The 121,560-nt window shown below is 37.7% G+C and overlaps 10 protein-coding genes and 1 long non-coding RNA gene across 30 annotated transcripts; 9 read left to right on the forward strand and 2 right to left on the reverse strand.

The window, feature by feature from the left end:
- The first annotated feature begins 5,322 nt into the window (after positions 1-5,322).
- Positions 5,323-43,897, forward strand: LOC116247824 (disease resistance protein RPV1-like). 6 transcript variants are annotated; one of them, XR_007572456.1, is made up of 7 exons: positions 5,323-5,593; positions 5,805-6,406; positions 7,371-8,505; positions 8,962-9,270; positions 9,361-11,331; positions 11,421-11,568; positions 11,864-12,002. XR_007572456.1 is itself a non-coding variant. In XM_031620169.2 (6 exons), the coding sequence occupies exons 1-6, from the start codon at positions 5,477-5,479 to the stop codon at positions 12,248-12,250; spliced, it is 4,758 nt and encodes a 1,585-aa protein (XP_031476029.1). In that variant the 5' UTR covers positions 5,323-5,476; the 3' UTR covers positions 12,251-12,417. The 6 variants fall into 6 exon arrangements, 5 of the variants coding, with proteins under 5 accessions (XP_031476029.1, XP_049931895.1, XP_031476032.1 ...); XM_031620169.2 differs by having other exon boundaries at positions 9,361-11,568; positions 11,864-12,417; XM_050075938.1 differs by lacking the exons at positions 8,962-9,270; positions 9,361-11,331; positions 11,421-11,568; positions 11,864-12,002 and adding exons at positions 39,918-42,440; positions 43,346-43,897 and having other exon boundaries at positions 5,328-5,593.
- LOC116247831 (uncharacterized) lies at positions 15,214-18,726 on the reverse strand. 3 transcript variants are annotated; one of them, XR_004170918.2, is made up of 4 exons: positions 18,195-18,726; positions 17,829-18,119; positions 17,052-17,497; positions 15,214-15,513 (listed from the first exon to the last, which is right to left on the reverse strand). It is a non-coding gene; the product is annotated as an uncharacterized LOC116247831 (long non-coding RNA). The 3 variants fall into 3 exon arrangements; XR_007572458.1 differs by having other exon boundaries at positions 17,052-17,195; positions 17,335-17,497; positions 17,829-18,726; XR_007572457.1 differs by having other exon boundaries at positions 17,829-18,726.
- LOC116247827 (disease resistance protein RPV1-like) lies at positions 21,587-25,151 on the forward strand. Its single transcript, XM_031620175.2, has 2 exons — positions 21,587-23,788; positions 24,638-25,151. Exons 1-2 carry the CDS (start codon positions 21,725-21,727, stop codon positions 25,025-25,027), a joined length of 2,454 nt encoding a protein of 817 aa, XP_031476035.2. The 5' UTR covers positions 21,587-21,724; the 3' UTR covers positions 25,028-25,151.
- Positions 35,756-38,077, forward strand: LOC116247643 (disease resistance protein Roq1-like). 2 transcript variants are annotated; one of them, XM_050075944.1, is made up of 3 exons: positions 35,756-36,464; positions 37,132-37,268; positions 37,395-38,077. In XM_050075944.1, exons 1-3 carry the CDS (start codon positions 35,986-35,988, stop codon positions 37,940-37,942), a joined length of 1,164 nt encoding a protein of 387 aa, XP_049931901.1. In that variant the 5' UTR covers positions 35,756-35,985; the 3' UTR covers positions 37,943-38,077. The 2 variants fall into 2 exon arrangements, with proteins under 2 accessions (XP_049931901.1, XP_049931900.1); XM_050075943.1 differs by having other exon boundaries at positions 35,759-36,464; positions 37,132-38,077.
- On the forward strand, positions 43,642-58,381 carry LOC116247638 (disease resistance protein RPV1-like). Of its 9 annotated transcripts, none has more exons than XM_050075936.1 (6): positions 43,642-43,782; positions 45,386-46,093; positions 47,402-48,518; positions 49,951-50,253; positions 50,325-53,024; positions 53,278-53,965. In XM_050075936.1, exons 2-6 carry the CDS (start codon positions 45,435-45,437, stop codon positions 53,647-53,649), a joined length of 5,151 nt encoding a protein of 1,716 aa, XP_049931893.1. In that variant the 5' UTR covers positions 43,642-43,782; positions 45,386-45,434; the 3' UTR covers positions 53,650-53,965. The 9 variants fall into 9 exon arrangements, 7 of the variants coding, with proteins under 7 accessions (XP_049931893.1, XP_049931894.1, XP_031475726.1 ...); XM_050075937.1 differs by having other exon boundaries at positions 43,649-43,782; positions 45,428-46,093; XR_004170867.2 differs by lacking the exon at positions 43,642-43,782 and adding an exon at positions 57,088-58,381 and having other exon boundaries at positions 44,092-46,093; positions 53,278-53,720.
- A 1,215-nt stretch (positions 58,382-59,596) lies between these two features.
- Positions 59,597-69,112, reverse strand: LOC116247639 (disease resistance protein RPV1-like). The gene is made up of 5 exons (XM_031619869.2): positions 68,482-69,112; positions 65,744-66,860; positions 64,466-64,765; positions 61,561-64,365; positions 59,597-60,347 (listed from the first exon to the last, which is right to left on the reverse strand). The coding sequence occupies exons 1-5, from the start codon at positions 69,006-69,008 to the stop codon at positions 59,952-59,954; spliced, it is 5,145 nt and encodes a 1,714-aa protein (XP_031475729.1). The 5' UTR covers positions 69,009-69,112; the 3' UTR covers positions 59,597-59,951.
- A 3,860-nt stretch (positions 69,113-72,972) lies between these two features.
- LOC126409812 (TMV resistance protein N-like) lies at positions 72,973-75,235 on the forward strand. The gene is made up of 2 exons (XM_050076254.1): positions 72,973-73,319; positions 73,929-75,235. The coding sequence occupies exons 1-2, from the start codon at positions 73,261-73,263 to the stop codon at positions 75,082-75,084; spliced, it is 1,215 nt and encodes a 404-aa protein (XP_049932211.1). The 5' UTR covers positions 72,973-73,260; the 3' UTR covers positions 75,085-75,235.
- A 276-nt stretch (positions 75,236-75,511) lies between these two features.
- On the forward strand, positions 75,512-78,751 carry LOC116249208 (disease resistance protein RPV1-like). Its single transcript, XM_050076438.1, has 3 exons — positions 75,512-75,626; positions 76,094-77,974; positions 78,236-78,751. Exons 2-3 carry the CDS (start codon positions 76,166-76,168, stop codon positions 78,749-78,751), a joined length of 2,325 nt encoding a protein of 774 aa, XP_049932395.1. The 5' UTR covers positions 75,512-75,626; positions 76,094-76,165.
- Positions 78,752-80,651: 1,900 nt separating this feature from the next.
- On the forward strand, positions 80,652-84,293 carry LOC116247642 (disease resistance protein Roq1-like). Its single transcript, XM_031619873.2, has 2 exons — positions 80,652-81,764; positions 83,485-84,293. Exons 1-2 carry the CDS (start codon positions 81,106-81,108, stop codon positions 84,290-84,292), a joined length of 1,467 nt encoding a protein of 488 aa, XP_031475733.1. The 5' UTR covers positions 80,652-81,105; the 3' UTR covers position 84,293.
- Positions 84,294-84,347: 54 nt separating this feature from the next.
- On the forward strand, positions 84,348-90,899 carry LOC116247641 (disease resistance protein RPV1-like). Of its 2 annotated transcripts, none has more exons than XM_031619870.2 (4): positions 84,348-84,602; positions 86,172-86,474; positions 86,579-89,272; positions 90,096-90,899. In XM_031619870.2, the coding sequence occupies exons 1-4, from the start codon at positions 84,348-84,350 to the stop codon at positions 90,453-90,455; spliced, it is 3,612 nt and encodes a 1,203-aa protein (XP_031475730.1). In that variant the 3' UTR covers positions 90,456-90,899. The 2 variants fall into 2 exon arrangements, with proteins under 2 accessions (XP_031475730.1, XP_031475731.1); XM_031619871.2 differs by lacking the exon at positions 84,348-84,602 and having other exon boundaries at positions 86,172-86,310; positions 86,400-86,474.
- A 23,618-nt stretch (positions 90,900-114,517) lies between these two features.
- Positions 114,518-117,713, forward strand: LOC116248241 (uncharacterized). 3 transcript variants are annotated; one of them, XM_031620909.2, is made up of 3 exons: positions 114,518-114,787; positions 115,383-115,704; positions 116,576-117,713. In XM_031620909.2, exons 2-3 carry the CDS (start codon positions 115,386-115,388, stop codon positions 117,286-117,288), a joined length of 1,032 nt encoding a protein of 343 aa, XP_031476769.1. In that variant the 5' UTR covers positions 114,518-114,787; positions 115,383-115,385; the 3' UTR covers positions 117,289-117,713. The 3 variants fall into 3 exon arrangements, with proteins under 3 accessions (XP_031476769.1, XP_049932114.1, XP_031476770.1); XM_050076157.1 differs by lacking the exon at positions 114,518-114,787 and adding an exon at positions 114,806-114,952; XM_031620910.2 differs by lacking the exon at positions 114,518-114,787 and adding an exon at positions 114,990-115,235.
- The last annotated feature ends 3,847 nt before the right edge of the window (positions 117,714-121,560 follow it).

Raw genomic sequence — 121,560 nt, forward strand, 5'->3', positions numbered from 1 at the left:
TGTTTTGTGGAGCAGGGGAGGGGGAAGGGGTGCCCTGCTTTTCTCTAGATCTAGTTGTGTTAATATTTCTCCTACTCACCTCAATCTCTAATGCCCATATCTCTTTTTAATAGTTAACTTTACTAGCACTAAAATCTCTGTAACTTTTTCTTGGCGATGACAAACATTTCTTATAATTAAGAATATTATTGGGCAGATTGTTGAACGACTAATATCCAAATTCAGATTGCAGCTCACATCTAGCATACATATCTTATAGAGGAAAAGAAAAAAAAAAGCTGGTTTTCATGACATCTATGTTTTGACTTCCTTTAAATGAAGGAAGCATGGAAATCTTAATTTTCTCTTCACGCATGTCCTTTGTTTTTTTAATTAGTTGTTTGATATTACATGCTTATTTTAAATTCTTGAAAAAAATTACATTTACTGCTCACACATGAACAATGTTCTGAGCACCGCCGAACTTTTCATAAACACCAAACTACCGCATGGTTAGCAAAATAATTCACAGAACCCCTCTATGATGTTCATGATGGAAAACATGAAAAACACAGGAGTGAGTAATAGAGCATATACCAAAAGGAACAAACGTTTTTAACTCAGTTCTCCCTGATGTCAAATCCGACCAATCTGATCTAAAAAAATCAGATATGGATGAAAATTTAATATATCCGATTAAGAAATCAGATCGGATTCGAATTTAATAAATGGCATCCGATTGGATTCGGATTGGGATATACATAAATATCGGATTGGATTCGGATCAGATTCATTTCTAGACAAATATTATGTATCTAATGCTTGAAAATTGGTAAAATCCAGTTTAAAATTCAGATTCGCATTCGGATATAAATATAAAAATCAGATTTGGTTAGTAAAATCGGATTTCGGATTCAGATATGACTTTGTTTTATCCAAATTTGAATCCGAATTCAAATCTGAATATATTATTAAAGATGTATCTGATCCAAATCCATTGACATCCCTACCACACACACCCCCACACCAAAAAAAAAAAAAAAAAAAACCGACCTCTACAAGTATTAACAGTATCGCTTGTGATGTAACATTAGAGGGTAGTATTGTGAAAATCAATTTGAATGGATTTACTTATAATCATCAATAGAAACGAACGTGGTTCATGCACCCATTCTAGTTGCCTTATCAATGCATTTCCCTTGTTAATCTTATATGTCATAATTGTAATTATTTTTTGAATCTTAAAATATTATTTGCATGTGATGTCAATATTTTTTTGCATGTGTCATGCCAGTAGCAAATTGAGACGATGCAAGCTGATGTGCAACTAAGAATTTCAGTAACGAATAGAAAAGAGAGCGCTTTGATATTATAATCGAAAGTGGTATCCCAAATAGAAACTTCTATCTATCTTTTTCACAAAAAAAAAAAACAACATTTTCATTAGTTGCTAAGGGACTCATCGACGAAGAAAAACACTATTTTTTAAATGCCAGGTTTACAACTAAGGTTCTACAGTGCAGGTAGCACGCACTCTCATTTCTATCAAGATTCTAATTTTGACAGTGTTGTCATTTTCTATGAGTTGATTAATATTCTAGCCAATCCATTTTTGGCCATTCTATTTAATTTAGTCATCTGGCTCCACCCCTCGAAAGGGCATCTGCATGATTTCATTAGAATACAACAATTTCCATTGAGAAATTTGCAATTCACTAACGAGTACTGGATAACAAAATCTAAGACATATAAGAGGTATGTACTAGATAAGTGAAGTTAGAGAAAACTAAAATATTGACAACCTTAAGTAATTAAGTTATTATTCATTTTGTTGTAATCTAATTACGTAAATGGATTGTAAAGAGATGGGAGGCACCTTAGAAGTAGAGAGGCCCCAAGAAAAAAAAAAGGTTGAGAGCCAGGAGCAGTAGTTCCTGGGGACCATAGAAGAATCGTCCTAATTAGTTGTTCAACCCATGGAACCATCATGTTCACCATTCCTGTATGTTACATATCAGTTGCCTATATTCTTGCGTGCTATTAGATGTAACACAAGACCAATTCGTGCTGCCATCCAACTCGCTGAGTTGTGATTCATCATCGAGAACGAGTAACCTCAGATATGATGTCGGAACTGAGATCCAATGCTGATATGAAATCCACAGACCCATAGTTTCATCATGCAGATGGGTTTCTTATCTATGGATTTCGGGTCCATGTTGTAACTTAAAACCTCAGATCCAAAGTCCGAGACACAAACATAACATAATTTCTGTTCCACTTGGAGGCTTCAAGACATCTCCCATGACCAGGTGCGCAATATAAAACCACTGCGAGGGAACATTTTCAACTTTACAAGCTCAGCTGTTCCGTGTGTTGCTTTCATACATACAAATAAATTCAGCAAATCCCATTTGAATATCAACCCTTATTCACTCTATTTCCACCTAAACAACTATTATTTGAATATCTATTGAAATTTGGATAGTTTTGTCGTGGCGTTATATTTATATGGAAAATCTGGTGATGCTTAGAACTGTACAATGAGTTGAGTCAGCTCGTGGTCGACTTGAACTTTTGCTTGTTAAAACATGACCTATGTCACAATGGTACGCCCAAATGGGTGTACCCATACCGTACACCGGTACGGCAATACCGGTATGCCGGTACATCCCGGTACGTTTGGTTCTGGTTTTGGTTAGGCCAAAAACCGATAGGCCAACGCCCGACGCCTTCTTCTCCGTCTTCCCTCGGCGGTGATTCTTTGCTTTGCAGTGACCTTGGGCAGTGGCGGCGGACGGCGACCGGCAACGGACGGCCACTGGCGACCAAGATTTTTACACATTTTGTAAACGGCCAAACACCCAAAATGGCCAAGGGAAAATCCCCCAAATCCAGAAGAAGAAGAGAGGGAGAGGGAGAGAATCATGCGGCCGGCGGCTGGTAGAATGCCGAGATCTGACTGGACGACGGCGAGAGAGAGGGAGAGAAAGGCTCACACGGTGTGCTGCCAGTGGGTGACAACAAGAACCTCGTTGCCATTAGCCGACGACGCTCTTTCTCTTGCTGTGGAAGGAAGCAGGCAAGCAGCGTCGCGACCGAAATGAAGCAGCTTAGATCGGGTCTCATACTTCAGGCGCACCGACCCGGGTCCAGTAAGGCCACAACTTCGACACATTTTTACACATTTTTAGTAAGATCGTTTGAAAAAATGGTTTTTTTCAATTTTTTGAATTAAAAATGTATAATAATATATAATATTTACCGTACCGCCGTACCAAGATTTTTGAAAATGCCATGCCTGTACCCATACTCGCACTCATACCGTTACCATTGTGACATAGAATATGACTCAGAGCACTTGAGTTCAAATGTATGCTTGAAATATTAAACAAGTGTCAAATGTGAAATATTAAACAAGTGAAGTTCGAGTTGTAAGAACTCAACCTTTTTAAACTCAACTCGGCTCAACTATATGATGATACGCTAAAATATAACGAAAGAATAGTTAAACGAGTAGCAACATAACTGGTTAAACAAGTTAAAAGAAAACGAGATAGGCTTAACCAAAGCAAAACAGGGTTAATAGAAACGAGTTGAATCAGTTAAGCCGTGAGTCAAACTCGTGCATGTTCTATTGATCTTGACTCCAGTTCAAGCTCAAGTTTTCTGAGCCGACTCCAGCTCAAGTTCGCTCGAATGCAGCCCTAGATGCTCTTATCCATTTTAGGTGCCACTGGATTATGCAGTCGCCATCTTAGGCAGGGGAATCCTGGATTTAGGTCCCTTCTCTAATTTGGGTCAATTTCTTTCTCTCTTTTGTATTTCAAAGAAATTGGAAAAAGAGCTCAGCACCTGTTACTTTCTCAAGTAACAAAATATATGGTGCACACTCGTCAGTAATGCAAGGGTCAGATATTTAAGCTAGTAGAAGTAGCCATAAACAAGACCCAACTAAGGGAATTTTAGCTGATCAGATTCATCGGGACTTGGAGCTCTGTCCAAGCTTCGAATTGAGCATTAATAAGATCTGCTTTTATTTACCGAACCCAATTAACCAATGCAAGGCCTGTTTAAAGAAAATATGTTAGGGCAAATATTAGAAAGTACGAACCTTGACTGATAAGCTTCGTGAGGCCGGCCGCAGGATTTTGACTTGTGAGCCACAAAATTCAATCTAAGGGATACTAGTTAAAACATTTTAAATTTTAAAGGGCACCAATATACAAATGAGAAAAATTTCTCTGAAATATCAATATGAAAATAAGAACTATTTTGCAGGTCTGTTGGCTCAACTGAGGAGCTCTACCCTTTTGCCTCTGTTCTCGTTGATTGTCTTGCCCTGTTCCTATCCTCCACTGTTTTGTTTATCAAGAAAACGATGTCTTGTGATGTTTGCTTCCTTGCTACTGCATTGCTGCAGAGAACTGCTGATTGATCCATGGTGCTGCTGCTCTGAATTTTACACAGAAGATTGGCACAGTGAGCCTTTTGCACTCCAACATCTTCGCTATTTCCTTTAAACACCACTTTGAATCAGCGTAGCCTTTGGAAAAGACAGGGAAAAAGATTGACACACAACATAAGGTAAGAATCCCAGCACAAGGTTCACACCACATCCATTCCCAAAGAATGCTAAAGGGCACACATATGCCTAAAACTTGGTCTGCTAGAAGCGCTGAAGGAGCTCTTGTTGAGATCTCTCCAGATGAATATGGAACTCTTGTTTGGATCTCCCCGTTATTCATCTGTTTCTCTTCAATTTAAGTGAGAAGGAAGAGCATTTTACCGCTGAAGACAAAAAGGACAGAAGATATCCACATGGGTTAAAGTTGTGAATTTTCTTCTACGTGGGTCCCTATCTACAAATGGACGAGAAGACAATACTTTAATTTGCATTATTGATTACTGAACTTACATTTGGACTCTAAAATCCTTGAAATTCAAACCCTTAATGCTTAAGAACGACCTCAAATCCTTTGTTGTAAAGATATATGTACATGGTGTTACACTTCCATATATAGGACTAAATACCCACGGATCTAGAAAATTGTAAGCATCAATTTGAGGTATACAGTATTTGATACATATTCATTACAGGTCGGAGGCCTATCCAACAGCAGCACCCTTTCCTGAAGGGATGGACACATCCAATTATTTTTTGAAAATGAGGATAAATTTGAAAAGCTAAAAAAAATAAATGATGAATTATAAATAATTAACAAGTTGAATAATACTATATATTACGAACAAATCTCCTTATGCTAAATAATCAATTTACAGAATCATTCTTCTAACGTGGCCTGCAACCGAGTAGTACTCCTTCAAACAACGCGGTCACAGATGTCCTAAATGATCTGTCTTAGAATCAAGTCGGTGAACAATCGATTTTATTGGTGGCTGATTCAAGAGCATCATTCTGTTTAATGGCGCCACTTGTTTTATATATTTTCGTCATGTGCAGCTTTGTCATCAAGAAGAGGGTAAAAAGGGGGTAATGCCAAGGCGTCTTCCGCCACTAATGAAGAGCCCTTGTTCCGCCGAAAGAAGCTCTGCCAGGAGCTTCCTCGATGTCTCTTGTCGATCTCCTGCCTTGTTTCTACCTGCTTGTTGGGTGAGTAGGAGGAGTGATCATTTTGTATGTCTACTGTTGTGATCGTTATTAATATTCTGTGTAGAGGCGGTGTTGCTGACCACGAAAAGCTTGCCTAGTTTTACCATCTTCCTTCTTGGTTCTCCTTGCTAAGATCAGGAAGATGGTGATCTTTGCAGCTTTATTCATAGCACTTTTCATGACCGTTCTCTTTGGTCATGTCTTCCTTCAGCGAATCAAGGATTTCTTGCAGGAAGATGTCCTCCGCATGCTTTTAAGGCAATTTTCTGCCAACCAAAATGGTAATGAAGTAATTGGGGGAAAGACGGAGGCAGGGGAAGAGGTACTGTTGCTCTTAACACCTTCACCGTCTTCACCAAAAGCTGGTGGATCCGAGTTTGAAGTGTTTCTCAGTTTCAGAGGCGAAGACACCCGAAAGGGTTTCACTGGGCATCTTCATGATGGGCTTGAGGAGCGCGGTATTTCCACCTTCATAGACTGCAAGAAGTTGGAAAAGGGAGAGGAGATCAACAAGCTATTGGAATACGTAGATAGGTCCAAGATCATTGTCCCCATCTTCTCCAAATGCTTTGCAGAATCTAAATGGTGCTTGAAAGAGGTGACCAAAAGTGTGGAGTGTGGGAAGGAGATAATTCCAGTGTTCTTTGGCGTGGAACCTTCCGACGTCCGCAACCAAAGCGGCCCATTCAAATCTGCGTTTAAGGATCATCAATCCAACAAGAAGCAGGACCAAGAGGAGGTGAGGAAATGGAAGGAAGCATTGAAGAAAGTCGGAAACTTCTCTGGCTTCAATCTGATCAAAGACATGAATGGGTCCATCTCTCTCTCTCTCTCTCTCTCTCTCTCTAGAACAATTAAAGTTTAATCACTTCTCTCTCCAAATTTAAAGTCTAACCAGGCGGATGCTTTGTTGTCTATAGCTTTTCAGTCGCTTGCTTCCCTTCATATGTTATTCAGATGCTTATTTTCGCTTCCATTCATATGTTATTCATATGCTTATTTCTGCTTGTTTTGTCCCAACATCATGTTTGGCTAGTATTTTAGATCTTTTTCCTTTAAAATGATTATTTTATCAGCTATATTAATGCAACGCATCCTTGACTTTCTCAAATTCATTTTAAACTTAATTACTTTACTTAATTAACCCGGACATATCCTTAACGCTACTAACAGTTAAAAGTGAGAAACTTTAAGACGTGAGCTTTGTGTTGAAAGATTTAATTAACAATCAACAAAAAAAAAAAAATCATGTTTTCCCAAAAAGCATGTATAAGATTTTATGAGAAATCTAAAATTAACGGACACAAATTTTCTTCTGAAAATTTCTTAATTACCAATGAACAGAGGACTATTTGATCAATTTTCATGCTCTTGCTTATAAAAATCACAAGCATGCTGTTAGGTTTATGAGGAAATTGTTTATAAATATTTAAAATGTACTATTTATGTATAATCTGAGAGTACTTGAGCGTAAAGTAGCTATTTTCTCAGTGACCAACTTAATATAACTAAAATGTTTATTTGCGTGAACCAGTGAAGACTTACGGATGAGTGAGACCAAACGTTCAAACATATGGATGAATGTGGAAAACTGATCAAAGAAAGGTGTTAATTAACTGGATGAAGCATATTATGGAAAAACCTTTTTATTGTAAACAATCAATAAATACAGGTATGCAAATAGCCAAATATTCAATTTGGATCTGCTAAAGGAGCATAAATTCATTTTTCCTATTGTTCATAAATTGTCAAGCATGCGACAAATTAATACTTGCAGGGATGAGACAAAGCTAAAGCGTGCAGTCATTGAGAGAGTGTCAACCATACTAAACAAGAAGCCATTCGAAGTAGCAAAGCATCCAGTCGGAATTGAAACTCGTGTTCATGACGTGAAGAAAATGTTGGAGAATGGAAGCAATATTAATGGTGTTCATGTGGTTGGCATCCATGGTATGGGGGGTCTTGGAAAAACAACGATTGCCAAGGCTGTTTACAATGACTTAGGCGAAGGATTTAATGGCGCCACTTGTTTTATTTCAAATGTTAGGGAAAATGCTGGACAACCCAATGGATTGGTCAACTTACAAAAACAGTTCATTGAAGACATCTTGAAAGAAAAAAATACATTCTTACGTGATGTTGCACAAGGAAAAAATGTGATCAAAGACAGGGCCAGTCGTAAAAGAGTTCTACTGGTCTTAGATGATGTTGACAACATAAAACAACTTGATGCATTGGCTGGTGGGAGAGATTGGTTTGGATCAGGAAGCGTGATCATAATAACAACTAGAGATGAGGGGGTACTGCTAGCCCACAACGTGAAACAAGATGAAATTTACAAGCCACAAGAACTGAATGAAGATCAATCTCGAGCATTATTCATGTTTCACGCATTTGATGGTGAACAACCACAAGGAAAATATGTCCAATTATCAAATGAAGTTGTTGCAGCAGCTGGTGGGTTGCCCTTAACCGTCGAAGTTATCGGATTGCTTTTCTCTGATAAAAAGAATGTACAAGAATGGAAAGATACATTAGAGAAGCTGAAAAAGATTCCCCCAAGGGAAGTCCAAAAGAGATTGAAGCTAAGCTATGACAATTTAGAGGACTTGGAGAAGAAATTATTTCTAGATATTTCATGTTTTTTTATAGGTGAGAACAGGGAAAATGCTACTTACATGTGGGAGGGTTGTGGCTGGTTCCCAAATGCAGCAATTATGGTGCTTGTACGAAGGTCTCTCATTAAGATACGTGTGATCAATAAGATGGATGAGAAATATGAACTATTTGAGATGCATGATCAAATAAGAGACATGGGGAGAGCCATAGTTGACGAAGAATGCTCTCGAAAGCTTCAGAAGAAGAGTAGACTGTGGAATAACCAAGACTCTTGGGATTTACTTCAAAGAAAGGTAATTGTAATCTCTCTCTCTCTCTCTCTCTCTCTCTCTGTGGCTGGGTTTGGTGACAAAATTTGGACCGAATTATTAATCGCATTTGAATCGGATCAGAAATCCAAGTTCAATATCTGAGTGAGATCCACTAAAAATCTAGTCCGACTACATATCATGTATTCCAAGGGAGCCGGGCCTTGGTACCTAAAACGAAGTCCTCAGCAATTTTATCAAGAATAATGATCTGTGTGAAATAGAATTTAAGAAATTTAGCAAATAAAGGAAATAACTCTGTTCCTAATCAATTTAATTTTAGGGACAAGCAACAAGAGCTGTTTCAATGTACATGTGTTGATTCCACTGTTTATGTTTTATGGTCCTTAAAGCAAAGACTATAAATCTTGGCCAGGGAGTCAACTGCAGACACCATTAACTAATGGTATGCTAATTACCTTGCATATCTGTTTTGTGCAGGGACCAGGGACTATTGATGCTGAAGGGATTCGGATATTGCGGAAGGACAAATTGTTCAATGAGAATTATTGTACAGTTAGTGCTGAATGCTTTGAAAGCATGCCCAACCTGAGATATCTTCAAGCTGAACATGTCAACTTCCATGGCACATTTCTATGTTTTCCTACAGATCTGAAATGGTTGCGGATGAGAAGTTGCCACTTTGACTCCCCGCCATCTGATTTTAATCTTGAGAAGCTTGTCATCCTTGAGCTCTATAATACCAACATGGCCCCAATTCTTATAAACCAAGTGTCACTGAGATTAAAGGTCAGTATATTATGAGGGAGTACTGTTTTTCTTCACTTGTCATATTTTCATGACTTGATCCCACTGGAAATATTTGTTTTATACATGTAGGCCTTCAAAAGATTGCAAGTTCTGTCACTTCATCGAGTGGAAACAAAGATTACCCTTGATTTCACGAATACGCCTAGCTTAGTGAAATTGAAATTTTTTGATTGCTCAGCATTAACTACAATTGATGAATCAATTGGGAAACTCAAGAACTTGACACATTTAAGCACTCCCAACTGTAGGCTTCTACGGAAATTACCAGATTCAGTTTGGCGATTGAGTTCGCTTGAGGTCCTTAATATTTCTGGTTGTTTCAATTTTTCCTCTTTGCCAGAGCGATTGGGAGAGTTGGGATCACTGAAGAAGCTTGATCTCAGTTACACACGTATAAAGAAGCTACCTGATTCCATTTGCCGGTTAAGTTCTCTTGAAGTGCTTTGTTTGCTACTTTGCTTTGAACTTTGTTCTATACCGGAAGGCTTAGGGGACATGAAGTCATTAAAGAAGATTGACCTTTCTTGGACTGGCATTGAGGTCATACCTGATTCTATTGGACAACTTACCAACCTTGTTGAGCTATCTTTATGTTACTCAAAAAGCTTGGACAGCTTACCCGATTCCATTTGCCAGCTAAAGTTGTTGAAATCGCTTAATGTTATTGGGTGTCTTTCTCTCTGCTCCTTGCCAGAAAAACTAGGACACATGGAGAAACTGGAGGAGCTTATTCTTGACAATACCAAAATAGAGATCATACCTGATTCAGTTGGACAGCTTAAAAGCCTTCGCCTGCTATCTTTGCAAGGTTGCAAGCTCCTGAAAGCATTACCTATTTCCATGAGACAATTGAGCTCCATACAACAGCTGAAAATGTATGGAACCGGTTTAAAAAACTCTAAGAACGACCTTCCACTTGTTGCAGCAATTAATATTATTGAATTGACAAGTTCAACTTGGGAGTTACTTGGCTTGTATGACCAATCTCACAAAACCTTAGAAATTCTTCACTTGAAGGATGCTATAATTGAAGAGTTGCCGGATTGTGTTGGCAGGATGGAAAACCTCAAGAAGCTGCAGCTAGAATGTGAAATGCTGAAAGAATTGCCCTGTAGGATTGAAGGGTACTGGGAAAATCTTACTCAATTAGAGGTTAGAAGCATGCATCTAAAAGCTCTGCCTGACTGCATTGGGTCGCTCAAGCAACTTCGTCAGTTGAGTCTCAAGTGTGAGAACCTCAAAGCTTTACCCAACTCATTTGGGTCACTGAAACAGATGCATATGTTGGAATTGAAGTGCGTGAACCTCGAAGTTCTACCAGATTCGATTGGAGAGCTGGAAAATGTTGCCTTCTTCAAAATTAAATCAGCAAAATTGAAAGGCCTACCAAACTCGATTGGATTGCTAGGAAGCGTTAATACGTTGGTGCTACATTGCATGAGCCTGGAAGCTCTACCTGATTCGATTGGACGTTTGCAGAAACTTACAGAATTTAAGGTGTCGTCTAACAGTCTTGAAGCTGTACCTAACTCCATTGGTTCGTTAAAACACATTTGGGGATTAGAATTAAAGTGCCCAAACCTCGAGATTCTACCAGATTCTTTTGGAGAATTAGAAAGTCTTCAACGCTTTAAGGTGGACTCAAATCGGCTCAATTATTTGCCCAATTCTATTGGTTCCCTAACAAGGATTTGGTCCTTGAGCCTAAACTGCATGAACCTTGAAGATTTGCCTAACTCTATGGAAAGATTGCAAAGTCTTGAAATTTTACATTTACATTGCTGTAATTTTACAGCTCCACCTGCTTTCATTGGACGATTGGAAAATCTTACGATCTTCTCGTTCAACAGCAATAAATTAAAATACTTGGATGCAGCAATTAATGAGTCCTTAGGAAGGCTTCATCATCTATATCTAAGTGGTTGTGAGAACCTGGAAGGTATAATAGCTGCCTCTATTCGACCAACAGGTTTGGCTTGCCTCACATCCTTAGGGTCGCTTCATTTGAAAGACTGCAAGAGGCTTGAGTACCTTCCTCAGGTTCCCTCTTCTCTACTCTGGCTTGATGCTTCAGGGTGCACCAATTTGAGAACTGTGTCGGATATTTCAAACTTGAAAACTTTGTACAGGTTGTGTTTGGGTGGTTGTAAGCTGCTTGAAGATGTGCCTGGCCTTGAAAATATTTCACCAAACTTGGAAGTGCTGGAACTGCCTGGTCCTTGTGATTTCATGGGGTGTTGCCACTTTAATCATGATTTAAAAAACAAAGTGTTGAAGGTATGTACGGAATATATGTTATCTTGTTGTTCTTTATATTGTAAAATTGCACCGTAGTTATTACTTATAATGAGTCTTTGGGAAAACTTCACACATAAGGAAGTAGTCAACAGGATCAATCAAGAATAATGGAGATCACAAATTTTTAAGTCCTAAATTGGCTGGGTTAGGGTGCGAATTACCAATCACAGCACTATAATCCTCTTTAACACATGGATTTTTTATTTTTGATGTGATTTATTGTTATGGAAGGACTCCAACAATACGCGTAAATTAACAAACTTCTTTGTCTCAGCGGACAACTTTTGAAAACTTGGGAAGGTTGAAGATGTCAGGATCTTTTGTGCAAGGATCGGCAAAAGGACAACAGCGGCTGCAATTTAAACTCCCCAGGTTGCCATTTAGTTGGTTGAGAAGAGCATGGGTGAAGTTGGGCCTGGACAAGGTTCTCTCACCCATCTGCATAGCAATCATTGCCGATAACGTTCCTGTGTTTGAGAAAATTGCAGAAGTCGACGGTGCTGAAGTCGAATTGAACTTAGAAGCAGAAAGCATTGTGAACACAGGGAAGGAAGCACATTGCTATACAATGCAAGTGACAATGGATGTGTCCCAACTACAAAATGTATTTGTACTTCTTGTAGAAAATCGTCGGTACTACCGGTACTGTCAGTACTGGTAGTAGCTATCACATCCGGGGAAATGGACGGTGTTTGCACTCAGAAGAGGCCAATTCTTCCCAAGGAAAGTACTCCACATGATCATTATTATAACATGTCAAATATTGTGCATCCAGGTCAATGGTGCAGCCACAAAAATTTTTTCATAAGATACTAAATATATAGTTAACACCTAGGTCCATCTAGGTCCATGGAGTGGTGACCTGAGCCTCGTGGAGTTGCCCCATGCATGTAAGTGGGGCCAGGCCAACAAAAACCATTTACCAAATTACACTTTCCAAGTGTGTTTTGTGGGACACACGCTTCATGGAGACCCCATATATCTCTGTCCTTCAACTAATCTTTCACAGTGGGCTCCTAGGGGAACATACCTCATGGAAACCTCACATATCTCTGCCCTTCAATCCAATGGTATTTTCATGTTGTTGAAGCCAGAAAGATCACTCAAGCCTGTCTACTCTTCCTATTTCTTTTTCTTTTTTTAATCAATTTCTAATGCACACGCTCCAATCGGCATAGCTCAAACGGGCAAGATGGGAAGTGTTATGTGGCATGTTGGTTGTTTGGGTTGGGATGGGGTTGGTGTTGGAGAGATATGTCACAGTGGTACGCCACTTTTGGTGGAGTACCCGGTAGGCTGGTACGATACGGCTCAATATGTTTGGATTTGGTTTCAGTTCGAAATTAAATCCAAACTATATTATAACCTAAAAACTTTTTTTTGTTTTTTTTATTTATGAGATTATTTATGGATTCATGAAAGGAACATTGTAATGTGATGATATCATTTGGTTTTTCTAATTTTTTGAATTAAAAATATATAATATTCATGGTATCCCTGTACCAAGATTTACAAAAATGTCGTCGTACCAGTACCCGTACTCGTATGGTACCCGTACTCGTACCATTGTTACGGGCAGGAATTTTAGGGTAAAGGGGGTAGGACACCCTGGTACTCTGACGTGGAGCAGGGGGAGGATGGGGGTGAGGTGCTTTTCTCTAGCTGGAGCGATATTAATAATTCTTCTACTCACTTAAATCTCTAATGCTCATATCTCTTTTTAACAGTAATATCTCTTTTTAATAGTAAATTTTATGTAACTTTTTCATGGCCTTGACGAACATTTCTTATAATTAAGAATATTATTGGGCACAGTATCGATTGTTGAACGATGAATATCCAAGTTCAGATTGCAGCTAGAATCTAGCATACATATCTTATAGACGAAAAGAAAAAAAAAAGGGGTTTTCATGATCTTTATGTTTTGACTTCCATTAAATGAAGGAAGCATGCAAATCTTAATTTTCTCTTAACGCACGTTCTTTGTTTTTTTAATTAATTGTTTGATATTACATGCTTATTTTAAATTCTTGAAAAAGATTACATTTACTGTTCACACTTGAACAATGTTCTGAGCACCGTCGAACTTTTCATAAACACCAAACTACTGCTTGGTTAACAAAATAATTCACAAAACCCTTCCATGATCTTCTTGACGGAAAACACAGGAGTGAGTATATACCAAAAGGCACATACTCTTTTAACCGAGTTTACCAAAAAAAAAAATTTATTCCCTCTACATGTAATAACAACATCGCTTGTGATTATCTGGTGGATCTAAACTGCAACAGCCATACTTTTTTTTAAGTAAAAAAAAAAAAACTTGACAACTTTGAGTAATTAAGTTAATATGCCGTTTGTTGTAATCTAATTACGTAGATGTATTCTTATGAGTTCAGTTAGCAGGAAAACACATACGATTATCATTTTGCATCTTTAAATCTACTTTTCAAGCCATCAAAGAATCAAAAGATCTTGCCCAGACGAATGGTGCCAAATTGGGATTGAAACGAATAAATAATAGTCGTTACGGTTAATGCTGTACCTAGCTCTGCATAAATTCTTGAGGGCCATATAAGCCTGGGTAGTTTACAATTATTTCTATAAACCTAAACAACAAATATGAATACCACAAATTGTACATATTTGGTAATTACAATTAAACAGCTTTGGATTATTTGAGAAATTTTTCCCCTTTGCAGGCCATATACATTATATTATTTTAAAAATAAAACAATTTTAAGAATAAATTTACACAAGAAAGTGAATCTTATATGTACTAAAACAAAAATTTAGATGGATATGCCTGTCTTGGTAAAATCTAGAAATGGAGGACCATGGAAAACAAAAATAAGAACACCGTCCACTTGGCCAGAAGCGCAACATGGGAGACCTACAGATCTTTCTTAGTACGCCCTTCAAATAGCTTTTTGACTAACCATACCAAAAGCTGATACACATTTCCATGGACAATTATTCCAAAGAATCTTAAATTTCCCGTTGGTTGATCTTGAGGTTGATGATCACTCTGTGTTCTCTTGTGATTATTAGTATTCTGTGTAGGCGGTGTTGGTGCCTAGGAAAGTAGTGTTTTTATAGAAGAACAAGGGGAAAATGGAGATATTTGCAGCTTTATTCGTAGTCATTGCCACCTTTCTCTTTGGTGTCTTCCTCCAACGAATCAATTAATTAGTCACTCTATTTCCATCTAAATAACTATTATTCTAATATCTATTTAGATTTGAATAGCTTTCTCGTCGCGTTATGCTTTTATAATTTGAATAGCTCATCTGAGGCAGAGTAGTCAGTAATGCAAGGCTCAGATACTTTAAGCTAGTAGAAGTAGCCAGAAACAAGATCCAAAGAAGGGAATTTTAACTGATCAGATGCATCTGGACTTGCGCTCAGTCCAATCTTCGGATTGAGCATTAATAAGATATGCCTTTATTTACCAAACCCAATTACCCAAAGTAAGATCTGTTTAAAGCAAAGATGATAGGACAAATAATAGAAGTATGAACCTTGACTGATAAGCTGCGCGAGGCCGGCTGTCGAATTTTGACTAATGAGCCACAAAATTTAATCAAGGGATACTAGTTATAAAATTTTATTAAAGGGCACCAATGAGGAAATTTTTTCTTAAATATTAATGTGAAAGTAGGTATTTTTTTGTAGGCCTGTAGGCTCAACTGAGGAGCTCTACCCTTTTGCCTCTGTTCTTGTTGATTGTGTTGCGCTGCTCCTATCCTCCACTGTTTTGTTTATCAAGAGAACAGTGTCTTGTGATGTTTGCTTCCCTACTACTGCATTGCTGCAGAGGACTGCCGATCGATCCATGGTGCTGCTGCTCTGAATTTTACACAGGTTTGAAGGCAGAGAAAGCACGTAAAGATCTCCAGACTACAATGGCAGTGCATTGTTTTCCTGCCAAAACAAAAGAAATATGCACAAAAAAAATTTATGACTCATTGTAATCAATACTTGATTTGAGTTTCGCTGCATATAAAAACTTAAGTAACGCAATAATGAAATATACATATATGATTCTTAAAATCCATTCATGTCTTAATTTGCAAACAGAGGCATCACATCTGTACAGAATTAGTGCGAAAGTAAATAAAAAGAGAATTAATTAGCCGTTGATGTTGGCTAATGTATAACCCGAGAGTTCCCCTGCTTTCTCAAAGCATCACTCCGTTGGCTCACATCTCTCGGCTCCACTTCAATGAAGACTGGCACAATGAGCCTTTTGCACTCCATCATCTTGGCTATTTCCTTTAAACACCACTATGAATCAGCGTAGCCTTTGGAGAAGATACGGAAAAAGATTTTGGATCTATGAATGTAACCAAATAGCTCGGCCACCTTCAAATGAAACCAGTACATTGACATCACATCAATGTTCATTCCTAATGAATGCCAAAGGACACACAGATGCTAAAAGGAGCTCTGGTTGAGATCTCAACAGATGAATATGGAACTCTTGTTTAGATCTCCCCGTTATTCATCTGATGCTCTTCAAGTTAAGCGAGACTCAATGCTGGAGACAAAAAGGACAGAAGAGATCCACACGGGTTGGGTTGTGAATTTCTTGTACGTGGGTTCCTATCTACAAATGGACGAGAAGGCAATACTTTAATTTGGATTACTGACTACTGATCTTAAATTCGGAGCTCAAACCCTTCATCCTTAAGAACCATCTCAAATCTTTTGTTGTAAAGATATATGTACATGGTGTTACCCTTCCATATATAGGAATAGATACCCAAGGATGTAGAAAATAGTAAGCATCAATGTGAGGTATACAGTATTTGATACATAGTCGTAACAGGTGGGAGGCCTATCCTCCAGCAGCACCGTTTCATGGAGGGATGGACACATCCAATTATTTTTGCAAATGAGGATAAATTTGAAAAGCTAAAAAAAAAATGATGAATCATGGGTGGCCGATTGAAGAGCACCATATTTATCAGCTGGATCGACCAAACCACCAGCTATTCGATTAAAAAACCAATTTTTATTGGAGTATTTCAATTGCTCATTAGATTCATATTGGATAGTTATGATCCTAAAGAAACATCATGGTGGTCACGTTCTATTTGCTTATAATAGCTGACCCATGGATTAACTTGCAGGGATGAAGAAAATGTTAGAGAATGGTGGCAAGGACATGATCATCATGTTGACTGTTGGACAATTAATTTGCAGATGGGTATTCATTTCCTAGTTTGCTACTTTATTTTAGAGCTGAAAACCAAATTTGTCGTTAATTAGGCCAAAGCAAGGAGAATGTATATATATATATATATTCTTGACTTGATTTGTTAAAAGAAGAGGAACAAATTAATTATGTGAGTCCACAACTTAGAAGGGCGCGTCGAAGTCATGAAGAAAGAAAAAGAAAACAACCTTCAAAAATGAAATTTAAAGTGTATTAAATGAAAATTAGGGTGGAGATGCACCTTGATAAAGAATATGCTCATGGATCCCCGCAACTTCACGCGGACCCGCAAAACATTTGCAGCACTCTCCTTTGAAGAGTTTTCTTGACCAAAACCGAACGAGTCCAAATAAAAAATCTTCATATATTTGATGCCCAGCATACCCTCCATAAAATACATCAAAATTTAAACATTGATGAGAAAAAATCACCTAACAGATTCGGCTACTAATACAACAAAAGCTAGCAAATTGAAAATTTGATATAAATGCAGTTATAATTTAAAGATTGTGGGAAAAATATACCTAGGTTTGTGTATTATTAAATGAACATCTAAGTTCAAGTGATTTCCTGTCAACCAAAATGGTGGTTTTGCAGCTTTATTCATCCTCTTTGGTCATGTCTTCCTTCCACGAATCAAGGATTTCTTGCAGGAAGATGTCCTCCGCATGCTTTTGAGGCAATTTCCTGTCAACCAAAATATGTTAATAGACGAATTAGAGGAAACATGCCCGCAGAGGAAGGGGTGGAGCCATCAACACCTCCAACGTGTTCATCAAAACCTTCTTTAAACACACAGAAATGATATAATGATACAGGCCATTTAAAAAAGGACAAGTTGTAGAATAATATTAGATGATTAAAACGTTTAACCCTATTTTTTTTAATAATTCATCTGAAACCCATGGACTTAGTGGTTAGTATCAACTAGCTGGACACCTATCGGTTAGCCTGGCGAGTTTGTATTCAACGGCACAAATTTCAGATGTAAAATCACAGTAGGTGAAGGGGGTCTCACCTATGATTGGCCGCTTGTGTTGAGCAAGAATTCATGGTTTCACCCAAGAGTTGTGCTCAAGCCCAGCCTTCCGTATCTCTTCCCTTCTGCCTTCTTTCGATCTTGGTTATGTACGTGGTGTCACCAAGAAAGTTGCATATTTTTCCTACCTTACCTCTTCAAAGTTCCAGATGAAAATGGTGATATCTGCAGCTTTGTTCATAGTATTCGTTCTCTTTGGTCTTGTCTTCCACCAGCGAATCAACGATTTCTTGAAGGGAGATGTCCTAGGGGAACTTTTAAGGAGACTTTCTGGCAACCAAAATGTTGATGTTGGAATTAGAGGAGACACAGATTCAGGGGAAGAGGTACTGGAGACATCAGCACCTTCACCGTCTTCACCAAGAGCTGGTGGATCCGAGTTTGAAGTGTTTCTCAGCTTCAGAGGCGAAGACACCCGAAAGGGTTTCACTGGGCATCTTCATGATGGGCTTGAGGAGCGCGGTATTTCCACCTTTATAGACTGCGAGAAGTTGGAAAAGGGAGACAAGATCAACAAACTGTTGGAATACATAAATAGGTCCAAGATCTTTGTCCCCATCTTCTCCCAACGCTTTGCAGAATCGAAATGGTGCTTGAAAGAGGTGACCAAAAGTGTGGAGTGCGGGAAGGAGATAATTCCGGTGTTCTTTGGCGTGGAACCTTGTCATGTCCGCAACCAGAGCGGCCCCTTCAAATCTGCGTTTAAGGATCATCAATCCATCAAGCAGGACCAAGAGGAGGTGAGGAAATGGAGGGAAGCATTGAGGAAAGTCGGAAATCTCTCTGGCTTCAATCTGATGAAGGACATGAATGGGTCTCTCTCTCTCTCTCTCTCTCTCTCTCTAAAGCAATTAAAGTTTATTCACCTCTCTCTTTATTTCCCCTCTCTCCAAATTTAAAGTCTAATCAGGCGGACGTTTGTTGTCTATAGCTTTTCAGTTGCTTCCATTCATATCGTACTCATATGCTTATTTTCTGCTTTAGTTATCCCGACATCATTATCTTTTCAACTATATTAATCTAACGCATCCTTCACTATTCGAGTTTCTTAAATTCATCTTTCAGTTAATTACTTTACTTAATTAACCGGGACATATCCCTGAAGCTACTCACAGTTAAGGTGAGAAAATTTTAAGCCATGAACTTTATGTTGAAAAATTGACTACTATATAGGCATGATCATTGTGTTGGAAAACTTAATTAACAATCAACAGAAAGAAACATTATGTTTCCCCAAAAAAGCATGTACCAGATTTTATGAGAAATCAAAAATTAACGGAGACAGGTTTTTCTTCTTAAAATTTTTTAACAACCAATGATCAGAAGATTATGTGGCCCTTCACATGCAGGGATGAGGCAAAGCTAAAGCGTGCAGTCATTGAGAGAGTGTCAGCTAAACTAAACAAGAAGCCATTGGAAGTCGCAAAGCATCCAATAGGAATTGAAACTCGTGTTCATGACGTAAAGAAAATGTTGGAGAATGGAAGCAATATTAATGGTGTTCTTGTGGTTGGCATCCATGGAATGGGGGGTCTTGGAAAAACAACGATTGCCAAGGCTGTTTACAATGACTTAGCCCAAGGGTTCAATGGTGCCACTTGTTTTATTTCAAATGTTAGGGAAAATGCTGGACAACCCAATGGATTGGTCAACTTACAAAAACAGTTCGTTGGAGACATCTTGAAAGAAAAAAATACATCCTTAGGTGATGTTGCACAAGGAAAAATTGTGATCAAAGAGAGGGCCAGTCGTAAAAGGGTTCTGCTTATCTTAGATGATGTTGATAACATAAAACAAGTTGATGCATTGGCTGGTGGGAGAGATTGGTTTGGCTCAGGAAGTGTGATCATAATCACAACCAGAAATGAGAAGGTGCTGCTAGACGGCAACGTGAAACAAGATGAAATTTACAAGCCACAAGAACTGAATGAAGATCAGTCTCGAGAACTATTCATGCTTCATGCATTTAATGGTGAACAACCACAAGGAGAGTATGTCCAGTTATCAAACCAAGTTGTTGCAGCAGCTGGTGGGCTACCCTTAACCCTCGAAGTTATCGGATCCCTTTTGTCTTCTATAAAGAATGTAAAAGAATGGAAGGACACATTAGAGAAGCTGAAAAAGATCCCCCACAGGGAAGTCCAACAGAGGTTGAAGCTAAGCTACGACAATTTGGAGGACTTGGAGAAGAAAATATTTCTAGATATTTCATGTTTTTTTATCGGTAAGAACAGGAAAAATGCTACTTACATGTGGGAAGACTCTGGGTGGTTCCCAAATGCAGCAATTCAGGTACTTGTACAACGGTGTCTCGTTAAGATACATGTGATTAATACGATGTATGAAAAATATGAAGTATTTGAGATGCATGATCAAATACGAGACATGGCGAGAGCCATAGTTGATGAAGAAAGCTATGGAAAGCCTCAGCAGCAGAGTAGACTGTGGAATAACCAAGACTGTTGGGATTTACTTCAAAGAAAGGTAATTATAATCTCTCTCTCTCTCTCCCCCTCCTCTCTCTCTCTCTCTCTCTCTCTCTCTCTCTCTTTGTGTGGCTGGGTTTGGTGAAAAAAAATGGACCAAATTATTAATCGCATTTGAATCAAATCATAAAATCCAAGTTCAATATCGGAGTGAGATCCGCTGAAAATCTAGTCTGACTACATATAAACGTCTGATCTTAGATATACTAGTCCAAATCTGAATCCCAATCCAAATCCAACTACATATAATTCAATTAATTGAATCCGGTAAAAGCTGCATTATAACTCGAATCTGAACCGTTCTCATCCCTCATATGACTGTGTCCTGGTGGTTTAGTTTCTTCAAGTTTAATGGTTAATTATTTGTCACTCTCACTCTAAGCTCCTGCTTTTTATCCCGAACTTCTTTTATAATTCTTGGAATGCATTGAGTTTCCAAATACTCGAGTATGAGAAAAGCTCGTAAGAGTCTAATGGCTAATAGGTACCAGAAATAGCAGAAAAGGTAGCTTCTAGAGGTCAACCCTTTTATAAGTTGATGACAAGTTCAGAAATAAATATTTTTTAGCTTTCCTTGGAAATATCATGTATTCCAAAGGAGGCGGGCCTTGGTACCGAACATGAAGACCTCTGCAATTTTATCAAGAATAATGATTTGTAGGAAATAGAATTAAAAAAATTTAGTAAATAAAGAAAATAACTCTGTTTCTAATTAATTTAATTTTAGGGACAAGCAACGAGAGTTGTTTCAATGTGCATGTTCTGATTTCATTGTTTATGCTTTATTGAACTGGCAACTCGCGGATGTATCCAAGTTTATGGCCACACGTCCTTAAAGCAAAGACCATAAATCTAGCCACGGAGTCACTGTCGACACCATAACTAAGGTATGATAATTACTTTGTGTCTCTGTTTTGTGCAGGTACCAAGGGCTATTGATGCCGAAGGGATTCGGATACTGCGAAAGGACGACCGGTTCAATGAGAATGATTATGTTAGTGCCGAATGGTTTGAAAACATGCCCAATCTAAGATATCTTCAAGCTGAAAATGTCAACTTCCAAGGCACGTTTCCATGTTTTCCTACAGATCTGAAATGGTTGCAGTTGGAAAGGTGCCACTTTGACTCCCCGCCAGCTGATTTTAATCTTGAGAATCTTGTCATCCTTGACCTCTATAAAACCAACATGGCCCCAATTCTTATAAAACAACTGTCACTGAGATTAAAGGTCAGTATATTGTAAGGGAGTAGTTCTGTTCATCTTCTCTTGTCATATTCTCATGACTTGTTGCCATTGGAAAATTTATTTAATTCGTGCAGGCCTTTGAAAGATTGAAAGTTCTGTCATTTCTTGTAGTGGAAACAAAGAGTACCCCTGATTTCACGAATATGCCTAGCTTGGTGGAATTGCAATTTCTAGATTGCTTTGCATTAACTACAATTGATGAATCAATCGGAAAACTCAAGAACTTGACACATTTAAGAATTATCCGCTGTAGGCTTCTACTGAAACTACCGGGTTCCATTTGCCAATTGCATTCTCTTGAAACTCTTGATCTTCAAGGTTGTTTTGGTTTGACTTCTTTGCCAGAGCGATTGGGAGAGCTGGGATCACTCAAGAAGCTTGATCTCAGTTGGACAAGTATAAAGAAGGTACCTTGTTCACTTAAAAACTTGCATGAGATGCTTATGTACGGCTGTCAAAGTCTATCGAGGTTACCTGATTCCATTTGCCGGTTAAGTTCTCTTGAAATGCTTGGTTTGAAAGGGTGTAGTCAACTTTGTTCTGTACCAGAAGGCTTAGGGTACATGAAGTCATTAAAGAAAATTGACCTTTCTAGGACAAGCATTGAGGTCATACCTGATTCTATTGGACAGCTTACCGACCTTGTTGAGCTATCTTTATGTAACTCAACAGGCTTGGATAGCTTACCTGATTCCATTTGCCAGCTAAAGTTGTTGAAATCACTTGACCTTAGTGGGTGTCTGTCTCTCTGCTCTTTGCCAGAAAGACTAGGGGACTTGGAGAAACTGGAGGAGATTATTCTTGACAATACCATAATAGAGGTCTTACCTGATTCAGTTGGGCAGCTCAAAAGCCTTCGCCTACTATCTTTGCAGGGTTGCAAGTTCCTGAAAGCATTACCTATTTCCATGAGACACTTGATCTCCATACAACAGCTGAAAATGTCTGGAACCGGTTTAATGACCTCTGAGAATGACTTTCCACATCTTGCAGCAGTTAATATTATTGAATTGACAAGTTCATCTTCGGAGTTGCTTGGATTGTGCAACCAATCTTACAAAGCCCTAGAAATTCTTCACTTGAAGGATGCTATAATTGAAGAGTTGCCCGATTGTGTTGGAAAGATGGAAAACCTCAAGGAGCTGCGACTAGAATGTGAAATGCTGAAAGAATTGCCCAATCAGATTGAGGGGTACTTGGAAAATCTTACTCAATTAGTAGTCAAGAGCATGCATATAAAAGCTCTGCCTGACTGCATTGGGTTGCTCAAGCAACTTAGTCGGTTGAGTCTGAAATGTGAGAATCTCAAAGCTTTACCCAACTCGATTGGGTCACTGAAACAGATGCGGAAGTTGAAATTGAACTGTGTGAACCTCGAAGCTCTACCCAACTCGATTGGACATTTGAAGAAACTTGCAGAATTTGAGGTGTGGTCTAACAGTCTTGAAGCTCTACCTGATTCCATTGGGTCATTGAAATGTGTTTGGAGATTAAAATTGAAGTGCCCAAACCTCGAGATTCTACCAGATTATATTGGAGAATTAGAAAGTCTTGAACAATTTGAAGTGGATTCCCATCGCCTCAAATATTTGCCCAATTCTATTGGGTCTCTAACAAGGATTTGGTTCTTGATCCTAAACTGCACGAACCTTGAAGATTTGCCTAACTCTATGGAAAGATTACAAAGTCTTGGAAGTTTACATTTACATTCTGACAATTTTACAGCTCCACCTGATTTCATTGGACGATTGGAAAATCTTGTGACCTTCTCGTTCAACAGCAAAAAATTAAAATACTTGGATGCAGCAATTTTTGAGTCATTGGGAAGACTTCTTCATTTATCGCTTAGTGGTTGCAAGAACCTGGAAGTTTTGATAGCTGCCTCTATTCGACAAACAGATTTTGCTCGCCTCTCATCCTTAAAGTATCTTGATTTGAAAGACTGTGAAGGGCGTGAGTACCTTCCTCAGCTTCCCTCTTCTCTACACTCGCTTGATGCTTCTGGATGCACCAATTTGAGAAAAATATCAGATATTTCAAACTTGAAAACTTTGTACAAGTTGTGTTTGGGTGGTTGTAAGTTGCTTGAAGATGTGCCTGGCCTCGAAAATATTTCAAGCAACTTGGAAGAGCTGGAACTGCCTGGCCCTTGTGATTTCACAGGGTGTTGCCACTTTAATCATGATTTCAAAAACAAAGTGTTCAAGGTATGTACAGAATATATGTTATCTTGTTGTTCATTATATTGGAAAATTGCACCATAGTTATTACTTATAATGATACTACCTGTGGCAGAGCTAGAAATTAAAACTAGAAAGGGCAGAAACATAGAGTTATAAACATGACATACAGTGCCTTAAATGAAATGCTTCTTGTGGCAAAAGCATAGGTACTTAGAAATATACGTACAACATTTAATAATTTATGAATTAAGTTTACTTTTTCATGAAACTAAAATAAGTGGTGTATAACAAGTTATCTATTTCTTTTCGTACATTGTGTGTATAATCTAGGAACAGAAGTTTTATATTATATACATATATATATATAGTGACTATGTCATGCAACAATATATTTTTCTATAACATTATATACATCGAGGAAGGACCAAGAAATTACAGTATTTGACTAAGATATATTTAGATTTTATCAGTTCCCTTCATGAGCTAGACGATGAACCACCACCACCAATGTATGGAAAGACCCAATAATCTTAATTTACTTTTCCTTAAACATATATAGTTATCAATTGTTTTAAATGTATATATAGAAAACTGATAGATAGTTATTTGAAAACAAATTGACCAACTTATAAACAAGAAAGGAACTAAACTTCACACATAAGGAAGCAGTCAACAGGATCAATCAAGAATAATGGAGATCACAAATTTTTAAATTCTAAGCTGGCGAGGTTAGGGTGCAAAGTACGAATCATAGCACTTTAATCCCCTCTAACAAGTGAATCTTTTATTGTTGTCGTGATTTGTTGTTATCGAAGGACTCCAAGAATATGTGTAGATTAAGTACTCTATTGATGACGAACTTCTTTGTCTCAGGAGATAACTTTTGAAAACTTGGAAAGGTTGAAGATATCAGGGTCTTTAGTGCCAGGGTCAGCAAAAGGACAACAGCAGCTGCAATTTATACTCCCGAGGTTGCCATTTAGTTGGTTGAGAGGAGCACGGCTGAAGTTGGGCCTGGACAAGGTCCTCTCCCCCATCTGCTTAGCAATAATTGCCGATGACGTTACTGTGTTTGAGAAAATTGCGGAAGTCGACGGTGATAAAGTCGAATTGAATTTGGGGGCAGAGAGCATTGTGAAGACAGGGGAGGGAGCACATTGCTATACAATGCAGGTGACAATGGATGTGTCCCAACTGCAAAATGTATTTGTACTTCTTACAATTCGGAGTTCGACTAGTTTAACATTTCAAGCATACATTTAAATTCATGCTCAACTTGTTTATAAACGAGTCAAATTCGAACCTAGCTTTGACAAGCTAAGTCCAGGTTGAGCTGGCTTGAGTTGTTGTGCGGCCCTATTGAATATGAACTTCTTGATTTTTTTACCATAATAAAGGCTATTTTAATTTTGCTGTCTATACGTTTAGCTAATTTGAATTCATTTCATTTGCATGCCTTATTCAAGGTAGCCAGTTATAATTTGATGTACCATTTGAGAGTAGTACTGTGAAAATTAATTTGAATGGATTCACTTATAGTCAAAATATTATTTGCATATGATGTCAATATCTTTTGCATATGTGTCATGCAAGTGGCAGATTGAGAAAATGCAAGCTGATATAAAACTCAGAATTTCAGTAACAAATAGAAAAAAAGAACACTGTAATATTATAATCGAAAGTCGTATCCCAAATAGAAACTTCTATCTTTTTCACACAAAAAAAAGTAACATTTTCATTAGTTGTTAAGGGTCTCATCGACGGATAAAAACACTATTTTAAATGGAGCACCTCAATTGATCATTAGATTCAAATTGGATAGTTATAATCCTAAAGAAACATCATCATGGATTAACTTGAAGGGATGAGGCAAACGTAAAGGTTGACTTGGAGAAGAAAATAATTCTAGATATTTCATGTTTTTCTTGATAGTCGTGTTCAATACATGAAGAAAATGTTAGAGAATGGAGGCAAGGGCATGATTTTCATATTGACTATTGGACAATTAATTTGCAGAATCCCACTTCTGTTGAGAAAATCTTTGGCTTCTTTTTTTTAGGGCCAAACAAACTAGCGGTCTGTCATTATTTCTTTTTTTTTTCGGACATAGCAGATGGGTATTGATTTTCTAATTTGCTACCAATTTGTCGTTATATATATATATATATATATACAACGGAGGTATAGTTTAATTTTCAAGAAAAGAATGAAAAGTATCATATATCTTGTTAAAAATAGATTTTGCTACGAAGACTGACGCGACAAGAAAAATATCACGAAGCCCTTTCCATAACAAGAATATAGATTTACATACGTGGAATTTTTTTCATGTTAGTTTGAAAACGTTCATGAAGTTCTTTCCATTTACCCAGCTATTTATTAGTCATAGTTTTACTATTTAGTCAGGCTGACTTATTAACCAAATGAGGGTCGATACTTAGTCAGGCTGACTTATTAACCAAATGAGGGTCGATACTGAGCACTACGGTTAAATTGGCCTAGTTAATGAAGTTTCCAATTAGTGGTACTGCGACAAAGTAAGTGTATTAGCAAAATGTCAACTATTTTGCTATTGTGAAAAAGTAGAGTTTCTTCTTAAGATTTTCCCTTTACTATGCACACATCTTCCAAAGAAAAAAAGTACTTGAACAAAAATGAACTTCCCAATCCAGTAAAGATACTTGCGATTTTGCAGTAAGATAATAGTTGCCAACCGTTCCGAATTTAATAAAACGCAAAGTAACCTGCCAGCATAATTGAAATTTCGATAAAGTAAACACAAACTTTCATAAACGAATTTAAAATTGATGATTGTGCGAAAAATATGCCTAGGTTTGTATATTATCAAATGAGCATCTAAGTTGTGCCCGTTAATAAAAAGGTAAGAACTTCTGACAATTTAAATTTGAAATGCTATCGTCGGCTTACCTTAGGTTGATAAGATAAAAGATCTGAAGTACCAAATATAAAATATAGATGTCGCCTGTCGGCCGTTTATTTAAGTAGGGCCATGCTTGATCTGCCTTTGAATTTTACCATGAGAATCGATAAGCATGATCAGTTTTTTTACTCTAACTATGTTTATAAGCTTACCACAGTTATTCGATGCCACTTGAAAAGTTTTCAGTGGTATTTTTTCTTTCTGCCGTCCTTCTAAACTAATCATGCGATTGCTTTTCACAAGCATTTTCAATGAAATCACCATGAAATTACTCACAACTGTCTCTCATGATCATATTTTTGTTAGATCAGCAAGACTTTTGCTTCTCAATAGCAGTTGATAATTTTAAGAGATTGGCGTTTTTCTTTTTTTGTTTATTTTACTTGCCTAAAGGCCCAAAAGGTTGGAGGAGAAAAAAATTAATGAATGAGAAATAGGAAGTAGTTAACGATGTAATACAAGGGGGGAAAAATGTCTCGTACTTCCATTACAAATCAAAATAATTAATTTACCAGGCACCAGTTAAAACACAGTTTATTTTAGAAGGAAAACAGTTTTAAGGGATAAACTTACCCCAAAAAAATAAATTGCAACCCTACCCATTGAAAACTAGGATGAATTTGTCCACTTGCGATCAATCCCAGAAGTGTACATCGAAAGGAGAGAGCAACAATGAAAAGAGGAGATGTAAAACAGATAGCGGGACATTGAAAAAAAAAAAAAAAAAGTTCCGGTGGTTTGATCTCCTATCGTATCCGGATCTTGGAGGGAGGATTAGATCCGTTAACAAATTTACCATCTTCTCCTTCGGAACACGTCACTCGTAAAAATTGCAGTTTAAATTGTGCTTTTCTTTTTTACTGCCACTTATATAATTTTATTGTAAAAATAATTGTCACATCAATTTTATCGACCCAGCTGAACACAGCGAACCCACGCTACTTTATTCGTGCTATCCTTTGAAACATTTAGAATGTATCTAGCAGGAGTAGTTGGTCAAGAAGAGGGTAAAAATGAGGGGACAAAGAAATGGCAATACACTAAGATGACAATATCCTGAATCGATTAGTCCCAACCTAATAAACCAAACTAAGACCTGTTTAAAGCAAAGATGTTAGGATAAATATTAGAAAGTAAGAACCTTGGCTGATAAGCTGCATTAGGCCGGCCGTAGGATCAAATCTCATTGTGGCCTCTTGCAGGATTTTGACTTATGAAGCTCGCCAGGGGCAAAGCCACAAAATATAAAATTCAAGCTAAGGGATACTAGTTATCAAATTTTAAATTTGAAAGAGCAGCCGTGTATAAATGAAGAAAATTTATCTGAAATATCAGTATGAAGATAGGATTTTTTTTTTTAAGTCTGTAGGCTCAATTGAGGAGCTCTACCCTTTTGCCCTGTTCTCGTTGATTGGGTTGCCCTGTTCCTATCTTCCTCTGTTTTGTTTATCAAGACAACATTGTCTTTTGATGTTTGCTCCCCAACTACTGCATTTCTGTAGAGGTCTGCCTATTGATCCTCATTGATGCTGCTCGGAATTTGACACAGGTTTGAAGGAAAAGCCAGAGAAAGAACTTGGACTCGAGTTTGAAGATGAAGAATAAGTTATTTGAAATTTGATTCATTTGTTGTTCCATAAAACTTAAAACAACTTTTAAATCAAACACCTTCAATCTGCATCATCATCATAAATTGTTGATGTTCCTCAGCAAACTGCATCTTCATAAAAAAAGTTGTTCATGGAACGTCTCGTTGTTGTAAATATCGGCTTGGGAAATGTCGCTTTTCTAAATGGCATGGGAAAGCAGGCCTTGTGTAGTTGGCCGATTCAGGTCTCCCCGATATTCATTTGGCTACTCCTCTCGATCTCCAATTGGTGCTCTCCTAGTTAGGTGAGATGGAAGAGCACTTCAGACCTTTCCCTCTGTTTTCTTGTACGCGGGTCTTTGTTAGGAGACGCGTAGAGGCTCCTCATCTACAAATGGATCGATGAGAAGGCAATACAAGGCAATGCTTTATCTGATACTCCTTAGTTTCTAACGTGGTCCTTGTTTTTCTATTATATTACACAAAACAGTTATCATCCTCGAAATTATAGACGTGCCATTAGAAGATGAGTTTTCGCCTACGTTCTACAGCTGCAATCCTTATTGTCCAATCTCTTATTTTTGTGTTCTTCCTCATAAGGCTATCTATGCCATTAAGATATATATAAGGCTAGAACAAGCTCGTGCTTTATTGCCTATACATATAAGAAAAACGCGTCCAAGTCGCATAGTTTACATTTTTTGCAAAAGTTAGTGATTTAGATGTGTCTTTATGTCTAAAATCAACATAGAAGTCATGTACCTTTTAGTTACCTTTATAAAATCTAAGTTACGCTCTTAAAAACAACCTTTTATATAAATTCTCTAATGTCTTGGTTGTGAAGACTATTTTCATGAATATGAACAAACAAACAAAAAAATGTCCAACACGAATTTGACTGGTCTAGCCAATTTAAAACATGGTCCTCAAGTTCCTTGGTTAATCGAAGGATCTGTAGGTTTCAAAAGAAAGACAGCAGAACCAAAATAATTCATTGTAAGTATAAAAGAAGGATGGGCGGGTCATGTTGCCATTTACAAGTACGAAAGAAGGCCCGGTTGTTTGAGAAATATTTGTTATTAGCCCAATCACCAAGACCTAGTTTTTTGAAGCTCTTTGCCTATAATTTTAATTAAATAGATAGAAGATTGGGTGTCTTTTTTGTATTTTGTTTTTTTTATATATATATTTAAAAGTAGGCACTAAGAACTTGTTTCCGACTCTACTCTATTGGGTTCGTGGTACAAATTCCGAAGTTACTTTAGAATTAGGTTCTCTCTCTTGCCCAGGTAGTGATGAAAGAGATATTTTTCACATCCCGAATTCTTTTCATTAGAAAGAGATAAAACCGACTACTAGTTGGAGAAGTCTCATGCATGAAAAAAATGAAACAATTTTATAAGTGGCCAACAAAAGTAGGGACCAGGCTCATAATTGTGGTTTTATAATTCTGGTAGCTGCATTTACATTGCTACCAAGAATTCTTTGCAATTATCTCTTTATGGAGGTTAATATTGTGGTCCAACATATTTATGTTGGGATGTGGGTACATGTTCCCCTCATGCCTCTTTTTGAAAAGTTAATTTGTGTATTGATTTTTCTAGAAGAAAAAATTTCCTGAAAACATAAACATCACTAACTAATACTGGATAGTCAAATCTAAGACAGTAAATGGAAATGGCATAATCTAGACAAAACTAGGCTGCTAAATACTGTCTTTTAAGGGGTCGTTGTTTGACAATAGGGACAGTAATAAACTGTTCCATCAATTGGGGTTTACATAGGGATGTCAATGGACAGATCAAATATACTTTTAATCATATTCCACTTTTTTAGATCAGATATTCATGTTCAAATTCGGTTTCAAATACAAATATCCTAATCCGAATTTGGAATCACATTTTGCCATTTTCAAAATGTAAGAGCATTAGATATAAGATATTTGTCTAAAAATAAATCTGATCTGAATCCGTATCCGAATCCGATCGCATATTTATGCATGTATGAGTCCGATCGGATGTTATCTCTTAAATCCAAATCTGATCCAACATTTTAATTGACTACTAGTTTTTTTTTTTTTTCATATTTGATTTTTTTTATCAGTTCACTCGGATATCCTATTCAAATCAGATATATTGACATCCATAGATTTACAAAATACTGTGGCACAGTATTCCATGAATCTACTTAAAAGATTGAGACACATTTATAAAACAATTAATTAATATTCCTCCTACCAAATGACCCCTATAGATTTAAGGCATTGTTGACATTCAAAAAATTATCAGTTCCTTTTTTGTCATTCTAGCTAGATAAGGTCATTGTTTTATAAACTTTTACATCAATAATGTAGGTACTCAACTACTTTTCTTCCTTGGTGCTTTTCATATAAAAAAAGCTCTAAATAGTCCAGGCTATGACCGTGACCAATTGCTAAATATAGTTGTTGAAGTCCATCTCCCTTTCCTACCTTAAAGACGCCATCACCCAGTGGAGGAGCTACGTTATAGTTGGTATAGGCAATTGCCCACACCAGCCCACAAATGTTAGCATATTTACATACAAAAAGCATCATTGATTTTTAGTTTTTTTTACATAAGACCCCTTCAGTCTGAAATTTAAGCTTAAAGTGCCCCTCAGCCAGAATTTTCTAGCTCCGACGCTGCCACCATCCACACAATCGGTTAGAAACTTGGCCACATCTACAATTCTTTTCACTAGAAAAAGAAAAAACCGAACATTTTTTGAATAAGTCTCATAAGTAAACAAAATGAAACTATTTTTCAAGTGCCCGGCAAAGGTAAATATCATGCTCATAATTAAGTTTCTAAGTAGGTGCATTTAGGTTGATATCAAAATTTCTTTGCAATTTTTACTTTCTAAAGTTTAATATTGTGGGAAAACCTATTTAAGTCTGGGTCTGCGTCCCCCTTCATGCAATATTTTTTGAAAAATCAATATTTGAATGATTATTTCAAAAGAAAAAAATTTTGTTGCTTCAAGGGTCATAGTGTAGCTGGTCGGGCTAGAGGCTTATATAAGGCATATCTCTAGTTTGATTCTCGTAGGCGCTACGCTTCTGTGTCTTAAGACGGTAGGAAGAGGCATCCAAGTTGAAGGGTGTCTCGTTCTATCACTGACACCGACGCAGCTTAGGACCCCGGAGGCAGGGGGAATGAGGGGGTCTTCGGGCTTCGCTTCAGGCAGTGGATTGACCCTCTTGCTCTTGCTCACCTGAAAAGAAAAAAAATTCATTAAAATATAAATTTCACTAACTAGTATTGGATAGCCAAATCTCAGACATTACATGAGCTGGAAATGGTATAATCTACACAAGGCCAAGTTAGAGATGAAATTAGACACCTAATTAGTATCGTTAAGGGCTCATTTTACAATAGGAACAGGGATAAACTGTTCCATGAGCTGGGGTCTATAAAACACTGTAACTTGCCTAAGAGATTGAGGCATGTTCATGAAACACTTTATCATACTTTCTATTACCAAATGACCCCTGAAGAATTAGGGTGACGTTCATGATGAAAAAAGATTATGAATTGATCAATTTTTGTCATTCTGGGAAGAAGAATATCAATGTATTGTCAGTTTTTAGATCTATAATGTAGGTTGAACTATTTCTGTTCCTTGGTGCTCTTCAAATAAAAATACCCTGTAAATTGTCTAGACCATGACAGTCACCAATTGCTAGATATAGTTGTTGATGTTCATCTTCATCTTCAACCTCAAGGTATGGCATCCTCATGATTGATTAGAAACTTGGCCACGTCCACAATTATTTTCACTGGGAAAAAGAAAAACAGACTACTAGTTGGATAAGTTTCATAAGTAAACAAAATGAAACTATTTTATAAGTGCGCCGCAAAAGGAGGGACAAGGCTCATAATTAAGGTTCTGAAGTGTAGGTATGTGCATTTAAATTGCTATCAAAAAGCAGGGATAAGGCTCATAATTAAGGCTCTCAAGTGTAGGTATGTGCATTTAAATTGCTATCAAAAAGCAGGGATCAGGCTCATAATTAAGGTTCAGAAGTGTAGGTAGGTGCATTTAAATTGCTATCAAATTTTCTTGAGGGTTCTCGCTTTCTAGAGGTTAATGTAGTGGACCAACCTATTTAAGTGGTGAAATGGGTGCATGTCTCCTTTTGAAAAGTCAATATTTGTATGATTTTTCTAGGAGGGCACTTGCTGTCCTTGAATTTTGATTTTAGATTTGAAATTTTAAAAGCAAAATTTCCTTTCAAATTGGATTTAGAAATTAAATTAAAATTCCAATTTTAGTTCTCTATTGTGTTTAATAGTCAGAAATTTTGATTTCAGAATTGAAAATGGCGTGTTTGTAATAAAGAGAAATGTGTTAAACCCATCATTACATTTACCAAAAAGAGAAATAAAAACACTGTAACACAATGTTTTATGAATCTATGTAAAAGATTGAGACAAATCCATAAAACAATTAATTAATGTTCCTACTACCAAACGACTTGATGTTGAAAAAAGATTATCGGTTCATATTTAGCGATTCTAGCCAGAAGAAAGTCACTGTCTTATCAACTTTTAGATCAATAATGTAGGTACTGAATTATTTTTCTTGCTTGGTTCTCTTCTGATAAAAAAAGGCTCTAAATAATCCAGGCTATGATAGTGATCAATTGCTAAATATAGTTGTTGATGTCTTATCAAGATTTCTTTGCAATTGTCACTTTCCAGAGTTTAATATTGTGGGACAACCTATTTCAGTCGGGAAATGGGTATGTGTCCCCCTCCATGCAATATCCTTTTGAAAAATAAATATCTGTATGACTTTTCAAAAGAAAAAAATTTTGTTAAAATATAAATTTCACTAACTTGTATTGGATAGCCAAATCTCAGACATTATATGAGCTGGAAATGGTATAATGTACACAAGGTTAAGTTAGAGATGAAAGTAGACAACTAAATAGTATTGTTAAGGGCTCATTTTACAATAGGAACAGTAATAAACTGTTAAATGAGCTGGGGGTTGTAGGACACTATAATTTAGTGTTTAGTAAATCTGCCGAAAAGATTGATGAAATACTTTATTACAGCTCATATTACTAAATGACCCCTAAGGAATTAAGGTGACATACATGATAAAAAGATTATCAATTGATCATTTTTTGCTATTCTAGGTAGAAGACGGTCAATGTATTGTCAGTTTTTAGATCTACAGTGTCGGTATTGAACTATTTTTGTTCATTGCTGATCTTCAGATTAAAAAAGCCTGTAAATTGTCCAGACCATGACAGTGATGGATTGCTAAATATAGTTGGTGATGTTCATCTTCCTTTTCAACCTCAAGATACTGGCATCCTCATGATTGATTAGAAACTTGGCCATGTCCACAACTCATCACTGGGAAAAAGATAAAACCGACTACTAGTTGGATAAGTCTCATAAGTAGAAAATGAAACTATTTTTAAAGTGCCCGGCAAAGGCAGGGACCAGACTCATAATTACGTTTCTAAAGTGTAGGTTGGTGCATTTAAGTTGATATCAAAATTTCAAAATTAATGATATAGTGATATGCATTAATGAGGGCCACTAATGGTCTGCCAACTGGCTGCTTGCAGTCAATACTGCAACAAATGGCCCGGCGGTAGACTGCAACAAATGGGCCGGCGGTACCCTACTTAGTCTGGACTCTTCATTTTCGCTCAATCCCTTATTTAATGTCATTAATTGAGGGACCTGCAAATGGGCTCACGGTTGACCAAGGGAACTTGGCTGTTGATTGCAGCACCTTGACCGAACCCAGGCTAGGTCAAACAGGTCGAGTTCCATTCAAATGGCTCCAAGTGGATAGATTTGGCTTCTGTTACTGTTTGAGCCTAATTGATTATATTTTTTACTATGCCGAGTAAGCTTAGAGTAGCTTCCCTCTCGATGCTTAAACTTGTGCTAACCTTGCTAGTGTGTGTGGTGGGATCTATGGTTGTGCGTAGCTGTATAATAGGTTCGTATCACCTTCATAATATTCTTTTTATCAAGATGTATTGGGTTTGTTCCCGTGAGATCTATGATATGCAACTTTGGTTTCTACTCTTCAAGTGACAAAGTCTCGGTAGACCGTGGTAAGTAAAGGTTAAGCGTCGAACAACATTATTGTTTACAAGTGGGCTCTGCCTCTACCCTTCCCTCAATTTCCCCGCTATAATTGTTGATGTCGTTCTCTGCCTCACCGCTATTCAAATTAATGTGTCCTAAATCTGTTTGGTTACTAATTTGCGGAAAGTATGATATTCAAAATTATATTCAGATTTAAATGGATGCCCAATTTTATAACTATGTTCTCGGTGTTTGTGGTTCAATTTTGTTATGTTTTGTATAGTGTAGCTATTTGTTCATATTTATTAATAAATATGGATGGGAGCCTGCCTCCCAGCAGTGTTGAATCGTAAGTCATTTATATTGTTAAAAAGAACCTAAAATTTGGACTGTTAAGAAAAAGTAACTTTTTGTCAATCAAATTTAAATTATTGCTAGCTTCAGTTAGGTTAATAAAACAAATATCTGCAGATATCGACAACTTGATTTAAAAAGCAAGGTTGTGTCACATGGGAATAGAATCAAGTCGTCGTCGGGTGTTTATTCAAGTGGGCTCAAGACATGTCCAACTAGAGATTTACAAATTATCCTTGTCCTTTTGTTATTGACTTGTAAGATAAACATGCTACTTTTTCCTTTCATCGCTCGTTTTACACCAATTATGTGATGAGCTTTTCATAAGAACAACATTTTTCTTGAATGAAATTTTTATGAAAAATACTCACAAGCTTGTCATACCTGAACATATTTTCTTTGTATCAACGAAACTTAGGTACCCTTTTATTCAATGATTCTTCTTTTTTAATTCTCTCTCTCGAGTCTTACAGATGTCTCGTTGTCCGCAGAAGCCAGGTGCTTAATTTCTTTCTCGATGTTCTTTATGATTTGGAAATCTGAACTTGCCCAAACGAATGCCGTCCAAAATATTCAATTTTTAAATGTTCCAAACGAAAATTATTAAGGTGGATTCGTCAATTTGGTTAATTTTCATGACAGCAATTTTTTTTTTTTAAAAAAAGAGAATCATATATTAATAATCATTTGGTGTAAGCAAATTTAAATTCTCTGTTCAATGAGATCTTTCTTTTTTTTTTTCCTGGCTATCTGAACATTGAAGGCCGTTTATATTACTTCATTTTAAAAAGAAAACAAAATTTAAGCATAATAAATATACCATAAACAGTAAACGTGTCCAACAATATATTACTGTTCCTGATAACAAAAAATGGATAAGTGAAAATAGTTTTATGCATAGGACGATGGACGATCATTCAACTAGAAAAGTAACAAGAAATTTCATTTACCAGAAAGTTTAACTGTTGACTACGCAAGGGGTAAAATTCATCTAGAACAGGGTAAGAAGGGGGTACTGCCAAGGCGTCTTCCACCATTAATTAAGAGGCCTTGTTCCACCAAAAGAAGCTTCCTCGATATCTCTTGTCCATCACCTGCCTTGTTCCTGCTTGTTGGGTGAGGAGGAGTGATCATTTTGTGTGTCTACTGCTGTGATCGTTATAAATATTCTGTGTGGAGGCAGTGTTGCTGACCACGAAAACCTTCCCTAATTTTACCATCTTCTTTCTTGGTTCTGCAAGCTACGATCAGGAAAATGGAGACATTAACACCTTCACCGTCTTCACCAAGAGCTGGTGGATCCGAGTTTGAAGTGTTTCTCAGCTTCAGAGGTGAAGACACCCGAAACCGTTTCATTGGGCATCTTTATGAAGGGCTCGAGTTGCGGGGTATTTCCACCTTCATTGATAGCGAGAAGTTGGAAAAGGGGGAGGAGATCAACAAGCTGTTGGAATACATAGAGAGGTCCAAAATCTTTGTCCCCATCTTCTCCCAATGCTTTGCAGAATCGAAATGGTGTTTGAAAGAGGTCACCAAAAGTGTGGAGTGCCGGAAGGAGATAATCCCGGTGTTCTTTGGTGTGGAACCTTCGGATGTCCGCAACCAGACCGGCCCCTTCAGATCTGCGTTCGAGGAACATGAAAAGAAGCTGAACCAAGAGGAGGTTAGGAACTGGAGGGAAGCATTGAAGAAAGTCGGAAGCCTCTCTGGCTTCACTCTAAAGGACATGAACTGGTATCTCTCTCTCTCTCTCTTCTCTCTACAGTATAAATAAAGTTTAATCACCTCTCTCTCCAGATTTAAAGTCTAACCAAGCGGATGCTTTGTTGTCTATTGTTTCTCATTTGCTTCCATTCATATCTTATTCATACGCTTAGTTTCCGCTTATGTTGTCTAACCAGGCGGATGCTTTCCATTAAAATCATTATCTTATAAGCTGTATTAATCAAACGCGTCCTTCACCATTCGAGTTTCTCAAATTCATCTTCCACTTTATTATTTTACTAAATTAACCGAGACACACCCTTAAAACTACTAACAGTTAAAATGAGAAAATTTAAGAAGTGATTTTGTGTTGAAAAATTGACTACTATATAGACATGATCTTTGTGTTGAAAAATTGACTACTATATAGACGTGATCTTTTTGTAGAAAAACTTAATTAAGCAACTAATAAAAAGAAAAATCATGTTTCCCCAAAAAACATGCATCAGATTTTATGAGAAATCAAAAATTAATGGACACATGTTTTTCTTCATAAGATTTCTTAACCAATGAACAGAAGATTATGTTGTCCTTCACATATGCAGGCATTCATATTGTATCTGCTAAAGGAGCATCATAAATTCATTTTTCCTCCTGTTCATAGTTTGTCATGCTTGGGAGAAATTAATACTTGCAGGGATGAGGCGAAGCTAAAGCGTGCAGTCATTGAGAGTGTGTCAGCCAAACTGAACAAGAACACATTCGAAGTCGCAAAGCATCCAGTCGGAATTGAAACTCGTGTTAATGACGTGAAGAAAATGTTGGAGAATGGAGGTAATATTAATGGTGTTCATGTGGTTGGCATCCATGGTATGGGGGGTCTTGGAAAAACAACGATTGCCAAGGCTGTTTACAATGACTTAGCCCATGGGTTCAATGGCGCCACTTGTTTTATTTCAGATGTTAGGGAAAATGCTCGACAACACAATGGATTGGTCAACTTACAAAAGAAGTTCATTGAAGACATCTTCAAAGAAAAAAATACATCCTTAGGTGATGTTGATCAAGGAAAAATTGTGATCAAAGACAAGGCCAGTGGTAAGAGGATTTTGCTTATCTTAGACGACGTTGATTCGGGAAAACAACTCGATGCATTGGCTGGTGGGAGAGATTGGTTTGACTCAGGAAGTGTGATCATCATCACAACTAGAGATGAGAAGGTACTGTTGTGCTGCAACATGAAAGTGAAACAACATGAAATTTACAAGCCACAAGAACTAAATAAAGATGAATCTCTGAAACTGTTTATGCATCATGCGTTCAATGATGTGCAACCAGAGGGAGAGTATCTCCGTTTATCAAATGAAGTTGTTGAAGCAGCTGGTGGGCTGCCATTAACACTTGAAGTGCTTGGATCGCTTTTAACTTGTGATATGGATGTAGAAGAATGGGAATATACATTGGAGGAGCTGAAAAAGATCCCCCCAGGGAAGTCCAACAGAGGTTGAAGCTAAGCTATGACAATTTAAAGGACTCAGAGAAGAAAATATTTCTAGATATTTCATGTTTTTTTATCGGTAATAACAGGGAATATGCTACTTACATGTGGGAGGGTTGTGGCTGGTTCCCAAAAACAGCAGTTAAGAGACTTGTACAAAGGTCTCTCGTGAAGATAGATGAGAAACGCCAACAGTTCGAGATGCATGATCAAATACGAGACATGGGGAGAGCCATAGTTGATGAAGAATGCTCTCAAAAGCTTCAGAAGAAGAGTAGACTGTGGAAGAACCAAGAGATCAGGGATTTACTTCAAAGAAAGGTAATTGTAATCTCTCTCTCTCTCTCTCTCTCTCTCTCTCTGTGGCCGGGTTTGGTGAAAAAATTTGGACCCAATTATTGATCGCATTTGAATCGGATCATAAAATCAAAGTTCAATATCAGAGTGAGATCTGCTGAAATATAGTCTGACTACATATAAACATCTGATGTTAGATATGCTAGTCCAAATCTCAGTCCCAATCCAAATCCAACTACATACAATTCAATTAACTGAATTGGCCAAAGCTGGCATATAACTCGAATCTGAACCGTGTGCTTAGTTCCCCATTAAATAGGAGGCCTCCTTATTAAAGATCCATAAGAACCGAAAAGTAACATATGAAATAATTAATAAAATAAATATGATATAAGAAATCTCAATGACTCTAGAATCCAAATCAATCAAGGATAAGACCTGGTGGATTTGGAAACCTTTCGCCTTGAAAACCTAAGTAGAGGGATTGGATTCACAAAACTTCCTCTCACAGGGGTGAAGCCAGAGACAAAAATAAAATTTTTTGAAGTTATTAAAATCCTAAGGAAGACCAAAGTCCCTGCGCCCCTGCCTCTGCCCCTGCCTCTGTCCTCTCAAACACTTCTATCAAACACTTTTAAGATCTGGTGGTTTAGTTTCTTCTAGTTTAATCACTAATTGTTTGTCACTCTAAGGTGCTGCTTATTAATATTGTCACTTTTATACTACTAACCCAAATTTCTTTTATAATTCTTGGACTGCATTGACTTTCCAAATACTTGAGTATTAGAAACACTTTTACTACGATATGCAGTTGCCAGAAAAGCTCATGCTAGCTTTTCTAAAATATTAAATCTATTTTACTACGAAGTCCTCTGCAATTTTATCAAGAATAATAATGATTTGTGTGAAATAGAATTTAAGATATTTTCAAATAAAGAAATATTTTTTTATCTCATTAATTTAATTTTAGGGACAAGCAACGAGAGCTGTTTCAATGTACATGTTCTTATTCCATAATTAAACGTCTGATCTTAGATATGCTAGTCCATATCTGAGTCCCAATCCAAATCCAACTTCATACAATTCAATTAATTGAATTCGATAAAAGCTGGCTTATAACTCGAATCTGAACTGTTCTCATTGACAGTAAAGTGTCCTGGTGGTTTAGTTTCTTCAAGTTTAATTATTTGTCACTCTCACTCTACGGTGCTGCTTATTAACTTTGACACTTTTGTTTGTACCACAAAACTGGACTTGTTTACCGCATAAACCCAAATTTTTTCTTTTGTAATTCTTGTATTTCATTGACTTTCCAAACCTTAGCATATTAGAAACATTTTTGCTACAATATGCAGTTGCCAGGAATGAAAGACTGGGAGCAAGGCAAGGCACCTTTTAGAAAAGCTCGTAAGTGTCTAATGGCTAATAGGTAACAGAAAGAGCATTTTTAAGGAAATATCATGTATTCCAAGGGTCATGGGCCTTGGTATCTAAAACAAAGTATTTTGCAATTTTATCAAGAATAATAATGATTTGTGTGAAATAGAATTTAAGAAATTTACAAATAAAGAAAATTTTTTGATCTAATTAATTTAATTTTAGGGACAAGCAACGAGAGTTGTTTCAATGTACATGTTCTGATTCCATAACTAAGGTATGCTAATTACTTGCATCTTTATTTTGTGCAGGGACCAGAGACTATTGAATGCGAAGGGATTCAGATTTCGTTCTATGAGAATAATTGTACAGTTAGTGCCGAATGCTTTGAAAACATGCCGAACCTGAGATATCTCCGAGCTGAACATGTCAACTTCCAAGGCACGTTTTCATGTTTTCCTACAGATCTGAAATGGTTGCAGTTGAGAAGTTGCCACTTTGACTCCCCACCATCTGATTTTAATCTTGAGAAGCTTGTCATCCTTGACCTCGATAAAACCAACATGGCCCCAATTTGGCGATTGAGTTCACTTGAGGTCCTCAATATTTCTAGGTGTTGGGGATTTTCCTCTTTGCCAGAGCGATTGGGAGAGTTGGAATCACTCAAGAAGCTTGATCTCAGTTTTACACGTATAAAGAGGCTACCTGATTCCATTTGCCGGTTAAGTTCTCTTGAAATGCTTGTTTTAGAGGGCACTCAACTTCATTCTCTACCGGAAGGCTTGGGGGACATGGAGTCATTAAAGAATATTGACCTTCAAATGACATGCATTGAGGTCATACCTGATTCTATTGGACAGCTTACCAACCTTGTTGAGCTATCTTTAGGTAGGTCATACAGATTGGACAGCTTACCCGAATCCATTTGCCAGCTAAAGTTGTTGAAATCTCTTAACCTTTGGGGGTGTTATTCTATCTGCTCCTTGCCAAAAAGACTAGGAAACATGGAAAAACTGGAGAAGCTTATTCTTTCCTTTACCAGAATAAAGATCTTACCTGATTCAGTTGGACAGCTAAAGTTGTTGAAATCTCTTGACCTTTCTAGGTGTTCTTCTCTCTGCTCCTTGCCAAAAAGATTAGGAGACATGGAAAAACTGGAGGAGCTTATTCTTGCCAAAACCGGAATAGAGATCATACCTGATTCAGTTGGACAGCTTAAGTTGTTGCAATCACTTGACCTTAGTGGGTGTTTTTCTCTTTGCGCCTTGCCAGAAAGACTAGGAGACATGGAGAAACTGGAGATGCTTATTCTAGACAAGACAAGAATAGAGGTCATACCAGATTCCATTTGCCAACTAAAGTTGTTGAAATCGCTTAGCCTTAGTGGGTGTCATTCTCTCTGCTCTTTGCCAGAAAGACTAGGAGAGATGGAGAAACTGGAGGAGCTTATTCTAGACAGTACAAAAATAGAGGCCATACCTGATTCAGTTGGACGACTTGGCAACCTTCGTCTGCTGTCATTGAAAGGTTGCGAAGTCATAGAAGCATTACCTATTTCCATAAGACAATTGAGCTCCTTACAACGGCTGGAAATCTCTGGAACCAATTTAAAGGTCGCTGAGATCAACCTTCCACCTTTTGCAACAATTAATTTTATTGAATTTACAGTTTCATCTTCGGAGTTGCTTGGCTTGTGCGACCAAACTCACAAAGCCTTAGAAATTCTACGCTTGAAGGATGCTACAATTGAAGACTTGCCCGATTGTGTTGGAAGGATGAAAAACCTCAAGAAGCTGCAGCTAGAATGTGAAATGCTGAAAGAATTGCCCAATTGGATTGGGTCGTTCAAGCGACTTGGTGAGTTGAATCTGAAGTGTCAGAACCTCAAAGCTTTACCCAACTCCATTGGATCACTGAAACAGATGTCGAAGTTGGAATTGAAATGCATGAACCTTGAATCTCTACCTGATTCCATTGGAGAGCTGGAAAATGTTGACGTCTTCATAATTGACTCAGCAAAATTGAAGGCCCTACCGAACTCGATTGCATTGCTAGGAAGAGTTAATAAGTTGGAGCTACATTGCATGAGCCTCAAAGGTCTACCTGATTCGATTGGACGCTTGAAGAAACTAATAGATTTTAAGGTGTTGTCTAACAGTCTTGAAGCTCTACCTGACTCCATTGGGTCGTTCAAAAAAGTTCGGACATTAACATTAAAGTGCCCAAACCTCGAGGCTCTACCAGATTCTATTGGAGAATTAGAAAGTCTTACGTTCTTTGAAGTGGACTCCTATCGCCTTAAATATTTGCCCAATTCTGTTGGCTCTCTAACAAAGCTTACGACATTGAGAATAAACTGCATCAACCTCAAATATTTGCCCAACTCTATGGAAAGATTACAAAGTCTTGAACGCTTACATTTACATTGCGATAATTTTACAGCTCTGCCTGATTTCATTGGACGATTGGAAGATCTTGAGACCTTCTCGTTCAACGGCAAAAAATTAAAGTACTTGGATGCAGCAATTTTTGAGTCTTTGGGAAGACTTAGTGCTCTAGATTTGACTGCCTGCAAGGGGCTTGAGTACCTTCCTCAGCTCCCCTATTCTCTATGCTCGCTCAGTGCTTGGGTATGCACCAATTTGAGAAAAATGTCTGATATTTCAAATTTGAAAAAGTTGAGGAGTTTGCGTTTGGGTGGTTGCAAGCAGCTGGAAGATGTGCCTGGCCTAGAAAATATTTCAAGCAACTTGGTAGTGCTACATCTGCCTGGTCCTTGTGATTTCACGGGGTGTTGCCACTTTAGTCATGATTTCAAAAACAAAGTGTTCAAGGTATGTACGGAATATATCTTATATTGTTATTCATTATATTAGAAAATTGCACCATATTTATTACTTATAATGAGACTATCTGTGGCAGAGCTGGAAATTAAAACTAGAAAAGGCAGAAACATAGAGTTATAAACCTGACCTAATTATTCGTAAATGGAGCAACACTATACAAGTGAACAATATTTTGAATTATACGGTGCCTTTAATGAAATATTTTTTGTGGCAAAAGCATAGGTACTTAGAAATATATGTACAACATTTAATAATTTATCAATTAAGTTTACTTTTTCATGAAACTAAAATTAGTGGTGTACAGACTTAAGAAGTTAATTATTTCTTTTCGCACGTTGTATGTATAATCTAGTAACAGAAAATATATATATATGGTCACTATCTTTGACAAAAACTGTCATGCAACAATATATTTTTCTATAACATTATATGCATCGAATAAGGACCAAGAAATGGCAATGTTTGACTAAGATATCTTTAGATTTTACCAGTTTCCTTCATGAGCTAGACGATGAACCACACTCCACCAATGTTTGAAAAGACCCAATAATGTTAATTTACTTTTCCTTACACATATATAATTAGCAATTGTTTTGAACGTATATGTAAATGGATAGATAGTTATTTGAAAACAAATTGACCAACTTATAAAGAAGAAAGGAACTAAAGTTCACGCATAAGGAAGTAGTCGACAGGATCAATCAATAATAATGGAGACAACAAATTCTGAAATTCTGAACTGGCTAGGTTAGGGTGCGGACTACCGATTATATCACTGTAATCTCCTCTAAGAAATGGATCTTTTATTGTTTTTGTGGCTTGTTGTTATTCGAAGCATTCCAAGAATACATGTAAATTGAATACTCTATTGACGGTGAACTTCTCTGTCTCAGGAGATAACTTTTGAAAACCTGGAAACCTTGGAGATATCAGGGTCTTTAGTGCTAGGATCAGCAAAAGGACAACAACAGCTGCAATTTATGCTCCCCAGGCTGCCATTTAGTTGGTTGAGAAGAGCAAGCCTGTCGTTTCGCCTGCACAATGTCCTCTCACCCATCTGCATATCAATCATTGCCGATGACGTTCCTGTTCCTGTGTTTGAGAAAATTGCAGAAGTCCGTCATGTATTGAACTTGGGAGCAGAGAGCATTGTGAACCCCGGGGAGGGAGCACATTGCTATACAATCCAGGTGACAATGGATGTGTCCCAACTGGAACGTGTATGTGTACGTCTTGAGAAGAGTCGTTGATAGTACCAAGACCGGTAGTAGCTATCACATCCAGGGAGATGGACGGTGCTTGCACTTAGAAGAGGCCAATTCTTTCCAAAGTAAGTACTCCGCATGATCATGTCAAATATTGTACATCCCAGTCGAGGGTGGACCAAAATTTTTTTTTCATGGGATGCTAAATATATTGTTAATACCTAGGTCCATCCAGGTCCATGGAATGGTGACCCAAGTCTCGTCAAGGGGGTGGGGTGCTTTTGCTCTAGCTGGAGTTGTGTGAATAATTCTCCTACTCGCCTGAATCTCTAATGCCCATATCTCTTTTTAAAAGTAAATTTTACTAGCATTAATAAAGTCTAGGTAACTTTTCGGTGGCCCTGACTACCATTTCTTATAATTAAGAATATTATTGGGCACAGTGCATATTGTTCAACGATTATATCCAATTTCAGATTGCAGCTAGCTACATATCTTATATTGGAAAAGAAAAAGAAAACGGCTTTTCATGATTTTTGTTTATTTTGGCTTTATGTAAATAAAGGAACCATGCAAATCTTGATTTTCTCTGGACCTTCTTTGTTTTTTTAATGAGTTGTTTGATATTACATGCTTATTTAAATTCTTGAAAAAAATTACATTTACTGCTGGCACTTGAACAATGTTCTGAGCAGCACGTACTGAATATTTTTGAAATAACAAACTGCCGCTTGGTGGACAAAATAATTCACAGAACCCCTCCATGTTGTTCCTGATGGAAAACACAGGAGGAATGAGTATATACCAAAACTCCAAAAGGAACAGACTCTTTTAACCGAGTTTGCAAAAAAAAAAAAAAAGATCATTCCCTCTACATATATTAACAACATCGCTTGTGATTATCTGGTGGATCTCAACTGCAACAGCTATACCTTTTTTCTCAGGTAAGAGAAAAAAAAAATTATTGACGAATTTATGTAATTAAGTTTATATGCCTTTTGTTGTAATCTAATTACGTAGATGTATTTTTATGAGTTTGTTAGCAGAAAAACGCATGCGATTGTCATTTTGCATCTTTAAATGTGCTTTTGAAGCCATCAAAGAATCAAAAGATCTTGCCCAGACCAAATGGAGCCAAATTGGGGTTGAAACGAATAAATAATAATTCTTGAGGGCCATATTCGCTCCCCCGGGTAGTGGGAGTTCTATAAACCTAAACAACAAATATGAATATCATAATTGTACATATTTGGTAATTAAAAATTAAACAGTTCTATATTATTTGAGAAATTTTTTCCCCTTTGTAGGCCATATACATTATATTATTTTAAAAATAAAACAGTTTTAAGAATAAATTTACTCCATAAAGTGAATCTTATATATACTAAAGCAAAAATTTAGATGGATATGCCTGTCTTGGTAAAATCTCGAAATGCAGGACCCTGGAAACAAAAATAAGGACGCCGTCCACTTCAGCAGAAGCAGATCACGGCCGACCTACAGAATTTTCCTAGTGCTCCGCTTGAAATAGCTTTTTGACTAACCATACCAAAAGTTCTGACACACATTTCCATGGACAATTATTCCAAAGAATCTTAAATTTCCCCTTCTTCAATTTCTCCTCAATTCTACCAGCCTCTTTCTCTCTTGGTTGATCATGAGGTTGATGATCACTCTGTGTTCCTCTTGTGATTATTAATATTCTGTGTGGGCGGTGTTGGTGCCTAGGAAAGTCGCATATTTATACCACCTTACATTTTGGAAGAACAGGAGGAAAATGGAGATATTTGCAGCTTTATTCGTAGTCATTGCCACCTTTCTCTTTGGTGTCTTCCTCCAAAGAATCAAGGATTTCCTCCTGGAAATTAATGTCCTGGGAACACTTTTGAGGCAACTTTCTGGCTGCCTTGGAGAAACAAGAGAAAAAACGGAGACAGGGGAAGAGGCGGAGCCATTAACACCTTTATCGCCCTCACCTGGAAGTAGTGGATTCGAGTTCGAAGTGTTTCTTAGCTTCAGAGGCGAGGACACCAGGAAGGGCTTCACTAGGCATCTCTATGATGACCTTGAACTGCGTGGCATTTCCACCTTCATAGACAGTGAGAAGTTGGAAAAAGGGGAGGAGATCAACAAGCTGTTCGAATACATAGAGATGTCCAAGATCTGCGTTCCTATCTTCTCCCAACGTTATGCAGAATCAAAATGGTGTTTGAAAGAGATCACCAAAAGCGTGGAGCTTGGGAAGGAGATGGTTCCGGTGTTCTTCGGTGTGGAACCTTCGGATGTTCGCAACCAGAACGGCTGCTTCAAATCTGCATTTAAGAAGCATGAATCCAACAAGAAGCAGGACCAGGAAGAGGTGAGGAAATGGAAGGAAGCATTGAAGAAGGTCGGAAATCTCTCTGGGTTCAATATGAAGGACATGAACTGGTATAGGTTACACTCTTTTCCCTCTCTCTTCTCTCTGTCTCTTTCTCTACTTTTTTTGTTGGTGATCTGTACGTCCATGATTTTCTGAAGAAGAGAAAAAGCAACGTCCAAGAGTTGGAAAGATGAGTTCAAGAACATTTTGGAAAGCAAGATTCGATAATAGAAACTCTTCAAGTCCTTAGGTTGTAAATGGTAGGGCTGTTTGATTATTGATCTTATATCTTTTAGATTCTAAATCCCAGGAATTCAAACCCCTCATCCTTAACAACGATCTTAAATCCTCTGTTTTAAATATGCATGGAGGTCTTTTGTCTTCAATCTGTAGATCTCAAGTCGGATTAAGGTAGGCCTTATCTTAAATCAAACCCTCAGGGTTAGATATGTGGTAATCAGGCGTTTTCCATACTGTCTAATAGAAAGTACCAAAAATTTTTAACAAAAAAATGATTTTGTCCTGGATTTGACTAGACATAAATTAAATATGAGTTATTCTGAAAAATAAATTATTAAAAACTCTGGAAGAATTTTTAATAAAAGTCGAAAATCAATATGAGGAACTTAAAATTAGTGATCCATATTTATTAGCTTATAAAATCTTAACTACAGATAAACAAAAACTTATTGTTGTCTCTTTCTTTACGTTTTTGGGTGTGAAATTGCATCCATGTCAAATAGTTTCTTAGAAAATGCTAAATACTGAGGCTCAGTATTTAAGCATTAGGGTATTTTGTAGGTTATGTGAACGGCGGCAGACGGAGGGATGGACACCTCCAATTAGTTTTTTAACGAGAATAAATTCGAAAAAATAAAAAAAAATAAATGATGAATTATACATCATTAATAAGTTGAAGACTATATATTAGGAACAAAAAACTCCTCATGCTAAATAATCAATTTGCAGATCATCAGAAATGGAGAAATTTGAATTGATTTCAGGACATCAAGGTTTGATGGAGAAAGGAAAGGGTTCTTCTAATGTGGCCTTGCAACGGTGTACTAGTAAATGCTATGAAGTCGGTGAAACCAGTGGCAACCCGATCGATTTTATTTGGTGGCCGATTCAAGAGCACCATGTGCCACTTTTAATAACCATTTTTTAGTAATTTTAAGATTTCTTTTTAATTTTCATCAATTTTACAGATTTATCTATATTCATTTCAGAAGAAAAATCTCAGCTGGATCGACCAAATTCACCGCCAATTCGACTCTGAAAGACTGAAACCGATCTTTATTGCATTGGTTCAATTGCTCGTTAGATTCGTATTGGAACAACATAGTTACGTTCTTATTACTGTGGTTTGAATTCACCTGCAGGGATGAGGCAAAACTAAGGCGTGCAATCGTCAAGCGAGTACTCAGTAAAGTAAACAAGAAGCCACTCGAAGTTGCAAGGCATCCAATTGGAATTGAGACTCGCGTTCAAGACGTGAAGAAAATGTTAGAGAGTGGAGGCAATGATCATCATGTTCATGTGGTTGGAATCCACGGTATGGGGGGGCTTGGAAAGACGACGATTGCCAAGGCTGTTTTCAACGACTTAGCGGAAGGGTTTAATGGCGCCACTTGTTTTCTTTCAAATATAAGGGAAAAATCCGGACAACCCAATGGATTGGTCGCCTTACAGAAGCAGGTCTTTCGTGAAATTTTCAAAGACGGAAATTTATTTTTAAGCGATGTTGCACATGGAGTAAGCTTGATCAAACAAAGGGCCAGTCGTAAAAGAGTTCTGCTTATCTTAGATGATGTTGATTCGGTAGAACAAATTGATGCACTGGCTGGTGGGAGAGATTGGTTTGGCGCCGGAAGCGTGATCATCATCACAACCAGAGATGAGAAGGTACTGCAAGCCCGCAGAGTGAAACAGCACGAAATTTACAAGCCACGGGAACTAAATGAAGCTCAGTCGCGGGAGCTATTCATGAATCACGCATTTAATAGCGAACAACCGGAAGGGGAGTATCTCCGATTATCAAAGGAAGTTGTTGCAGCAGCTGGTGGGCTACCGTTAACCCTTGAAGTGCTCGGATCGCTTTTAACTTTTGACATGGACGTACAAGAATGGAAAGATACATTGCAGAAACTGAAGATGATTCCCCCCAGTAAAGTCCAACAGAGGTTGAAGCTGAGCTATGATGGATTAGATGAGTTAGAGAAGGAAATATTTCTAGATATTTCGTGTTTTTTTATTGGTCGGGACAGAGAAAATGCGACTTACATGTGGATGGACCGCTCCTGCTTCCCAAATTTAGCAATTAAGGTGCTTGTTCAACGATCTCTCATAAAGATAGATAAGGAAAGCCAAGAGTTTGAGATGCATGATCAAATAAGAGACATGGGAAGGGCCATAGTTGAAGAAGAATGCTCTCGAAAGCTTCATAAGAAGAGTAGACTGTGGAATTCTCAAGAGACTATGAGTTTTCTACAAAAAAAGGTTGTAAGCGCCCCCTCCCTCGATCTCTATATATGCACATGCATGTTGAACGTGTAGTCAGATGCATACATCAATTCATTCACACTGCAATTGTTTAGGAAGTGCTGCAAGCTCCTCAGTAGTTGCTGGAAAAATAGCTTTCATCTGTTGATTGGTACATTTGGAAAGTCTGAAATAATAAAAAATATGCTCCAAATTCAATTGATGAAATGGCAGTTAACAATCTCTGGAAGGCCTTTAATGAGCAGACCATAAACAACAAGCTGAGGGGCAGACGAGAGAACAATGGTGGACAATCGGATGAAGTCCACTATTCCCATGGCCGGCAATAATAATGGGTGTCTGCGTATTCATATTGCATTTTGGCATTGCAACACTTGAATTAGGGATGCTGGTCTGATAAGGAATAATGAGGGATATTGAAAAATAAAGAAGATAAAACATTTCAACTCTGTTTTTCATTCATGAACAGAGTGGGGGATAACACGTTAAAACTTGTACAAATGAACTCTTTATATAGAGTTTAATCCAACCGTTGTTGGTTGGTTCAATCAGTCAGAACGTTGACTTCTTGCCAGTATTAATGTGGCTATGTTCATGCATGACTTATTGTTCAAAGTGTGATCAGACGCATACATCAATTTATACACATTGTAATTGTTTAGGAGGTGTTCGCATGACAGCCAAAACTAGGTTTTGGAGGTAACTGCAAAACTATGTTTTATGGTGCTGGGAAAACAGGGTTTGGCCAAGTCCAGTTTCTCTGAAGAGGTGGAAAAACCTGGCCCCTCTAAGTTTTAGAGTTTCCATGAATCTGAGTTTTATAAGGTGTCAGCCAAACACCCTTTTAAGTTTCAGCAATTTCTTTTTGGAAATTTCAGGCATTTGGCTTGAAATGAGTTTATTACTTCATGGTGTTTTTTGGTGAGAAAAAGGAAAAAGTTGATGCTACTTGTGCCTTTGCCCTTCTGGGACTTGGTATCTAAAAGGAATGTCAACTTGTGCAGTTTTATCAATGATATTGTTTTATACAAAATAGGGAAGTCATTTAGTAAATAAAGAAAATATCCTTTTTCTTAAATATTAAAAAAAAAAATACAACCTTTGTTGTAAGAAACTTTGATGAATTTATAGGCATCTAATCCATCGAGTTATTTCAATGTATGTATTTTTTATTCCATTCGTTGTGTTCATTTGAACCGGCATCCTGTGGATGTTTCTAAATTGACTAAAAGGCATCTTTAATCGAAATAGTGTAAATCTTGGCTAAAGAGCCAATTGATATTTAGAGGCAGTACTTGGTAAACCACTCAATAGAGAAATTAATTGCATGATTCAGGTGAGTGCATAAAACCCTTCTCGGTTCACCTCACCTGAGGGACCAGCTATTGACACCATATCTGAGTTGTAATACTTGCTCGTCTTTGTTCAGGTACGAAGGCCTATTGATGCTCAAGGGATTCTCATTTGGCCAAATGTTGAAAGGTTTTTCCAGAAATGTATTAGTGCCCAATGGTTTGAAGAAATGCCCAACCTGAGATATCTTTATGCTGCAGATGTAAACTTCCAAGGCACATACCAACATTTTCCTATAGATTTGAAATGGTTGCAGTTGAACAATTGCTTCTTTGACTTGCCACCATCTGATTTTAATCTTGAGGATGTCGTCATCCTTGACCTCTATGAAACTAACATGGTCCAAATTCTTATAAACCAATTGCCACTTAGAGGAATGGTCAGTATTGTGAGGGAGTTTTATTTTTTGTTTTTCACCATATTCTCCATGACTAGAAATTCCTTTTGCAGGCTTTTAAAAAATTGAAAGTTCTCTCAATTCATGGAGCAGACATACAGTTTATCCCTGATTTCACAGATATGTCATGCCTGGTGAAATTGACACTTGAAAATTGTCCAATGTTGATTACAATTGATGAATCAATTGGGAAACTCAAGAAGCTGACATATTTGTGTATAGGAAAATGTGAGATCCTAGAGAAGCTACCAGATTCAATTAGTCAATTGAGTTCACTTGAAGTCCTTCATATTAGTTCCTGTTCCAAAATTTCCTCTTTGCCAGAAGGATTAGAGGATTTGGAGTCACTTAAGAAGCTTAAGATTGACAAAGCAAGTATCAACGTTATTCCTGAATCAGTCGGAGGGCTTACAAAACTTAGTGAGTTGTCTGTGGTTGACTGCACACATTGCAATGTGCTACCTGATTCTATTTGTCAGTTAAGTTCTCTTCAAGTCCTTAACCTTGAAGATTGTTCTGGTTTGGGTTCTCTGCCTGAGCAGTTGGGAGACATGGGATCACTTAGGCAACTTCATCTTAGTTCAACAAGTATAGTCAAGATACCTGATTCAATAGGTCAACTTATTAACTTGCATGAGCTACTTATGTTGCACTGTGAAAAACTGTCAAGATTACCAGATACCATTTTCCGGTTAAGTTCTCTTGAGATTCTTAACCTTGGATTTTGTTCTAGTTTGGCTTGTTTGCCAGAGCATTTGGGAGGCATGAGATCACTCAGGGAGCTTCATCTTGATGGAACAATTATAGACAAAATACCTGATTCAATAGGTCAACTTACAAACTTGTGTGAGATACACATGACATGGTGTCAAAGACTGTCAATGTTACCAGATTCAGTCTGTCAGTTAAGTAATCTTGAAGTGCTTGATTTGCAACGGTGTATGAAACTTTCATCTGTGCCGGAACGACTAGGAGAGATGAAGTCTTTAAAGAAGCTTGACCTCTCCCGGACATGCATTGAGACCATACCTAATTCAATTGGACAGCTTATCAACCTCCATCGGCTATCGGTGCAGTATTTAGAATGCTTGAGAGAGCTGCCAAATTCCATTTGCCAATTATGTTCACTACAATACCTCAACCTCCAAGGATGTGCTGATCTTTGGTCCTTGCCAGAAAGATTAGGGGATATGGACAAACTGAAGTACCTTATTCTTGATGATACAAGAATACAGGCATTACCTGATTCAGTTGGACGACTTAAAAACCTTCAACTGCTATCTCTGGAAGGCTGCAAACTCCTAAAAGCATTACCTAATTCTATTGGAAGATTGAGTTCCTTACGAGCGCTCAAAATATCTGGGACAAGCTTAAAGGGCTGTGAGAATGATATTTCTCATCTTGCAACCATCAATGAATTAACGTGTTCGTCTTTTGAGCTGCTTGGCTTGTGCAAAAAATTATGCAAAGCCTTGAAACGTCTTCGCTTGATCGATGTTGTAATTAAAGAGCTGCCTGATTTTGTTGGAGAGATGGAAAACCTCGAGGAGCTGCTGCTAGAATGTGAAATGCTCAGAGCCTTGCCTAATTGGATCAGCCTATGCTTCAAAAAGCTTACAAGATTGGAGATTAGGAGCAAGAATCTAAAAGCTCTGCCTGACTGCATTGGATCACTCAAACAGCTTGAAAGATTGACTTTGAAGTGTGAGAACCTTGATGCTTTGCCCAACTCGATTGGGTCACTGAAACAAATGCAGCAGTTGGAATTGAATTGTGCAAACCTTGAAGCTCTTCCTGATTCCATTGGAGAGCTGGGAAATATTTACAGCTTCAAAATCGAATCAGCAAGTCTGAAAGCCCTTCCAAACTCGATTGTATCACTAGGAAGGATTCACTATTTGCATCTCCGTTGCATGAGCCTGGACTCTATACCTGATTATGTTGGAGGGTTGAAAGAGCTTTATTGCTTCGAAGTGATGTCTAACAGTCTTAAAGTTCTGCCCCAATCCATTGGGTCACTGAAAAGCATTAGGACTTTAATATTGAACTGTCCAAACCTTGAGATTTTATATGATTCTATTGGAGAATTGAAAGGTCTTTCCCACTTTGAAGTGGTCTCTCATGTTCTTGAATATTTGCCTCACTCTATTGGCTCCATAACTGGGATCCAGAGCTTGTCACTAAGGTGTGTGAACCTTGAAGCTTTGCCTGACTCTATGGAAACATTGGAAAGTCTTGACTTCTTAGAACTGCATTGCGACAATTTCACAGCACCACCTGATTTCATTGGACGGTTGGAAAATCTGGAGAGCTTCTCTTTCAAGAGCAAGAACCTAAAGTACTTGCATGCAACAATTGATGAGTCATTGGGAAGACTTAATACTCTATCGCTAAGTGGTTGTGAGAACTTGGAAGTCCTGGTGGCTGCCTCTATCCAACAAACAGGTTTGTCTCGCCTCTCATCCTTAGAGTCACTGCATTTGGACAACTGCAAGAAACTTCAGTGTATTCCTCAGCTTCCCTCTTCTTTACTCTTGCTTGATGCTTCTGGATGCACCAATTTGACAACAATATCAGATGTTTCAGACTTGAAAAATTTGGAGAAGTTGATTTTGGGTGGCTGTAAGTTGCTTGAAGATGTGTGTGGCCTTGAAAATATTTCAAGCAACTTGAAAACGCTGGAAATGCCTGGTCCTTGTGATTTCATAGAGTGTTGCCATCTTAGTCATGAATTCAGAAATAAAGTGTTCAAGGTACGAAATGTGCACGCTTTTTCTTTTTTATCTAATGGTACTAGTAGTGATAGAGCTAAAAATGTTAAAGTATAAGGGTATAAATATAGAGTTATACACAGAAGTTAATATTTTACAATATCTGTAGTACCATATAGTGGTACTAGTAGTGGATTTCTTGTTTTCTTTTTTTTGGATGGGAGATCGGTTCTTACGGAGGAGTTGAAGAACTAGTGTGAAATGCTCTATTGATGATGATCATCTTTCGTTTCAGGAGATGACTTTTGACAGTTTAAGAAGGTTCAAAATGTCGGGGTCTCTGGTGCGAGGATCAGCAACAGGGCAGCAGCAGTTGCATTTCATGCTACCAAGATTGAGATTTAGTTGGCTGAGAAGAGCACGCCTGACGCTGGGGCTGGACCAGGTTCTCTCACCCATGCATGTAGTGATCATGGCCGACAATTCTCTTGTGTTTGAGAAAATCGTTCGATGCGCCGATGAGGTCGAATTGAACTTGAGAGAGGAGAGCATGGTAAAGAGTGGGAAGGGAGAGGGGGAGCATTGCTATACAGTACAGGTGACAACGGAAGCATCCCAACTGCAAAATGTCTGGGCAGTTCTTGAGCACAGGAGTGGCTGGTATTAGATGTCACAGGATTTATGGAGACAATGTTTGTGTTTGGATTTGGAAGACAACCTGCGAAATGGTGTATCACGGTGAGTGCTTTGTCCTTTCCAGGTGGTACTTTCATGCTGCTGAAACAAGAAATAGCATTGAAGTCCTGTTCCTTACCTGCAAAGAAGGAACCACTTCTTTCTGCAGTTTGGCTTTCATGTTTCTCTTCTGCTGCATTCTTTACATTTTGCAAGCCCGTGAGATATTTATCCTCACCTGAATTCTTCTTGTTGTTGATCTTACTTTACCAACAACTGCTAAAATAAGATTTGTATTTAAAAAAGTATACGTTGAGCCCATATTGGATGTTACAGTCAAAGGTGGTCTTCCACCTCTTTCGTAAGCAAAGGTTACTCTTTTGCTAGTTCCGTAAGTAGCATCTACGGGAAAATTACGAAATGACACTATTTTATAAAAGCAGGGGCCAAACTGCTCAGACTTAAGGTCGTAAAAGCTAGGCAGCTACCTAAAAGTTAGGTAGTTGCATTAACATTCTTATGAGAGGCCAAATTTCTGGCTCCTTATTTTAAATAGTTGTTCAAGAAATCAAGTATTTCTTTGTTCCCAGCGTTTTTAAATGAGAGGGAAAGGGACTTGCCCATCGATATAAGGATCGATTGTTCCCAGCATCACAAATCCAAGGGCTATCTTTATTCCTGATGCATTTCGTATTGGCTTAAACATATTTTTATTTTAAATGCGGTGTAGTATTTAAAAAAATATCGAAGATTTGATGTTCCAAATTTTTGAGAAAGTTTTGAAGAATCATTTGAGAATGTAAAACATTTTTATTTAAAAAATTTTGAATGGTAAAACTTTTACAAATATCATTTGAAAACCTTTGAAGATCACATTTTGAAGTCGCTTTAGTGTTCTCTTAAGAATTTAAGTAAGTTTAAGATTTTGCTCTAATTTGGTTACTACCTAGATGGAGCTTTCATCTCATCTTGCTTAAGTTCCTTTAGAGATGAGTTTGTAATCATACGTGATGTTAAATGAATGGAGATATATGAATGCAGTGATCATATATGATTAGAATGAAATCATTCATTCCTATCATAACATTAATTTAAAATCATTCTTATCATCACATACATTTAAGTTTCTTATTTTTATTTATAAAATTATTATAAGTAATTTTATGAAAGAAAATTTTTTAAAAATGAAATGGAATCGTAGACCATCAAACATGATTCTAATATTAGGTCATGACTTGAGTTTTGATCTTGGTAAAGTCGACAGGTAAGAAATTAAAACCTTAGATCTTTAAAGAAAAATATCCAAAAGAATGAAAAATTGAAAATACTTTAATCAGAGTAGAATAGAGAAAAAGAGAGAGACAAAGAGATTTTAAAATCACAAAATAAAATATTTTTTTAAAAAAAAAAGAGATATATATATATATATATATATATATATATATATATATATATATATATATATATATGTATTACGGGTATTATACGATGAGAAATTTCTCGGATATAATACTGCAAAGTTATGTTTCGGGAATAAAACGAAAAAATCTCGAAAATGTTTTTAAAATTTAAAAAATTTAATTAATTTTGAAAATGATAAAAAATTAAAAATCATAAAAAATACAAAAAACGTAAAAAATGCATATAATACTCATTTTTTTCACATTTTTTATTTTCTGGAATTTAAAAAAAACACACATTTTTTCACGTTTAATACGACTTACTTTGTTTTAACGTATTATACATATTTTTTTAATAGGATGCATTTTTTTGTATTGGTGCTATATATATATATATATATATATATATATATATATATATATATATATGTATATATATATATATATCGAAGTTTGTGAAAAGAAAGTATTAAATTGAATGGAGAGGCAAAAAAGATTTAAAAAAAAAAGAGAGAGAAAGTGGAACACATATATGTATATTCATTTATATGTAAGAATTTGTAAAAGATTATATTAAATCATAAAGAGACAAAGACAAAAGATGTAGTCATGTGCATTATACGCATATATATATATATATATATATATATATATATATATATATATATATATATATATATATATATATATATATATATATATATAGTTTCATGAGTGTTGAAATCAAAAAATAACTTAAAATTATCCTAGTTAAAATTTTTTTATGTAGGCCAAAAGGAACTTTTGCTCGTACAAGAGCTTAGGCTAAATCTCCAAGGTATCATTAAAGAGTGTTTTTACTTTTGAATTTTTTTTAAAAAACATGATTTCAAATATTTTTATATGTGAATATAAAAGCATTATTATTTTGTTTGTTAGAAGAGAATATATTTCTTGTATTGTTGGATATGGAAGAAAATCAAACAACGTAATAAAGCACTCATTGGGGTCCCTAAACAGGTGATTAAAAAAGAAACTAAACATGAGAATGACATGAATATGCATTTTAACATGTACATATTCATAAAATGTTTTCCCGAGTTGGATAATCTCAACCTCAAAAATCAACATCAGAATGAGGTGAGGAAATTTCAACCCAAACAATTATTTTTGTTGTGCATTTACTCATAAATTAAGGAAAATTAATACATCATGCATAAGCATCATCTTAAAATATAAACGATGAGCAAAACAATATAACAAGTATATTTTTGTAAATAAATGAAGAAATAGAATTTATTTCGCCTTGCTTATACTCTCAGTGCACTCAAGAGTAGCTCTCACCCCTTGATAGAAAATCTTTAAAGCTTTCTTGCACAGCTAACCTTGAATATAAATTGTATTAGGACTGAAGCTCCAAGATGATGAAAATGTTCCTCCAAAAGATCTTTTTTTGCTCTCTTTAAGAATTTGAACTTGAAAAAGATTGCTTCAAGGTTGGATAAGAAAAAGAAGAGAAGAAGAGACAAATGAAAAAAGAGAGCTATAAAAAACTTTGAATTTTCAAGTAAAAAGGTATTAGATGTTTTCCAAGGGTTAGCTCATGCCCAAAAAAAAAAATTGTGGGGGTAAGTTTTGAAGTTAAAACTCAAAATTTGAATTTTTTAAATTTAACAATATTTTCATGCGAAATTCAAGTATTTTTGAATGAAATTTTATTTTTTTTTTAATAAGTTTTGACTAATGAAATTGACCATTAACCATGCAAACACCTTTGCCGAATAAGTGGTTTCTGGGACTCTTAGGATGTCAATTATCTCCTCTCTCTCTCTCTCTCTCTCTCTCTCTGTGTGTGGAAACATTTTCAGAGAAGTTCCCCTAAATGTATAAACGAGATTTTACGTCGAAATTTCAGATTGTGGTTTTTTTATCCTTCTAAACTTGCGACTAAATCCGGCAGCCATATATATCAGCTGGCGGATTTAGGCCAGTTTTTTTTTTCATAAAAGCATTGAAAATATGTAATCTATTTATTGTTGTTTTACTGAAAGGCAGACTGGTACGAGCGTAATCAGCTGATTGAGGCCTGATTTGGCCGATCCGGTCAGCATTTCTGGCAATATGGGTGAAGGCGTCATTGACCCTGCTTCATTTCAGTGAGCTCTGCAGACAGTATCGAGGTTAGTGGCCAGTGAGGGCTGTATTGCCCTCTACACTTTATGAGGAATAAAAATACTACTTTCACTACTTTACAAGTGAATAGTTAAATGCGTAACTTAGTAAGTTGGCAATCGTTGTGCCTGGTTAACTCAAGAGATGAAGTAGATGAGGAGTCGGATTTGGCTCTCAGAGTTCATAAGCTTCACGCTTGCCTCATGGTGAACCAAAATTAAGATGGAGAACAACAACAGGACCGTCATATTCATGAAATGGTCCACCAAAATTCACCCCCATGTCAGCAGGGTTACCAAAATATGGATTATAATTCATATCGCATATGCGCTATTAAGATTACTCCTGAAGTAACCATCCAGTAGGATGCTGCCATGAATGGACACACGCATCACCAACATCATCGTCCTCTAAGCATGATATCTCATAGGCTTAACATACTCGTCAAGTTCCACATTGGGCACCTCAATTCCATGGAAGCAATCATTTGGTCGTCTATCACCACTTGCTGATGCCATTCTGTGGCTCTTCAACAACATTGATCCGAGAGGAACAGAAGCTGGCAAGAATTTGAGCTGTTTGCAACCAGCAACTGATAGGAAGTCAAGCTTCTGTAGTGATGCAATGGAACCTGGTACAACATGTAGGACAGTCACAGTTTGCAACTTCTAGTGCTTCAAGATGAAGCAATGAACAAATCCATTCAGGTATTTCTTTCAAAGAGGAACGCTTGTTTAGACACAATGTTCAGAAGGCAGAGCTGTTATGCTGCTGCTGCTAAGAAAGAGTTGCTTCAATGACTTCAAATGTCCCAATTGCAATGGTAAAGTTGTGATTTGGTAACAATCATTGAGGTCAAGTATTTCGAGTGAGCCCAATTGACCAATCTCTCGACGCACTGATTTGCAGTCTTTCAAACACAAGTGAATTAAGCTCTTGAGAAGCCCAATCGATGGATGAAGTTCAATTGTTACACATCTTTTTACAACCATCAAAATGCAATTTCTCTATATGTAGGATGCTCCTAAATCTGGACAGATGGTGAGGTTCTCACAAAAATTGAGATTAGGACCTTCAATTTGCCAAGCAAAGGCTGTTTTGATGATTTATAATTCCCCAACTGCGACAGCAAAGTTGTAATTTGAGGGCAATAGCTAAAGGTGAAGCATTTCCAACGAGGTCAATTGCCAAACTTCTGGAGGCAAATCCTTTAGTGAATTGCAACTTCTCAAAGATAAGTGAGTCAAACTCTTGAGATGCTCAATAGATGAATGAAGTTCCTTCATATTTATGCAACCATTAAAAGATAATTCCTCTAAATATGGCATGCTCGTAAAATCTGAACAAATGTTGAGGTTCGCACAACGGCAAAGTTTTAGGACTTCCAATTGCTCAAGCAAGGGCTGCTTCAATGCATTTGAATCCCCCAATTGTGATGGCAAAGTTTTAATTTGAGAGCAACCAGTGAGTTCAGTCATTTTGAATGAGGTCAATTGCCAAACTTCTTTAGGCAGTTCGATTAGTGATTTGCAGAATGGCAAACAAGTGAGTCAAACTCTTGAAGTGCCTAATAGATGGATGAAGTTTAGTAATTTTTCTACCGTGTCCAAAATCCAATCTCTTTAGACATGGCATGCCTGCAAAATCTGGACAGATGGTGCGGTTCATGTTACCTTCGAAGAGGGAAACACTGCTTTCTCCCCTTTTGTTTCTGGTTTCCCTTTTTTCTGGTGTGTTCTTTGCATTTTGCTTGATGTGCTCTCTGTCTTGCTCTTCCTTCAGCTCAGTTCTTTCACAGCTAGCTAGAATCTGGCCCATGCTTTCATGTAGATAGAAAAGAAAATGGTGGTCATCTAGAATCTGGCCACACAAATCTTAATTTTCACCTGATATTTTTGTTTTCCTAGATTTTTTTTTTTAAATTGTAGATGTTTGCATTATTTCAAATTGAACACCGAGACGTTGATATTTCAACAATATTGGTAACATTGATTAATAGTTTTTCACATCAATTCAAAGAGACAATTATAGTGATTAGACATTAATGAAGATCCAAAGTGCAGATGCTCCGATAATGAAACTAGATTGGTATATGGATAAACCAATCGTGTCCCTTGCGGCTGACCGGACGCGTACCGATTAGAATAAATTTTACATGCTACCTGCAAGGGATACATGAGATTCTAACTAGCTACCCAGGATTAGGAATCCCAATGAAATGTAGTTGAACATATTGAAAGCAAAACTCAAATAGGATTTGTGAGGGTGGAAATTTGACAGAAATGAAATGTACCGTGATCGACTAAACATGTAGAAAGCAAAATTCAAATACAATTCGTTATCGTGAAGGTTGCTAGATTCCCATACTGAATCTGATCCTTATGCAGCTCGATGCAGAATGCTTCTCCGCTGGACTTATGTAAGTGATTCAACTTGGATTCATTATGTGGGATCGCCCACTTCCTTGACTGCTGCACTCTTATATGTGAAAAGAAGAAATGTATGGCTGTTGCAATTTAGATCCATCAGATGGTCACAAGCAATGTTGTTCATGATAATTGCAGTGAGAATGAAGCCAAACTTTACAAACAAAGTTGAAATTTTCCATGCACTTTGTTCACAATGCTCCCGGTATTCACAATACTCTCCTTCGGCAGCTTTCTAAGGAATGATATGTCATTGGTCATGATGGCTACGAACTACTTCCTTTTGAGGGCTTCTTCCAAAGGCAAACACCATCCATCTAAAATAAATGTTGTGACAGAAAGCGAAAGTCATTCAAGTATTGGAGAATTGCCATGGCATCTTGCAGTTCAGACACATCTGCTATCACCTGCATTGTAAAGCAATGCTCCCCTTTTCTCTCTCCTGTGTTCATGAAGCTCTCCTCTCCGAGGTTGAGTTTGATTGTGGTGCCCTCGACTTCAACAATTTTCTGAAACACAATAGTGTCATCGGCCATGATCGCTACATGGACGGGCGAGACAACCTTGTCTAGTCCCAGACTCAGCTGCACTCCCCTCAGCCAACTAAATGGCAACCTCGGGAGCATGAAGTGTAGTTGCTGCTGTCCTGTTGATGACCCTCGCACCACAGACCCTGACATCTCGAATTCTTTCAAACTTCCAAAAGTTACCTCCTGCAACAAATAACACAATCATCATTTTACACCAATTCTTGCAATGCATGCAATCCTCCAGTGGAGGCTTGTAGGATTAAACCTAGTTTAATTTGGGTTCTGTTTGTTTCAATTTTTTTGAAACTCATGCAGGGCATAGTCATTCTTTACTTGTAGATTTCTAAATGGATGGCAAATCATAGTTCTCGCCACAACTTAAATATAGAGTTTCTGATGTGTGTTCTCATGTACACATCTTCCTCATTTGAAAAGTCTATTTTACTTGTTTATATAAGTTAGACACTGCAACAATCTTGTCGACTCCCGACGGCTTCTGACTCCGGAAAAACCAGGTTTAAACGTCGGCAGTTAATTTTCCTCGGAAAGGTTCTGTGCGGAATTGTTATACCCATGACCGAAGCCATTGGTAATTGTCGTGATATTCCCGACATAGCCATCGGGAAAGACATTGTGCAATGCCGACGCTTACGGTTGCCAGTAATTACACCTTTTCCCAACAAATATTGGAAATATAAATTTTTTTCCCAATTCTATTGGTTCTTTAGAAATATAAAATGCTATCCCAACATTTCAACCGCTGGGAAAATGTTTGCTTTTCTCAACATTTTCAACTGTTGAGACATTACATTATATATGGAGAGAGAGAGAGAGAGAGAGAGAGAGTGAAACTAATTAACATCGGTGGATCTTCCATTTTCTTAAAACTTTGGTGGTGCATATTTTTCTCGTTGAATATTATATAATTTTTTGGGGGACAGTGATACATAGTGACTAAATTTTAGGTTCTTGAGAAATCTTAGACCCTTCAAATATATATTAAAATACTTTAGAGGCACCAACATGTAAATAAGTAAACAACTAAGGGGTGTTAACATCAAATAAGTAAATGTGGGTCAATTGATAATTAATTTCTATCACTAGACGTGTACTATTAATTGTACGAGAGGAAATATCTTCTTCAGTTAATCTATCACTAGATTGATAAACTATTCCCTTTTTTTAATATATTCACAAATGGCATAGGAAGCATGTAATCTCATCCTTTAAATGTATTTTGCCAGTCAATTTATTTACTTTTTATGTTTGCTAACTCTATACCTGTGCCGCTTCTACGTTACCAATCGAGCCAATACACTTAACATGAACAATTAACATTTAACTGTCATGCAATGTTTCCACATAGCGAGGAACAGAAGATGGCAATATTCCGTACCTTATTTTTGAGCACTCTCCTTTTGAAATCATTACTAAGGTGGCAACACCCCACGAGATCACAAGGACCAGGCAAACCCAGCACTTCGAGCTTGTTCGTGATATGTTCGAGGCCAGGCACATCTTCGAGCAGCTTACAGCCCCTCAAATTCAAGTTCTCCAAAGCTTTCAAGTGTGAAACATCTGAAGTTTTCCGCAAATTGGTGCAATTGGCAGCGTCAAGCCAGAGCAGAGAAGAGGGAAGCTGAGGAATATACTCAAGGCTTTTGCAGTATGACAAATCAAGGGACTGTAAGGATGAGAGGTCAGCAAATCCCGTTACCTCATCCAAGTTCTCACAGCCCCTTAAAGATAAAGATCTAAGACTCCCCAAAGACTCAATTGTTGCAGGCAACTGTTTTAGCTTTTTGCTCCTGAATGAGAACTTCACCAGATTTTCCAATCGTCCAATGAAATCAGGTGGAACCATCAACTTGTTGCAGTGCAATTTTAAATCCTTAAGGCTCTCCAATGTTTCCATAGAGCCAGGCAAAGCTTCAAGGTTCATGCAGTTCAATAACAAATATTGAATCCTTTTTAGGGAGCCAATGGACTTGGGCAAATATTTGAGACCGTCGGATCTCACTTCAAAGAATAAAAGACTTTCTAAGTTTCCAATGGAATCAGGTAGCGCTTCAAGTTTTGGGCACTTTAATTTAAAAATGGAGACCTTTCTCAGTGACCCAATGGAGTCAGGTAGAGCTTTGAGACTATCAGACCACACTTCAAAGTGTTCAAGTTCCTTTAGTTCTCCAACAGGATCAGGTAGAGCTTCCAAGCTCGTGCAACGTAGCCACAAATATTGAAGCCTTCCTAGTGAAGCAATGGAGAACGGTAGGGCTCTCAGATTTGCAGATTCAATTTTCAGGCGGCCGAGAATTTCTAACCCTCCGATGGAACCAGGTAGAGCTTGGAGATTCTCACACTCAAGACTAAATTTCTTAAGTTGTTTGAGTGTTCCAATGCAGTCAGGCAAAGCTTGTAGTTCCTTGCTGCTAACCTCCAACTTCGTAAGTTTTTCGGAGAATCGCTCGATCCAGTTGGGCAAAACTCTAAGCATTTCACATTCTAGTAGCAACTCCTCAAGGTTTCTCATCCGTTTAATACAATTAGGCAGCTCTTCAGTCCTAGTATCAGCCAAGTGAAGATGCTTTAAGGCTTTGCGAGATTCATCAGACAAATCAAGCAACTTCGAAGTTGAAACAGTCACTTCAGCTAAGGCTGCAAGATTAGAAGTGCCACTCTCAGAACCCCTTAAGTTTGTTCTAGACAAGCCAAGCAACTGATCAAATGATGAAAAAGTCACTTCAGCTGAGGCTGCAAGATGAGAGGTGCCACTCTCAGAACCCCTTAAGTTTGTTCCAGACAAGCCAAGCAACTGACCAGATGATGAAAAACTCACTTCAGCTGAGGCTGCAAGATGAGAACTGCCACTCTCAGAACCCCTTAAGTTTGTTCCAGACATTTTGATATGTTGTAAGCAGCTCAATTCTCTGATTGAATTAGGTAATGCTTTTAAGGACTTGCAGTCTTCCAAAGATAGCAGGCAGAGGTTTTTAAGTCGTCCAACTGAATCAGGTAATGCTTGGATTCTTGTACCGTCGAGAATAAGCTCTTTCAGCTTCTCCATGTCCCCTAATCTTTCTGGCAAAGAGCAGAGATAGAAACACCCTCCAAGGTTGAGGGATTCCAACAAATTTAGCTGGCAAATGGAATCAGGTAAGCCTCTCAAACATGCTGAACATTGCAAAGATAACAAACAGAGGTTGGTAAGCTGTCCAATTGAATCAGGTATGGTCTCAATGCATGTCAAAGTAAGTTCAAGTTTCTTTAATGACTGCATTTCCCCTAGTTGGTTTGGTATGGAAGAAAGTTTTGTGCACCATTCCAAATCAAGCGTTTCAAGAGAACTTAACTGGCAAATGGAATCAGGTAACCTTGATAGTCTTTGACACCCACTCATCAGTAGCTCACATAAATTTATAAGTTGACCTATTGAATCAGGTATCTTCTCTATACTTGTTCGACTAAGAACAAGCTTCTTGAGTGATCTCATGTCTCCCAATAGCTCTGGCAAAGAAGTCAAACCAAAACAACTATGAAGGTCAAGGATTTCAAGAGAAGTTATCCTACAAATGGAATCAGGTAACATTGATAGTCTTGTGCACTGAATCATATGTAGCTCACACAAGCTTATAAGTTGACCTATTGAATTAGGTATCTTGACTATTCCTGCTTCACTAAGAAAAAGCTTCCTCAGTGAACCCATGTCTCCCAATCGCTCTGGCAAAGAAGCCAAAGCAGAACAACCACGAAGGTCAAGGACATTAAGGGAACTTAACTGGCAAATGGAATCAGGTAGCATGCTCAAGTCTCTGCACCTAACCACAGACAACTCACGAAGTTTTGAAAGCTCTCTGATTGATTCAGGAATTTGCTTGATATCCACACCGTAAATATCAAGCTGCATGAGTGACTCCAAATCCTCCAATTCTTCTGGCAAGTGGGAAATCACGGAACAGGAAATAATACGAAGGACTTTAAGTGAACTCAATTGACAAATTGAATCAGGTAGCTTCTCTAGAATAGGACATTCTTTTATGCAAAAGTAATCCAAGTTCTTGAGCTTTCCCATAGAATCATTAATTGAAGTCAATGCTGGGCATTCTTCAAGTGTCAACTTTATCAGGAAAGGAATATTCATGAAATCAGGCGTTGTCGTTACTCCTGCTCCACCAATTGAGAGAACTTTCAATCTTTCAAAGGCCTACCAAAAAAAAATGATTGTAATTCAAGCTTGACAAAAACAAGTCATGTAGAATATGGCAAAAGAAGAAACAACAAAACGAATCCCTCATTATACTGACCTTTCCTGCTTTTGTCAATTGGTTTATGAGAATTTGGGCTATGTTGGTTTTATAGATGTCAAGGATGACAGCCATGTTGAGATTAAAACCAGAAGGTGGTGAGTCAAAATGGCAATTGTTCAACTGCAACCATTTCAAAGCAGGAAAACTCTGGAATATGCCATGGAAGTTTACATGCTTAGCATTAAGATATCTCAGGTTGCGCATTTCTCCAAAGCATCGGGCACTCACACTTTCCCCATAGAACCTTTTCTCATTTGGTCCAATCCTAAGCCCTTCGGCATCGATAGTCCCTGGCACCTGTACGAAGACGATAAAGTGACACATACCTTAGAAGTGATGTGAACGGTCCCCTTTCAGGCAAGGTGAACAAAAGATGAAAGTATTATATGCTTGTATTTGGAATAGGCCTTTAATTGCTACATTGAGTGGCTTACAAGCACTGCCTCTGAATATATATCGGCTGGTTCTTTGGCCAAAATTTGTGGTATTTCAATTAAATACAATCTTTGGTCAACTCAGGGACACCCACATGCCGTTTGTTCAGATGATCGCATAAACAATGGAACAAAAATATCCCTATTTGAAATAATTCCCATTGGTTATCCCTAAAATTAAAGTGAAAAACAGTTCAATTTTCACCCGTACACTCAACTAAGTTTATTTTAACAAAGGTTGTTCCTTTGTTAAAAAGGAAAACGGTGGGTGCTGCTTTATTTACTGACCATCTTTCTTTCACAACATAAGTTCTTACTCTTGATAAAATTGCACAGATTATCTTTGAAGTACCAAAGCCCGCAACAACAGCAGCAACTTTCCTTCTTCTCACCAAAAAAGTGATCTTACACAAATATTTAGTTAAATGTATGATATTTCATAAAGATCACTGAAATCTAAGTACTCATGGATCTTTCTGCAAATTTTAAAAGGTTTAAGGCAAGTTCCTGTTATGAATAGTAAATAACTAAGCCATTAAACTTGTTCGAACAATTCAATCCAGTAAAATTCTCGACAAGGACATGGTCGCCTAGAAACAAGTTATGAGATGATTTTGTTGTGACTTGAGTAGCAATTGACGTCCCATTATGTTCTCCCCAGAAATAAGTCGACATGTCTCCCAAGTCTTATTCATTCAGCTTAAACAAATTCATGAACAATTAACCGCAATGTTAATGATTTGGTGTATGAATGTGTTTACACGTGAACATGCATGCTTGCAGACACACACTCACACACACACACACACACGCACAGAAAGAGAGAGTGAGAGCTTGCAACCTTCCCTTGCAGAAAATCCAGACAATCTTGAGAATTCCATAGTCTGCTCTGCTTCTGAGGCTTTCCAGAGCTTTCTTCATCAACTATGGCTCTCCCCATGTCTCGTATTTGATCGTGCATCTCGAACTCTTGACTTTCCTCATCTATCTTTACGAGAGACTTTTGTACAAGTACCCTAATTGCTGCACTGGGGCACCAGCGACAATCCTCCCACATGTAAGTAGCTCTTTGTCTGCCCCAACCAATAAAAAAACATGAAATATCTAGAAATATTTTCTTCTGCAAGCGATTTAAACTGTCATAGCTTAGCTTCAACTTCTGTTGGACTTCGTTGGGGGGAATCCTTCTCAGCTCCTCTAATGTATCTTTCCATTCTTGTACATTCTTTTTGGAAGACAAAAGTGATCCGATCACTTCTAGGGTTAAGGGCAACCCACCAGCTGCTGCAACAACTTCGTTTGATAAGTTGACAAACTCTCCTTGTGGTTGACGACCACCATTAAATGCGTGAAGAATGAATAGTTGTCGAGACTGAGCTTCATTCAGTTTTTCTGGCTTGTAAATTTCACCTTGTTTCACGTTGCCGGCTAGCAGCACCTCCTCATTTCTGGTTGTGATGATTATCACACTTCCTGAGCCAAACCAGTCTCTCCCACCAGCCAATGCATCAAGTTGTTCTACTGAATCAACATCATCTAAGACAAGCAGAACTCTTTTACGATTGACCCTTTTTCTGATCAGAACTTTTCCTTGTGCAACATCGCTTAAGGATGTATCCTTTTCTTTCAAAACATCACCAATAAATTGCTTTTGTAAGTCGACCAATCCAAGATTCTGGGGTCCAGACTTTTCCCTGATATTCGAAATAAAGCAACTGGCGTTATTAAACCCTTCGATTAACTCATTATAAACCGCCTTGGCTATCGTTGTTTTTCCAATGCCCCCCATGCCTTGAATTCCAACTACGTGAACATCATTTTTTCTGCTCTCTAGGATTCTCTTCACGTCTTCAACACGAGTTTCGATTCCAATTGGATGCTTTGCGACTTCAAGCGCCATTTTGTTTACTTTACTTAGCACCCTTTTAACTATCGCAAGTTTTAGCTTCGCCTCGTCCCTGCAGTACATAAATGCATGACAACTTCATATAAACACTAGCAAAATGAACTTTAAATATGTTTATTTAAGAATATGATAGATCCAACTTCTATTGTGGGTAATCTATTTGGGTTCAAAGCCCTACGAGCTCTAAGTCTGGAGGAGGGACTAAGAGACAAAGAGCACTGTACTGATTGTCTAGAATAAAGAGGTTTCCATATGATTGGCTTCATCTTGTTAGGTACATTTACCGCACTCACCTTTCTTTCACCGACATTTCATCAAATTCATCCTCTTACGTTTGAACAGTTCATCCTTTAAGGCTCACTTCCATTCACATAACAAAATATTTGAGCTAGTGTGATCCGTACATGTCACATATGTATGGAAAACCTATATGATACGACTATGATATCGATAAATTTGTGTATCATAGGCATATCACTCGTATGATATAACTGATATACCCTTGTATCAAACTATACAGTGATAAAATGAATTTTCATGGTTTTCTTCTTTTGTTAAAAGAACTCCTCCCTCCCTGTTTCTAAACTGTTGTGGGAGGAGAAAGTTTTACTAATGTTATAGAAAAATCACCCATTTGAATGATAAGTCATCGGTTTAGGGGAAAGCTCATCGATGGAGCAAAAGCTTTGCTTTTGGCCCCATAGGGATGGTGGGGCCTTGATTGATGATAATCATGATATATTATATGTTGTGAACTTGTAATGTATTTAACACACTTTAAAGTTGTGAAGAATGTTTTTTATGTTATTATGAATATCTGGTTTGTTATTTTTAAATGTATTGTTAATATGTTATGACTTATGAATGATGTGAGAAGTTTTTTATATAGAATACAATGTTCTTGATTTTTTCTGAAATTTTCTTTATTTTACCTAAGCTTACTAATTTTTTCTAATTGTCTCATTTCTCTGTTTTTTTTAATTTTTATGAAATAAAAATTAATTGAGGACACATTATGCTAGATTTACAATACAACGTATAGGTCAACCGGACAATTGTGATATTAGAAAAATAATACGTTTAATAATTATAAGCATCTTTCAAGAAACTAATGACATAAATGTGATTTTCGTACCCAAAAACTTAAAAAATGATTTAAATACCATTATCTCTACTCATGTGTAACTAAGATGTGCTATGCTGAAACATGTGGACCATTAATCTTAAACTTATTGCAAAATCTTATACATGGCTGGAAAAATCTTGATTCTTTTTGTTGATTGTCAAAGTTATCCACAACACAATTCAGAAAATAAGCATATGAAGCAGACATGAATGAACCGCTGAATTAAATTTTAACTTTGAAGCTTTTGAGAGAGAGAAAGAGAGAGAGGTGAAAAGGAACTTAATTAAACGAAAGGAATGTAAAGATGCCACCCTGACCCGGCCCCAATGTTTAGAGGGGAACAACAAAGTTTGAAATAGAAATCAAGTAGAAGGCAGTAAGAAATTCATCAAATCCTCTACATGAGATAAACCTCAACAACAACCATGAACGTAAGACCCGAACGGAAAGAGAGAGAGAGAGAGAGCCGACGAAATGGAAAGATTTTAAGTGACAAGCAGTCACCAGTGACAAGATTACATGACAGAGATGAGAGCATAACATATACCCGTTCATGTCCTTGAGAGTGAAGCCAGAGAGGCTTCCAACTTTCTTCAATGCTTCCCTCCAGTTCCTAACCTCCTCTTGGTTCAGCTTCTTTTCATGTTCCTCGAACGCAGATCTGAAGGGGCCGGTCTGGTTGCGGACATCCGAAGGTTCCACACCAAAGAACACCGGGATTATCTCCTTCCGGCACTCCACACTTTTGGTGACCTCTTTCAAACACCACTTTGATTCTGCATAGCATTCAGAGAAGATGGGGACACAGATTTTGGACCTTTCCATGTATTGAAACAACTCGTTGATCTCCTCCCCTTTTTCCAACTTATCGCTGTCTATGAAGGTGGAAACGCCGCGCAGCTCAAGGGCTTCGTAGAGATGCCCAGTGAAGCCCATCCGGGTGTCTGCTCCTCTGAAACTCAAAAACACATCAAATTCGAATCCAGGACCAGTCGGTTGTGATGAAGGTGATGGTGTTAATGGCCCTATCTGTTCCGCCACCTCTGTGTTGTCCTCTAATTCCTCCAGTAACATTTTGGTTGCCAGAAAATTGCCTCAACAGCTTGCATACAGTGATCACACCTCAATCAAGACAAAGAAGGTCTACAAGAAGAGATATTTGGAGGGGGTTGAGTTTCTTTGGTGGATTTTTGTTGTTCTAACACAAACGGGCAAATATATATATATATATATATATATATGCCAGGAAAAATAAGTAGCTCTGACCGGCCAAAATTTATTGGTCCAAAGAGCATAATATAGCTGATGAGTTGGTGGTATATAACAGCATATAGTTCAATTCTTGTGGGTGCTAGTCTGTCAAACTTCAAACGTTAGTGACTCTTCCAAATAACTCTGAAGCATATCATGAACTATGCTGCCCAAACAATTGCGGAGCTCAAGATCATCTTAATTTCTGTCCCAATTATCAGTAGTTGGAAGCAACTTAGGATTTCTTTATATATATCTGCTCAATGTTAGGTTGGGCAGCACATTAAAGTATTCAATGTGATTGTTAAATAGCTTAGTCAACGATCCAGTGAAGCCCTTTATGTACGCAAGCGATGATGGAGTGGCATTGCCAATTGGCCCAATTCTACAATCTGTTGGCAATATTCGTGGTTTTGTTGATTATTTTTTTTCTAGCTGATGTGATTTTTGACGTATTTAGCGGATCTGAGTCTCAGCCATTAATTACACATGGTGGAAGCATAGCTGCATACTTGCATTTTACATTCACGAGCTGCAAGTTGTCATGCTAATATCTGAATTTCATATGATCAGCCAATAATATTGTATGGACAGGTCGCCGGAACAGATATTTAATTCTAGTGCAATTTCTAGAAAATTAGGTGCCTTTTCTTGAGTGTAAGTTTGATTTACTTTTAATTTTTTGAAAATAAAAGGATAAAAAATATATGCATGTTAGCCACTTCTATTTCTTATACAGCTTTATCACTCGGGATCATATTTGAATCAAATGTACTCTTAACTAGTTATACATGTACTTTTTTCACATATTTGGATTCAAATTCAAATTTAAATGTGAAAGGAGAAAAGTCTTTACCATATCCAAATATTAATTTGTATTCATAATCTGAATCCTATTTATAATTCACATCTGAATTCTACTTTTAAACCAAATACAAACGGCATTATGATATGTTAAGAACTGGCCTTTAAAACGTGAACATGAGATGTTTATTTGAAACTAAATATTATCTGAATCTGATCAGATGTCGATTAAAATTCAAGTCAAAACTCAATTGGATGTCATTTTTCAAATTCAAATATAATTTAGCTAGGGGCAAAGCTAGAAACTTTTCATGAGGGGGCAGAATTAAAGTTTTAAAATTTTGACATGGACGGAAATATCATTTTTCAAAATCTTTATGTAGGACAAGTGAATTTTTTAAAAATTTACATGTAAGTTTTTAATTTTTTTTTGAGGTGGAGCCATCTATTAATTGTGCATTCATTTTTTTTTTCTATATCCAATTTTTTGTGAAGCAAGTCTGATGTCGAGTGTCAGATCCAAATAGAACTTGTCAACACCCTCTAGGCTGATTGTAGATTGAAACTAAGATGGAATGGTGATGGCAGCTAGTCGCAATTTATTAACTTCATTAACTAGCAGATCACCGATATGCAAATCGAAAGTAATCCTGGCCTTTGCATAAATGGGGAAGGGGAGAGGCTTGGCCCTTCACTTGAGGGTGAGGGCCATTTACTTTTATATTATAAGAGTCATTTATTTTTCAATTATCAAAAAATATTATTAAAATAAAAATTACAAACTTAATATGTCCTTCTCAACAAATCTCTTAGTATTGTAAAAAAAATGTTTTAATACTTTTAATGAGTCTGTTTTTGTCTCTTTATCTAAATGGTCTGATGTTTACCAACTTAACACACACACACACACACATATATATATATATAATCTTTTCTGATGGCCAAATTCGAAGACGTGTGCACTTATGAGCAAAGTTCCGCACGCAAGCTTCACCGCTAAGGGATCATTGGATCGGTTGTCGGTCTGTTCTTTTTCTTCTCAATACAAAATAACTACGAATTAAACATGAATATCTTTAACAAGAGGAATACGTCTTGTCCAGCTGAATGGGAATTAATAAAACACATGAAAAAACAGAGTTGTTCATTTTCATCGTTTTAATTAATATATAGTTGCATTAGTTGAAAACTGGGATCCATCTTGTTCTCATCCTCCGTGCTACAATCGAAGTGGAGAGTAGACCAGTTTCATCTTTGCTGTTGCATCCTAATTTTTTAGATGGTGGCGGCGTATATGCAATATAAAATAGCACTGCCTTAATCTTGTTTTTTTAAGCTTTTAATATAACCGCATTCATAAGTTCTTATTGTAAGATAGAACTGCCTTAGTCTTGTTTTTTAAGCATTTAATATAACCACATTCATAAGTTCTTATTGTAAAACAACATCTTGGATTTTTTTTTTTTTTTTACGGTTAATGCACCATAACTAAGGCACTAATAAAGCTGTCAAAGTCAAACACACGATCCAACTGTTCTAGTTGTATAAAACACCTACAACTAGGGATGTACATTTAGTGAGTCAAGCTCGAGCTTGAGCTTGGAAAACTGAAATTCAACTCGACTCACATATAGTTGGGCTCGAGCTCAACTCGGGCTTTACGAGGTGAGCTTGAGCTCGACTCATTTAACCAAATCCGAGCTCAAGCTCAACTTGTTTAAGCTCGTGTCCCTTAGTATATTTTTTATGTTTTTCAAGTGACCAATGTATGATGAAGAACTCTATTATCTTCCATTAAATGATACATACGGGAGGATCCCTCCCTATTTAGTACCAAAAAAATTGATATTTACAAAGAGCTAAAACCCCAATTCTACACAAAAAAAAAAAAAAAAAAACATAAGAAAACCAACGAATAGCACATCTTTGTACCAAATCTTTGAATTCTCTATATAGCTTAGCTTGTTTGAAATTTCCACGTTTTTATTTAAGCCATTTTAAGTTTTTGAAATTACAAAGAAAAGTAGTATGGTTAAACGAGTCTAATCGAGTCGAATTCATCCAACTCGAACTTGACTCGTTTATAAACTTGAGTTATCAGTTAAGCTCGAACTCTAATAAGTCGAGGTCGAGTCGAACTTAACCGAACAAGTTTGAGTCAAGCCCAAGTGGCTCTGGCTCTTTGAACATCCCTAACCACGACTTGATTCTATTTCAATGTGACACAACCTTGTGTCAAATTTGTTGGCATTGAAGGTGCTTTAGATAATTTATCTTATTAGCCTAACTTAAGTTAGCCATCGTTTGAATACTCTAACTGACGAGAAAGACATAGTTCCGCTGTAGATATAAAAATTTGGTATGTTTTTTTTTTCTATTTATTAATCCAGATTTGTTAACAATTGTATTATCTCGCTTTTATTTTATTAGTATATGAATCTGCTAGACGGCTTTTTCTTATTTTATTATTTTATTATTTTGTTTGCAGGAACAGTAATATATTGTTGGACACATTCATTATTTATGGTATATTTTATGCTTAAAACTTGTTTTCCTTTTAAAATAAAATAATATAAATGGCCTTCAATTTTCAGATAGCCAAAAAGGAGAGAGAGAGAGAGAGATGTCATTTAACAGAGAATCTAAAATTGGCTTTGCCAGACGTGTTTTTATAAAATCAGGCATGTTTTTTTCTATTTAGGAATCCAGCTTTGTTAACACTTGTATTATTAATATATGAATCTGCTAGACGGTTTTCTCTCATCTACGATAAAACGGCTAGATGTATTCGTGACCGTGTGTGTTAGAGAGTCATTTTTTTATCTGTTAAGTTGAAATGAGTTGACATCACTTGTACGTAGCCCAACATTAGAAAACCACAAAGAACTTGAGATCTAAAAATTACTAGTCTCCAACTTCAGTTAGTGCATTCATATTCACCTTCCAGTTGGTAACACCAACACCAATAGAACTGTTTGGGCATCGTCGCGTTCATAGACAGCGAGAAGTTGGAGAAGGGGCAGAAGATGGAGGAGCTGTTTGGGTACATAGAGAGATCCAAAATCTTCGTGCCCGTCTTCTCCAAAGGCTATGGTGATTCACAGTGGTGCATGCAAGAGAGGCCAAGATCGTGGACTGCAAGAGGCTCATTGTACCGGTGTTCTTTGATGTGGAGCCAAAAGATGTGCGCCAACAAACGGGTCCTTTTGCGCCCTCATTTAGAAGGCACCGTAAAAATAAGAAAATAGACAAGGAGGTGGTAAACAAATGGATGGGTGCATTGGCAGAAGCGGGGAAAATCTCAGGGTATACTTTGGCCGCCACCAATGGGTAACTACCTTTTTACCTAATTCATTATCTCTTTATGTAAATAAAAGATTTGCAAATGAAAAACACAACCCTCTTATATATGATAGGTTTCATCCAATGCTTGTATGGGAAAAAATCAAGCACATGACCTACATCGGTAGTGAACCGCTACTTTGACTATCAGAGTCATCCAGCTCATTTATAAAGTTTATTCTATCTAGAATCTAGCTTTGATGAACTGTTGAGAGAAAAACAAAGAGAAGAAAGTGAAGATATCTTAAACAAATGGGAGAAAGGTATGAAATATGAATTAGTAGTACTACATGAAAACATCTTAAAGGCATGCTCTTTTTAGTCAGAAGACCAGAACAGATGATCACTTATCTGTGCCATTTGATCCGATCAAAAGAACTAAAAATGTGATATCTGCATTAGAATGTACGTACAATTAATATGACAAATATGTGTTACTTTCATTTACTTTATAAGTTCAACTGCATGCATGCATGTGATGCCCCGGTTTGCAAAGATATGAAATGATTTAAAAATCATTTATTGATTGTTTGATTGCATAGCTTAATCTTTATACGCAGGGAGTCATAAATTTGACTTCTTTTGGTTTTCCGGCAGATATGAGGGAAAGCTCATCCAAGTCATCGTAAAGAGGATCTTGACTGAAGTAAACAAGACGTCTCTGTTTGTAGCCAAACATCCGGTAGGACTCGATTGTCGCCTTGCAGATTTGATGGAAGTTTTGGATGTTGAATCCCAGGATCTTGCCAGAATAGTTGGGATCCATAGCATGGGTGGGATGGGCAAAACGACTCTAGCTAAGGCTGTCTATAACCAAATTTCTTCTCGTTTTGATGCATGCAGCTTCATTTCTAACATCAGGGAAGTAGCAAACCAAGCCTTGGGCCTTATTTCACTCCAAAAACAGTTGCTTTATGATGTTTTCAAAGATGAAAATGTGAAAATAAGCAGTATCAGCGATGGAATTGGCAAAATTATAGAACGAATTCGAGGTAAAAAGGTTTTGCTAGTTCTTGATGACATTGATAATAAATCTCAACTCGATGCCTTGGCAGGCGACTTGGATTGGTTTTGCTCTGGGTCGAGAATCATCATCACTACCAGATATAAGCATGTATTAAAAGCACCAAGACTGAAGCACAATGAAGACTATGAGCTTAAGCAGCTAGATTCTACCCAATCTCTCCAGCTTTTCAGTTGGCATGCATTTGGGAAAGAGGTGCCGGATGCCAAATTTGCAAAGCTATCAAAGGAAGTTGCATCTGCTGCTGCTGGGCTGCCATTAGCGCTTGAAATATTCGGATCACATTTCTTTAATCTGAAAACAGATAAAGAATGGCAAAGTATGTTGCAAAAGTTGAAAGATGCACAAGACAAAGGTCTTCATGAAACACTGAAAATAAGCTATGATGCCCTTGATACAGATGAAAAGAAAGTATTTTTGGACATAGCGTGCTTTTTTGTTGGACAACAAAGAGAGCTTCCGACTCTTATGTGGGAAGGTTGTGGCTTCTTCCCAGATATAACGATCAAAGTCTTAATGCACGAATCTCTAGTTAGTATAAATGATGATACAGGAGAGTTTGAAATGCATGACCACATTAGGGACATGGGAAGAAACATTGTGCAAGCTGAGAGGAAAGTAGGAAAGTGTAGCAGGTTGTGGAAGGACGATGAAACATTAGATGTATTGCAAAACAAGGGAGTAAGAGTCTATCTCTTCAATTATTATTATCAGCTTAATTTGATCTAATTTCTTTTTGGTGAGTTGTTTTAGGCACAGACTACCCTAAAAATTTTTGGCATGAGCGAAACATATTTTTCAAAATTTTTAGACAGGCCAATTAAAATTTTTGGAAATGTTAACTAGTATACCTTTGTTTTTTAGATTTTATGGAGGCCATGGCCCCTGCCAACCCCATGGCTATGCTCATGAACTGTTTCTAGAATATGAAATACATATTTTTCGTTGCAAAACAAACTGATTTTAATGTGAAATGTAGGGAATGGAAAACATTGAAGCCATTCAACTCTTTTGCGAAAGTCTAGGTGCAGTGGTCGTGGATGCAGAGACTTTTGCAGCAATGCCTCAACTTAGAATGCTCAAGTTGGGAGAAGTGACAATTGAAGGTGAATATGAACATTTTCCTAGGACTCTCAAATGGTTGGAATGGAGAGCAAAAGATCTGGATTCGTTGTCTGGTGCCCTTCATCTTGAGAATCTTGTTATTCTTGACTTATCAGGGAGCTCTCTAACTCAATTGTGGAAACCTGCAAGATTTTGCACGAATCAAGGTAAACGAAAAGTCTTTAGGTGTATGTACCAATTTGCTCATTTATTTTATATTTCTTATTAGCATAATGGCTTATGAGGATCAACATTGAGAACGTTTGGTATCAGCAGTCGGATGAATGGATTTTTTTATTTAATCAAATATTTTAAAATATTTATTAGTTATTATTTGAACAGAAAATAGAGAAAAACCTCCATACATGAGGTCAACATGTATCATCATCATCATGCTTGGTTTTTCCAAACTACTAGGAAAATGACGTGTGCAAGATTGACACCAATCTTTTATATACAATGCTATTATGGTACAAGTACAAGACAAACACACAGCACAAGCAGTCGTTGAATTTAAGTTTCGTTGAATTTTTTTATTTACTGTGCATCTCAAGCTTCAGTTTTTTTTTTCTTTTTTTGGGTTTATGGCTTTTTTTCTTCTTTTTTTTTTGTGACAAAATAGCATTTTTTTTAGGTGCTTGACAACTTGAAAGTGTTGAACCTCAATCATTGTGAGAACCTCACAGTGTGTCCAGATTTTACGAGCATGCTACATCTAGAGACACTGGATTTTGGATATTGTGAGAAAATTGTTGAACTTCATCCAACTATTGGGTGTCTCAAGAGCTTGAGGCACTTGTCCTTGAGAAGATGCAAATCACTGAAGGAATTGCCTCAAGAAATTTGGCAATCAACCTCACTCACAGAGCTTGACCTCACTTATTGCTTTCAATTCACAACTTTACCTTCACAGTTGGGGGATTCAAAGTCATTGAAGCAGCAGCTATTACTTGGCTCACTGAAAGTCCTAAAGCTCAGTGGATGTGAAGACTTCACCATTTGCCCAGATTTTACAAGCATGCCACATTTAGAGGTATTGCATCTTGATTATTGTTATAAATTGAAGAAATTGGATCCATCTATTGGGCAACTTAAGAGTTTGACTCACCTGTCTTTGAGGGGCTGCACATCATTAAAGGAACTACCCAAAGAAGTTTGGCAATTGACCTCACTCGAAGAACTTAGCCTCTGTTATTGCTCCAAAATTACAAATTTTCCGTCACAGTTGCCAGATTCAAAGTTATTAAATCATCCCTTGCTTGACAAATTGGAAATCCCAGATCTTAGTGGTTGTGACAACATCACCATATGTCCGGATTTCAAGACCATGCCACATCTGGAGAAGCTGGATTTCGTAAGTTGTCAAAGGATGATTGAACTCTATCCATCTATTGGGCATCTCAAGAACTTGGTTCATTTGGATTTGAGTGGCTGTATATCACTCGAGGCACTACCGCTAGAACTTTGGCAATTGGAGTCACTCGAAAGGCTTGACCTTAGTGTTTGCTCTCAGATTAAGGCTTTACCATCACAGTTGAGGAATGTGAACTCGTCGAAGCAGATGTTACTTTACAAATTAAAAGTCCTAAATCTCAGTGGATGTGACAACCTCACTGTATGTCCCAATTTTAGTAGCACACCACATCTAGACAAATTACAGTTTGGTGGCTGTAAGAAGATGAAGGAACTTCATCCATCTATTGGGTTTCTCAAGAATTTGACTCACTTGTCTTTGAAAGGATGCATATCAATGAAGAACTTACCTCAAGAAATTTGGCAATTAACCTCACTCGAAGTGCTTGACATGAGTGATTGCACTCAAATTGCAACTTTGCCACCACAATTGGGGTATTTGAAGTCATTAAGGCAGCTCTTCCTTGGTAGAACCAGCATAACAACAATGCCTGAAGCCATGGGACACTTGAAGCAACTGAAGTACCTGTCTCTACAGCAGTGTTCCTCGCTGAGAGGAATACACAAATCCCTTTGTTCATTGCACAATCTTGAAGAAGTAGATGCTGCAAACTGTGTGCGTCTTGCATCATTACCCAACTCACTTGGCAACCTGAAGAGCTTGAGGAAGCTTGATTTGAGTTGGACAGCCATTGAAGAGCTGCCGGATTCCATTGCATCACTAGAGAAGCTTGAGGTCCTATCTGTTGCTGGTTGCAAACGGCTCAAATTCTTGCCAGCTTCTGCTTCTATTGGATCAATGTTGTTAAAGTGGTATGGAGTGTCGTCAACAAATGATGGCAGTTTAGTCAAGGAGTCTTCAGAAAGACAACGCTTCTCTCTCCCTGAATTCCTCTCTTCCCTTACCGAACTCAATGCAAGTGGCTGTTATGAATTGGAAAGGATAGCAAATGTCTCAAATGCAAAGGAACTAGAAGAACTGAATCTAACCGGATGCCAAAAGCTTGTTGATGTTCCTAGCATTGAGCAGTTGAAACAGTTAAGGATACTAAAGCTTGGAGGATGTGGAAGCCTTTACAACTCATTCAGGGAAAGAGTTCAGGTAAATATCTTTTCTATCTTGTCCATTAGCTAGGCTTTCCCTGAGCTGGTAAGAGCAACTTGTGCAACTTGCCAACTTAATGGGCAATCACAAATTTCAAACACATGGGAAAGAAGAAACTAAAATTTTCTTTTTCCTCTATCATTATAGTTCAATCCTTAAATATATTCTTTATACAGACTTCAGCATTGCCTGTTTTAATTAATATACATATATCCACTGCAAATTAGTGCATATCTATTTACTCTTCTTTAGTTTCAGGAGGCGAACTTTCATAATTTGGTTGACTTCTCTATCCCTGGAAGCCTTGAAGAGTCGCCGGATGCACAATCGCTCTCATTCTTCCTTCTCAAGTGGTTCGAGACCGGCACCCTGTTCCTGAGATTGAATGCATGTGGCCTTGACGGCATCGTTGTTGAAATAGACATCAGGACGGATGACGGGCAGTTGCTCTTTCAAACCTCAGTTCAAGCGAGAGTATGGCGAACCTATGATTGGTTGCCTCGTGATTGTCTCACCAAAGTCGAGCTCGGCGAGTATGTTAAGCCCATGAGAAATGATGCAGAGAAGAGAAGGAAGATGATGATGCGTGTGTCCATTGAGGGCCACCTCCTACTGGATGGTTGCTACAGGAGTGAGCTTTATGTTGACCATGATGATATGGGATATTATCCAAACAATCTTACTGCTGCTAACATCTGGGTGAATTTTGGTGCACCATTTCATCAATATGATGGTTCTGTTGTTGTTTTGTACCTGAATTTTGGTTCACCCTGAAACAAGCATTGAAGCCTAGGAGCTCTAAAAGCCAAGTCCTGCTACTCATCGGCCGCTTTAGCACTCGAATTAGCCAGGCACAGCTCTTGCCAACGTATTAAGTTTTTCCTTTCGTCATTCACAAGGTACAAAAAAGCTGCTTGAACTTTGAAGGAAGATACATATTGAAGGTGTTTGATCGAAAAGCTGTTCAACTAGTTTTATGGTATAACAAATGCAGTGTACTCGAGTTTCAAATCTCTTATTTTGAGGGATTGTGCCAACCTCACAACAAGATCTATAATCCTTAATAGAAGACAACAAAAATGTTTGAGCCAGAAGACAAAAGCTCATGGTCCCTGCACCCCTTGAGCGAGTGAAACCCACCAGAAGAGTGTTAGAGTGTCTAGGCTTCCCTAATTTCCATGGATCCAACAATATGAATGCCGCTTCATATTGCCGTCAATGCTTACCTTTCTGGTAGGCTTTAAGGTTTTTATTTATTTTTTATAATTAGTTTAAAATATTTTAAAATTACTTTTAAAATAAAAAATGAAAAAATAAGGTGCTATAGGCTGATAATTATTAACTAATTGCGATACACTTTATTGGCAAGCAATTCGATATGGCACCAACATGAATATTTTGCAGAATTGGCATCAAAGTACTTAAAAAATGTCAAAAAATTGATGATCATTGTTATCTTTAATGATTAAACAAGAACATTGATACAAGGTGTTGAACCTACCGTTTATTCAGATGAGCACTAGCCCATCTATGCAAGGGCGTGCAAACACAAGTGACAAGCTCCTTGCATCATTTGGGTTTGAGGGAGCGACATGAATGATATTGCATGTGTCCTGTATGCCATGCTATGTTCTTCATATGCATGCCTTAATTCATGCTGCTAAAAATAAAATATTCAAATGTGACTTATACATATTCGTTCTTTATTTTCAATTCATGACAAAGTTGAGCGTGGTCAGCCAACCCTCTCTGACGGCTCCCCCTTGCTACCCTTTGTGGGTAAGGAAAATGCTTTACCCACGATGGGTAGCCAGGGGGCGTCCCGAGTGGTTCTCCCCTGCTGTCACCAGTGACGCCGTCGACGCCGCCTGTCGGGCGAGGCGGTGAGAGGCGACGTCGGGGCCGCTGGCAACAGTAGGGGGGAGCCCCAGTGGCTTCTCCCTTGCCGGAGCGGCGCAGCGACAGCAGGGAGAGCATCTGGGGCTCCCCTTTTGCTCTATGGCCTACGATCCTGGTTAGGAATATTAAATTATGCTACAAACTTCATTCCTAATCTTGGCAAATTACTTGCCCCTTTTTATGGCAAAACTAGCCCAACAGGGAAAAAGAGGCTGAACCAACAAGATTGGATGCTCGTCAAAAGGATCAAAGAACAGGCTGCCTGCCTTATTAATCCCTCCTCACCAATGTTTTATCATCTTAGAAGCCGACAGATGTATGAAAGGATGGAGCGGTATATATAAATGAAAACCACAAAAATATGATCCAAGAAGCATGGAAAAGTCATGTGCATATCCTAGCGACAAATTCAACCCCCAAAGTCGACCATTGAAGCTTAATGTTGGCCATTGCCGGTTCGTATGGCTATATTGGCCCAAGTCAGTAACACCGAATACCCCATCCCCACCACCCATCCCCGTCATCCTTGCTTTTTCCAGTTAGTCGGAATGCACGTACACATTGAAGGTGGTCGATAAGACAGACGTCTACAGACGGTGGGAAGCTGGTGAATGAGTTCGGTGACGGGGTGGACCTCTTTCCGTGGTTGAGGAAGATGATGGACTCACAGACAGAGGGAGTGTTGAAGATTTTGGACCCAGAGCCGCGCCGATCAGAGGAAAGGGGCGAAATGAATGACGTAGCGAGTGTGCGCCCGTAGCCGCCAAGGTGCTTTCCCGGTGCTTTCTTTTAAGCAATTTTAATTTTGTTAACTAAAATTGAGTGTATCCAAACAAATTGCGTTCAAGAGATGCGATACAGATGAGGACGGACAATCATTCAAAAGAAACGAGACAAAAAAAATTGTTTTTAATAGAAAGCTTCAACAGTTGAGGGAAAGATAATTCATCAAGAACAGGACAGAAAAAGGCTACGGATTCAAATGCTTTGCAAGCTTCAACACCGCGTGACATAAAATATGCAGATGAACCGGGCCCGCGGCACGAGGAGCCGGCGGCCTCATGAGAAGGGCACCTTCTTGTGATCTCTTCCTTCCAGTAAACCTTCGCCCTGGCATCAAGAAGCTCGACGCCCTTCCTTTATATCTCTTGGTTGAGTGAGGGTGACAATTGCATGTGTGTTGTGATCAGGTGTTGGTGATCCTCACCTCTTGGTGGTCTAATAAGAAAATGGTGATATTTGCAGCTTTATTCATAGTCGTGGCCACCATTCTGTTTGGGGCCTTCCGCCAGCGAATCAAGGATTTCTTGCGGGAAGATGTCCTGGGGACACTTTTAAGGCAACTTTCTGGCAACCAAGGTATTGATGGAGGAACTAGAGGAGACACGGAGGCAGGGGAAGAACTGGAGCCATTAACACCTTTATCATCTTCATCAACAACTAGGGGCTTCGAGTTCGAAGTGTTTCTCAGCTTCAGAGGTGAAGACACCCGGAAGGGTTTCACTGGGCATCTCTATGAGGGCCTTGAACTGCGTGGTGTTTCCACCTTCATGGACAGCGACAAGCTGGAAAGAGGGGAGGATATCAACAAGCTGTTTGAATACATAGAAAGATCCAAGATCTGCATCCCCATCTTCTCCAAACGCTACGCAGATTCGACGTGGTGCTTGAAAGAGGTCACCAAAAGCGTGGAGTGTGGGAAGGAGATAGTTCCGGTCTTCTTTGGCGTGGAACCTTCCGATGTTCGTTACCAGAACGGCCCGTTCAAATATGCGTTTGAGAAACATGAATCCAACAAGAAGCTGAACCAAGAGGAAGTGAGGAAATGGAGGAGAGCACTGAAGAAAGTCGGAAATCTTTTTGGGTTCAATCTGAAGAACATGAATTGGTAGATGTTGTTCTCTCTCTTTCTCCCTCTAAAATTTTAACTTGTCAATTACCTCCATGGATTTCCCGTTAAAAAACGTCCAAGACTTTGAAGCATGACCTGCTCTAGCTCTTGTCAGCCAAAGAAAATAAACTGGCTGGGGGTTTTTGCTGTAGCCAGTTTTTCATCGACCTCCCTATGGAATTGATCCCCGATACAACTCTAATGCACCTCAACCCCAAAATTTATCTTAGGTATTTTTTTTCTCAAGTCTTTGGCTATAATTCAAATCAATCTTTCAGCTTTCAAGTTTTCCGAGTTAATTCTTCACTTTTACTTTATCTTGGGCAACTCCATCTTTAGGTTGTAAATGGTTGCGGGGTGTTGATTCTCAAATCCCAGTTGATCTGAGATATTGGGATCTAGATCCTAGGACTTCAAATCCTGGATCTTTAGCGAAAATCTCAATCCTCTGTTTTAACGTTAGACAGATCACACAATGGTTTGCATATTTAAATCCATGGCTCTCAAGTCAAAACCCCTCCATATGACTAGAGATCCATGGAATTAGGAAATAATGGAGATCTTAATTCTATGCTTTACAAGTACCGACCAATTGGCTATAGCCATGGATTTATCACCCATGTTAAATCAAACTCTTAAACTTAGATCTGCAGTACTCGGATGCCCTTTTGGAGTTACTAACAGAAACTCTCAAATATAACCAAAAAAGGTAACTTTATCCTGGATGTGTGGATGACTTTAGAAGTTTAGATAAACATGAAAAGGAGATCATGGCTTTGACTATATATATATATATAAGCGAAAGTATATGACGATTTCTAATAAAAAGTAACTAGATGGATGGTAATATAAGATATTTATGATGGAGAATACAACAATCAACAAAAAATCATGTTCATTCTAATTCATGAATCAGATTTTATGAGGAATTTAAAAGTTCAAAATTAGCTATCTATTAGCTTATAAAATCCTGATTACAAATTAAGAAAAGATGATTTTTTATCTTGTTTGCAAGTTTTCTGGCAATGAAATCACATCTAATTATGTGTTATTGATTTATTAAAAAAATGCCTGTAAACAGTAAATACTTACTCCTTATTTATTAAAGCATATCTAAGGGCTAACTAGCCTTTTCCCCCCACTAACCAGCTTAAGTTAAGCATATATATTTTGTTAGGTTATGTGGAAGGAAGTATACTGAAGAATGGGCATCGACTATTTTTATAAATAAGAGGATATATTTGAAAAACTGCATAAGTAAATAAATGATGAATTATAAAATAGTTAAAAAGTTGATGACTATATATTATGAGAAAATTAGCCTCCTAATGCTAACGAATCAATAAATAGTTCTAGTGCAGCCTGCAATGGTGCGCTCCTTCAATGCCAATGTTATCAGAAACGGCCAATTTGAATCCAACAGTTACAAACCAATTTTATTTGCTGGCTGGCCCATCCAAGAGCACCGACTTCTATCTCTAGATAACTTTTTTAATATTTTTTTATTTTAATAATTTTCATATATTTATTTCAAAGACTAATGTTTTGATATCTCAGATAAATCAGCCAAATCACTGCTACTTGGATAATTAGATTGATTTTTATTACACTCATGCACTATATTTATTTTTGATCCATTGTATTCCTAAAGAAACATAGTAAGTTCATGTCATTTTTGCTGTTGTTTACAGTTTGTCATGCATACGTTAACTTGCAGGGATGAGGCAGAGCTAAAGCGCGCGATAATTAAGCGAGTGTTAAACAAAGTAAACAAGAAGCCCCTTGAAGTTGCAAAGCATCCAGTTGGAATTGAAACTCGCATTGGATATGTGAGGAAAATGTTAGAGAATGTAGACACTAATGGTGTTCTTGTGCTTGGAATCCACGGTATGGGGGGACTTGGAAAAACAACTATTGCCAAGGCTGTTTACAATGACTTAATGGAAGGGTTCAATGGTGCCAGTTGTTTTCTTTCAAATATTAGGGAAAAATCTGCACAACCCAGTGGACTAGTTGCCTTACAAGAGCAGTTGATCAGTGATGTTTTGATGGTGCAAGATATACCCTTGAGTGATGTTGCACAAGGAAAAGTTTTGATCAAAGAAAGGGCCAATCGTAAGGGAGTATTGCTTATCTTAGATGACGTTGATTCCATAGAACAGCTTGATGCATTGGCTGGTGGGAGAGATTGGTTTGGCTCAGGAAGTGTGATCATCATCACAACTAGAGATGAGAAGGCACTGTTATCCTGCAACATGAAAGTGAAACAACATGAAATTTACAAGCCACAAGAACTAAATGAAGATGAATCTCTCGAACTGTTTATGCATCACGCATTCAATGATGTGCAACCACATGGAGAGTATCTCCGCTTATCAAATGAAGTTGTTGAAGCAGCTGGTGGGCTGCCATTAACCCTTGAAGTGCTTGGATCGCTTTTAACTTGTGACATGGATGTACAACAATGGAAGAACGTATTAGAGAAGCTGAAAAGGATCCCCCTGGCAAAGTTCAACAGAGGTTGAAGCTCAGCTATGATAGTTTAGATGACATGGAGAAGAAAATATTTCTAGATATTTCATGTTTTTTATTGGTTACGGCAGAGAAAAAGCTACTTACATGTGGGAGAGTTGTGGTTGGTTCCCAAATTACGCAATTAAGGTACTTGTGGAAAGGTCTCTCATCGTGATAGATGAGGAGGATAAAGAGCTTTTGATGCACGATCAAATACGAGACATGGGGAGAGCCATAGTTGAGGAAGAAAGCTCTTGCAAGCCTGAGAAGCAGAGCAGACTATGGAATTCTCAGGACTCGTGGAGTTTACTGCAAAGAAAGGTTGTAAGCCCTCCCTCCCTGTCCCTACACGCATGCACAGATACACGTGATCCACATTGCAATTGTTTACAAATTTGTTTGAGTTGAAACAATGAGTAAGGTCATGTTCTGAATGATACCCCCAAAGAATGCCATTTCTTGAGAATTAGGTCTTGTAAAGACATGGTCTTTTTAACCAATTTTTGGCATCAGGTTTGTGTGTTTGGGGAAGGGGAAGGGGAAGCCAAGTGATTCACGATTATGTCATTTTGTCAAAACTGAGTCTTTACACACCATTTTGAAAGCAAAACCACATTCTGCCTTCAAAATGGCATTTAAGGGTGTCCCACAAGCGCTCTAAGAATAGCTTGTCAAGTTGTCAACACATTTTCCTGAAGCCAAGCTACACAATCAAATCATTCCGTATGTACCTTTCCTATTGGTGACCATTAAAGGATGTAATGAGTTGGATATATCCCATTGCCTGACTTTGAATCCGTTTTCCTGGATTTGCCCAAAAGAAAGAAGTCCCAATTGTTAATGGGATTCAAGTAGATATGCAGTTTTATACCCAAATCCAAGTTCAGTATCTGACTGAGATTCAATAAATGTTTGCCTGACTACACATAAATGCCCGGTCTTAGATATGCTAGTCTTCTGTGGATTTGGTTCAAAAAATGGTCCAAACTGAACCTTAATCCGAATCTAATTAGGTGCAATTCAATTTATTTTTATTGGATCCTGCACAAATCTATTGGTTTGGATCTCCAGCTAGTGGCCATGACCTTGAGAAACTGGATTGAATTGAGCATCAGACCCGAATGGGTCTGGTTAAACCCATGATATCAGCCCATATAAAAGTTCATGCAAAGTTCGTGATTCTTTAGATTTTAGCTTTTCTCTTTTTTTCTTTTTTTTTTTTTTTGAAATGTCATGCATTTAGCTTGAAATTTGAGTGGATTACTTTTTTGTGCTTTTTTAGTGAGAAAAAGGAAAATGTTGATGCTACCTTTGGTTGTGTGCATCTGGTATCTAAAAGAAAGATTTCTGCAATTTTATTTACAATGTTAATTTATATAGAACAAGCGAGGCATTAGTAAATAAAGCAAATATCTCTCTTTTTAATTATTAATACAAGACAACCTTTGCATTAATTAACGTACAAGATGAATTTATAGGTGAGACATCATTTTTTGTTATACTTTTCAGCATATCTAAACCAGCAACTTGTGGAGGTCTCCAAGTCCACCAAAAGTCGCCTTCAATTCAAATGTTATAAATCTTGGCCAAAGAACCAGTTGATGTTCAGAGAAATACCCTTCCTCAAATGACGAAAATGCCCTTTATAATGGAAAACACTAACAACCCCTCATAATGAAAAAATTAGAAACACGAAATATAAAGAAAAGACAAATAATACCCAACATTTTTGAAGGATAAGAAATGCCCCTCACATGCTTACTTGGTGGCTTGTGTGAGGCTTGCAAATCATTGGCCATTCATTTGAATGATCACCTCATTTTGATTGGCCTCACCAGACTACTATTGACACCATATCTAAAGGTATAGTTCTTGCTTGTCTGTTTACAGGTGCCAGTGACTATTGATGCTGAAGGGATGGACTTGATGCCTGATGAAACAAAGCCCAAGGATAAATGTGTTAGTGCCCAATGCTTTGAAGAAATGCCCAACATGAGATATTTTTGTGCTTGGTGTGTAAACTTCCAAGGTACATTCCAAAGATTTCCTGCAGATTTAAAATGGTTGTATTTGTGGAAATGTCACTTTGACTCTCCACCTTCTGATTTTAATCTCGAGGAAATTGCCGTCTTTTCCCTATATCACACCAACATGGCCCAAATTCTTATAAACCAATTGTCACCGAGAGGAAAGGTCAGTATTATGAGGGAGTAGCTTATTTTTCTTCTTTTATGACAACATTCTCCATGACTTGATTTTAAATGTAAATTCGATTAAAAGATTAATTTATTCTGCAGGCCTTTGAAAAATTGAAAGTTCTCTCGATTGATGGCGCAGAAATAAAGGTTACCCCTGATTTCATGTGTCTCCCTTGCCTAGTGGAATTGACACTCAAAGACTGCCCAGTGTTAACTACAATAGATGAATCAATCGGGAAACTCGAGAGATTGGCTTGCTTAAGCATAACTGCATGTCCAACTCTGGAGAAACTACCAGACTCCATTTGCAGACTGAGTTCACTTAAAGAACTTCGTATAACTTCTTGTTCTAAAATTTCCTCTTTGCCAGAACGATTAGGGGATTTGGAGTCACTTATGAAGCTTGAGATTGAGAAGGCAAGTATCAAGACTATTCCTGACTCAGTTGGAGGGCTCACAAAACTTTGTGAATTGATTGTGGTTGATTGCGTACACTTGAATGTGCTGCCTGATTCTATTTGCTGGTTAAGTTCTCTTAAGGTCCTTAGCCTTGACCTTGGTGGTTTGGGTTCTTTGCCTGAGCGATTGGGGGACATGGGATCACTTAGTGAGTTTGATCTTTGTGGAACGCATATAGACAAGATACCTGATTCAATAGGTGAACTTAAAAACTTGCGTAAGCTACTTCTAAGTCGGTGTGCTAGACTCTCAAGATTGCCTGATTCCATCTGCCTGTTGAGTTCTCTTGAAATCCTTGACCTTGAAGATTGTCTTTCTTTAGCTTCTTTGCCAGAGAGGTTGGGAGACATGGGAGCACTTAGGAAGCTTAAACTTAGTAGCACAAGTATAGACAAGATACCTGATTCAATAAGTCATCTTACAAACCTGCGTGAGCTACTTCTCCTCAAATGCAGACTATCAGATTTACCTGATTCCATTTGCAGGTTAAATTCTCTTGAAATGCTTGACTTGAAAAGATGTAGAGTGCTCTTTTCTGTGTCAGAACGAATAGGGGACATGGAAGCATTGAAGAAGCTTGACCTTTCGTGGACATTGATTCATACTATACCTGATTCTATTGGGCTGCTTACCAACCTTCGTGAGCTATCTTTGGAAGGTTCACAACTCTTGAGAGAGCTACCGGATTCCATTTGCCAGCTAAGTTTGCTGAAGTCGCTCAGCCTTGAAGGGTGCTATGGTTTGTACACTTTGCCAGAAAGATTAGGAGACATGGAGAAACTGGAGGAGCTTATTCTTGACAATACCAGAATAGAGATCATACCTGATTCAGTTGGACAGCTTAAAAACCTTCGCCTGCTATCTTTGCAAGGTTGCAAGCTCCTAAAAGCATTACCTAATTCCATTAGAGAATTGTGCTCCCTACGAGAACTCAAAATCTCGGGAACAAACTTAAGGGGCTTTGAGAACGACATTTGTCATCTTGTAGCTATCAATGAATTGACAAGTTCATCTTCCGAGTTGTTTGGCTTGTGCGATCAATCTCACAAAGCCATAAGGCATCTTCACTTGATTGATGCTGCGATTGAGGAGTTGCCCGATTGTGTTGGCAGGATGGAAAACCTTGAGGAGCTACTGCTAGAATGTGAAATGCTTAGAGCTTTACCCAACTGGATTGAGCGATTCTCCAAGAAACTTACTGAATTGGAGATTAGAAGCAAGCTTCTGAAAACTTTGCCCGACTGTATTGGATCACTCAAACAGCTTACAAAAGTGACTCTGGAGTGTGATAACCTCAGGGCTTTGCCCGACTCGATTGGGTCACTAGAAAAGATTTTGTGGTTGGATTTGGACTGTGAAAACCTCGAAGCTTTACCTGATTCAGTTGGAAGGTTGAGCAATATTCGTACCCTTGAAATTTTATCTGACAATTTGAAAGCCCTACCAAACTCGATCATGTCACTAGAATGGGTTGAACGCTTGCATCTATATTGCTTGAGCCTGGAGGCTATACCTGATTTTATTGGAGGATGGAAGCATCTTCATGACTTTTATGTGTTGTCAAGTAGTCTTAAAGCTCTACCTGACTCCATTGGGTCATTGAAAGGGGTTAGAGTGTTAAAGTTGAAGTGCAAAAACCTCGAGATGCTACCTGATTCCATTGGAGAATTAGAACTCCTTTCGTACTTTGAAGTGTTCTCCCATGGTCTCAAATATTTGCCCAACTCCATCCGCTCCCTGACAAGGATTGAGTTCTTGATACTAGAGTGTGTGAACCTTGAAGCTTTGTCTAACTCTATGGAAACATTGCAAAGTCTTGTGCATTTAGGATTGCATTGTGACAATTTCACAGCACCACCTGATTTCATTGGACGATTGGAAAATCTTATGGTCTTCTCGTTCAAGAGCAAGAACCTAAAACACTTGCATGCAACAACTTGTGTGTCCTTGGGAAGACTTAAGCAGCTATCATTGAGTGGTTGTGAGAACTTGGAAGACTTGGCAGATGCCTCTACTCAACAATCAGGTTTCGCTCACCTCACATCCTTACAATCGCTTTATTTGGTGGACTGCAAGAGGCTTGAGTATCTTCCTCAACTTCCCTCTTCTCTTTTCTTGCTTGACGCTTCTAGATGCATCAGTTTGAGGAAAACATCAGAGGTTTCAAACTTGACGACTTTGACGATTTTGAACTTGGGTTGTTGTAAGTTGCTTGAAGATGTGCCTGGCCTCGAAAATATTGCAACCAACTTGAAAGTATTGGAACTGCCTGGTCCCTGTGGTTTCACGGAATCTTGCCATCTTCGTCATGATTTCAAAAATAAAGTGTCCAAGGTATGGATACATGTTCTCTTCCATTGTTCACTGTATGGAAAAACGACGCCACATTTATTTTTTTTGTAAGTCGTGGCAGTGGCAGGGCCAAAAAATTAAAAGTAGAAGGGGACAATTACAGAATTAGAAAACATCACGTATATAATTATACATTTGACAACATTTTGAATAATATGATGCATTTATTAATGCAATATTTATTGTGGCAAGCATAGGCATTTGGGAATATATCTACAAACAACCATGAATGATTTATCATGTTTATAGTACCTTTTTATGACAAGAAACTTAGCAACATAAACTTAGGAAGATATTTTCTTTGATACATTGCGTGTATAATAGTGCATATCTAATAATAGAAATAATTTATACATACACATTGTTCCAATATTTGCAATGTTTTGCAACCATATATTCTCTGTAACGTTATGCACATTTGATGATGGCTATAAAAAGGTATTTACAATATTTAACTAAAGTACCTTTAGATAAACCAACCTTCGAGTGAGAGACAATGCACAATACACCAACAAAACTAATTTAGAAAATTAAACACCCACTAATGTTGAGTAATTTTCTTTAAAGAACCAAATTAATATGGCGAGGATATGTTCTTACATATAATAAATTGAAAATTACTTACTCAAAACAAATTGTCTAACTTATAAACAAGAAAAAAAAAAAAGCGTTACAGATGGAAAAGATCTATTAAACTAAGTTGGGATCGAACTGCTGATCCTTGCTCTAGCCCCCTGTATCAAATGGACCCTTTTTTCCTTCTCTAATGGTGGTGGGATTTTAAAAATCGTGTTGTTTTTTTCAGGAGATAACTTTTGAAAACTTGAAAAGCTTCAAGATGTCTGGGTCTCTGGTGGAAGGATCTGCAACAGGACAGCAGCAGCTGCACTTCATCCTCCCAAAATTTCCGTTTAGTTGGTTGAGAAGAGCACGGCTGTACTTACACCTAGACAAGGTCCTCTCACCCATCCACATAGCGATCATAGCCAATGACATTATTGTGTTTGAGAAAATTGCTGAAGTCGAGGGCGATGGACTCAATTTGGACTTGAGTGAGGAGAGCATTGTGAGCACAGGGCAAGGGGAGCATTGCTATACCATACAAGTGACGGTGGATGTGTCCCAACTGCAGAATGTCTGGGCACTTATCGAGAGATCGAGTTAGTGCTGGTACTAGCTATCATAGGATTTGTAGTAGATGGAAAGTGCTTGCATTTGGAAGGCCAACCCTTCCCAAGGAAAACCAATCCGATCGAACACTCTGCACGACCATTTTTGTAACCTGCCAAATCGTATATCACAAGTGAGTTCTCCTTCCCAAATGGTGCTTTCATGCCGCCGAAGCAAGAAATAGCATTGAAGTCGATCCACCATTCTCTTTTCTTCATTTTCTTTTCTTTTCTTTTTTTGACTTTCATGCCTCAAGAGTTTCAAATGTCTACTGCCTACCTCGATTTTTAGTAAATGGTCACTTTTATCAGCATTGTCTATGTACTTTTCCATGGGCCCAACATTCTTTTCTTGGAATATTATTTTTTTCACATAGGAGTTATTGTTGAACCTGTTGAGTTGATGATTGAAGTCCAGACTGCTACTGTTAAGACGATTAGCTAGAATCGGTGTTCATTTGAAGTGTTTATGATATAATATCAGGTTGTTACGGCTCCTAGGAAGAAATCTTATTTCGCCATGTACTGGTCTGATATGGATTGCGTAGTCAGTATGACACTTCGTTTCAGTTTAGATGGGTAAAGCCAGCTATGGCCTTTGTTGAAAGTAATCGTTTCAGCCAGCGCAGCATACTCAACGGCTCCTCTCAATCTTGCCTTTTGAAGTCCATTGAACGTTGAAAGGATTATTACCATTCTCGCTAGTTTCCTCAATAATCTTTATTCTTGTATGTAAAGTTCATCAAACGTTCATATTGATCAGATATTATATATGCCCTTGTAAATCAAAGAAAAAAGAGAGAGAAAGAAAATAGAGGAAAGCAAAGAGCTGCTGCTCTGGTGTTCTTCGTGGATGTAGGTTTATGAACCGAACCACGTAAAATCTGTGTTTCAATTCTTCGTCTTCCTCCTCTCTCCCATTTCAACATGGTATCAGAGCCAGGTTCCACCGTTCCTCTTGTCCATTGCCGGAGATCTAACCGCTGCACCTAATTTCAACAAAAAAGGGGGTTTTCTGATCAGACCTGATTTTCAGCAACTGGAGGCCGTCTGGTGGGCAGAGACGATTCCGTTAGCTCCTTTCATCTAGCGGGAACAATCTACTGCATTTTGACGACAATCAAATCAGATCTGCCTAGTTCGCCTTGGAGTTGGGTGAAAATCAGAGGCGCAACAGGAAAACTCTCCACCAGCGTGACTTCTATTTCTGGCGAGAAGAAAACCTTCACGCATTTTTCCCTGGAGACAGATCTCGGCCAGATCTTTGGAGCGTTCAATACTCATCATCTCAGCAGCCCTCAGTCCAAATCTCTTATCGTTTGGAGGTCTGGGTGTTTTTTAAGGATTTTTGGAGTAGCAACCTACCCTGGCGTCCCCTGTTCATCGTCTATAGCAGAACCTGCCCTGCGACTGCAACAGATTGAGGACTTCAAGTGCATCGCGTTTCCTGTAGGGAGCTCAGTTGGAGCTCATCTTTGGGGCGTCTAAACATAACTATCCAAGGGTGCTGTGGACCGATTTTCAGCGCAATCGGACCTCCGATTGATTTTTAATGAATTTTTGAGTGCGGAGCAAGCCTGTGATCGCTCGATCAGTCCTGTTCATCAGTGGGTTAAATCCCAATATCCAAAGGAGGAGATAGGAGCGATAGCTGCCACCAACGTCAATCAGTGCTTGCTTCACCATGACAGAAGATTCAAGCGTCGGAACCACCACCAGAGTGGTAGAAAAAATTATCGTGCAGGAGCAACCAAGCCCTGCAAACAAGATTACTTCTGTACTTCTAAATGGCAGCAACTATTTGGCTTGGTCCAAATCGGCGATGCTCTATTTAAGTGGCAGAAACAAGCTGGATTTCGTGACCGAAGATCTTCCAAGACCTGCTGAAACAGATCCGACTTATAGAGAATGGCGATCCACCAATCATCTCATAATGTCTTGGTTAATTAACTCTATGGAGCCTAAAGTCGCACGTGGATTCTATTTCGCAGAAACTGCTCATCAAATTTGGAGAAAGGCAAAAGACCTCTATAGTGAAAAAAATGACATTGCTCGTATGTATCAACTCTCTCAAGGTATTCGGGATCTCAAAAAGCACAACAAAAATTTTGGTGACCTACTAGGCGACATCCAAGGTATGTGGGACGAACTTGACTATCTTATGGATATGTCTGCTACACTTAGATCTCGAGAAAAGTTGCGTGAACAACAAAAAATTTTTGAGCTTCTTGCGACTCTTGGCCCAGAATATGAACCCATCCGAAGCCAAATTTTAATGTCCCTGGAGCTTCCTTCTCTTAGCACTGTTTGCTCAATTCTTATGAGAGATAAATCCAGAAAAAAGGTTAAGAACAGGTTGCCTTCTATGGAGCCGATAAAAGCAGTGAACATAAATGGAAGAATCGTCCAAAACGATTTTGTTCTCATTGCAAAAAGGAGGGTCATACCAAGGAAAGGTGTTGGTTCCTCCACGGAAAACCCACCACCATGAGGACAGAAAAAAGAGAGAAGGGGAGCACCACTACCGTAGCCAATGTTGCAACCAAAACTCTTGATACTTCAGATCTTCCTCAGCTGCTGAAAAAAATAAACGAACTGCTGAAAAATGTCAAGAATCACGATGATAAAGAACATCAAAACAGTATTGGTCACCCATCACATCGTGTTTTGAATGTTTTGTTACCAAATTTGAATTATGACTCTCATGTTTGTGAAACTTGCAAGTATGCTAAAATGTCTAGACTTCCATTCCATGAATCCTTAAACAATGCTATGTTTCCTTTTGATCTTGTTCATACCGATGTATGGGGGCCGGCCCCCGTGAAATCTTACTCAAATTTTCGGTATTATCTCACTTTCATTGATGATTTTTCAAAAACCACTTGGATTTATCTATTAAAAACCAAGGATGAAGTTTTTTCAAAATTTCTAGAATTTTACAAAATGGTTGAAACTCAATTTGCAACTCGTATAAAATGTCTTAGATCCGACAATGGTACGGAATATAAAAACCAATTCTTTGAACAATTCAAAAAGGAGAGCGGGATGGACCATCAATTCACCTGTGTAGATACACCCCAACAAAATGGGGTGGCAGAACGAAAAAATCGTCATCTTCTAGAAATGACTAGGTCTTTACTATTTGATATGAATGTTCCTAAACATTTTTGGAGTGATGCAGTTTTGACAGCATGTTATACTATCAATCGCACACCCACAAGAATTCTTGCTGGAAAAACTCCTTTGGAAGCCCTCATGAAAAGGAAATTTAAAGTGGACCACATGAGAATTTTTGGATGCACTGTCTATGTCAAGAGTAAAGCTGCAGACAAACTCAGCCACAGAGCAAAAAAATGCATTTTCTTGGGCTACTCATCGACAAAAAAGGGGTTCAGGTGTTATGATGTTACCGCCAAGCAGATCCATATCTCTCGCGATGTAGTTTTTGATGAAAAAAGGTCTTATTTCTCTCACGATGCAAGGCAAGGGGAGGATAGTTCCAAGCACGACATCATGGTCACACCCAACAGTCTATCATACAATGATTTTGATATCACCATAACCCATCATCGTAGTGACCTTGAAGGAAGAGAAACCGTTGAAAACCTTGAAACTGATCCTAACAGTACAGAAGTCTCTTTTGAGCCTCAAGCAGATCAAAGCAATGAAAGTGGAGCTATAGATCCTATTGAACCTTACTTGGAAACTTTAGAATCTCACCCGTTTGAACCCACTCTAAGGAGATCTTCTCGAAACATTCAGCCACCTAGACATTTGAAAGACTTTGTCACCAACATCGCTGTCTCTCATCCTTTGGAAAAATATTTGAGTTATAGCAATCAACCCAAACACCATGTGGCCTTCCTTAGTCGCATTGAAAAACAAAAAGATCCTACTACATACCAAGAAGCCAAAGACCAAAAAATATGGGTTGAAGCCATGCATGAAGAGCTAGATGCTCTCCACAAAAATCGTACATGGGAACTTGTAACTCTTCCAGTGGGAAAACGTGTCGTTGGGTGCAAATGGATTTTCAAAACCAAGTACAAGAGTGATGGCTCCATTGAACGCCACAAGGCACGCCTGGTTGCTAAAGGGTATACTCAAACACAAGGGTTAGACTATGAAGAAACTTTTGCTCCTGTTGCAAAAATGACTACCATCAGAATTCTCCTATCAATTGCTTGCAATTTTGAATGGCCTTTGTTTCAATTAGATGTGAAGAATGCTTTTCTACAAGGCGACCTTCAAGAAGAAGTATATATGAACCTGCCACCAGGCCATCTTATGGAATGCACTCCAAGTCTTGTTTGCAGACTCAAGAAGTCGATTTATGGATTGAAGCAATCTCCTAGAGCCTGGTATCAAAAATTGAGTGATGCATTGGAAAACAAAAAATTCATCAGATGCTACTCAGATAATTCAGTTTTTATCAAGAGATCAGACGATAAAATTGTTATTGTATTGATTTATGTGGATGACATAATAATTACAGGCAACGATGAACAAGAGATGGATCACACAAAGTGGTATCTTCACAATACGTTTGAAATCAAAGACTTGGGGAGACTAAAGTACTTTTTGGGAATCGAAGTTGCTAGATCCAAGAAAGGTATCTTTCTAAACCAACGGAAGTACATACTTGATTTACTTAAAGAAACGAGGAAAACAAGTATCAGGCCAGCAGATACGCCCATAGAAGTCTACCCTAAACTTGACAATACCAAGGATGAACCTATTGAAAATGTGACAAGCTATCAAAGACTTGTGGGTAAATTAATCTATCTTACGGTCACACGACCTGACATCAATTATGCTGTCAGTCTGGTAAGTCAACATATGCATTCGCCTAAAGCAGTTCATGTCAAAGCTGTGGAAAGAATTCTCAGATACTCGAAGAAGACTCCAGGACAAGGTTTGTGGTACAAAGTGAATGGGCATGTTAACATACAAGGTTATTCAGATGCAGACTGGGCTGGTGCTTCAGATAGAAGATCGATGACAGGTTATTGTGTGTATGTTGGTGATAACCTAGTTTCTTGGAAAAGCAAAAAACAACACACTGTTTCTAGATCCAGTGCTGAGGCTGAATACAGGGCAATGGCGACTACCTCAAGCGAGCTCATTTGGATAAAATCACTCATCCAAGAACTTGGATTTGTTATCAAGTCTCCCATTCCAATGCACTGTGACAATCAAGCTGCAATTCATATAGCAGCAAATTCAGTTTTTCACGAACGCACCAAACATATAGAAATTGATTGTCATTATGTACGTGAAAAGGTCCAAAAAGGAGAGATTGAAACTCCATATACTAGAAGCACAGAGCAGCTGGCCGATGGATTTACTAAGGGACTTCCTACAAAGCAATTTGACGATATTAAAAGCAAGTGGGGTTGTTTGAATCTCTACGCCCCACTTGAAGGGGAGTGTTGAAAGTAATCGTTTCAGCCAGCGCAGCATACTCAACGGCTCCTCTCAATCTTGCCTTTTGAAGTCCATTGAACGTTGAAAGGATTATTACCATTCTCGCTAGTTTCCTCAATAATCTTTATTCTTGTATGTAAAGTTCATCAAACGTTCATATTGATCAGATATTATATATGCCCTTGTAAATCAAAGAAAAAAGAGAGAGAAAGAAAATAGAGGAAAGCAAAGAGCTGCTGCTCTGGTGTTCTTCGTGGATGTAGGTCTATGAACCGAACCACGTAAAATCTGTGTTTCAATTCTTCGTCTTCCTCCTCTCTCCCATTTCAACAGCCTTCTTTTGTAAAGGGCAAAATAAGCAATTCATTCTCAGAATTTTTTATTCTTCTAGATGATTCTTCTGTGCACTATAAATATGTAACTCTGCTATAAATGAAAGTGAGCTTCAATGCTTATCTTTGAAGGAAGAATGGCTTCTTTCTCCTCTGTCTTCCCTGTGTCTCCTCTTCTGCTGGTTCCTCTGCTTGCTGCATTCTCTGTTTTTGCTCTGCCTTCAGCTCAGATCTTTCACAGGTGGCTAGAAGATGGCCCATGATCTCTTGCAGGCAAAAAAAAAAAAAAGGCAGTCGTTCAAAAAAAAAAAAAAAAAAATAGAACTGTTAGCGTTACATTCGTTTGAATTCCTCACCAAAATGAAGCATGCCCATGCAATGGATCTTATATCCACATTTTAAGGCCGTACAGATTTTTTTTCTTTCTTTTTTTTTTTGGTTGGGGGGTTGGGTGGGGGGGTGGTTCTGTTGAAGTTGAAGCCATGGAACTATGAGGATCAACTTGAAAATTCTTGCGTGTCAAAAATGTTCTGCAATTTAAATATCATGGTCATAAATACTATACGTTAATAACAAGTGCCTATACCTTCTGTAAGATTACATGTTACATAGTTCTATATTGATGATAAACCTCTTCCACCTCCAGCTTAGTTAGTCCTGGATTCATGTATAGACATGGATAACTAGAGCTCTCAGCAGTGATGGACCAAATTGTTCATTCGTCATGCATACAAAATTGGCAGCTTGTTGAATTTTGGACGTCTACCAGTTTGGCTTATTTGCTCCATCTAAGATATAAAATAATAGGATTCAAACTAATCCCTGTAGTTGGTGTTTCTTCAGCTGAATGTCTAGGTAAAGATGTTCCTGTCTACGTATTGACGTGAATTTGAAGATAACTACATGATAAATGGCCCTATGTCCTTAGAAGAACATATTTCAAGCATCGCTCCCGATCTCAACTTCACCATCTGATACATTCATTGTCTTGCCATTCATATCCCCCATGACTCGCTCATAAGAAATGTAAGTTACACTATATATTATATACTGCACCTTGGCTTGTAGCTTCATGAAACTTGGTGAACAAGCGACTTTTAGTTGCCTATTACATCATCAGGTTATTTGTTTTGCCTGAATCGGTCATGTGAGATTAGTAATATGAGAAACACATTGGTTTGGTATCCTAATTTGGGATTGTTGATATGTTTAAACATATTCTAGCTGCTATGGTCAAGCCAGGCCTACTGGAAACAGGGCCAAGCCTGAGTAAGAGCTCAATTGGTATACTTTTGACATCTTGGGTCTTAAACACATGTCCTCCCCATCACTTATGGAAGCTTTCCTCTCATATCTGGCCGTAGCCTGGCTTCTGCTTACTACTACTGCTACATCTCTTCGGAGACATCCGATAAAATTGGACTATTCCACTGCTATGCAGTCAGGGATTGAAGAAAATCTGATTGAGTTTAACTTTTCCTGAAAGATCTAAGGACTGAATTGTTGGATAAATTTCTTTCCTGCTTGCTATTGATCTGTGATCTCTATCTAGAAAGCTTGCAAATTCCCAAGAGTGTTGATCTTGTGGGGCCTCCCCCAATTGAATCTTTGTCTCAATCTTCCATTAACCGAAACAACTAACCAGCGTTTGGAGATGAGTTGAGTGGTGTTTGTGTCACCTCTGGATGGTGACTATGAACCCACTAACTGAAGTTGGACACTTAGTTGATCTCAAGTGCTTTCTGCTTTTCTATTTTGGGTACATATTATATAATGGTTCTGAGAAATTCGTGCTCTCTTTATCTTGTTATCCTTCTCCACTCAAGGGAGATACGGTTTGAAATTTTGAAGTATTTTTTCACAATCTTTCATGGGTCTATGTAACGTCCTCCCTCCCGTCATGAGGCAAATTCTTTTTGAGCGCAGCTTCTGTAGACTGACGGGCAAAAGCCGGGCACCAGAGAGGGGAGGCGACGGCCTCCATGAGTGTACCCCTTGCGCCATAAAATTGGCCTAAAGGATATATATATATATAGAGAGAGAGAGAGAGAGAGAGAGATCCAACCAAAATTTAACATGGGTTTCAATTCCTTATATAAGTTTAACATAGTTAGCCTACAAAAGCGCCCCCCTCCCTTTTAAAAAAAAATCTTCCCACCTCCGGAGACTTCGGTTCCATTAAGGTCTGGGTGAGCACGGACCACTTTCAGTTTGACAGAGAGCCCCCACCTTTAGCAGTCAGAAATCGAAGCGGAGAGGGGTGAAGCTAGAAATTTTCATGAGTAGAGCTGAATTAAAGTTTTAAAATTTTGTTTGGGGCCGAAATATGTTTTCTAATTTTTTATATAAGACAAATGAAATTTTCTAAAATTTACATATATATATTTTTTAAAATTAAGGTGAGCTAAGGGCCATACGAGCGCCCTTGGCAGTTGGCTCTGCCCTTGGAAGCAGGGGCATGCAGTCACACACATCTCCCCTTGATTTGCGGGGAAAGGAAAACATATGAAAGTTATGCTAGGTAAAGATGGCATCCAGAAAATAGGAATTAATATATAAATACAAATCAAATATGAGATTAAGAAGTCTCTAACTAATGTTCTTAGTTTCTTGAAAGATGTCACTTAAACTTCAGGCTGAAAACTTGCCAATTCCAGTAAGGTCCTTTTCTCAATGGGAAAGAAAATCACTGGGATTTTTTTTTTTTTTTTACATACTAGCTATTGACTCGTGAGCTGCCACCTGCTCCTCTCTTGTGGTTGTGGCCAGACATGTTCACATGCACGTTAAATTCCAAACGGCTGCAGGGATGAGAAATTTAGGGCGGTCGAGGACACTAATATACGATAAAATGACAAGAAAAATATTTGCATAAATTAAAATCGAAAATGTTAAATTGTAACATTCTCTTAAAATATCTGCCATTACAGGTCTGTATGACATGCTAATTATAAAATATATTCTCAAACTTCTACGTGATTTGATACAGGCCAATGCTGATCAGCCGATACGATGTGTCATTCTACAAGTGTTTGATATGAGATGAAGGCTGTTATGTATAAATTATAGTCACAAACATCATTTTCGGGCTTTTATGGGTCAAATTCTACTAAGGTGTTTTTGAGCAAAGTTTTCAAAAAAAAACTCAGAAAAATTGTGGAAAGCTTTAAAAAATGAAAAAACTTCTAAACATTTGACAAAAATAGAGTAAATGAGAACCTAATAAGAAAACATAAATAGAAGTAGATGGAAGTGATAAAAAGAATGTTTTAATGATGATAAAAACAATGAAATAATAATTTAGTTTAAGTTTTACATTGGGCCAAATGACATTAATGTTGAAAGAAACAAATATAAAAAATGGGTACAAAAAACATTAAAAAATGCCATAAAATCACGATAAATGTATTTTTCACGTTTTTCCAAAATATCATGATTTTCTCACTTTTTTGTTTTTCTCGTTTTTTCGTTGATATCATGATATTTTTTAAAATGTTACGATCTGTGACACTGGAAACAATATTGTTCTTTCTGACTTAAAAAATTCAACCTAAAGCAGGTAGAAAGGCACATCAGTCGATTCCATGCAGTCCACAAGAAATGAAACAGATTCCCTCGGCTTTTCTAAAATTCAAGTTTATGGTGTAACATTTCTTAAAATATTTCAAACTGAATTGCCTGACTGTTCTTTAAGAACTTAGAGAATATGTACTCTCTGAGTTGTGATCTTTAAGATCGTACCAACTATGAGCTGTGCGTGTATGTGCGCCTAAATGTACACACATATTATATCCTTTCCATGCATCCAATTGAAACATTCTAAGTTTAATATTGACACTTTCAGTGATGTAGGTTGCTTATGCCATCATGAGATTTTGAATCTTGCAGACTTTTCGTCAATGGAGGCATCTTATCGTTTTTAGCGAGAATACAGAGGGAAGAAATTAAGTAAAAAAAAAATTAAAAAGTCCTTTCACTAACTAGAATTTTAAAAATGAAAAGGCAATGTTAGATGCTGCAAGGCTGGTGCAATTCTACTTTAACAAATAATTCCTCCTCTTGAAAGAAATTAAGTTGACTACATAGTCCATAACGTAAAAAAATCCAAGCTGTATTGTTGAGTCACGCTCGAACCTGTTCTATGGAGCTCGACCCGAGTTCCAGTAGAACTCAAAAGTTGAAGTTTTTTTGAGTCAGGTAGAGCTCGAGCTGACTTATCTTGAGCTCGACTCCACTTGTGGGCAGCCCTTGCGGATGGCGGAGAGGAGTGGAACAAGAGCAATGGATCCATGCACTATAGGAAAGAGAGTAGTGGAGGAGAATCTTTTTTTCATCAATTGGTGCAGTTTGACAAGGAAGTCACTTCCATTGCCAAGAGAGAAAAGAAAAAAAAAAGGAAAGCATTGGCAGCAAGAATTATCTTAGAACCAGGATAAAAAAAGAACCCAAGTGCTTCCTTTTCTTCTTGACCTCTCACTTCTTGCCATGATACAGCTTCCTAAATAATTTAGTCATACTTGTTAACTTCTTTTTAATCTTTCTGCAGAATAATTTCACTCGTCATTCTCATTTGCCACAGTAGAAACTGCTCAAGCCATGCATTAATAAGTCAATGGTCGACAGTTAACAGAGAAATGATGCAAAGAAAGACCAAGAAATTGAGACAAAATCAGACATCCGTTGCTGACGAATGACGCATCATGTGGGGTACTAAATAACCCAGGAGAACAAAAGGCCATGTACTAAGCCAATACTCAAAAGATTCACAACTAGCACAAAACACGAAGATAACCGCAAGAGATGACATTGCAGTGTTTCGTTCAAGAGAAGAACCCTTGACGGTAGACAGCGCACATGTTGAAATCAAAGAGGCCCCACTCCAGCTTATCTCCTGGATACCTCTTGGAATTCAGCAAAGTAAACAAGTAAAAATCACGTCCCACCAACCACTGGCTGTAGGCCAGTGTGTTGGCTCTCGTAGCGACGTTGGGCTCACCACCAGCAGAGGGAAGACCGGAGGACGAAACAACAATGGGACACTATCTTTTTATCGCCCCGTCAAATGCCTGAACCGCCTCATCGAATGCTCCAAACAAGATGTTGCAGTACCGCCACTTTTCTTGTTCATAATGTAAGAGAAGACGTTGACCATGAGCCCTAACTTATTCTTAGCAAGAAATTGAACAATAGGTTTTATAAATGGAGTCCAATCATCTAGGAACCTAGCATCTAAGTGATTTGTCCATTTGCAAAGACATCCATGCCAATTGATGTGGATACACGTATAAAATAACCATTCTCATCTAAAGAGTGCAGTGCCTTATGAGTTTTGCATGGCCGGGAGCACAAGATACCAAAGTCGTTCTAAACCCTTGAAAACTTCATTTCCTACACAAATGTATCGGATCTTGAGGGACTAAGAGTACGGCTTGATGTAATTGTCGACCCACCTCGAGGCATGCACATAAGAAAGTGCTAAATTCAACAAATCTTCATTTGGGATTCCTAAATTGACCTCGACGTTGGTGTTAAGCAATGCTTTCTGCAAGTTGTGGTCAGGATGGGGTACCCTGAGTTTCTTGATATCAAGATAACAGATGATCGCTATCACTTAGTTGAGAGGGGGGTGTTTAGTACTTTCAGAATTTTCTGCAAGAGATCAGTAACAACATATAAATGTATTATTAAGAGTTGTTGGATCACAATTTTGAATGTTCCGTGATCACATCTACAAGCTAGGGGTTAGATCCCAAAGAAACTATGTATAAAATCAGAATAAGGTCAAAAAGAAGGATGTGGTGGTGAATATCACTTGGATTGGATTTCAAAAACCCCACAAAAGCACCAGCTCTTGGCGGCTACTATAGATGAGCTGAGAAATTAACAAGAAACAAGTTACCCTCCATGACTCCCCGGTTGGATGCAGGATCGGTCCTCTTCAGTCGATCGGTCAACTTCTGCTCTGTACCAGAGGATCCTAATGAAACCCCTTTATACGAAGGCTCTTGTCACCTCTTTTTACTGGAACTTATTCCCGTCTCATCGTCTCTTTCCCTCTCTTTGTTTCCCAAAGCTTCAATTAGACGATCATTAAACGCAATTGTTGCCCTCATTTCCCAAAGCTTGAATTGAACGGCCATCATTACTAACCGGTCTACAGCTTTTCCTTTCCCAACGAATGCATAGAATCAAAGTCCCGAAACGTTATCACTACCGCGATTTTTTTCCCTCTTGAGTTAAATGCTAAAGAAAGAGAGAATAAAGAAAATAGCAACGTGATCGAGATAATTAATAAGAATACCAAGGGTCTCATACTCGATACTTGTGACATAGAAATTCAAAAAGAATGATCCTTAAGAAAGAAAAAGATACAGAAAAAAACGCAAGTTTTGATGGAACAATAAAAACATGCTACTTTTTTTTTTCATATACCCTAAATTTCAATGAATTGAAACTAACTTGAACATATTGTTGTTATATCACCGAAGCATAAAAGATAGGAAATCCACGTAAGTGTTCAGGTTATAGGAGTCTGCCTTAATGAATTGTGGGTTACCGTCAGCAAACTTTACAAAATTACAATAGATCTTCTCATCCACAAAACATATAACAAATATATATATATATATATATATATATATGAAATTTAAAGTTCTTTAAAGGGTAGGGAATGGGTTCGAGGATATGAGGAACTCGTGGTTTCTGTTGTCATTGAGAAACGAGTTCTTTAAGAATGTAAATAGTTGTCTCTTAGATCATGAATAAGCATTACTTCAGGGGATTTCGTGGCCCTCGAGGTAAGTTGCAGTTGTTTAGTTAAACATAGAGCAACTTTTGAGTTGTTCATGATACAACGGTCTCTCTTGTTCAATTTATCTCCTAATTTAAAATATCCCCACTTGATCCACATGTTTCACCATTTTTTGCTTTTTTTAATTTGCAATGGCGCCTTTTCATGACTTCTTAAATCCAGCTATATCACAAATAAGTTCTCCTTCCCAAATGGTGCTTTCATGCCGCCGAAGCAAGAAATAGCATTGAAGTCGATCCACCATTCTCTTTTCTTCATTTTCTTTTCTTTTCTTTTTTTTGACTTTCATGCCTCAAGAGTTTCAAATGTCTACTGCCTACCTCGGTTTTTAGTAAATGGTCACTTTTATCAGCATTGTCTATGTACTTTTCCATGGGCCCAACATTCCTTCTCCTCTGTCTTCCCTGTGTCTCCTCTTCTGCTAGTTCCTCTGCTTTCTGCTTGCTGCATTCTCTGTTTTTGCTCTGCCTTTAGCACAGATCTTTCGCAGGTAGCTAGAAGATGGCCCATGATCTCGTGCAGGCAAAAAAAATGCCAGTCATTAGAAAAAAAAAAAATAAATAAAACTGTGGATTTCAAACAGCAGTAACAGAGAGGATGGGCAGAGAAAAACAGAGAAAGGAAAATAAGACGCACACCAGAAAATGTGTTGCTCGTATTGCTAAAAACAGTACGCCCTTTTATAAGGCTCCCTATACAGAATAATAACAAAACAAACAAAGAAATCTGTGGTGGCATTGCTGCCAAGCAACCGTCGACTGCTTGGTGGCGCTCTCTATCAGTGACGAAATCTGTGGTGACAAGGCTAACTATTTGACAACTTTCTGGTGCTATGTAAATTTTTAACTCTTACATTACAATTTTAAGCGTTTCAAGCATTAAAAAATTTAGTGGGCTGGTGCAAAAAAATATACTTTTGATCTTTTCATATTTAAATGAGGCACTCGAATTCTTGCTTATCAAAAATGTTCTGCAATTTAAATATCATGGTTATAAATCCTATACATTCATAACAAGTGCCTATACCTTCTGTAATATCACATGTTACATAGTTCTATATTGTTGATAAATCCTGGATTCATGTATAGGCATGGATAAGTAGAGCTCCCAGCAGTGACGGACCAAATTGTTCATTCGTCGTGCATACAAAATTTGGTAGCTTGTTGAATGTTGGACGTCTACCAGTTGTGGCTTATCTGCTCCATCTAAGATATAAAATAATAGGATTCAAACTAATCCCTGTAGTTGGTGTTTGTTCAACTACATGATAAATGGCCCTATGTCCTTAGCAGAACATACTTCACTATCTGATACATGCATTGTCTTGCCATATATAGCACCCATGACTCTCTCGTAAGAAATGTAAGTTAAACTGTATATCATATAAAATATATAACCTTGGCTTGCACAGACTGAATTCAAGTTTGTAGCTTCATGAAACTGGTGAACAAACGGCTTTTTAGCTGTCTATTAAATCATCAGGTTATTTGTTTTGCCTGAATCGCTCATTCAGCTTAGTAATATGATAAAAACATTGGTTTGGTACCATTTTTTAAAGTATAGTCACAAATAATGTTTTGGATTATTAAACGGTGAGGTTTTTCTCGAGTATAATACGGTGGGCTTGAAAAATACAGGAAAAAATAAAAAAAATAAAAATGAAGAAAAATAAAATAAGTGAGAAAATAATATCAGAAACATCAAAAGATAAGTTGATTTGCAATAAAAAAATTGGGAAAACGTGTTTTTTTGTTTTTAACGTTTGTTTTTTCAAAAAACACATTTTTTTTAAGTTTTAAACTGCATTTCATTTTCTTGCGTTTTTTTCAAAAATAACGTTTTTTTTTTTTGGTGACTATGCAGAATTAAACATATCCTAGCTGCTATGGTCAAGCCAGGCCTACTGGAAACAGGGCCAAGCCTGGGTAAAAGCTCAATTGGTAAACTTTTGACATCTTGAGCATTAAATACATGTCCACCCCACTACTACTACTACTACTACTATGCAGTCAGGGATTGAAGAAAATCTGATTGAGTTTAACTTTTCCTGAAAGATCGAAGGACTGAATTGTTGGATAAATAATTGGATACAGATGTGGCTGCCGGGCAGTCGTAGTTCCATTCTCATTCCCAAGGATTATAAGCTTAACATAGTTAGCCTACAAAAGCGGCCCGCCCCGTTTAAAAAAAAAAAACAACAACAACAATCCAAAATTCTTCCTAAATCCGGAGACTTGGGTTGCATTAAGGCCTGGGTAAGCAACAGTCCACTTTCAGTTTGATAGAAAGCCCCCACTTTAGCAGTCGGAAATCGAAGCGGGGAGGGGCGGAGCTAGAAATTTTCATGAGTGAGGCTGAATTAAAGTTTTTAAATTTTGTCTGAGGCCGAATATATTTTTGAAATTTTTTATATAAGAAAATGGAATATATTTTTGAAATTTTTTATATAAGACAATGGAAAGTTTTTAAAATTTACATGTAAATTTAAAAAAAAAAACATTTGACGTGGAGCTGAGGCCCATGGAGGCCCCCTCTTGGCTTCGCTTCCGGAGGCAGGGGCATGCAATCACACACATCAGCCTTTGATTTGTTGGGAAAGAAAAATATATAAAAGTCATGCTAGTTAAAAATGCCATCCAGAAAATAGGAATTAATATAAATACAAATCAAATAAGGGATTTTTCTTTTTTTTTTACATAATATTGACTCATGAGCTGCCGCCTGGTCCTCTCTTGTGGCCAGACATGTTTACATGCACGTTAAATTCCAAACGGCTGCAGGGATGAGAAATTTAGGGCGGTCGAGGACACTAATACACGTTAAAACGACAAGAAAAATATTTGCATAAATTAAAATCGAAAATGGTCACTTGTAACATTCTCTTAAAATATCTGACCATTACAGGTCTGTATGACATGCTAATAATAAAATATATTCTCAAATTTTTACTTGATTTGATACAGGTCAATGCTGATCAGCCCATACGATGTGTCATTCTACAAGTGTTTGATATGAGATGAAGACTGTTATCTACAAATTATAGTCACAAATATCATTTTAGGGCTTTTATCCGTCAAATTCTACTCAGGTGTTTTTGAGCAAAGCTTTTTAAAAAAAAAAAACTCGGGAAAATCGTTGCAAGCTTTAAAAAATGAAAAAACTTCTAAACATTAGACAAAAATAAAGTAAATGAGAATCTAATAAGAAAACATAAATAGAAAGTTGATGGAAGTGACAAAAAGAATGTTTTAATGATGATAAAAATAATGAAATAATAATTTACTTTTAAGTTTTACATTGGGCCAAATGATATTAATGTTGAAAGAAAAAAATATAAAAAATAGGTGCAAAAAACATTAAAAAAATTCGATAAAAACACGATAAATGTATTTTTCACGTTTTTTCAAAATATCATGATTTTCTCACTTTTTTGTTTTTCTCGTTTTTTCGTTGATATCATGATATTTTTTAAAATGTTACCATATTTGTGACACTGCTAGAAACAATATTGTTCTTTCCGACTTAAAAACTTCAACCTAAAGCAGGTAGAGAAGCACGACAGTCGATTCCATGCAGTCCACAAGAAATGAAACAGATTCCCTCTGCTTTTCTAAAATTCAAGTTTATGGTATAACATTTCTTAAAATATTTCAAACTGAATTGCCTGACTGTTCTTTAAGAACTCAGAGACTATGTACTCTCTGAGTTGTGATTTTTAAGATCGTACCTACTATGAGCTGTGTGAGTATGTGCAACTACATGTACATAAATATTATATCCTTTCCATGCATCCAATTGAAACATTCTAAGTTTAATATTGACACTTTCAGTGGTGTTAGGTTGCTTATGCCATCATGAGATTTTGAATCTTGCAGACTTTTAGTCAGTGGAGGGTACCAAGTGATGCCCTTGAACAACTAGGACATTTTAAAGATTTTAGCGAGAATATAGAAGGGTCATTTCTAGAAGAAAAACAATTAAATGTCCTTTCACTAACTAGAATTTTAAAAAGAAACGTCAATGGTAGATTCTGCAAGACTGGTGCAATTCTACTTTAACAAATAGTTCATCTTCTTAAAAGAAATTAAGTTGCCTACATAGTCCATAACGTAAAAAAAAGTCCAGGCTGCATTGTCGAGTCACGCTCGAGCCTGTTCTATTGAGTTCGATCCGAGTTCCAGTTGAACTCAAGCTCGAGTTTTTTGAGACAGGTAGAGCTCGAGCTGACTCAACTTAAGCTCGACTCCACTCGTGGGCAGCCCTTGAAAATGGCAGAGGGAAGTGGAACAAGAAGCAATGAATCCATGCACTATAGGAAAGAGAGTAGTGGAAGAGCATCATTTTTCGATCAATTGGTGCAGTCTGAGATGGAAGTCACCTCCATTGCCAAGAGAGGAAAGAAAAAAAAAAAGAAAGCGTTAGCGGCAAGAATTCTCTTAGGACCAGGATAAAAAAAAAAAAAAAAGAACCCAAGTGCTTCCTTTTCTTCTTGACCTCTCACTTCTTGTCAAGATACAGCGCCCTAATTAATTTCGCCATATTTGTTAACTTTTTAATTTTTCTACAGAATAATTTCACTTGCCATTCTCATTTGCCACAGTAGTATATATATATATATCGACAGTTTGTAGAGAGAAATGATGCAAAAGAAGACCAAGAAATTGAGACAAAATCAGACATCCAGACGGCTGACGCATCATTTGGGCTACTAAATAACCCACGAGAAGAAAAAAAGGCCATGTACTAAGCCAATACTAAAAAGGTTCACAACTTTCACAAAACAAGAAGATTAACCACAAGAGATGACATCACAGGGATTCCATCAAGAGAAGAAGCCTTGACGGTAGACAGGGCACATGTTGAAATCAAAGAGGCCCCACTCCAGCTTATCTCCCGGATATCTCGTGGTTTCCGTTGTGATTGAGAAACGAGTTCTTTAAGAATGTAAATAGTTGTCTCTTAGATCATGAATAAGCATTACTTCAGGGGATTTCGTGGCCCTCGAGGTAAGTTGCAGTTGTTTAGTTAAACATATAGCAACTTTTGAGTTGTTCATGATACAACGGTCTCTCTTTTCAATTTATCTCCTAATTAAAATATCCCCACTTGATCCACATGTTTCACCATTTTTTGCTTTTTTAGTTTGCAAAGGCGCCTTTCCATGACTTCTTAAAACCAGCTATACATATATTTCCTATATATAAAAAACAAAAAAGATTAAAGAGAATCCTTCCAAAGGTGGAAATTAAAAGGCATTTTCGTTAAAAGGCATTTTAAAGTTATAAGTATATGCAAAAAACAGGACTCCCGGGTTTTTTTTCACTTTTTATAAGTGTACAGTCACAAGGCTTGCCTGGTTATCAACTAGTGCATGCTTTTCGAACGAACGAGCAGTTTGGGCCTGAAAAAGTTAGGAATATTTATTGGCAAGGATTGCACAGAAAAAAAAATGTATTTATATAAAGGGAATCATCGTGTGCTAGGGACGGTTTGATTGAGTATCTTTGTAAAATTGATCTTTCTCATGGGAAACAGCAGATATAAATACATGTCCTCTTTATGGAACACAAAGGTCGAGGTAGTGTACGTATTAGATAAGCATTTTAGTAAGACTTCCAAAATTAACCAACTGGTCAAACTTTTTCCTCCCTAAATTTTATATGTATACACACATATAAATACAAATATATATATATATATATATATATTATGCAAATATGAAAATTTTTAAATCAAATGTCGGTTCAAGTGACAAACATTATGTTCACCACTAAGATGCTTAATGTAAAAAAGAAAACAATTTTCTTTTCGACATAGAGAGAAAGAAGGAGAGAAAGCTCATAAAATGAAAATACATAACAAAATTTGAAAACAAGAGGTTTCTTAGATATAATAACATTATATATATATATATATATATATATATATATATATATAACAACAACCCAATATACATAATAAGAGGGGTGGGAAGAGAGTAGATAGGGGAAACGGCAGAAAAAAAAAAAATAGACCATTTCTTGATCTGAGAGAAAGACTTGTAAAGCTAGATTCAAGTTTTGCTCCGTCACTTAGGCTTTAATCTTTCATGGTGGGTATCTAAGGCTAGTCCCCTATATGTATTTATTGAAGGGCCCAGATCTTTAAAAGTATAAAATTTAGTCATTATATTGTACTGCCCCCACAGTACTTCTAGCTCTATAACCTAATAAGAGGGGAAACATGAACAATGTGACGTATATATAAAACTTTGGATCAAGTCCTACACCTACCATAAATGTTCCTTGAATTTTTCTATAAAGTTGTGATGGTAAGGGTTGGTGATCGAGCCTCGCCTACAATTTTTCCTTTTCTAAAAGGTACCTTGTTTAAAAAACACACACACACCGACATCGTCCACCTGCTTCTTCCCGTTCAAGAAGTCCATTTGTCCCTTTGGTTCCGAAACTGCCTAATGAATCAAGACAAACGTTTGATTGGAACCAGTGGGACAGGTTTCTGTCAGGGGTGGTACCAAGGTAGAGTCTGCATGAGCCCGGACTCCACCTCATTTTCTTTTTAAATTTACATATAAATTTTAAAAAATTTCACTTGTTTTATAAAAACTTTGAAAAATGATACTTCGGCCTTAGTCAAAATTTAAAAACTTTAATTTAGTTCTCATGAAAAATTTCTGGTTCCGCTCCTATTTTTGTGTGTCCCTTTTCCTTTGACCAGCCGCTGAAACCTGTCCGAGTACTTCCATTCCATGAGTTTGAACGCAACACATGATGAAGCAGATACGGTGAACGGTTTCACGAAATGTTTCACCTGTTCTTTTGTCCATTGTTTGATTTCGTCTGTTGGGTCTCACAGTTGGGACAGGAACATCAAAACTGGTTTCATGATCGAGATAGGGGTTACACTGCTCGATCCAATAAGTTCGATTACTTTTGCTTCCAATCACGGCAGAAATCCAACTTGACATAATCAAAACTAGAAGAACAAGCATACTAATATACAAACCTATGGTGCACTTCACTCATTTAGATGAACAATATTTAAACACATCCCTTTTGTTCTCTTTGCTTTTTTTGCCAACCAAATATGAGATTCTCTTCTTCTTTTTGCCCACTCATTCATTTAGTAAAGTAAAGCAGATCTTCCATACTAAAACAAACCTCAAGGAGGACAGCTGCTAAGGGATATTTTAATCAATTCTATTTCATGATGGCTCATAAAGTTAATTACTAGCTAGCTGCTGGACTCCTGTCCTTGAAGCTTTCTTCAATAAGAAAACTTCAATAATTAAAACTTTTGAACAATAATCTAAGCATAAATCTTATCCTAAAGGAGGTGCGCCCCATCCCAAAATGGGACACCTGGAATATTTTCTGCCATTAAAAAAACTACACTTGGAGACAACCCACTATCGGTTTCATGTGGCCTTACAGTGGAGGAAAAAAACTAAAGGAAAATTTCCACTCTGGGGTCCACATTTTTGTCCTTAATTCCAAAAGCAGGCTTTATATTTCTGAAAATTATTCGTGCCTGACATATTTTTCTTAAAAAATGCCAACAAGAGGCACCATATTGATGATCATGATCAGGGAGTTGAGATATATTCACCATCTTCACAACCAAGAAAGGGTGTGACAAACAGAAGCAGTTAGAATATTCTACTTGTTGGGTGGATTAAATTATTCAGAAGTTAGGTGAACTCAGTGGATTTGGTTTTGCATTATTCAAGTCTGCAGGTCTAGATGGTGTTATAAGTACAATTTAGTTAGCTTGCTTTAGGGAGGTTGAAAGGTTGCTTTCTCTCTCTGTTTAATGATATTGTTTGGAACAAGAGTTGTTAGATTCATAGGGACAGGGAAATGTAGCTAGTAATTGTTTTTGCTTGGTGATTTCTAGAAAGAAGGACACGTTCTTTATGATTCAAGGTAAAATGTGAGACTGCAAATGGAAGTTTTCCGTAGCTAAAAGACAGTGGTTTTTTGCCATTGAGATTTGTTAAAAATCTTGCAGAATTTGATGCTCTAGAATCTCAGATACATTAATTATATATTAATGAAAAGCTGTTTGGCAACTTTGGCACTTCACTTTTACCTGTTTGGTTGGTCGTTTGTGCACCACCCGATAGCAGAGAGGCCTCAGCTAGGCTATTTATGGCCAAGGCAGAATATTCGACCTCTCTCTACCATCTTTCATCCAACCTTCTGATCTCTCTCTTTCTCTCCCTCTCTTTCTTCTGCTCATCAAAGAGATGGCAGACTCTTGGGAGTGTTCATTACATGGGTCATGAAAGGCATGGAGTTTGGGAGAGAGAGACTCCTTTATCTGTCTCTCTCTTCTCCAAATCTGCTATTAGTCTGTCTTGATCTGCCAAAGGTTTCGCTCTCATCTTTCTGATGCAGATCGAGGGGAGTCTTTGGTGGGAATGAAGCAGACCGGCAAGTCAAAAACGGGCATGGGGGACTTACTAATGGTCTTCTCCAGTTTCCACTGCTATTAGATTAGGACCAAGAACTGCAAGAAATAAGGAAGCACTGACGATCAAGCGTCGGAAATGATCGATGCATCTTTCTGAAGTCTTGTGTTGGTGATTTGCTTCAGATTTGTTGGGGAAAGATGGCTTGTGGGATTTGCTTGGCAGCAAAGTAAGTGAAGAGCCTTTTGTTTGCTCTTCAGATGTTGTCCTCAAACATGTAAAAGAAGTTTGCTTCCACTTCTTATGTAGCTCTTAATCTCTCTGTTTTCTTTTTCTTTTCACCGTTCTGCTGTATCATTTGGTTTGCTGTTCTTGTAACCACTACCAATTTCCTCACTACAAATCTTCAGGAGATCTAAATCACGCACAAAGAAGCACATGCAGTAGTATTCTCCGGCTACATGCCCATCAACCAGAAAAGTAAAAAAAAAAAAAATTGATCTTCTGCAGAAAGATAGGCATCTCACCGTGTTCTGTTTAGAGGTAGAGGGAATCTGTATGATGATTATTTTGGTTGGTTGTGGAGTTGTTAAGTGATGCGATGTGATGTGTAATTGGTAGAAGACAAGTGTCCACCAATCATACAATGTGGAAACCGAAAAGGACGCTTCTTAAATACATCCATTTAATGGCTCCTTTCTTTTGGTGGCTGCCCCTAAGATGTGGAAGGCAACTGGCCAGGAAGGTAACTAAATAGAAAAGGAGTCTGTATAATCAAAACTCATGGTCGTTTTCATGATTTAGTATGTTATTTTTGTTGATCGTGTAAAAGGTTTTGAAGCATGTTTTATGAATACTTGAGAATGTTTTATGAATACTTAAGAAATGGTTACATAAGAAGATACAACCTCATGAAAAATTAATCACTCACATAATAGTGGAAGATTCGTTTTCATGTCCTCTAATTGATGAAAGTAAGTATTGTTTAAATCGAAGATGAAAACATGTCTTCCTATCTTCTGCGGCAGATAAGAAGCACAGTCCTTTCACGCACCTAGATATAAAGGAAAGATGTCTCTCGAGCTATGCTGTCATGATCTTAAAGAAAAATGCTAAACTTTTTTACTTTATCCAGTTAAGATCAGTAAATTCTTAAAACTATGGATGTTACCATGGTTAGTTTATTAAAAGAAAGGTCTCTACTTGAAAATTAGAGTGCCGGACCTGGTAGTACTATCTCATAATATTTCCTTAAAATATATTAATGAATTATATATAGCTAGATTTATCATTTGATCTACCGAGTTTGTTGAGATTAGGACTCATAGTGAAGTTATGTGTGTAGATGATTGTGGCATGAGGTCTATGAACTCTCTCTCTAAAAGAAAGGATCTCAAAAGCACTTATATACAGGGGCGGAGGGAGGGGGGGGCGCTTGGGTCATGGCTCCGGTGAGCGTAGATTTTTTTTATATTGAAAAAATCTATTTTTTTAGTTTGGCCCGACCTGGTTCTTTTTTGCCCGACCTGTCGCTCATCTTGAACCGACCTACGATGACTCGCCCTTGAAAAAAATCATGGTTCCACCCCTACTTATATATACAGTCTTTGAATCTGCATGTCAACATTCATGCCAACATTCATAAACTTAGAATTTTGAACCAATAGTTGAACGCTCAATTTGTTTAAATTTTCATTGCCCAAGGTATAATGTCAGACATTTCTTTTATTTCAATTTGGTTGGCAACCAGTAGAAAAGTGAAAAGTGCAAAAGGTGACTAAAACCAGGGTCGCTCCAATGGACGGTCCTTATATTTTCAATTTTTGTTACTCCTCTTCTATCTTTCCCTCTCCACCTGCAGCTCACCGGAACTTGGCCAAGCTAAGTCATGGGATATCTGGGTTTAGCTCGATACGGGGCATTGATACGTTTTGGATCGGGTCAGAGTTAAATCCAATCCAAACAAAAAAACTCGATTTTAAGTTAGGTCGATCTTTTTTCCTTTCTTTTCTTTGGGGTTAATGGTGATATTGATAAACAATGTTTTGTTTGTGACTTTAAAAGCGAATTATTATTTTTTTAATTTATAATTTTTGAAAATATTATATTTATCGTATAGGAAGAGAGAGCCCTGGTAGTTCTCTCCCATCTTGTTGTTAGAGCCTTTGGGCCTGCTGGTGACGGCGAAGAAGGTGTTGTTAGAGCCTTTGGGCCTGCTGGTGACGGCGAAGAAGGTGTTGTTAGAGCCTTTGGGCCTGCTGGTGACGGCGAAGAAGGTGTTGTTAGAGCCTTTGGGCCTGCTGGTGACGGCGAAGAAGGAGTTGGAGGAAGAAGAGGAGAGGGCGGAAGAACTAACCAGACAGAGCGAGTAATGTCACATGATGTAGTCATTATTTAATTTATATATATAAATAAATAAATAAATAAATAAATAATGACAAAATATTGCCAAACGGTTAAAAATTTTAAACATATTGCTAAAACTATCAAAATTCATTGCTAAAAATGTCATAAACAATAACTACACTACAAACCGTCGCTAGTATACTTGTGACTAAGGACTTTTTGTAGCGGTTTTAAACTTGTCAACCATCCGGCCCAACGACAATTCGAATACCTTGAGACAGCCGGACTTTCATCCACCTGCAGTTGGGTTTCAAGCAGAAATTTTAAACATGAGCTCAAGATTCAATATTTCAATTATAGTCACAGATAAAGTTTTAGAGTTTTAAAATGTCAAGTTTTTATCAGTGAGCTTGAAATAAACAAAAAAGATATAGCAAATTTTTAAAAATCTTAAAAATAAAGTAAACATAAGAAACTAATAATACACATAAAAAAAACAAGTAAATTTACAACAAATAAAAATAGAAAATAAAAAGAAAACTGTTTAACATTAAAAAAATAAAACATAAAAAAGTGAAAAGAACGTGAAAAAATGTGTTTTCTGTATATTTAACTTGTTTTTTTCACCTTTTTTTTTTAAAAAAAAGGGGCCCCATTCAAACGGGAAGGCTGAGGGCCTGTGTTCAAGAGGGGCAGTGAGTTGCAGGCAAAGTGACACACAATAAAATTCATGTTTTGTGATTGGTATTTCAAGAAAATTTTATTCATTCATGGTGCCTCTTAAAAATTTTAAATTTATTTGTAATGCAAATTAAAACTGTAAATAATTTATTACTGGTGCCTGTTTAAATTTTCCTGCCTGTCATACGTGGGTGGTGTTTAGGCCTCTGGAGGTGAAGTTGGCTTCCTTTGTCTTATCAACTCGGGTGAAGCTGGACTATCTCTCTCCTAACTAGTGCACAAAGGCACCGGAGCCTCTCTTCCTAAACTTTGTCTCAGGTGCCTGTCTGCCTGTTCTTCCTTATTTTCTTCTGCCTACCAATCTATGGTCTTCCGTGTGGGGAAATTTTTTGAAAGTCCCTCTGACAACATTCTCGTTGTCGTTATGGGAGTGACGTTTTCAACTGCAGGGGAGGAGTTTTCATGGTCTCCTTGTTACGGCTGGTCTCTCTACCTTATTCTGGCGCATCGTCACCTTGCACTTAATTTGTTTGTTGAAATGCCTTTTAGAATAGAATTTTTTGTCCATGGCTCTTCGTGGATGGTATTAACAAAAGGTGGCGCACCGTGTCCACATTCATCGCTTGTCAAACAACCGCGGTGTTAAGTCCAACGGTCAACTGTTCTTGATGAATAGTCACGCACCTTGGTCCTAACATTGCATCCTTCTTCCCTTTGATCAACAGTATTTTGAGAGTAGTGCTCAATCATCTATTCAATTGAAGTGGTATATTTGATTTGTTTTCTTTTTCTTACAAACTGATAGCAAAGTCCAAGTTGTATGTTTTTTGTATATTTGTAGCGCATTTTCTTTTTCTGTGCGTGTAATACTTGATCTTGCTCTGGTTTTTATTTTTTCTTGTTTGCTTATCAGACGATGGATGTGGCGGAGTACCGTTTAGATGGAAATGCTGATGCAGTTGAATTCTGCCCATATGATTCATTTCATGACATATTGGCTGCTGCAACATACACATTGCAAGAGGGTGATGAACCATGTCGAATTGGGGGAATATCAGTTTTCTCTGTCATGCAAGGATCAGGACTCAAACTGCTTCAACACATTGAAACAACTGGTATATTTGATATAAAATGGAATCCTTGTCTAGGACATAAACTACTTGCCGAAGCGAACTCTGGTGGCTTTCTGAGGCTTCATGAACTGAACTGCAACCATGGCACAGCTGAAGACACAGGTAGATTTCTTACTTAAGGACAAGTGCTAATAAATGGCGCTAGATATTGTCCAAAGTATGATAGTATAATGAGCATCAAACACAGTTTTATTTGCATTAGATGCCCGGATATGTGAAGCACGTAGTGCTTAGCAAGCTCCTCGACTAGTAAACGCATGGATTTTCCACATTGACTCGAGCACTGTGTCCTCTTGTATCGAAGTCACATTCTGAAATTCATAAAAGCTGCAGAATCCCTGTGTCTGGACAAGCATCCATGTGTCGTATCTTTTGAGAGGAATATGTTTGAACTTTTAGAGTGGTGGTCAAAGTGTGAAGATACTAGCTAAATTATGTGTTCTACTTGAGTCTTTTTTCCTTTTCTTCATTTTTACTAGAAAATACTCATCATTTTATCCAGGATTCATAAGAAAGGAACAACTTCACTTTCAGTAACAACAAAGCACCGCTGTCATTTTGGAAGAGAAAGCAAGATTCTAGTCCTTTGGAAGTATGATTGCTGCAAAACTTTTGGAAACACACATACCCAAACTTTGAAAGCAAACCTCCCAAGAAGCACACCTCTGATGTTTTGAGGAGGATCAACAATTCTGTTGTGTAACTCCTCGTGTTCAAGTTCACGTAGACATTTGGACACACATGTGGGATCTATCATAGATAAGTATAGCGAACATACAGTTGGATGTCAATATTGTAAATCAAACTCTAGATCTATCTGAAAACGGAAAATAGTTTTATAAATATTAATCATCATATTTTTATCACTCCAAGATTAAGGTTTGTTGATACGTCTTTTTCGGATACTGATGCTGAGAAATACATACTGAAAAGGTGTTTCGTCCGTTCCTCTGTTCTTTGGTTGCATCTGCAGGTGAGGTTCTGAAGGAGGTTGTTAAGGAGGATGTTAGTTCTTCAATGTGTTTATGCCTGGATTGGAACTTGTCGTCTTCATCCATAGCAGTTGGACTTTCTGATGGTTCAGTTTCCATTGTCACCATTTCAGAAGCCCAGCTTGAAATAACACAACATTGGCAAGCTCATGATTTTGAAGTTTGGGCTTCTGCCTTTGATGTGCACCACCACCAATTGTTGTATACTGGTGCCGATGATTGCAAATTCAGTTGCTGGGACTTACGAGAGTGTACATCAGCAATGATATTTCAGAACAGCAAGGCGCACAAGATGGGAGTGTGCTGCATACAAAAGAATCCCATGAATACTAATTTACTGCTTACTGGAAGCTATGATGAATCACTTAGGTTATGGGACATGCGGGCAACTTCTAGGCCAATATTGGAACAACAAATTTCATTGGGGGGTGGAGTTTGGAAATTTAAGCATCATCCTAGCATACCTGGGCTAGTGCTGGCAGCTTGCATGCACAATGGATTTGCCATTGTTAGGATAAAGGAAGATGGCATGGAACTGCTAGAGAATTACCAGAAACATGAGTCATTAGCGTATGGCGCAGACTGGCATCACGGGAAAGTTCAATTGAAAGGTGAGACTGGTGCAGGTTCTCTGGTGGCTACTTGTTCATTCTATGATCGTCAACTCCGTTTGTGGCTGCCAAATGTTTTGTGAGCTAATTTACTAGAGAAACAAATGCCGTTTTCATTTTCTTGGATCATTCCATTGCTGCTTGAGGTTTGACAGCGTTACTTCAAAGGCGATGTGTTTTAGCTCTTCCCAAACTTACCGACATACAGCCCGCCTCCTGCAGCTAGGATTTGTAGCATGAAGATGGTCTTTGACTGGTGTTTCCGATTAGCCATCCAATTTAGAGATAATTGTCAGACGATTGGTTTTAATTTATTCCTGGTTGCTCCTGTCCAATATGTTTCCTGCAATGCTGGATATTGTATATTCCTCTATAATTCGGCTTTATTGCGTTAGAGAGATTCCTTTGTTGAATAGCTGTTGTAAACATGAACAGACAAGGTTTAGTGCAGACACGCTGTGTGATTGACCTAAAATTTCTTGAATGCTTTTATGGACGTTTTGGCCTTAACTGGATAAGTAGCTTATCTTGTTCTGATAAGTTGTCCATAAATATCGTGGAAAATAGATAGACATCTCTCTCTCTCTCTATCTCTCTCTCTCTCTCTCTCTCTCTCTCTGCCAATTTGGCCATAGCATCGGTGGACAGGTAAGAGGCACACATAATGGGTGTGTCTCTTGTTCAATTTCTGTGGATGCTACTCTTCTGTTGGTTTCACCTACAATCAAAACATCTCCACTGGAATGAGGAGAGCTCTTGTGGGTGCCACCATCCTCTGAATCATTGGTATGGTGAATTACTTTCCCTGCTTATGTAAGGATAGAGACTTGGTACCTCTTCTCTTGATTGGTTGAGCGGCTAGAAGATCTCCAAATTCTCAAGAAATAGTTTAATTCTTTTACTTGTAAGCTGGAATTGGGTAAACACATAACGAACAATCCCAAGAGACCAATCTTATGTATCTCTTCATCTCCTTGAAAGGATTAACCAAACCGTATCGCGGTTGTTTTCTCATGTTAAGTATCGCCATTTTTCCTTCTATCATGGCCAAAAAACGATCCCATTGAACAATGAATGTCCAGAACATTTTTTTCAATCAAGGGCTAGGCTCATCTTACTCTTCTCCGTTTTGGGGAATAAGGAGAGGATCAGGTGAGACCTTTGAAGGGTTCTTCATCGTCTACCCAAAAAGTTTTAAACAAAAAAAATAAATCAAGCTGTCTGTAACCTGCCGGAAAATTGATTCCGTGTCCTGTGGCAGAGGTCGGTGGCGTCATGACAACAATTGTATTTTTTTTGGCGTACGAGTTTCATTCTAATCGTATTTTCTAGATTTCCGCAGTGTGCAATGGAGTGAAGGAGCAGCATTATCAAATCATTCTTTAGGAATTGGAAAAAAATGTTAAAAGAATATTTTCGAAAGCAAATAGAAAAGAATCTATATAAAAACAAAAGTAAATAAAAATAAGAAATTTTTTAAATATTTAAAAACATTTCGAAAATTGACATTCGGCGCTTTTGACTTGTCCACCAAGTCGGATGACTCTGCCCCGGATTTGATTCAAAATACCTTATCATTTGATTACTCCATATATTAAATCTATGGATCTAACATAAAATGGTTTTATTGATGTGTCAAAAGGTTTAGGGTAAGATCCATGGTTTTATCATACTAAGGATCTTAGGTCAGACTTGAAATCCACACTTAACATCTTTATTTTATTTTTTTGTGTTAGGCAAAGGTTGGATTCAAGAAGGAAAGAATAGGGTTTTATCTTAAATACATGGCTTGGCTTTTAAATCACGAGGATTTTAGATCAGGGGCAATCAAACACATCCTTAACATGGTACACAGAGGGAGAGAAAGAAGGGGGAGTAGGCTTGGGCGTCGGGGCGGCCCAACATGATAAAAGTAGGGCTTGGGTCAGCCCGATGCCCAAAACCAAGCCCAGGGCTTGTTCAGACCAGTTAAAAACAAATTAATATAAAATAAAAAAAATTGAATATAAAATATATTTTTAATAATAAAATATAATAATGTAAAAATAAATCGGACTGAACTGAGCTCGGACGAGTCGACCCAAACCGGTTTTTTTGGGCCGGGTACTAGGTACCTGTTGGGCAACATGCCCAAGCTTAGGACCCCGGTTTAAAAGTTGCATGACACACATCATGAGCGGGGACAAAGGAAATTCAACAACAAAAGGAAGTAAGTTTATGATTGGTTGCATCCTCAAGATTTCTTACTAGTTAACTTGAACATCCGCACCTTCTAAAAAGTACTTAGATTCTTATAAGCCCAGCTGTGCATCCTTATCTTCAAAACGACAAGAAAGTTCAGCTTTACGTACTTCATCTGGCAATTGTGACCTAATCCGCAACAACCCTGCTGGGGATGACACCCCAATTTAAATTATTAGTAGAAGATTCATCGACGGGTGGCCAACATGGACCTGCTGGATGGCCGGCCGCCTAGGACCTTTACCGTAGGCCGCCGGCCCGCCAAAATCACACGTAGGCTGAGCCGGCTTTCTTGTTTTCTTAACACAGCGAACTCTTTACATGTATATATATATGTATGTATGTGTGTATCAGTATATGCAAGTACTTCATATATATATATATATGTGTGTGTGTGTATGAGTGTATGCAAGTACTTTATATATATATTATATACACACACATACACATACATAGGGACCTCATTCGACTTGACGTGCCAGATGAATAAGGTGGATTATTGGCCGGCCAGCCGACAATGGGTTTGGTTGGTCGATAGGTGGGTCAAACAGGCTGAGCTGGCCAGCCCATCAGCCACAAACCCTAGCTTATCTATTGGTTCATGGCAAGAAAAGTGATGAGAGGGCGCATTCCTCTTTGGTGAACATGCACCAAAAAGCAGCATGCGTTTTTTGCAGCTAACTATGAAACATACTACAGATACAAATGCATCGCTCCATCTCTTTCCAAGTAGTACAAAGTTAAGCAGTGGGACCTAAAGGAGATGAATGAATGGTAGGGGAGGCTTCTCATCTTTGGCCGTCTTTTGTTTGATGGTGTCCTATCACTATCCGTGATATATATGCAGATAATACTTGGAAAGGAGACCAAAATATTAGGTCATCTATTGGGTAGCTTTCATGGGCGTTAGCGCAAAAACACCATTGATGCACACTGTAGGTGAGCGAGAGGTTAACAATCTATACGAGTGAACAATGATTCGTTAAAGGTCAGCTCATGAACAAGTTCAAACTGAGTCATTTGCTTAACGAGGCGACTCGTTCAAATAATCGAGTTGAGTTTGAGCTCCACACGTAACTGCCGAGTCGAGCTCGAGCCTTAATCGAATTTGTCAAGCCTTAATCATGTCGATATATTCAAACGAGTTTCCGAGTTTGTCGAACTTTCATCGAGTCGAGTTTGAGCTCCACACGTAGCGATGAATATCAATTCTATTCAAACAAGTTTGTCAAGCATTAATAAATGTAGCTGCTGAGTCAAGCTCGAGCTGTTTTCGTTGATCTATTCTCAAGCTCGAGTTGAGTCAAACTCGAGGTTTCATTAGTCGAGCGGAACTTGAGCTGATTGAACTCGGGCTCGACTCGACTCGTGTTTACCCCTAGCAATCCGTCATTCAAAAAAAAGACACAAAAGTTCCATTACTTCTAGGGTTTTATTGGGTAATGGGCTGCGTACAACTTGGCACACCTCATTTTTAACAGTCCAAGAACGCCTCTGTGTCTCCAACTCTGACCAGCTATATTATTATGAACCTTTACATATATGGTGGTAAGGAAGCAACTTGATTTATGATTTTCTCATTTCCTAAATCATGGGGAGAACTGGAGCAAGAATTGGAACTTGCAGAAAATAACAAAAGAAAAGGTGGAAATGTATTTAAAGACAAATTAAAGAAGAAGAAACTGTCAGTTCATAAGCTGAGTCGCTTGACGATGACAAATATTAAATGAGCAACAGGAAAAAAAGGTTGGTGATGGGGCCATGGCACTTGGCAGCAGCCCTACCAAACAGTGGAGCACACTGTCATAATCAAGGACAAGGTGTCCCTGTTCAAATGTATTTATGGGGACCATGTCAAAGAAAAAAAAAAGAACAAACGTTAGAGAATAAAATAGTAAAATATAGTTTTATGAGCGCTTCATGGTGTCCATTTACGTAATGATCATGCAAAAGCATGACGATATGTGGCACAGGGAAAAGTATATTTAATTCCAGTTTTTAGCTAGAGAAAACAAGATTATATTAGAGATGAAGTATATATAATTGCGAAATAGCAAAAAATTATTGCAAAAATGTGTTATAAATATATACTACAACGGAGACAAAAATTTAAA

The sequence above is a fragment of the Nymphaea colorata genome, chromosome 2 (assembly GCF_008831285.2).
Source record: "Nymphaea colorata isolate Beijing-Zhang1983 chromosome 2, ASM883128v2, whole genome shotgun sequence".
NCBI lineage: Eukaryota > Viridiplantae > Streptophyta > Magnoliopsida > Nymphaeales > Nymphaeaceae > Nymphaea > Nymphaea colorata.

Bases quoted from the DNA above. Each gene is read 5' to 3' on its own strand.
- LOC116248241 (XM_050076157.1), top strand. From the start codon at position 114,932: ATGGTCTCCTTGTTACGGCTG. The intron at 114,953-115,382 runs GTCTCTCTACCT...TTTGCTTATCAG, and splicing joins TGGTCTCCTTGTTACGGCTG to ACGATGGATGTGGCGGAGTA. The intron at 115,705-116,575 runs GTAGATTTCTTA...TTGCATCTGCAG, and splicing joins TGGCACAGCTGAAGACACAG to GTGAGGTTCTGAAGGAGGTT.
- LOC116247827 (XM_031620175.2), top strand. From the start codon at position 21,725: ATGCCTAGCTTGGTGGAATTGCAATTTCTAGATTGCTTTGCATTAACT. The intron at 23,789-24,637 runs GTATGTACAGAA...TCTTTGTCTCAG, and splicing joins TCAAAAACAAAGTGTTCAAG to GAGATAACTTTTGAAAACTT.
- LOC116247642 (XM_031619873.2), top strand. From the start codon at position 81,106: ATGGTGATATTTGCAGCTTTATTCATAGTCGTGGCCACCATTCTGTTT. The intron at 81,765-83,484 runs GTAGATGTTGTT...GTTAACTTGCAG, and splicing joins AATCTGAAGAACATGAATTG to GGATGAGGCAGAGCTAAAGC.
- LOC116249208 (XM_050076438.1), top strand. From the start codon at position 76,166: ATGCTACATCTAGAGACACTGGATTTTGGATATTGTGAGAAAATTGTT. The intron at 77,975-78,235 runs GTAAATATCTTT...CTTTAGTTTCAG, and splicing joins CATTCAGGGAAAGAGTTCAG to GAGGCGAACTTTCATAATTT.
- LOC126409812 (XM_050076254.1), top strand. From the start codon at position 73,261: ATGGGTGCATTGGCAGAAGCGGGGAAAATCTCAGGGTATACTTTGGCC. The intron at 73,320-73,928 runs GTAACTACCTTT...GTTTTCCGGCAG, and splicing joins ACTTTGGCCGCCACCAATGG to ATATGAGGGAAAGCTCATCC.
- LOC116247643 (XM_050075943.1), top strand. From the start codon at position 35,986: ATGGAGACATTAACACCTTCACCGTCTTCACCAAGAGCTGGTGGATCC. The intron at 36,465-37,131 runs GTATCTCTCTCT...TAATACTTGCAG, and splicing joins ACTCTAAAGGACATGAACTG to GGATGAGGCGAAGCTAAAGC.
- LOC116247641 (XM_031619870.2), top strand. From the start codon at position 84,348: ATGTTTTTTATTGGTTACGGCAGAGAAAAAGCTACTTACATGTGGGAG. The intron at 84,603-86,171 runs GTTGTAAGCCCT...GTCTGTTTACAG, and splicing joins GGAGTTTACTGCAAAGAAAG to GTGCCAGTGACTATTGATGC. The intron at 86,475-86,578 runs GTCAGTATTATG...TTTATTCTGCAG, and splicing joins AATTGTCACCGAGAGGAAAG to GCCTTTGAAAAATTGAAAGT.
- LOC116247639 (XM_031619869.2), bottom strand. From the start codon at position 69,008: ATGTTACTGGAGGAATTAGAGGACAACACAGAGGTGGCGGAACAGATA. The intron at 66,861-68,481 runs GTATATGTTATG...TATGTACTGCAG, and splicing joins ACTCTCAAGGACATGAACGG to GGACGAGGCGAAGCTAAAAC. The intron at 64,766-65,743 runs GTTGCAAGCTCT...GTCTTCGTACAG, and splicing joins TGGATTTTCTGCAAGGGAAG to GTGCCAGGGACTATCGATGC.
- LOC116247638 (XM_050075936.1), top strand. From the start codon at position 45,435: ATGGAGATATTTGCAGCTTTATTCGTAGTCATTGCCACCTTTCTCTTT. The intron at 48,519-49,950 runs GTTGTAAGCGCC...GTCTTTGTTCAG, and splicing joins TGAGTTTTCTACAAAAAAAG to GTACGAAGGCCTATTGATGC. The intron at 50,254-50,324 runs GTCAGTATTGTG...TTCCTTTTGCAG, and splicing joins AATTGCCACTTAGAGGAATG to GCTTTTAAAAAATTGAAAGT.
- LOC116247824 (XM_031620169.2), top strand. From the start codon at position 5,477: ATGCCAAGGCGTCTTCCGCCACTAATGAAGAGCCCTTGTTCCGCCGAA. The intron at 8,506-8,961 runs GTAATTGTAATC...TGTTTTGTGCAG, and splicing joins GGGATTTACTTCAAAGAAAG to GGACCAGGGACTATTGATGC. The intron at 9,271-9,360 runs GTCAGTATATTA...TTATACATGTAG, and splicing joins AAGTGTCACTGAGATTAAAG to GCCTTCAAAAGATTGCAAGT.